This window comes from Camelus ferus, chromosome 11 (assembly GCF_009834535.1).
Source record: "Camelus ferus isolate YT-003-E chromosome 11, BCGSAC_Cfer_1.0, whole genome shotgun sequence".
NCBI lineage: Eukaryota > Metazoa > Chordata > Mammalia > Artiodactyla > Camelidae > Camelus > Camelus ferus.
Genome location: NC_045706.1, coordinates 57,712,213 through 57,834,108, shown reverse-complemented (window position 1 = coordinate 57,834,108; position 121,896 = coordinate 57,712,213). Strand labels below are relative to the sequence as shown.

At 47.5% G+C, this 121,896-nt stretch overlaps 6 protein-coding genes across 9 annotated transcripts; 2 read left to right on the top strand and 4 right to left on the bottom strand.

Annotated features, from left to right (window-relative positions):
• Nucleotides 1-3,724: 3,724 nt before the first annotated feature.
• On the bottom strand, nucleotides 3,725-12,120 carry RGR (retinal G protein coupled receptor). Its single transcript, XM_006173999.3, is given in 9 exon segments — nucleotides 3,725-3,929; nucleotides 4,367-4,480; nucleotides 5,807-5,860; nucleotides 5,862-5,925; nucleotides 6,638-6,791; nucleotides 9,349-9,409; nucleotides 9,411-9,471; nucleotides 10,207-10,363; nucleotides 12,042-12,120. Coding segments are annotated over 9 exon segments (876 nt in total). The 3' UTR covers nucleotides 3,725-3,797.
• Nucleotides 12,121-15,520: 3,400 nt separating this feature from the next.
• LRIT1 (leucine rich repeat, Ig-like and transmembrane domains 1) lies at nucleotides 15,521-23,775 on the top strand. The gene is made up of 4 exons (XM_006173998.3): nucleotides 15,521-15,657; nucleotides 16,959-17,425; nucleotides 21,086-21,391; nucleotides 22,640-23,775. The coding sequence occupies exons 1-4, from the start codon at nucleotides 15,536-15,538 to the stop codon at nucleotides 23,611-23,613; spliced, it is 1,869 nt and encodes a 622-aa protein (XP_006174060.2). The 5' UTR covers nucleotides 15,521-15,535; the 3' UTR covers nucleotides 23,614-23,775.
• Nucleotides 23,776-29,921: 6,146 nt separating this feature from the next.
• LRIT2 (leucine rich repeat, Ig-like and transmembrane domains 2) lies at nucleotides 29,922-33,696 on the top strand. 2 transcript variants are annotated; one of them, XM_006174006.2, is made up of 4 exons: nucleotides 29,922-30,031; nucleotides 30,321-31,102; nucleotides 32,748-32,777; nucleotides 32,901-33,696. In XM_006174006.2, the coding sequence occupies exons 1-4, from the start codon at nucleotides 29,922-29,924 to the stop codon at nucleotides 33,653-33,655; spliced, it is 1,677 nt and encodes a 558-aa protein (XP_006174068.1). In that variant the 3' UTR covers nucleotides 33,656-33,696. The 2 variants fall into 2 exon arrangements, with proteins under 2 accessions (XP_006174068.1, XP_032347962.1); XM_032492071.1 differs by lacking the exon at nucleotides 32,748-32,777.
• Nucleotides 33,697-37,965: 4,269 nt separating this feature from the next.
• Nucleotides 37,966-59,631, bottom strand: CDHR1 (cadherin related family member 1). The gene is given in 18 exon segments (XM_032491608.1): nucleotides 37,966-40,325; nucleotides 40,957-41,214; nucleotides 41,867-42,095; nucleotides 42,656-42,723; nucleotides 43,121-43,285; nucleotides 44,830-44,982; nucleotides 45,490-45,693; nucleotides 48,155-48,255; nucleotides 49,565-49,619; nucleotides 49,621-49,644; nucleotides 51,067-51,210; nucleotides 52,291-52,407; nucleotides 53,741-53,827; nucleotides 55,068-55,157; nucleotides 56,404-56,454; nucleotides 57,197-57,342; nucleotides 58,288-58,383; nucleotides 59,018-59,631. Coding segments are annotated over 18 exon segments (2,580 nt in total). The 5' UTR covers nucleotides 59,073-59,631; the 3' UTR covers nucleotides 37,966-39,788.
• Nucleotides 59,632-66,850: 7,219 nt separating this feature from the next.
• On the bottom strand, nucleotides 66,851-73,945 carry C11H10orf99 (chromosome 11 C10orf99 homolog). The gene is made up of 3 exons (XM_006173997.2): nucleotides 73,762-73,945; nucleotides 71,984-72,073; nucleotides 66,851-67,777 (listed from the first exon to the last, which is right to left on the bottom strand). Exons 1-3 carry the CDS (start codon nucleotides 73,829-73,831, stop codon nucleotides 67,692-67,694), a joined length of 246 nt encoding a protein of 81 aa, XP_006174059.1. The 5' UTR covers nucleotides 73,832-73,945; the 3' UTR covers nucleotides 66,851-67,691.
• Nucleotides 73,946-81,936: 7,991 nt separating this feature from the next.
• On the bottom strand, nucleotides 81,937-97,726 carry GHITM (growth hormone inducible transmembrane protein). 3 transcript variants are annotated; one of them, XM_014562550.2, is made up of 9 exons: nucleotides 97,654-97,726; nucleotides 95,985-96,149; nucleotides 94,866-94,965; nucleotides 93,237-93,348; nucleotides 92,670-92,811; nucleotides 89,682-89,790; nucleotides 85,690-85,878; nucleotides 85,145-85,316; nucleotides 81,937-83,671 (listed from the first exon to the last, which is right to left on the bottom strand). In XM_014562550.2, the coding sequence occupies exons 2-9, from the start codon at nucleotides 96,111-96,113 to the stop codon at nucleotides 83,587-83,589; spliced, it is 1,038 nt and encodes a 345-aa protein (XP_014418036.1). In that variant the 5' UTR covers nucleotides 96,114-96,149; nucleotides 97,654-97,726; the 3' UTR covers nucleotides 81,937-83,586. The 3 variants fall into 3 exon arrangements, with proteins under 3 accessions (XP_014418036.1, XP_006174058.1, XP_014418034.1); XM_006173996.3 differs by having other exon boundaries at nucleotides 97,561-97,697; XM_014562548.2 differs by lacking the exon at nucleotides 97,654-97,726 and adding an exon at nucleotides 96,825-96,963.
• Nucleotides 97,727-121,896: the final 24,170 nt, after the last annotated feature.

Here is a 121,896-nt window from a genome sequence, read left to right as displayed (position 1 = left end):
GGGAGTGGCACAAATTCAGAGGTAATAAACTTGCTCAAACTTGGTCACACATTGAATAAAAGGCCAATCCTGGACTCACGCCCAGGTCTTTCCAATACTCACACCTAAGTGCCTTCCAAGCTGCCACGCTGCCTCTCACCTAGACAAGCCAAGGACTTGCATGTGTTTTGGTAGCTGCAGAGGGAAGGGCAGCTGGGAGGAGGACGCCTTGCAGGGAGACAATGGAGGCTATTGTAGGAGCAGCTGCACGGATAGACAGAGGGAGGGAGGAACAGGTGTGGGGGGTCAGGGCCAGGGAACAGCTTAAGAAGGGATCAACAAGTTACCTCAACCGAGAGGAGAGGGAAGATTGAAGGGCTGTGATTTTTGCCTTCACCCAGGGCTTTTCCCGGACTCCTTCCCTTAGAAATGTTACCATCTCCAAATGCCATTTACTGCACCTCTGCAGAGGCTCAGGCTGCTTCTCCGGCCATGGAACTCGAAATGCCCTCCTGTCCTGCACGGCACAGTTTACAGTGTGTTTCCATGGGTCAGATCAGCATGAGGTGCTGGCACCTCCACTGTGCAGATGAACAATCCAAGTGAGAAAAATTCAGGGACTGCCCCAACTTCTCACGATTAGTCAGAGGCAAAAGCCAGACCAGAATTTCTAACCAAATCCTATGCATGGGAAGACTTTGGAGGTTTACATCTGGCTGGACTTTCAATGACTGTTCTGTCGGCAGAGAAAAGGGGGGCCCTACAGGGCCATCGGGGAGTCTTCAGGACAAGGGGCGTGCAATTCTGTTCCATTCCGGGGGAGAGATGTGGAAATCACATCCTGATGTGAAGTAGAAAACAACTAGACGTCAGGCTACTGTAGCAACAGTAGAAAAGAAAGCTTGTTGAGGATCCTGCAGGGATCTGTCGGGGAACCCCCAGGCTCTTCAGAAAGCGACGCCCCCTCGACTCCGCCCCAGGGCTGGACGCGCAGGATAAATGAATCATTGAGTTAGCACTGCCACCTTGTGGTAGAAGCTAGGCACTGCGCCATCCTTATCTGCCAGGTAAGGATTTATGCTCACATCAGATCATTGCTGCTTCCCCGCCTCTTTTTCTCTTCATTTAGCTTATACGACAGTACAGATAGTAATGATATTTACTGGAATGGGAAAAATAATACAAGAGGCAGTTTGGTGGGAGGGAGAGTAAACTTGTATTTGAGTAAATTGAACTAGGAGTGTCTTTAACAGGGAAAATGGCAGAAATTCTTCCAATTTCGTGGTAAGGGGAAAGATAGAAATAAACGAGGCATACTGCTTCATTGTTGAATTTATTTCTCAATCTGGAAAATTCGAAAAATCCCCTTATTTTTGAGAGAAAATATAGACATTTTAGGTCATAATTAATTTATATTTTCTTTTTTTAAATATATACATTTTTATTGAAGTATAGTCAGTTTACAATGTTGTGTCACCTTCTGGTGTACAGCATAATGCTTCAGCCATACGTGAACATACATAGATTCATTTTCATATTCTTTTTCACCATACGTTATTACAAGGTATTGAATATAGTTCCCTGTGCTGTACAGTATGAACTCGTTATTAATTTAATATTTTCTTTTTTGCTAATCAAACAGGCACACAGCCCCTCCTCTTCCCAGGAAAACCGTCCCAGTGGGGATCTCAGGGAAGAGGCTGAGCTGCTCCCTGGAAGGGCGGGATGGCGTGCTGGAGGGTTGTTTGGAAAGAGGGAGGGGAGGGGCCCTGCACAGTGTCCACAGGGGACTCAAGGTCCTGAAAGGCAGAAAAACCTAAAGGTGACAAGGCTCCCTAAACCCGTTCCATGAGTGAGATTCGAGAGTGTGGGTAGACTTGGGGCTTCTGAGCAAACAGCTTCAGGCGGGGCGCTGGTCGTTCCCCCGGGGTGGTGGGGGCTGTCAGCCCCCCTCATCTCCTGCTGACCTAGCCCAGCCTGGAGCAGAACCTCCCTGCTCCAGGCAGACCTGGGGATGCAGGGCTTGTGTTAACGCCGTCCTCCTCCACGCCCTGCCTCCCCTCCTCTCCTCTGAGCGCAGGCCAGGGGCGTGATCTGTTTGGGGACACTGGCTGGGTGTCTTCAGCCTCCTCTCACCTTCCAGCCCTTCTCTCTCTTGGAGTCTGGGGGTCGTCTCCCCTCTCTTCCCATTGTGTTGCCTCGTCCCTCCTTAGGGACTTAGTGTCTCTGACGGTGATGTGAAAGGCGGGTCCCCAATGAAGACAATTTAAAGATCCCTGGGCCATGGGGGCAGAGTCAGCATCTCTGGGCCCTGGTCCCCCTCGCCTTCCTGGCCACCCACTCAGTCTGCGTGTGAGCCTGGCTCAGGCCCTGGATTTCCCCTCAAGGCCCCCACTCCAGGGCCTAAGCCAAGGACCTTGTGCGGGTGCTGGAGTGAGGCCAAGTGGCGTCTGGTCTCCACGGCACCTGGCATCGTGGTCTAGGAAACAGCGTTGTGCGAAGGCTGCCTCCCCTCCCCTCCCCACCCCACCTGGTTTTGCGAAATGACTGCCCGGCCTCTGACTGTGTGGACTCCTTGTGAGCTATGTTTATGTGGTCTGATTCCCTGCATTGCAAGGCTGAGAGCCAGGTCCTGGTCTGCAGGGACCCAGATGCTGTTTTCATGGTCACCCTCCTCCCAACACCCTCCCCAGCCCGCAGGGCTTGGCGCCTCCTCCCCTCAGCTCTAAGGGATTGGCTTTCAGGCTCCCTGCCTCCGCGGTACTGGGAGCAGCTGTCCGCGTTCATCCTCAGACCTTCTGTAGCGCCCTCGATCACCCTGCAACCATCTCCACTTCCCTTTAGCTAAGGAAACAGGCCCACCCACATCTGTGCACCTGTCACACCTTGTCCCTGAAGCGCTGACTCTGGAGATGCAGATGGACGTCCAGAGATGGGAACCCCAGTGTTGGTGTCTCAAACTCAGATGCCCACAGGCTTTGGGTGGAATGCATGAGCCGCTGCTGACGGGAGAGCACATGCCCCGGGCAGAGGGCAGAGCCACCCTGAGCCAATCCTGGAACCTCCTCCGTGTGGTGGGGATGGGGCCTCATCTTCAGGTGTCTGGAGTTTTAAATAGATTGTCCTGATTTTTCAATGTTGGCAGCTAAGCAATGAGTGGCTAGCTGTGTTTGACCAGAGAGTGCTGGTGGCAGCTCTCGGGGAGCGTGCACCGGGTAACATTCTGGTCCTTTCTGCATGGTCAGGTCACCGTTACTGCCATCACACCTCACCGGTAGGCAAACAACACCCAGGAAGAGTAAGTCGCTTGCAAGAGACCATGATTTAATAAGTGGCTGTCTGAACACCGTCCGCCTAGGCTGAGCCTCCACAAGTAAAGCCGGGCCTTTCAGCCCTTTCTATGTAAGATTCTGGGTCCTAACAGCTGTTTTTAATGAGCAACGTCTATGTGTGTGGTGCGTACACGTTAGCATGTTCAAGCCTCACAGCAGACCTGAGATCTGTGTTACTATCCTTATGTTAGGGGTCAGGAAGCTCAGTTCAGACAGCGTGGCTTTCCCAAGATCTCTCAGCCTCTGTGTGGAGGGCTGTGACCAGCACACAGCACTGTCTGGCTCCAAAGCCCCAGCTCCTTCCACGCAGCCTGGTTTCTCTCTGAATCCCTTGTGTCCGGCCCGGGGCCAGGCTCAACGAGCCATCCGGGATAGTGGATGAGTGTCTGGAGCCTGGCTGGCAGGATCCCGGGGGCAGCGTCACGCGTGGGGCTCAGCCCAGGGTGGCCGGGGTGGGCCTGGGTCTGAGCAGCCCCCCGGAGAGGCTCACTGCTCTCGGTCCCGCTGTCTCCTCTGCGGCGAGAGGCACTGCCAGATTCCCCTGTGCACCATCTCACTGCCCAGGGCGTAGTTGATTGCGTTGATCGTGGGCACTGTTTTGGCGATGAGAGCAGGCACCTGTTGTGACAGAAGAGTCCAGGAGAGAAGTTCAGAGCCTCCTCTCCTCTCTCTGGTCCCAACTGGTGTCACAGCCCCCGAACCCCACCCTGACATCCCCCCAGCCGCCAAGCATCTGTCCTTGGCTTGATTCCGCAGCCTCTAAGCCTTCTCTGACTAGCTGGCAAGTGACATGTGGAGACACACTCCTCCCCAGGCACCAGTCTCAGCCCCTGGCCCCAGAGTGTACGTGTCACCATCTGGCTGGCTGTCCTTGCCATCTCACATGAGGCCTAGACAGTGGCGCTGTGTGGCCAGAGGAGCAAGCAAATACCCAGTGCGTTATGAGCATTCAAAAGACAAGAGAAAGAGAGAAGCTACCGGGGAGGCCATAAAGCCAGGAAAAAAGGATGAGCAAAACGGAGACACAAAGGTGGAGCAGACTCAGCTTTGGGTACCATCTGCAGCTTGAGGGGGATGGAGGTCACGTCCGCGATGGCTGCGTACAGGTACAGGAGGGCGTAGGGGCCCCAGCAGAGCAGCAGCGTCCTGGCCGGCAGGATGGTGTTCACCTGGAGAAACACGGGTGCAGGAGGGAGGTGTCAATGAGCTCCGGTGGCTGGCAGCCCCACGAGGCCTGGGGACCAAGTCGGCACACGGCGGGGCTGTGGGAAGATGCTGAGGAACCTGGGGCCAGATGAGTCTCTCTTCTGTTTAAAATGTGTGACTCTAGGCCTCTCGTTCTAGCTGACTTGACCTCAGTTGCCTTGCCTGTAAAGTGGTCTGTTAATGCCTGACTTGCCTGGAGGCAGGGACTGGGGGGGATAATGAGCTTCCTTCCGGGTCTGAGCTCTGGGGCTCTGTAAGTGTGTCTGAGTGTGTCCCCAGGCTGAGCTGTCCTCACAGCTCCGTCCCAGAACCAGCTTGCCATCAGCAGCTGCAGCCACTGGCCTGTCAACCTGTCCTGTGTTCCAAGGGGCCACTTCCCACCTTGTGAGATATAAGCAGGCAGCAGGTGATGTGGTACCACCTGTGGCCACAGGAGGGCGCAGGGCTTGCGCTCTAATTGCAGGATGGAAATTGCTAGCTAGGTTCCCGCTCCCCACACACACTCAGATGTTAAAATTCTGACGCTAAAAATCAGTGACTATTTCCTTATTGACCATGTCGCCCTGTAACAAAGACGATGACTTAAGCTCGCAGCTGAAGTCCCTGCGACAATGCGTGGCGACCTCTGCTGATGCTACTGGAACGGATGGTTTAAAGTCAACCCGGAAAAATGAGAAAATCCGTGCGCCAGCCTTGTCTCTTGGTCGCTTGAACCTCCAATAGATGTGGCGACTCTGAACACCCAGGCAGCGCTTGGGGCGGGCCCAGCGCGGAGCACCACCGACAAGGCAGTGCTGATGAGCTGCCGAAGCACCGAGCCGGAACCCGGGGGACGCGAGATGAGATTCTAGTCCCAGCACAGTCCCCTCCCTCGTTCTGTGACTGAAGGGAACCTGGGCCTCCAGCTAAAATCGATTTGCACAGCACTTTTCCAATTCATTGGAAAAAATGTGGCAGATTAGGTGTCTCAACAGAGAGAGTATTTCTTTTATGCACTATGATTGCCCACGTGGGTGGTTGGAGTCCCAGACCTGGGTTTGATCCAACTCTGCTATTTCTAATTATTTTAAGTCTGAGCGGTTCTGATCCTTCCTCCCGAGATCTGGGTGATCCCCAGCAACGGGAGGGAGTGTTCCTGCCCTAACACCCCGTCTCCACGTTATGAAAGCTGCATTTTTTCTCATCATTGAAAACACAGAAAACCCCTGATTGCTGTCACATCATTCACGTTCCCTCGTGTCCCTGAGAGGGACAGAGAGATTTCTCCTGCTCTAGGAGTCGGTCCTTACCGGGGGACGGCCAGCCTTCCCGAGTTTCTGTTCCATGAGCCGATAGGATATGACCTGTGATGAAGACGGGCAGGAGGAAGTTGAAAAAGGCCATGGTGAAGAGGAAGCTGGTGAAATTTCTGCGGACAGACGGGAGAGACGAGGAAAGATGGCCTCTCAGAGGTGATCAGCTGCCCCAGAAAGCCCATCAGACTTAGCTCTAGACAGTCAGATTCGGGGAACTGGCCCCATCAGATGAGTGTTCAGAATGTGGGTGCTCCCGGGTCCCAGCTGAACTCCCCTCGGAGCCGGACACGTGCTCCACGCTGGGCGGGGCCATCATGCATTTACTCCGGTCTCTCCAGGGTTTGGTCCAGGGACTGGATCATAGTAGACACTCAGGGAGTTCAGAGGACCGAACTCTACACTAAGGAGGGCCCACCCAATGCAAAGACCTTAACGTTCTCTGAATCTATCCAGCCAAGGATATGGCACCCTGTAGAAGGTGATGAGTCAGAGATGGGACAGCCGACTGTGCCGAAGATGACAGAGGGTCATGGGGCTCAGCCACTGTTATAACTGACACAGGCCAGTGGCTCCCTGAATAGTACCCCTTCTTGGGCCCAACTCTGCACCCCAGTTTACATAACATTCCCATCACTTGGCTAGTCTTCAGAATAGGCTGTCCTCAGTCCCACTGTCAGCTTGCATGTGGGCACCATGACTAAGGAGTTGAGACTGGCAAATGTGGACATGTCCCCATTTGGATTTTCAGCTGACATTGTTGTCCTACAGGCTCAAAGCCAAGATTCCCGTCAGAAGGGAGCCTCAAAGCTGCTCTCCCCACCTCACCTGTCTCCCCTGGAATAGTCCAGGGTGCAGCACGTCCCCAGTGGCTCATAGTCATAGTGGCCCCAGCCCAGGAGGGGCAGGGCTGCCCAGCAGGTGGAAGACAGCCACACAAAGAACACCAGGGAGACGGCTGTGTTCCAGTCCAGTCGGCTGCCTGCATGGGACACGGGAGGAGGCTGATTGAGAGGAGGGGGTAGCTTGGCAGAGTAGGGAAAAAAATGGACTCCCTGGTCACACAGAATGTCCCTAAATCCCAGCTCTGATGCTTAATACCGCAGTGCCTCAGGCAAGTTAGGAATTTCTCTGAGCCTCAATGTTCTCCTTCACAAAATGGAAATGATAATCCCTGCCTCAGACAATTGCGATGAAGAAAAAAAGAGATGATGGATGGTGAAGGTCTCCTAGAGACGCTCTATACCACGTCTAGAAGAGACAGGTGTGCTTCTCAAAGCCAAATTGGGGAAGAAATGTAGACAGTGGTCCAGGTGATGAGTGTTCAGAACACTCATAATGGGGGATGGCGGCAGAATTTGGGACTGGTCACTGTCTCTGCTTCCAAGATACCCTCTGAGAACTCGACTTCGGGGTTGGGGCCCCATCTCAGTGCCAACGGCAGAAGCTGGGTCCCGACAGCATCTTTTGGTGTGACCAGTCCCACTGACCCGACCTCCTCCATGATCTTTCCACCTATGCCCTTCACAGCCTCATCCAGCTCTTCTCATCCAGTGCTTCACAGTGCCTTTCCCAGGTGCCTCCTCTGTCTAGGGGTTTTCTGGTCCTGCTCTTTTGTAGACAAGACCCCAGGGCAGATGGAATTTGCTTGGATGTGTCCCCCTGCTATGACTGAATGTTTATGTCCCCCCCACCCCCGTTTATATGTTGAAGTCCTAATCCCGGAGTCATGGTATTCGGGGGTGGGGCTTTGGGGAGGTAATTAGGTCATGAGGGTGGAGTCGCCACGGTGGGATTAGTGCCCTTATAAGAAGAGACACAGAGAGATGATCTCGCTCTCCTCCACGTGAGCACACATACGCAAGCCAGGAAGAGAGCCCTCCTCAGAGCCCAGCCGTGCGGGCACCCTGATCTCAGGCTTCCAGCCTCCAGCACCGTGAGCGATCTGGAGAGACCCATTTCTGTCGTGTACACTGCCCAGGCTAGGGTATTTTGTTTCTGCAGCCTGAGCAGACAGCAACCCCCTGCTCCCCCAGCTGTGGGCAAAATAGTGAATATCCACCTTGACCAATGTGTTGTCTTTGCAGCTTTGGAAACAGATGACTAAGGTGGCATGCCCAAGGTCACCCACGAATGGACATGAGCTCACACCCTGTTCCCCTTTCCCTCTTTTCCTGCTGCCCCTCTGTGCCCTCCAGCCCAGAAGGGCTTTGATCTAGAGGCCCCGGGACAGGGATTAACTGCTCTATACTAAAGCAAAGAGCCTTCTGTTTTCTAAGGAGGTGTGCATTCGTGTGTGCACATGTGAGAGTGTGTGTGTGCGCGTGCACGTGCGTGTGTGATGGTGCGAGGGAGATTTGGGGACAGGGCTGGGGCAGGGGTGGGAGAGGAGGTCCAAGGTCAGGTCCCAGGGGTGGGAGGGGCTAACCTGCCCGATAGGAGTTAGGATAAGAATGAAGGCATTTTTTTTTTTGCCCTGGAAGGAAGTATGTGACTTCGTTGAGGGCAGGGGGCTGTGTGTGTCTGTGGCAAGGACAGATCTGTGATTCCAAAGGAGTGATGCTCAGGGCTTGAGGCCATGCTAGCCCTGGACCCCAGAGTCGCCTCCGTGCTAGGTAGGTCCACAGTTCAGGACTCAGAGCCCAGGAGACAAAAGGAGAGACTCCCTGTGGAGGCACCCAGGCCATGCCCAATCCCAGCCCTACCCCTATAGCTGTGTGACCTGGGACAAGCTACTTAACTTCTCTGAGCCTCTTCTTCCCAGTCTGCAGACTGAGCGTTTGCTGTGAGTGGTGACTGAGCCACGGGCCCCCAGAGCAGGTTTACACATCTCTGTGGTGAGTGGGATTCTAGGTGGTCTACAGGTAAACATGTTTTTTATTTTAATGTGCATTAAAATTACAGGGACATTAAAGTTGTGATTTCCCCAATTTTTTTTTAGAATAAGACTAAAGCAAGGTATTTAAACTTTTAAAAATGAGTCACTTTTAAAAAAAGTCAGATAAATAACAGCGCAGGTGGTACACTGATATAGCTAATTATGAAGATGGAATTTGACTAATACAGCTTGGAAAATCTAGAGCCAGACTCATTTTCATTAAACCCTTGCATGGCAAAGGCTCTGTGGAAGTGTGAGGTGCAAAGGCACGTGCCCAGTTATACACACACACTCACACACCCACACACATACCTCTGCCTCCCAACAGTGACTGTCTTCAAGGGTATTTTCTGTATCCATGATCTCATTTGATTTTCAAAATAAAACTGTGAGTTTGGTTACAAAAATCATCTCCCAGAGGACGAGACTAAGGTTCAGAGAGGACCCCTGACTTGCCTGAGGCAGCAGCAGTCGCACAGGCAGCCTTCCCAGCACGTGTCTCAGCACCTCTCTTGCACTGTCCCCCTCTCCCTCCCTTCCTGAGCATCCACACCCCACACTCATGCACACTTACCCCCATACACACTCCCCTGAACTGGGAAACACTGAGCAGACCCTCAGTACGTGGATGTCCCTCCACGGTGGGAACCCAAAGACTCACGGGTGCAGTAGTGGTGATAGCGCCCCCAGGCGATGGCTGCGCTGCTGCAGATGCTGGCCAACTGCCGTCACAAAGCCCTGGAAGCCGTGAGCCTGGCAGCCCTCTGAGCCGTAGGGCCAGCGCCTGTGGGCGACACGGGGCCCCAGTGACCCTCCCCACCCCGTCCCTGCCCTCCTCCACGCCTGCAGCTTGGAAGACACCTTCAGATCCTCAGAAAAGGGCTTTGCAAAGAGGAAACTGGGGCCTCCCCCACCCTGGGCAGGAGCAGGAGGCCACCAGGGCAAGAAGCCCTCCCTGGTTCAGACCCTCCAGGCTGCTCAGCCCTGAACATTCACACCCAGGTGGACTCCGGCCTCCACAGGAACGTCCTGTGCTTAGGAAGACAATTCCATAAACCCACGTTGGGAGGTCCTGGCTTGCACAGAAGGAGATCTCAGACACTTCTCCAAATCTTGACTGCTTTCACAAACACTTACTTAAAGCTTCTTAGGGGCCGAGCATTGTTTTATTTACAAATGATAAATCAATGCTTCTAACCACCGGAGGAATTAGGTCATAATATCCAATTTATGAAGAAGCTGAGAGGTAGAAATAACAAAGTCAGGATCCCACGCTAGGCAGTCTGGTGGCAGAGCTCATGTTCTTAATCCCCACCGTCAGCCAGCTCTGTTGCCCAGGTCCGAGCATCTCCTGTGTTCTAGAAATCGGCTGTGGTTCTACAGGAATAGTCTGGAATTCAGATTTAACCTAGTTCAGCCTGCCCACTCTCTCCCTACAGTTTTCTATAGCGGCCTCTGGCCTGCCACCCAGTGCCCAGGTCAGGTCCCAGAGCCCAGGGACTGGGGAGGGGGCTGGTACCGGAGGAGGCTGGATGTGGCTGCAATGAGGGCGTTCAGGCTGATCCCGCTGTCCGCCAGGGCCAAGCTCAGCACCAGCAGGTGGTTGGGAGTCCGCAGCTCCGGGGTCTTGCAGAAAGAGAGGATGGTCAGGCTATTGAGGCTGAGACCGGAGAGAGCTGAAAGGAAGGGTAGAGCTGGCATCGGGGCTGGAGAGGCGCACCTGGGGCCAGAATGAGGAGCCACGGGGTGGATGGAACCTCGGTACCCTCCCCCTTCACACTCAGCATCCATCTCACTGCAGCTCGTCAAGCAACCACGAGGCGAGCTGGCCCTCTGATACCACAAGCCGTGAGATGTACACCCTGTGCTCCACCAACTCACAGTCTGATGGGAGGACAGACAAGGAAGAAAACCAACAAAGTGCAGCAGAACAGTCATAACATGGGCAGCCGCTGAGCGCTTGCCCCGTGCCAAATCCTCTCGGTCAGTCTTCATCTGGACGCTTTCCTCCGCATTTACAGCTGAGACACTGTGGCTCAGAGATGCTAGATCCCTAACGCTGAGTATACAGCTAGTAAGTGGTGGAGCTGGGACTTGAACTCAGGTCTTTCAAGTTCCAGAATGCCTTCTCCAGGGGCTATGGGACAACATCAGGGAGAGCCTTGAAGAGGAGGAGCCAGTGCAGAGCTGGGAGCTTCCCAGGACAAGGGGGCAGCGAGGTGAACTTGAAGGCTGTCTCCGGTGGCAGACAGACTCGACCTTGAATTTCAGCTTCATCACTCACTTGCTGCCCCTTATGCTCTCTGAGCCTTGGCTTCTCTCAGCTAAAGGGAGGAATGGGGAAGGACCCTGCTTTCCAAATGTAAGCGTTTACTAGGAGGACAGTGTGTGGAAGAGCATTCTCAAAAGAGGGAACAGCATGTGCAAAAACATAAAGTTGTAAACTTTCAAGGTGTGGTTGAGGACCTAGAGGGACGCTAGATGGTAGGGCTGCCCATGGAGAGGAAAAGGGGCTGGGGTCACCAGACAGTGGTGTCCAGGCCAACGCCATCACAAAGCCCTCCAGGCCAGCCTAGTGGCTGCCACTCCCTCTCCACTGTCAGTTCTCGTTGGGTGAGGAAATGTGTTGATTATTTCTCCAGATCTGCTTTGAACAAGATTGATGTTCCCTATCAACCTAGTCTTGGGCCCACTCCACTCCAGGGTCTACCATCCCAGCTCTGGCCTCAGTGAGCATCTTAGGGATTCTGGGTAGAAGCTCGCACCTCATGGACCCAGGTCGCCCCTAGAGTGGAAGTGCTTATGGCCGAGGGGATGGAGATGGTGGAGGTCACAGGTGGGGCTAGAGAGGAAGGGAATGAATGAAATTAAATCCCCTGGTGTCTGTCTATCCTGGTCCCATCTAACCTTCACCACCACCCACCTGGCATGTCAGGGCTCAGAGGATCAGAGAGCTCAAGTGACTTGGTTACAGTCACATAGCCAGCAGGATGGCAGAGCCGTATGTCTCCAGAGCCTACCAGGGGGCTGATGCTATACGAGACACTTAGCAGGACTTCCAGGGAGTGGGCTTAACTTTCTCCAGCTGGAGGGATGTGAAAAGGCTTGCTTCTTGGTCATGTCCTGGGGAGATATCACCCTCTCAAGTCTCTGCCTCCCTGACCCTTGCCTGCTTTCTGCCTCTTGGCTCTGAGCCTGTGTGCTGCATCCCACAGGTACATCCATCAGAAGACCCCATGGGTCAGGCACAGAGGAGTAGAGCTTGGGGACCTCTCCTTGTCAACTCCGCAGCTGTGGCCTGGGTTCTGGGAGCCCGCGGAGTTTCTGCTCCACCCCGGCTCCTGCTTGGCTCACCTTCCACCAGCAGCACCGTCCCCACAGCCAGCACCTCCAGCTCCCCGAAACCGGTGGGCAGGGCCCTGGACTCTGCCATTCCTGCCTTTCTCCCAGCTGACCCAGCTCTTCTCTGGCTCCCCAAAGCCAGGCCCCTCCATTATAAAGGGCCATTCCACGTGCTGGCACATGCAAGTTATTATGCTAGACTAGACCTTGAGCTCCTTTTTTGCTGCACCCCCATCCCCCCAATTGTTCTCTTGGCCCAGGCTAAAGGAATCCATTCACCAGTCAGACAGTGCAGCCTTTGTGAAGCCTGCGCGGAGTACCGCCTCATTCATTTCAGCCCCATCGGATTAACGACCCGGAATCCAAATGGTGTACAGGGGAAAGCTGAATTAGAAAAGAATTGCATAACCAAGGGAGGGGTTGGGAGCAAAATGAGGGATTTGAAGCTGCAGCTGTGCCTGAGAACGGGTCAGGAGCCTGGCCCTTCCATGTTCATAAGTACTGGCAAGCTGACCACGTGTGTGCCTGTGTGTGCACGTGTGTAGGTCGGTTCACGTGCTCACATGGTGGGGAAAGAATGATGGTTGGGGAGTCACTTGTTGTCATGGAAGAACTCCATCTGGGACTAGAGACTGGTTCTGATTCTGCAGCTACATCCCTGGGGTGGGACCCCTGGGGTCATTTCAGTTGCCTCCTTCTCAATGTAAGCATCCTTTCCCCTGGTCTGTATAAGCCTCGGTCAGAAAAATACAACCTGGATATAGCCTTTGGGGCTGCGTTTCTTGTCTTTCATCAAGCACTTAAGCTACACAAGCATTAACGTCTCCCAAAGCCCTGACTTGGGACAGAGGGGCTGCTGTCTTTTTTTTAAGTGGCCCATGACCCACTAAGACCTTTGGCTTCTACAGATGAGGTCTTGGTCCAAGTTACCCACTGGCTCATGGTGAAATTTACATCATGAAACACCAACCAAAAGAAAGAGAGAAAGAGAGAGAAAGAAAGACCAGAAGAATGTAACTAGTTCCCAGATTTTTCAGATAAAGAAACCAAGGCCCAGAGCACATTAGCAACCTAGCTAAGTGCTTGCTAAGGGGCAGGCACTGTGCTGAATGGTCTCATGATGGTTCTTACAACAACTCCATGAACTGATACCATCATCTTTTTCATTTCACAGGAGGAAACCGAGGGTCAAAGCAGTTAACAATTGACCAGAGGTCATGCAGTGATTCCTGGATAGAGCTGGAACAGAAACCCAATCTCCTACCCCTGGGGACTCCTGGTCAAGCAGCTCATTTTATTCTGTTAAATATCCATTTACTGCGCCCTTCCTCTTGTTGGTCCCCACTGCTGTCCAAGCCTAACCACCCCTCAGGGCTGACCTGACTGCCAGCAGTTCTCCTGGAAGCCTTCTGTGATAACCCAGTTACCACAGTCTTCCCTGCCCTTCCCAGTTTCTATCTTGCATTACCATAACTGGAAACATGTGGCAGGTTTTGTTCATGCCTGCAAGATCACAAAAGACTTCAAGGGAGAAGAGAAAGCAGGACAGGGCGGGGAATGAAAGGGAGAGTTTAGCTAGGTGAGAGATGCGGAGGCATGCCCAACAGAAGGAGGAAGAGCCAGAGATGCGGCTGGCCTTTTGGTTTGGGGAGGAGGAGGTGCAGGACGGAAAGCACTGGGAAAATCATATTGGCTGAGTAGGAAGAGAGGGAGGAACGGGAACCCGTATTTCCTAGAAGCCAGTATTGTCGCAACAGGCCTGAAACAGGCATTTGATGAGTACAATGGGGCCCCAGGTACCCGCTGTGGTCATACCTCACGGTGTAGGCTTGCCTCGGCCCTTGGTCATGAGGGACTGAGGAACCTACTAGAAAAGCCAAAGAAGCCAGGCAGGGTCTGCTGGGCCGGCGGGCAAAGCCTTGGGGTCAAATGTGAAAAATGAATGCGGGTTGTCTATGGTGGGATGAGGTTGGGGATGGGGGCAATCGGTGAAAAGTGACGTGCCTTTTTTAAAAGCTCTGGGAGGTCTTGCCCTGGGGCCCTCCTTGGAGTGAGACAGCTTGAGGAGAGGGGCACTCTGCCCTCAGGCTGAGACGCCTCATGCTGACACAGGCTGGGACCTGGGACCTGGGTGCCTTTGCTGCAATGCTTGCACCTGGACAAACATCTCCTCAAGCAACAAAATATAAAGAAACTATACGAGACTAAAAACAACCACATACATTTGCAGTTGGGGCAAATTGTGAACAACAAGATACAAAAAGATCAAAACCCAACTGCCACTTTTGAGGTGTCTGGAGCAAAAGCAGGGTACTGGGCATGATCCCTGCACACAGCACCACCAGGGGGTGGGCAGACTACCTAAGCCAGCCCTCCTGCCCGACCCATCAACCCGCCCCTACCCTCACCCCATTTAAGGGACCAGCTCTCTCCGACTCGGGAAAGGACCAAGGGAACCTGTTACTTGTTTTTCCTCCTCTGTGCTGCAGCACGAGTTCCAGTAAAGACTGAATTTCTCCCCTGGCCTCTAATCAATTTCTATTGATACAAGGGTTCAAGAACTCGGGTTGGTAGCAATGCCTTTGGCACTGGCGGTAATGCCCAGAAGGGCTCAGCTCAGATGGCAGTGATCTGAGACTCGAGGTCCACAGGGTGTTCAGGGAGCAACTGTTTGGGCAGCAGGCTGGTAGAGTTCACGAGCCCATGAGGTCACCCCCAAATTTCTGAATATTCCGAACTTCTCTGTGACCAGGTAATTGGAAGCACCAGCAAAACTGGATTCTTACTACTCCCCAGAAAGCTTATGTTCCCACAGACTGTCAAGGTCTGGGAAACTTGGGTGGTTTAATTTTCATAAACATCCTGAGAGAGTACCATTACTTCCCCTTGACAGATGAGAACATAGAGGCTGAGAGAGACCATGTGGCTTACCCAAGGTAACAGCCTGTAAGTGGAAGAGCTAGGATTTGAACCCAGCTGGCCTGGCCTGGAACTTGGGCTCTTTCTAATGCCTTCACTGCCTTCATCTCATTGATTTTTCCCTATGAGATAGTGTCCCTGGAGAGAATTTACCGTGGCCCTTATTAGAGACCAAGGTTCTGTCTCCATCTCCTTTGAGCCCAAGCACCCAAGGGGTCATGCAGCCGCAGCCTGGCCAGCATGGGGTGGCTTTGCAGCTGGCTAGTCTAGCAGCTGCTTGCCCTGGGGCAGCTGCCCACTGCCCCACCTTGCGGTACCCTGGGTTCTCTGCGTTTGGGGCTGTTGCTATGCAACAGGACCTCCCACTCCCATCTTCAGGACTGGGTGATTCCAGGAAGCAGTAAGCAGCTGAGCACTGTGGCCGGGGATCCCCTCCCTAATCCCCAGCCTGTCTGTGTTTATCCGGTGGCTTCAGGTGGGGGTGTGGGCAGCCGATGAGCCAGTGCGCAGCTGCTGGGCTCGCTGGGCCGGCAGGACAGAGCAGTCAGGGACAGGCCCCTGCCCGGGCTATGGAGGAGCCAGGGGCCATGAGGGTGGCAGTGGGCATGCTCTGGCTCCTGGCCCTTGGAGGGCTCCCCCTGGCCCGGGACGCCTGCCCCTCTCAGTGCAGCTGCAGCCTCCACGTCCTGGGCGATGGCAGCAAAGCCAGGTATGGCACCAGGTGTGTGGGGTGGGTAGCCCAGCTGGGCTGGGATGGGTTGGATGCAGGGCCTTCAGGTGGTGGCCAGATGAGACCTCCATCTCCCTGGACCTCAAGGCCCAAGGATCTTAGGGGGCTGGTCTGAGATGCATTTTCCTCCAGTCAGCAGGCCGTGGCTCTGTAGGGGAACCAGGTATCTACATACATGGGGTGGGGTTGGGCATGGATGTGCCAGCTCCAGGAAATCCTTCTGAGCCCTCCTCCAGGATGCTGTGAGAGGTACTCTCCTTAAGGGCACAGAAAGTCTCCCCTTTACTTCTTTCTTTTCCTCTCCTTCCTTCCTGCCCCCGCCCTCCACCATTCTCTATCTCCCGAGCCCCTTCTTTCCCAGGCCTCTTCCATCCTCTTGCCTCACCTCCCAGGGGTACCCAACCACATCCCAGGTATTTCTTACCACCCTGCCTGTGATGGGAGCACCTGCCTCCTCATGCTCTTCCCACTTTGGGTTTCCTCTGGCCCTACCCCCAGGAGCCTCAGCCTCGACCCCTTTCTATGGGTTCTCAGAAAGGCCAGGAGTGCCCATTCCATCGCAAGCAAGTCCTCCTCCATCTTCAGCCTCTTCTTTGACTTTCCCCATCCCCCCATCTGAGCCCTGAGAGCAGTTTCATCCTCTTCTCCTCCCCTTCCTAGGACGTCCCCCAGCTATACATAGTACACTCAAGGATATACAGCCAGCAAGCAAAGAGCCCAGAGGTGAATCCGGCTGTGGGACTGCAAAGTCCTGGCTTCTAAATGCCTTGATCATTTCATGGTCCCTCAGAATCAGGAGAGGCTTGAGGCTTCCTGTGTGTTTCTGATGCCCTTGCTATGTTTTGTTTTGTTTTTTTAAAGAAAAGCCGAAGCGGTTACAAAGACAGGTATAATTTAACAAAAGATCGCTTTTAACACACGGATGCAATGCGATAATGCACAAGATGGTCCCAGGATTTATGAATACTACTCATTATTAGTGCCCTGTAGGTGGTGTGGGCTGTGACGGGACATAGCAGTTCAAGTTTGAGGTCCGTCAGACCAGTGAAAGAGACCAAATGGCCAATGGCCCCCCCGGGACCCCTGGGAAACGCTCTGAAAGCAGGAAATCCCCAAAGAGAAAACAGGAGGCTGCTTGTTCCCAGCCCATCTCCAGGGATCGCCACAGCCTGGGTTTGGTGTCCTGTTTTCCCGTGCAAACTCCTGAAAAGGAGGTCGGGGAAAGGGGAATCTGCGACCGGACAGGACCTTTGCTCAAATACCCCCATTTCTGTGACCAGGACGGTGGTGTGCAACGACCCTGACATGACCCTGCCTCCCGCGTCTGTCCCTCCGGACACCTCCAGACTGCGCCTGGAGCGAACGGCCATTCGCAGGGTGCCCGGGGATGCCTTCAAGCCGCTGGGCCGCCTGGAGCAGCTGTGGCTGCCCTACAACGCCCTCAGCGAGCTCAGCGCCCTGATGCTGAGGGGCCTCCGCCGCCTGCGCGAGCTGCGCATGCCCGGGAACCGCCTGGCCGCCTTCCCCTGGGCGGCGCTCAGGGACGCTCCCCAGCTGCGGCTGCTGGACCTGCAGGCCAACTGCCTGTCGGCTGTGCCTCCGGAGGCCGCGCGCTTCCTGGGGAACCTCACCTTCCTCGACCTCTCCAGCAACCAGCTGCTGAGGCTCCCGCAGGAGCTGCTCGCCACCTGGGCTCGCCTGCAGGCCGGACCCTTCCTTCCCGGCCACCACGCCAGGCTGGTCCTAGGTAAGAGATGGCATCCTTCACTTGGAACCGCCTTGGTGAGCCTTGGGGCCTTAGGCAAGTTTACTAAGCCTCTCTGAGGATTGATTCTTTACCTGGAAAATAGAAATCACACCTGCCTTCTGGGTTTGAGTGAAGACTGAGTGAGAGGCACACACTGGTAGGCTTCAGAGCTCAAGTTCCCAGCCAGACTGTTGCAGTTCAAATCCCAGCTCTACCTCTTACTAGCTGTGTGTCCCAGGACAAATTACATAGCTTCTCTGTGCTTGGTTCTCTTCTATAAAAAAGACGATGGTAAATGAATCTAGCTTAAAGGGTTGGAGTTGTGGGTAAGAAGACAGAGCTTAGCACACAGTAGGTACACATGGCAGACACCCATTGTGCCACCCAGATCCCCATCCAGGTGGGCCTGGCTGCCCAGTTTCTGGGGGCGCTGTTGGCAGCAGCCTGCAGCTGTCAGCCCTGTCAGGTACAGCCTCAGATGCGAGCAGCCTCATCCAAGGCTGCACATCCTGTCGGGCACAGTCCCCACCAAGCCCTGTCAGATAGGATTCTGAAGGCCCAGCCACTTGGGGCAGTTCTGATGGGCTGTTTCAGCTCCAGAGGGGTACACCAGGCCTGCATCACAGCTCCATGTCTCCCTGCGTGATAATCTTCATCTCAGAGCCTGCTTCAGGGAACCCAGCTTTCAACAACCTTCAGATCACATGAATCCCGCTCCCCCTTGAGTCTCCTCTTAGCACCAGGTACACATCCATGGAAGGAAGGTTATCCCTGCTCTTTGTTAATTGGTCAGTCCCACCTGGCCATCTGCATTAATGTGGCACTAAACTCCTTCTCACCCCCTTGGAGAACTTGACCCTCACCACATCCCAGGGGTAGATGGTACAAGTACAGTGTCCTTTGTAACATAGATGAACAAACACAACCTGGGGGTTAGTAAGTGGTGGGTCTGAGCCTAAAGCTCATGTCCTACAGGCTGGTTCTCTGTCCCAGTCCCATGAGGGGATGGGTACCATGGTGGGGTACTGGTGGAGGGTGGGGGGTGGGGGGTGAATGGGTAGTGTAAGAAGAGAGGCGTCCTGGCAAATGTCCTTGGAGAATGCCGTGGCTCATGTGGGGTCCGTCAGGAGACCAAATGGCCCCCCCGGGACCCCTTGGAGTGTGCACATTAGACGTTTTAATATTAATCATAGTCTTTAAAGGGGCTGGGCCAGTTCTCACCCCCGCACCAGTGGTGTGTGCAACCACCCATGCATGTGTTCACTCTGGAGCACTCTTAGAGTGGTTTGGGAAAAACTCCTGCCCTGAGGCCCTGGAGAGTCTCTTAAGGAGGGAATATTTAGAAGCCTCACTTCTTGGGAGCAGGGCAGGGAACAGCAAGCCCCATTCCAGCTCCATCCACCCTACAGACATTCTCACCTGATAAAGGGCACTGAATAGAGTAGTACTTTTATGGAAAAAAAAAAAAAGGTTACTTATTTGAAAATCAAATTTATATATTCCAACCACCACGTCGAGCAACCCAGGCAAGGGATGTTGACCTAGTGTTACAAATAAGGAAAATAAGGTATACGCGATCTTCCAGTTCATGCAGCCAGGAGGTGGCCCCCTGAGACTCAGTTTCCCAAAGCGGAGTTGAATGGGTTATACCAAATGATCCTTTTTTCTTTGATTCTTCCCTGTTCCTAATAACCCAATGGCTTCCCAGGGGGGCCAAATCTCTTTTTCCACCCAAGGTACCTGCTTGTCTCTGAGGGTGATAGGTGGGGGCATAGACTCATTCTGGAAAAGTAATTTTAATTTTAATTACACAACTCATACATGAATATAGGTAAACATTTAAAATATTGCAGAGAAGGCTAAAGACCTGTTTATGCCGTCTTCCGTATCCAATTCCTTCTCCCCCTCCTAAAAGGTAGTCACTTCTATGTTTGTTTGCATGTCCCCTATCTTGTGCAATACATTTATGTACGTGTGCATATACATACTTGTACACAGAAATTTTAGCTGCGTGTTTTACATAAAATGTCATCAGATTGTATATAATAACCAACACTAACTTTTCCACCCAGCAGTACGTCTTGGAGATCTCTGTAAGTTACTACATATGGATCAACTTCATTTTTTAAAACTATGCTGTGATATTCCATCATAAGTTATACTACAGTTTATTTAGCCACTCCCCCTTTTATGGACCTTTAGATTGTTTCCATTATCTTAACACCTGTGAAGCCACAGGGAACATTCTTGACAATGCATCTTGGTGCACACAGACAAATGTTTGTCTAGGATAGGAACTGAGAAGTGTTAGGTCTTGGAGTGTGCACATTAGACGTTTTAAAATTAATCATAGTCTTTAAAGGGTCTGGGCCACCCGCCACCAGTGGTGTGTGAAGCCACCCATGCATGTGTTCACTCTGCAAGCTTATTTGAGTGCCAGCCAATGTGTGGGCTCAATTCTAGGTGCTGTGGATACAGCAGTGAACAAGATGGATGAAAGTCTCTTCTCTCATGAAGCTAACAATTAAAGTAGTCAGAACGTTTAACTTTTGCCAGTCTGACTGGTAACAGTTTCACCGTCCTTTAATTTGGCTATTTGCATTAATTCTTTGGGGACTCTGTTGTAACGGGTAAAAGCCAGGTAGCTCACCACCAGAGCTGGGCAGTGATGACTCTCGGGGTGCAGATGTATCACTAAATGCATCTAACCAGTCACACAGGGTAGCAGTCAGCGGGATGGGGTAGCGAGCGGGGGTGGAAGAGGAACTGGCACCTTCCCAGCTAGTGCTCGAAAGGACCCGAGAGTCACAGATACAAGCAGATCTGAATCCACCTCCCCTTGACATTTCCCCTTCCAAATACATCAAATACATGTATGTAACATAATATGCTACTGATTAGACACTATCAAAGTTAATAACCATCTGTGGGGGATAGAAAGGACTTCACATTACATGCACTCATTTTGTCTTTTAGAAATGCAAACATGTGAAAAGGAATTGTGTCTTAGAATTGAGGACACACGATACCTAACCTGTTGAAGGTTCATTGACACGGTCGGTGCAGTGACCTGCTTTCAGCTCTGCAAAGATGCTCAAGTTTAAAGTAAAGAGGGCTGGAATATAACATTGGATTTGATTTCCTGGCCTCTTCACTCCTGTCCTTTTGAGCCTGTGTCCAAGGGACCATGGCTCCGAACAGCCACCCTCTTTGCTGGGGTGACGCTGAAAGTGCCACTTACACTGGGAAGACAGGGGTCAAGGGTCAGGGCTCATGGAGCACTTGTAGGAATGGATTTGGGCATACTGCACTTATTGCAAAAATACCCACTGCCTGGCCGGGAGTCTGAAAGGCTCAGTCCGAGCGTGTCAGCAGTGGTTGTCAATTTTGTCAGCATGCTGTATGGCTCACCCAGTGCTTAATGTGATGTACCGTTATTTATGCTTATAGCCACCCTGAAAGGGAAGTAATGCTGTCATTCTGCATGAAGAACCGGGCTTCTGGTTGCGCAGCTAGTGAGGCAAGGAGCTGGGTCTGGCGGCCAGTTCTGCTGACTCTGAGCTCTGGGTGTGCCTTGTGCTCCCTGAGCAGGGAGGGGAGCCGGGTCTGGGGTTCTGACTGTCTAGGGCTCACTTCTCACCTCCCCTCTCACCCCTGCAGGGCTGCAGGACAACCCCTGGGTGTGTGACTGCCGACTCTATGACCTGGTCCATTTCCTGGAGGGCTGGGCCCCAAACCTGGCCTTCATAGAGGCCAGACTGAGGTGTGCCAGTCCGCGCAGCCTGGCCGGAGTGGCCTTCAGCCAGCTGGAACTGAGGAAGTGCCAGAGTCCGGAGCTCCGTCCGGGGGCGGCCAGCATCAGGTCCCCTTTGGGCAGCGCAGTATTGCTACGTTGTGGGGCCACCGGGGTCCCTGGGCCCGAGATGAGCTGGAGCAGGGCCAACGGGCACCCACTCAACGGTACAGGTATGTGAACTACAGGGACTGCTGTGCTGAGATCCCGGACTGGGGCAGAGCACTCAGCATCCCAAATGGGGCGGGTGGTGTCAGCTTAGCCAGGGAGAGGGAGTTAGGCTGAGCAAGGCTCTTTACTCTCATCCTGTCTGAGTGGACTTGGCCCGTCTCTGCCCAGAGGCAGGGCATGGGGACAATGGCTTCAGATGACAGTGGCTCTCAACCCTACATATTCCACCAGCCACTCTATCAGAGACTCGGGCCCACTCCGCGGGGAACAAAATGTGGGCTTTCTGGTAGAAGATACTCTCTTAGTATATTTAATATTTACAGTTAAGTTTCCAATTTGTAAATATGAAAAGCCTGTATCACTAGGAGTAGTTAGTGGTCTGAGTTAACATCTTTTGAGCTCTTCATGTCTTAAATGTATTGTGTGCATAATGTCATTGAACTTGAAAGAACAACCTGACCATCCTCCTTATTCTGTGTGTAAGTAAACTGAGGCTCCGAGAGGCTGTGTGCTTGGTCGACATCGCACAGCTCATACAAGGAGGAGCTGGGAGTCATCCAATCTGGCGACTCCTCGGTCAGTGCCCTTTCTGCTGTGTAGATAGAGATAGTTCATCCCTGGCACTGGGTAGTGGGGTTTGCAGGAGTCATGGGCCCCCCTACGTGAAGGAAGAGGGTGGAGGGGAAATAATTTCTTGGCACCTGACCAGGAAACCTCCCACACCTCCCAACTTTCTTCTGTGTCTCCCTCAGTTAGGTTGGCAAGTGTAGCTCTAGGACCATGGGTTTGAAATCAATGTACAAACAAAATTGTGTGAGGAGCTCCAGAGGGTTGAAGATGCTGTGATTGAAGTGGCAGCGGGTCTGGGCAGGGGTGAGCAGGGCACCTCCAGCTCGGCCTCTGCCTCAGGTTCACCCAGCCCACCCTACCCCCAGAGCACCAGCCCCCTGCTCCTGAGGGGTCAGCCCTGCAGAACTCCGGGGCCCTGAAAGGCACAGCTGGGACATCTCAGATTTAGGAGGTGATCATTCTTCGACTCTGCCTCAGACTGGATGGCTCCAAATTTGAGCCCAGGTGATCTCCATCCCCTTGGCTAATCTCAGAAAAGTTCAATGACACCCAGTCTTTTCTCAGGATAATAGGGTCTTCGGCAGAATGTGCACAATCCTGGGGCTGTGAACTTGGCCCTGGGAGGAAACTGGGGGCAGGTGGGCCCGTTCACTCTCCCACACATGCCTCTTTCCCCGCAGTGCACCAGGAAGTCTCCGGTGACGGCACGAGCTGGACTCTGCTGGGCCTGCCTGCCGTGTCCCACCTTGACTCTGGAGACTACATCTGCCAGGCCAAGAACTTCCTGGGAGCCTCTGAGACTCTCATCTCCCTGGTCGTCACTGAGCCCCAGACGTCCACGGAACACAGCGGGAGCCCAGGGGCACTCTGGGCAAGGACAGGTGGAGGGGCAGAAGCTGCTGCCTACAATAAGATGGTGGCCAGGCACGTCCCCCACATCCCCGAGCCTGCTGCCCCGGCCACTGGGCCCCCTGTGCCCAACATGAAGGAGCAACTGACCCTCCAGCACTTCCAGATGGGGGCCCCAGGAGAGCACTTGGATGTGCAGGCAGGACCCCAGGAGGCCCAGAGGGTGAGCGCTCTCAAGGTGGTGGGAGACACTTACCAGAGCGTGACCTTGGTGTGGAAGGCCCCCCAGGCTGGGAACACAACTGCCTTCAGTGTCCTGTACGCGGTCTTCGGGCAGCGCGACATGCGGCGGGTGGTCGTGCAGCCTGGGAAGACCAGCGTCACCCTCCGCGGGCTGGTACCCAAGCTCAAGTACGTGGCGTGCGTCTGCGTGCGGGGCCTGGTGCCCCGGAAGGAGCAGTGCGTCATCTTCTCCACCGACGAGGTGGCGGACGCCGAGGGCACCCAGCGGCTCATCAACGTGGTGGTGATCAGCGTGGCCGCCGTCATCGCCCTGCCCCTCACGCTGCTCGTCTGCTGCGGCGCGCTCCGGAGGCGCTGGCGCAAGTGCCGCACCGGGGGCGCCGCCGAGGCCACAGGTGCCTACGTCACCCTGGAGAGGCTGGGCCACAGCGAGGACGGCTCGGAGGAGCTGTCCCAGCAGAGCCTCAGCGAGGCCGACAGGCTCCTCTCCGCCCGTTCCAGCCTGGACTCTCAGGCTCTGGGGACCAGGGCGGGCCGACGGATCAACGAGTACTTCTGCTGAGGGCCGTGTTCCCGCCGCGCACAGAGATGCCTACACACCTGCTCCCGTTCGCTCTCCCTCTTCTTCCACAGCCTCACACCTGAGTCCATGCTCACCCGCTCTTACCCACTTGGGTACCTGCTTACTGATACATTTACACCAACAACAGCAGCTAACACTTACATAAGCACTTACTATGTGCCAGGAAGTGTTCTAAGTGCTTTAAATACATCAGCTCATTTAATTCTTATGACAACCCTTTGCAGCAGGCACCACTGTTCTCCCCATTTACCTGGAGAAGAAATAGGGAGAGTAAGTAACTTGCCTGTATCAGTCAGTTTTTGCTGCATAACAAATAAAGCTAAAGTTGCAGTAGTATACAGCAACAAGCACTCATTTTCACAAAACCCCCAGGTCGGTGGGTTAACTGGCATGGCTCTCTACCATATGACCTATTTGAGGCCCAAGATGGACAGTCAGTGGCTACCTAGGGCAGGCTTCTTTCTTGGAGATGTCAGGTGATATCAGAGAAATGAGCAAAAACATTTCTCTTAAGCTCTTAACACTGCCATTTCTGCCCATATTCTACCTGCCAAAGCAAGTCTCATGGCCAAAACTAAACTTTAATAGGGCAAGAAAAGACTGTTCTCCCATGTAGGTGACGGTGGAGCGGGACATATTCTGCTGAGCTGTGATCTAATCTACATTGCCCACAAGTACATTGCTAGTGGCAACTCTAAAATTTGGAGCACACTTGGTTCCAGGATGAATAGTCCTTACCATTTCCCTATACTGCATCTTGATTACATTTATCCTAACTCTTGGGCACTCACACACAATCTATGCATTCGCCACAATTGTATAGTCACATACATACACACAGAGAGACCCACATCATGCCCTCACTGTGTACATTCACGGATTCTAACATTTTTTTTCTCTGAGTGCCATTATGCCTAGAGATAATCATCTGATTTTCAGTAAATTCTAGAGGTTTGGATGATGCCCAAGAGACTACTGCTCGTTTACTCCCAGAGCATCAGGCTGGAGGGATCTGAGAGACCCTCTGTGGCAGGTGGCACAGTACACACAATGCTGTCATGTCTGGCACACGGCTCATCTCTGTCCCCGTGGAGCAGCCTTTGTGACTCTAACGGAAACTTACCTAGGTTTCTGAGGGTGTCTCGGAGGCTTCTGGATCACTCAGTAAACCACTTCGAAGGAGGATTCCTGTTCAGTTTGCTTAAAGCTGGGAAACATCTGAGATGTTGTCTCTGTTGCACAGGAGAAGGTGAGCGTTCCCAGCAGAAGGGTGGATGCTCTCTCTTGTCTGTAAGACTGAGCCCTAATGAAGGGAATATCCAGGGTGTTTGGTGCCAAGGGCAACAACTGAGGATATTTGGGGATGGCAAGTGATGGCAAGGAATCTTTTTTTGCTGGTATCACCTAAGAGACTCCACATTGTCTTGAATATTTGCTAAATGTAAAAACTAGTGTGATGCAGTGATTTCTAAAGTTACTGTATTTCCCTGTCGCATTTACAAAAGACCTTGCAACAGATGACCTTACAACGTATTTTCTTGTTTGCTCTCATTTGATCTTCACAATATTCTGTTACGGAGGCTAGGCTAACTTGATTTTACAGACAAGAAAATCGAAGCCCAAAGAGCTGAATAATTTGTAGAGGGTAGTGATGGATTTTCTTGGATGATTCATGTCTTTGGTAATGTTCTGGCCAGGATGAGGGTCTTTATTCAGTGTTGATCTTTGCAGTGAGACCCACACAGGTTTACTATGGAAATGGATTTTTTTTTTTTTGAGCTGCTGTAACCTGAAATTAGAACCATGAGAGCACCAGTGCACATGAACATGGGATTTCTATACATGGAGACTTCCTGCCCATCACCTGGAGGATACACCTGTCTATAACTTGGGGGCCATTGCTGCTGGTAAGAGATATTATTTGGTTGGGAGATGACAAAGCCATGGTCTACTTCATAGGTTAGCAAACTTTTTTCTGTAAAGAAAGCCAGATAGGACAGATAGGAGATATTTTAGGCTCTGTTGCTACTACTCAACTCCTCTGATATAGTGTGAAAGCAGTCAGAGACAGTATGTAAGTTAATGGGCGTGGATGTGTTCCAGTGAAATGTTATTTACAAAACAGGTGGCAGGCTGGATTTGGCTCCCAGGCTGTAGTTTTCCAACCCTTGATCTAGATGTGTAAAGGCACTTCTGCTTTGTCTTGTGAGACTCAAGACTCAACTCTGATTAATTGATACGAGGTTGACGGGCACTCCCCAAATCAGAACAAACATAAGTACAGTGGATGAAAGCAGCCATCTGTTGAAATGATAAACGATGTTTTCTTTAAATGATTGGCTGAGCCAATTGAGATTGAATAATTATTGGCCCAACTAACATGCATTCAGTTTTATTGAACCTTGTTTAAAGAATAATCAGGAACTTGAAAGCAAGAATGTGTTAGTATTTTTCTAGTAGTGTGTGTGTGTGTGAAAGAGAGAGAGAGACAGACAGACAGACAGACAGAAAAAGAGAGAGAAGTTTCAGCTTTCCAATGATTCATGAAGATGTACCTTGGTGGTATGGATGCAATGGCTCCCAAGATGGTCAGCATCCAAATACCCATCTGTCAGCCTTTCTTTGTGTGTTCTGTCTTCCCTTGTTTGCTCTTGTAGAGAAGAGTTATCCTGGATTGTGCTCATGAACATTCAGATCACTGGAAAAACTGTGCTCATGAACATTCAAATCACTGGAAAAATTCACACTGTAAAAAATAAAGCGATATCTGGTTTGTAAGAAATAAAATGATATCTGGTATTTTGGTATATGAGTCTAGTTAGTATGAGTCAGTCCCTGAAAACCTAAAGTCTTCTTAGAGTCCTGGGGGAAGGATTTCTAGTTTCCCAATTGCTGAAGACCAGTCTGCACTATGGTGATCCCACAGCATGCAGTCATTGGAAGCCTTGTTTGGAGGTTGATTGGAATCATAACATCTCCATCATATCTTTTTTTTTTTTTTTTTTTTTGCTACGACGTGGTTATATTCCTCCTGACTTAGGCAGAGGGTATGCCTGATGTCACTTAATGTAGACATGCAAACTTGCAGAGTACCAAAAGGCAAACGACAGAAATTTTATCCTGGAAAGTAGATGTGGGTGTTAAAATCAAGGGACTCAGTGAGCAGTGCGTTTAGAGGATAAAGCTGGAAATTTTTGTTTTAACCATCACATAATCCAGGAGAGACAAAAATCAACTTACAAGCACTTGAGCATATTTCATTTGATTGCAGGGGTGTTGCAGTCAGGATAGGTTAGGCTTATGCTGTGCTAACAATTCCCAGATTTCAGTCGCTTAACATAGAAATATTTATTCCTGCTGTCACAGAGTCTACTTGAGTGCACGGGAAACGTGGATGGAAGGAAGGCTCTGTTCTCTTACTTGCTCAGGGGTCCAGGCTGGTGAAGGCTCCACTGCCTGGAATGTCAACAATTCTTGCAACAAGGGAAAAGAAGACCTGGAGAATCACACAGGGGCTTTAAAAACATTATTTCCTCCCAATGTTTCATTAGCCTGAATTTTGGTCATGCAGCCCACCTATTTCAAGGCAGGTTGGGGATGTAGTCTTCTGTGTGTTTATCACAGGCTTGCCACAGAGCATGGGGAGCCAAAAGGACCATTTCAGACGTGGTTGACAGCAGGTGGAGGAGTGAAGGAAGAGCCCCAGCTTGAGAAGGAAGAAGGACAGCATGTCTGCTTCCTGATGGGTGGACTAGTTCTCTGAGCTATCCCAGAGTTCCGACGATATTGGGGTGACATTTTCCAATTGAATAGATAGGAAATCTAAGACAAGCTAGGGAGCTTCCACCCAGAAGCCATTTTTTAATCTAATTATATCACAAACCACAGAGTAACTCCTCTCCTGTGACTTTGTCTCTACTAATAACTCTAAGAGCCAAGTATTTTTTTTTTTTTTTGGTGGGGGGAGGTAATTAGGTTTACTTATTATTTTTAAAGGAGATACTGGGGGTCGGACCCGGGGCCTCACACACGCTAAGCGTGTGCTCAACCACTTAAGCTATACCTCCCCCTTCTAAGAGCCAAGTTTCCAAAAGCATCCCACCAGAAGGGAGATGGGGGTGCAGTATTCTCGGATGCCTTCCTTTTGTTGTTAAATCTCTTGAGTTTAGGGTCACCACCTAAGCACTAGTTATTTAAGGTAAACGACACGACCCAAGCTTTTAATCGTCCTAGTCTCCTGTTTTAACCGAGAACGCGGCTACTCCTTATGCCCAAATGCCAAACAAGGACGAGGGAGTGGGGAGAGGAGAGGGAGCAGTGTGGAAGTCACCTGGTGACTCCAGAGATGACATGCCAGTGGGTGTTCTTCTCAAGCTTCTAGAAAAACCACTGGACAGATGGGTTGAGCTGGATTCATTTGAGAAGGTTAGATGGGATAACAGAGAAGAAATTGTGGGGGATGAGGAGCTCTTTAGGCTTTTATATTGTGAGATGAGAAAAGAATTCACTAGACGTTTGTGACACCCATGGATTGAATCACATTTTCTCACAAAGCAAGCCTGACAAAATCTTGGCCAACATGATATTGGACTCTGGAGTGAGAATCAGAGTTGTCCCTCATCAGGCCAAACTGGCCAGGGCCTTGTGCCCTCACCATCCTCATTCTCTGTACGGGGCTGCCTTGGGGAAGGCATGACCTAGTGCAAGCACTCCTTAGAGCTGAGCATCAACTCATTCCTCAAAGGGCATCCAAGGCAGCACATTTCCATGTCTGTCATGGCTTTGTATCCATAGCGCTCTCCATGTTTTGGTTTTTACCTGGAAAGGAACTCCAGAGTTCTAGCCAGATCGTAGAGTTCAACTGTCTGGGAACTCCAGCAAATACATCTGACTTGGATGGAAGGCTTGGTGTGTAATCAGCTTAGCTGCTGACCCATTTCCTGCCTCACTGGTTAGCTACTAAGCGGATTTTCTTCCCTGAGGCCTTTTATAGGGTATAATGTATATCATGAATCATAGGGGAACCCATGGATTTTCAACAGGCATCAGAACATACCCTGAGGGGAGTGTGTAGCTCAGTGGTAGAGTGTGTGCTTAGTTAGCATGTGTGAGGTCCTGGGTTCAACCTCCAGTACCTCTATTAAAAATAAACAAACAGATAAACATAACTACCTCCATCTCCAAAAAAAAAAAAAAAAAAAAAAGTACCCCAAGTAATGGAAAGTAGACCTTGTTACTCTTCAAGAGTCTGTTGGTGTGGGAGGTATATTAAGTTTTACTGGGCACCCACTGTATGTTACATACTTAATTTTGTACAATCTTAATATATCCCAGAAGCACCGTAAAGTAGTTACTAATTTCCTTACTTTGCACAAGAGAATCTGACTTTCCAAAGATCTCAGGGCTAGAAAACATAAGCCAGAGAGAAGACCCCACGGGACAGGATCTATAACAGTCTTGCCCATCATGGCCATTCTTGCATCTAGAAAGGATGTGGCTTAGAGCAGATGACCAATATATATTTGTTGAATGAATGAAGGGTGGCCGGGCAACTATCCAAAAATCACATATTATCTCACTTTAAAATGTAGGCTTTCATTTTTAACATGTGAAATACACAGCATTCAGGGAAAATTGTGAGAAGCACACAAAACACATATTTTGATTTAATCAGGAAACAATCCTGTGATTTAACCTCTGCACCGTGATGTTTCTCTGATTCTGGTCATCCAAGCAGCAGATGCAGCTGTCTTAACAGTGGAAAAATGAATCCACCACACGAGGGGTTGGGGAAATCACCACTGATGGGAGCGGTTGCAGAATTACTTTGTTAACCATTTTCTGCATTCACCTTTAGAGAATGGTTGAAAAGTTTAGATTTCAGGAGCCAGTAGTGACTGGTGAAGTATTAGGCAGATTCTGGCCAAATCACCCGAACCATGGTGATCAGAATAGCATTACCTGCTTGTGTCTCAGATCTTTATGTACGAGGTTGAGGGGAGGCAGTACCAGGACTGAATTGGACATCTGGCTTACAGTTTGCTTTCCGGACTCAAGAACTAGAAAAAAAGGGTGAATATTCTGACCTCAGTTGAGAGACATATCTCCCTGTCCTGGATGCTTACTGAGCTTGCGGTCTGTGCCATAACAGACCTCAGAGCATCCAAGGGCTTTACTGCTTCAGTGCTGGCCTACATCATGATGGATTACCAATAATAGGATTTGCCACTCTGAAGCGTGGACTGTACTAGCTCAAAAACTTGTAAGGTAGTTTCTTACAGAAGAACATGGCTTCAGTTTCTCACTGTTTCCTGCTAGTTCTGGTCTTTCTGGATTCACTTGCCGCTCAGCCATCCTGTCTGCCAGGATGTACCTGCTCAGAGGAGAGTTTTGGCAGGTGTGCTGTGCTCGCAAGATCCCAGAAGGTTGTAGGGGATGGGCTTTATTTGGGGATGATGTGGAGTGGAGAAGGCCAAGGTTTGGCAGGAAATTTCTGTGAGACCCATTCTAGTTGATGCTGAACTTGAGTAAACTGTGCACTTTTACCAAAATGTTTCTAACTCTTCTATTTCAAGTGAATAGTATTTTTTTTCCTTCTAATTCATGTCTCTAATGCCAGGATAAGCCTGACCCCACTTCCCAGCTTCCTGATGTTTGTCTCAAGCTGTTCTTGTTTTTTTGTACAGGACTCTGCAGTGCATGTCGTTCTCTTTGGGAAAAATTCCAAGGAACCTTCCTGAAGAGTTCAAGCAAGTGAGAATTGAAAATTCACCCTTATTTGAACTGCCTCGAGGGTCCTTCATCAACATGAGCACCTTGGAGTACCTTTGGCTCAATTTTAACAATGTCACTGTGATCCACGTGGGAGCCCTGGAGCACCTGTCAGAACTGAAAGAACTGAGACTGGAAGGGAACAAACTCCGTTCAGTACCATGGACAGCGTTCCACGCCACCCCACTCCTAAGGGTCTTAGATCTCAAACACAACTGGATTGATGTCCTCCCTGAACTAGCTCTTCAGTTCTTGGGCAACCTGACCTACCTTGACCTATCCTCCAATAGGCTTACAGTTGTATCCAAGAGTGTCTTCCTGAACTGGCCAGCCTACCAGAAACACCGGCAGCCTGGCTGTGGGGCTGAGATTCTCTCCAGCATGGTGCTGGCGCTGCATGACAACCCCTGGCTATGTGACTGTCGCCTAAGGGGACTTGTCCAGTTTGTAAAGTCCATCAGCCTTCCACTCATCCTGGTGAATCCCTACCTGATGTGCCGAGGTCCTCTCTCCAAGGCAGGGCAGATTTTTCAGGAAACAGAGCTCAGTACTTGCCTGAAGCCTCAGATGTCAACTCCCAGTGCCAATGTCAGCATCCAGGTGGGACAGAATGTGACCCTGCAATGCTTGGCACAAGCTAACCCCTTACCAGCTATTGCATGGACTTATCCCCTGAGCATGTGGAGAAAATTTGATGGTAAGCTACATGCGCCCTCTCAAAATATCTGGGGGTGGGGGGGTGGGGGGGTGGGAAGGTCTGTAGTAACCTTAGCCTCAATATAGAAGTTCTAAATTGGGTCAATCATGTAGGAAGAGTGCAGGTAAGATTGGGATACAACTGAATTCTATTTACCACAACAGGAAAAATTCCAAGATAGTGTTCCACTATTGGAATTATATTGAATGGCTGCATACAGATCTCTATATGACATATAGATGTAAATATGTGTGTGTATATGTGTGTGTGTGTGTGTGTGTATATATGCATATATATGTGAAAATTGACTTAACATATTGTATAAATATTATAGAATTGTATATGAACAAGTCTATTTTTTGAAAGCTTTTTATATGCATAACACTGTACTGTATATTTTTAAATCATAGACTTTCTGACAAGAATTGACTCTAGAAACTATCTGTTATCTCTTAAACTTGTCTGAACAGACTCACCTGGGGTGCTTGTTTGAAATAAGATTTCCAGGCTTCTTCCTGAAGATTTGATTTAGTTAGTCCAGAGGAGGGCTTGAAAGAATGTATTTTAACAAGTGCTTCTTCCCTCTCCCATCCCTTACCCCCCAGCTAACTCTTATCACCAGGCAAGATTGGGAAGTCCCAGATATTGATTGAATTTTATGCTTCCCACAACTGTGTTGATCAGGCCTCACTGGGTTAAAGTTGTAAAACTGGGACCCCAGGAGAGGGAAGGACCTCTGTGGGCCCCACAGCTGGGATTCAAACCTGTCTCTTGTTTCCTGGATCTCTGTGCTCTGCTTTCATACTGCAGCTGGAATCCCCTTTAATGCCACTCTGCAGGGTTGGGGCACATCATAAAACCAGAATGGCCTCTCTAGAAATATCTGGAAGCTATTTGGAAGACGGTTAGCAATATCTAAGTAAAACTTGAGAAATACAATCAGTCCCCCAGATACTGGTTATACATGGTCACAAATCTCTGGATGATTAAAAAATACCTTATTAGCTGAAATTTTGACTTTTTTCCCCGATCATTTTGATTACACCTCATTGGCTTGAGGTTAAATACCAGTGAAGGAGAAATACAGGGTTCGTTGTGACTTCTTTGAGAATGGGGAGATGCATTCAGATGTTGTCTTCTGGGGTGCTCTATAGCCAGTCTCTTTGGCACATGTTAAATCCATTCTCTCAGTAATGTTAACAGCTAACACTTACTGAGCACTTATTATCAAACTTATTCATTGAGTACTATTATCATCTCATTTTATTAATGAGGAAATTGAGACCAGGAGAATCTAAACTAATCATCCAAGACCATATACTTAGCAAAGGGATAGAATCCAGGCATTTGGCTTCAGGCTCTGGGCCACCCCACCTGTGGGAGGTAAAAGGGCACTTCTTGAAACTCACAGTATTGTGAACTCACGCTATTGTAAGAGATCTCTTGGAGACAGTGTGTCAGCTCAGCAAGGCTAAGGTACTTTGGTGGGAGCAGCTAGTGAAGTTAAAAGAGTGTGTTCTTCATAGACAGGAAAACAAGGTTCCAGATCAATCACTGCCTTGGAAGAATTCCCATTTTGGGCAAGTTGCTTAATTGCTCTAATCCTCAACTTCCCGTATGTAAAAATCAGGTTTGTACCTTACAGGGTTGCTGAGAGGCAAACAGTTGGTACCAAGTACATGCTTAATGAAGGGTCACCATCACCTTTTAACAAAAAACTGGCATTGCTGGACACTCTCCAGCAGTCTGTCTAAGAGAGAAATGTCTACCCAAGCTGTTTTGCTCTCTCTCCACCCAGTGTTGACTTCGTCCACTGCAGAAGATGCTGCTGTGTCAGAGCTGGTCATACCTGCTGCCCACCTGGTAGACAGGGGCAATTACACCTGTGTGGCCTCCAACTCCATCGGCAGGAGCACCCTTGTCATTGCCCTCCACGTCCAGCCCGCCCAGGCACCTCATTCTCTTTTCTCCCCCTCGGAGGGCAATGCCTATGTTGACCTGCGTGTGGTCAAGCAGACAGTACGTGGGATCCTGCTGGAGTGGTTTGCAGCAGCCGACACCCCTGAGAAGTGGTTCACCCTCTACATTGCATCAGATGAAGCCCTTAGGAAGGAGGTGGTCCATGTCGGCCCAGGAATCAACACCTACGCTGTGGATGACCTCCTCCCTGGCACAAAATACGAGGCATGTCTTAGTCTGGGGGGCCAGCCCCCACGCCAAGGCCGGTGTGTGGTGTTTGTGACTGGCAGAGACCATGGTGGGCTGGAGGGGCGGGAGCGCCTCCTGCACACCACGGTGGTCCTGTGCGCTGTGCTGCTCGCAGTGCCCGTGGGCGCCTACGTCTGGGCAGCTCAGGCCCCCTGCAGCTGCAGGGAGTGGGGCCTGTGCTGCTGTCCTCATCACACGAAAGCCCCCAGGTGCCCCCGTGCCATCCCGCAGCACAGGGATGGCTCCTATAGAGACCACACAGCTGTCAGTGAGGACGGCCTGGGGTATAGAGATGCTGAGGGGGTGGGGGACAAGGAGAAAGATGGAGAGGGCGATAGTGGCTGAACAGCCTTGGGCCAGGGAGGGGAATCGATTTTCTGTGACAGCTCAACTTGGCCTGACCCATGTAATCAACAATATTGTGCACCTAGTTGGTTTCAGGCACTGAGCTTGACACAGTGATCACGGAGACACAATTTAAAAAAAAGTTTTTAAGTTCATTCAGGTGAGTCTTTTTTTTAATTTAACGATTGTTATTTCAACAAATGAAAAAATAAATTATTAGCAAATTAGGAGGAGGTACACTGGGTAAAAGAATATCTTTTGATCAGGTGATTTTTTTAAAAAATGGAAGTACTGCAGATTGAACCCAGTACCTCATGCATGCTAAGCACACACTGTACCACTGATCTGTATCCTCCCCACCCCACCATTTTTTTTTTTCTAACTGGAGTGTTTACAGCAAACACAAAGCTTCACGGCTTACCTGTGAATATGTTACTTTTATCCCTAACAGCTAAAGAAGTTTCAAAAAGACACAACCACAATGCCATTGTCACACTGAAGCACATATATTTTAAAATTATATGTACACAGATATAGTTATATATGCATATGTGTATAAACAACACACACATATATATATAATGTAGCAGAGAATTTGTTTCTGAGAAATGTCCCAGGATAAATTTTGAAGAAACATGGTCAGAGCATAGGGCTCTGTGTACCTCCCTCCACAGGATCAAAGGCGGTGCCTGGGTCTTGGAGGGTGCAGCCTTCATGAAGTGACTGCGGCTACCGTGGAGGCAGGAGGGGATGTTCTGGACTCCACTTCTGGCAAAGTAAGCTTGGTGGCGGGCATGGACAGAGGGACAGGAGCTGGGAAGGGGTTGTGGAAGAGAAGTGTAGCGTAGCAGGCAGGCTCGGGAACACATCATAGCGGGGGCAGCATTCAGCTGCGTCTGTGAACACGTAAATTTAAGAAGAGGGAACACAATCTAGAGAGGATCTCTGGCAATCTGGTATTTAAGACCTTTAGACTAAATCCCAGAGTAAAGACACACATTACTCAGATAGATTAGGTAATATGACAGTAGGAGTATGAGTGTAGACTCTGGAGTGCAGTTTCCTGGGCTTAAACTTTGGCTTTGCTTCTTACTGGCTTTGTGACTCTATTTCCCTCTGCCTTAATTTCCTCATGTGTAAAATGGGGACAATAATAGCACCCACCTCGTAGGGCTGTCCTGATGATTACACACGTTTTTGCATGTAAAGCTCTCAGAACAATACTTGGCACATAGCAGGCCCTCAATCAATGTTATCACCATTTAAGGCATCTGTGTCCCTTTGTGTGTTTTTTAAAAATGTAACTTACCATACAGACTGGTCATTTGGAGCATCAGATCTTACTACGATTACATATGTGTATACATGTAATGACATTATATCTTTGCTAACATCCTTCACATTCTGTTTAATTAATGCTTACTTAATATTCTGCATAAAGAATGTTTACAAGGTGCTACAGTTTTAGATTAGTTTTAGATTCAGTCAGGCTCTTGGGAATCTTATCTGTTTAGGGCTTAGACCATGTCATTTTAAGGCAAGTGCCTTTGATTCAGGAGACATTATTAAGCAGGGTTACTTGCTTTAAGAATGAAGCCATTGCTTTATAAAATTCTGGGGTTTGAAGTGAAAAAAAAAAGTGAATGAAGAGCCACAAATGGCAAAACACCCTTCTTTCTTAGGGGTGAGTTGTATTCCATTATATGTCTATATGCTGCATCTTCTTTATCCCTTCATCTACTGATGTTCCCTTAGGAAGCCTCCGTATCTTGGCAATTATAATGTTGCTGTTAATAGCCAGGTGTATGTATCATTTTGAATTAATTCTTATTTTGTGGTTGGCTTTATTCCTTTGATAACTATGTAAGTTTAAAAAGCTAAAGCTCTAAATGTTCTTAGAAACAATGAGCAGTACACATATGTTAATTTGAAAAATATGTGCAGTGTATTTTGCATATGTATTTACATGTAATATATTGTATATGTGCAGTCAAACTGTAACAATTCTACCTAATAAAACTGAAGAATGAAAAAAAAAAATCCTAACTTTGCAGGAGAGGGTGTTAGAGCAGATGTTATAAAATACGTCATAAAGGCTTTAGAACTAGAAGCTATTCTTATCGATACTTCCATCTAGGAATACGTATTATGATGAAAGCATACGTATTTGGTGATACCTTCATTTTTCTAATAAAGATTTCATACCATAAAAAGAGAAGAATGAAGCAATTGCTAGTCCTGGGCCTCTGCTATTAGCAACTTGAGAGAAATACATTGTTCTTTTTCTCTTTTCTTCTTCCCTGTTAGAGCCTGTAACCCAACACCTAGAGGAGAGCCTGGCACAGATGATACACCCAGATACTGTGTTATTAAAAGAATGACTGAGTAAATTATCAATAAATGAAGGGCTGGACCTCACTCAGACAAATAGGTATATTTGTATAATTTTATAACGTGCCCAGCATCACCAGCCTGTTGCTACAAAATAAGGCCACTTATGCTATTGATCAAATTACAGTTGTTTAAACCATCACCACCTCATTCAGGAAACTAAGCCCTTCTGAGCACTGCCGGCCCCTACCCAGCTATTTCTGTGAATCTCCTAAGGGGTCCTCCCTACGTCCACAGGCCAGTCCTCAGCAGCCTTGGTCCTCATGTGGCATCCTCCCCATTCTCCCTGCCCATCCTCGCGTGGCCAGGACCCTTGAAGGCTGTCATCTGTCAGGGAAGCGTTACTGCCTGTGAACAGATGCCACATTCACGCAAGGTGAGCTGACCCTGGATTTTCTCAAAGCCTCCAGTCCTCAGAGTAACGGAATTCCTGAAGCCCTCAGAGGAGCAGGAGACCCTGGCTCCTCCCCAGACTTGGCCAGCTGGAGTCTGGGGAACAGCTGCTCAGTACAGACTCCCACAGGTTCTTCCAGGGGCAGCCGCATCAGTTCCTAACTCCCTGGGAGCGTCGATGCTTGAATGTGGGCTGCAGGGCAGCACGGCTCACAGTCGCTCTGGCCTCTGCCCTGCCCTCCCCACCTCCCTCCTGGTCCACCCTCCTCTCTTCGTCTAATAAAAAGGAAAGGCTCCCAGGCCTATCGGAGGGTGGAAACATCCTGGAGCTAACGATGAGCTGGAATCCTCTTCTCCTTTGAGGAGCTGTCCTCAAATGCCCTCTTGCATGGCCAAGAATAGCACCTGTCCTCTGATCCTGCATCAGCAGAAACAAAGCTGGCGGCAGGTGCTTATGCAGATTAGCTCGTGTCACCCTCATAGCAGTGATTTTCTGTACCACGTATTAATGAGGGAAGTGAGGCCTAGAGAGGCTTGGTGTCTTGTTCTAAGTCACACTTAGGTGGCAGAAGTGGGATTCAGGCTCAGAGCTGTCAGATTGTAAAGTAGGATGTTATTTCACATAATTAGAAAATCTGAGCTCAACCACAGGAAAAAAAAACACACACAAACTGTTCTGCAAGCTTCTTGGAGTCACAGCTGTTGGCTGCCTATCCATCCTGAGGGTCCACAAGTGGGAGAGCCTGCCTGGCGTGTCACCCCTGTCTCCCAGCTCATTACCTTGAAGCCTAACGTGCCTGTCCCAGTGTGACTGTGCAGGCAGCCCCTTGGCCCCCACTGTTCCCTAATGCAGTGGCCCTTGGCCTGGCCTCACCCTCGTGGCTGGGGATCCCCTCCAATGCCACCACAGTGGCTGGTCCCTTCGGGTTGTCTGTACTGTCTTTCTCCTTCTCAGCATGGCCCACACTCACAGCTAGGCACTGGCCCCATACTTCCCAGTACTAGAGTTGCCCACATGCCTGCTTTCCAAGATGGCCTCTGCCTTGGTCCAAGTCCCTGGGCTTTTCCTGGAACCTTGAAGCCCCTGTCCCTATGCCCTGATGCTGGCCTGAGCTTCCAGCCCACGGGCCCCTGCCCCAAAGACAACATGCTTCCCAGGCTTTCGTGCCCACACCAGGCCCCCCAATTCCTACCGCACTGGGCTGGGTTGGGGGATAGTTAGCTCTAGCTCCAGAGCCCACTCCCCACCCCAAGCAGCCCTGCCAGGACTTGTTCTGAAGAAAAGCCCTCCCCAGGCCATGACAGGCCACATTCAGGTAGAGAAGCCCCACGGACGTGCTGCTGTTGGAGATGCACGCATGGCGATTTGGACAATATTTTGCAGCCTCCCGCAGAGCCAGGTCTGGGGGTAGGGGGATGGATCCATCTGCTGAAGGAGTCAGGAGGCCGACTGAGTTTGGCTGTCAGGAAGACTGGTCTCTGTGAGTCAGCCAACACAAGCATTAAGCAGGGAGCCAGAGGTCAGCTTGGCTTTTGGTTAACAGATTTTATTTACCATTTACAAAAGAGGTTGATTGCATGCAAAATGTACAGATGCTGTACTCCCTGTGGAGGGCAAACGTGATCCAGCACAGCCCCGTCCTGAAACACGGGCTGCAAAGTACCTTTTGGTTCAGTCTGGGCTCCTGGCTTGTTAAAGCCCAGCTCTTAATACCCTGGGATGTGGACTGCAGAAACCCCGGCAAGGAGCCTGCACCCCGGCACATCTGAGTAACACCTCCAAACACAGACTTAGAAGTCAAGAAATCCACATGTGCCTACAATCTGTTTAAATAAAATCATGGATGTATTCTAGAGGGCTTATTAGTGAGTGGGGTGAAATGCAAAGAACTGTTCCATTTCTGTTCTTGAAGTCAGGCGGAACTTCTTTGCTTTAACCATAGGGGCTTGCAGGTCGTCTCTGCTGTGGGAGGTGGTCATGAGCTGACGAGGTGTGCCCCAGCTAGAGGAAAACACTGAGGCAGGAGAAGCCCTCAGACCAGGTCCCTGCCACCGAACTGCTGTGTGGCTTTGGCAATCACGCCTCTCTTAGGAGCTCATCTTGGTCATCCTGGCAGAATGGAGGCTTGGCTGGATGTACTGCCGGCTCTGGTCCTCTGACGATGGCTGGCCAGGGCTGCATGGGGGATTGTACAGAGGGGATGGGGGTCGGAGGGGAGACATGCAAGGGGAGCAGCGCCATCACCCAGCTCGGGCTGCCTTGAACCAGTGGCAGCAGCACCCTAGCCCAGCACAGCGCCTCCTGGGGGTGCCTGGCAGAACAGTGGAGAGGCTTCTAATACTTTGTGGAAGAGCTGCGCCCCAGAGAGCTGGCCTGGGGAGCACCTCGCATTTGTGCGGCTTTGCACTCCTTGTTGCTATGATTTATTTCCATCCTCACCCTGGACCTGTGAATGAGGCAGACTCACTTTCTTCATTTTCCAGATGAGGAAGAGGATGGGCAGGGAGTTTAAACAGCTTCCCCCAAGATTATACGACGTGAGCAACAGAGCTAGTTAAAAATAGAAGTCTCTCCAGATCGCAGCCTTGCAATGTTTCTTGAAGGACTTCTGGTAGGGCAGCTCCTAAGGGGCCGGGAGGCTCTTTCGGATGCGTCTAGGGTTACAGCGTGGCTCTAGCATGGACATTACTGGGCCCAGGGCAGCCCTGGCTGGGGCGCCTGCCCTCACTCCAGCAAGACGCATCTTACATCTCTGTGTCCCTGGTCCCATGTGGGCATAGCTTGGCCCCACAATCTCTGCCCGGACACCATCCTCCACCTTCCCATCGGTTTTTAGACACAGTCCCACAGTGATCGTGAGTTTCCGGTGCATCTTTGCCCTCCCCGGCTGCATTTGCTCTCTTGCCTTAGAGGGTTGGCTGACCCTCCACCTTAGTCAGCACTGAGTGTCCTTCTGCTCTTACTCTTAGCTGGGAGCCTCGGGATCCAGGTTCCAGGCGGCCTTGTCACATGGGACCAGGACTCTGCTCCTTATTAAGGAAGCGGAAGTCCCAGCAGGACCCAAGGGACACTGTGAGGTCTGGGGCTGGGGAGTAGGAGACATGTAGAGCTGGCTCCTTGTCGACTCCCAGCCTCTGCAGAAGTGCCAAGGAGCTGGGTGACGAGGAAGTCTTCGACAATTGCATCCATATAACCAGAGAAACCTCTTGCCTGAGGCACTGTTCAGAGCCCTGGATATGGGGGTTCCACCGTTGTACAAAACAGGGGTGACCCTAAGGGGCAGAATTGGGAAACATGGTCCAAGCAGCAGGGCAACTGAGGTGGGGAAGATGGGTCACAGGACACACTCTAGAAGTAAGCCTTGTTATGCACATTCTTCTCAAACTTTTGCCTGAGCTCGGAGACCAGAGCTGACTGGGCGGGGCTTCCAACGGCCTTGGGTTTCGGTGACCGTTCGGGGTGCCGGCGGGCGAGGGAGCCGGAGACCGTGGGCACCGTCCAGGGGGCCGCGCCCACGCTGGGCGCCACGCTGGGCGGCGGAGGGGGAGCGGGGGCTTTGGGGGGCAGCGCGCTCCCCAGGCTGTTGTTGTTGCAGTTCTCATTGGGAGGGTCCTCTCTGAGCACAAACTTGTCAGCGGCCTTGGTCTTCCGGAACTTGAGCCACTCGATGCGGATGGCGCGGGGTGCTGGGCTGGGCCGCTTACGGAGCACGCGCCGCACCGGCAGGACCTTGTTGGACTTCTTGTTGCGCCAGAAGGTGGCGGTGGAGATGAGGACGGTTATGGCCACAATGATGGCCATGATGCCGGCCAGCACACCCACGGCCTTCATGGGGTTGTCTTTGGTCTGCATCAGGAAGGCAGCCATGGGGCTTCGGGACAGCATCTGGAAGAGAGATGCATTCAGCTGCTCCTGCCTGGTCCCGGGAGAACAAAGCAGGGGCTGTGAACACCCTTAAGCCTGATGGTTTTAAAACTTTCTGGGGTCAGGCATCCCTAGAGAATCTGATGACCACTCAGGGCTTCATTCCAGAAAAAAATGCACACAGAGAAAACATGATGCTTGCGGCTCTCCAGGAAAACGCACAGAGAGCGAGCGTGATGCCCGTGCCTCTTTCGGATGAAGGACGCCTGTGTTAGCTGGTACTGCTTTCCTTTGATTACAAGGGTCGCATCTGCCCAAGTGTATCAGGGACCCCGTAAGTGCTGACTTTCTGCCGACACTGAGCTGAGAACTACATATGATGATTTCACTTCTGCCTTTCAACACCCAGGGGAAGGAGGCATCATTAGTCCCATTTTACAGGAAAGGAAGTGGAGCCTTTGCAAAGTCCAAAGTCACATCGTTGAAATCAGGATTTCGACCAGATTTCAAAGCCTGGGTGTTTGATGGCACCGGCAGCCTTCGTGAGCTTTGGGTATCTCTGCGGAAAGATGGTCTCCCTCCCTCCGGCCATGTTGCAGTGAGGCCTGAGCTGGCCCTCTGACCCTCCCCCTGACCCGAGCTTCGTACCCACCTCAGTGTCTACAATGTCAATCTTGAGTAAGGCCGTGGTGCTGAAGGATGGGGAGCCGCGGTCCTTGGCCTGCACCTCTAGGGACCACATGTGGTCCCCGCTACGTGTGATGTTGTGCAGGGCACCCAGGGAGCGGATGGAGTTCTTGAGCCGGATCTCCCCCGTGTGCACATCGATGTCGAACACGTTGGCCGGCTCTGCGTGGGTGATGGAATAGTCCACCAGGTTGTTGGGCTCCTCTGCATCCTGGTCTGTGGCCTGTGAACAGGGAGGGACAGACAGAGCTGGGCTTCGAGGGTAACACTTATGTATCTTGGCTAAACCAACACGTCATATGGGTTTGCTGGGTTGATGCAAAATGGTCCTAATCCTATTTTGAGTGGACTGGACCTGGGAGAGGAACTGAAGGAGCCAGGGTGGGTCTGTGCTTGACCCTCTACATATGTTGTATCCATCCATAATCAGAACGAGCGTAGGGAGTCAGTGTGATTAAAAAAACCAAAAGCTTGGAGGCTGAGTGACTTGTCTAAGGATAGAGAGGTGGAGGAGGGGAGCTGGGATTCAGAGTCAAGTCTGTTGGGTTTCAGGGCTCATGCTTTTTCTGTATTGGGAAGACAGTGCAGGGGGAAAGGCATTGCTGTTAGAGCAGGCCGACCGGCTGTGTGAACTCAGGCAAGCCACACCTGCAACCCGCCAGAGCTTCCATTTTTTTATGTGTAGCAATAATATCTTCTTTCTTGGAGGTTATTTCTGGGTTGAGGTGGGGATGGGGGTATGTATACAAAGTACTTTAACAACCCTTGCCTACTGCAGGAATCCAATATTTTTTATTTTAAAAATATATGCCATGTGCTGCTGGCAGATGCTGGAACAAGGCTTTCAGGGGAGCTCAGCTACCTTTGAAGCCCACCTCAATTTTCACCGGGGTCCCCAGCACCATTGTCGTCTCCTGAACGCTCTTTCCAAACTGGGGGTAGTGGTCGTTAACATCCAGCAGCGTGACGAACACCTCGGCCAGGCTGTACCTGCCCTCCATGTCTTCTGCCTTCACATAGAAGTGGTACCTGGCAGTGGCCTCGGCATCCAGGCTGGCCCAGGGCTGGGTGCAGATGATCCCAGAGGATGGGTGGATCTGGAAGCTGCCGGGCGGGGAGAGCACAGGTGTGTGCACACAAGCACACACAGGTATGTACGCACCCCCACACACACAGAAGTGCACATGTGCCTGCAGTAATGAGCTGCCCCCAGGAAGGAGCAGTAATGCATCAGGCAGCTTCTCCAAGAAGCTCCAAGCTTCCATCTGCTCCTCTCCATCCTTGCCGTCTGACTCAGGATGGGAGGCAGGACCACCCAACTCCTTGCCCGTCTATCAGTGTTGAACTTAACCTGAGTCATAGCCCTTCCCTCCCCTCCCCTGGCCTCCCACCCCTCCAGCCTAGCACCACTTACCTGGCCCCCAAGGCCATGAGCCCCAGCTCCAGGGTGTGACGATGACCCCTCTCTCAGACTTATGTCACCTGTGTGTGTCTCCACACCCCTGACTGGGGCTCTGCACCCCTACCCTCCACTCCTTGCCCCCATGCTCGCCTCCCCTGCCCAGGTCCTGTTCTTTCCAGGCTCCTCCCACCTTTGGCACAGACCTTCAGCCCCTCCCAAATCCCTTCCCTGAGGCCCTATCTGGGATTCTGGATCTACTCACAGATCTGCCCCGGACCCATAGATGGAGTATTTGACTTCACCCCAAGGACCTGTGTCTGGATCCACAGCCTGGAAGAGAGAAAGCTCCTAGTGGCCCCTGCCCCTTTGTCAGGGCACAGTGGCAGCTCTTGCTTTCAATGGCAAAAAACAAGGCTTTGGTCGGGGGTTGCCCAGATGTGGAAAACTGATCTGGAAGCCTGCTCTGGAGTCTCAGACCCCCCCAGGAGGTCTCAAGTGTTGGAGGAACCAGAAGTGTATTTTTCATTACATGAGCTCATCAGAGTCCTGTGCGGTGCTGTTATGCCCACTGTACAGAAGAAACTGAGGCTCAGAGAGGGCGGGTAGCTTGTCCAAGGACACAGCTAAGGAGTGTGGGCTTTGAGATTCAAACTGGAGCCCAGATTTGTCTGACTTCAGAAGGCCCCCCCACCCTACCCCCAGTCCCCGGGGCTAGTCCCCAACCCACTGTGACAGCCACCACGTTGGAGCCCCCTGGGGCATTCTCGGGGATCCTGGCAATGTAGTAGTGGGAGGTGAACTTGGGGACATTGTCGTTGGTGTCCAGGAGCTGGATCACGACATCCGCTGTGGAGCTGAACTTCTCTGGGGTGTTCACTTCAATGGCCAGGAGCTGGGGAAGGAAAGAAAACGAGGAAGGACTTGTCTGGGTGGCGGGCGCCCTGCAGACAGCGTGCCACATCCTGTCTCAGTACCATCCCCGCACCCACCCGCCTTGTCTCGGGTTCTCAGTCTCAGCTGCCAGACAGCTGTTCCCGCCTCCACCTGCACGGGCCCCTGGAAGGCAATCATTTCCCCCACTGACTGCAATGTCCATTTATAGTTTCCTTTTGTACTGAGGCCAATTGCTTTTGCTCCACGGATCTGCATATTCCCTTTTTTTTTTACTTCCAATTTAAAACTTTATTTTGTTTCATAACATAATTTAATACCTGTTAGAGTAAGTTCCTGCCTCATATTCTTTTTTCCTGCATTATTCTTATAGGTTTATTTCTCCAAATAAAAACTAGTGTAATTATATTAAGCTCCCTACCTCCTCCCTTAAGGAAATTCTAGGTAAGAGTTAATTGAGGTGGCACTGGATTCTTTATTAACTCCATAAGAATTTGCATTTTTATACAGGGTGTGTCTTTATATTTCTTGTCTCCTTTATATCTTTTTATTACATTTGTGCATTTTTTTTTTGTCATTTAGAGGCTGCATATTTATTGTTATGGCAGTTCCTAGGAATTTTATCCATTAGCTGTTATTATAAAAGTGAATCTCTTATTCCATAATTCTCATTTCTATTTTTTGTACATAGAATACTATTGGATTTTGCATATTAACTTTGTAATCATTCATGTTAGCAACTTTGCTGTGTCTAACAGTATTTTGATTTTTTATTACTTTTCTAAGCAAGCAATCACACCATCTGTAAATAATGATAATTTTCTCTCTACCTTTCTAATGTCTGTACCTTTTATGTTTTCCTTCTTTATCCAGGAATGACATTATTCCAGAAATAGTGAGAGAACAGTGGTGAGAGCAGGTATCCACATTTTGTTCCTGACTTCATAGAAAGCTTTTAGAATTTCACTTTTAAGCATGACGCTGCCTATTGGTGTGTATGTATGTATAATTATAACAATTTAAATAATATCAACAGATTGTTTTTCTTTTTTATTAATATAAATTATTTATGTATTTATGTATACTATGAATTATTTATAAATGTTTATCACTTTAAATAATTACAAACACAAAGGAGTATTTTTTTTCAATCTTCTGCTAAAGTTTTTAACCGAATAGATGACAGATGTCAAATGCATATGAGAAAACGTCTCTCCCCAAAATCAAATAGTTTCTTTTTCTCTCAGTCTATTAACATGCCACATCATGATGGTAGTTTTTCCTTGGACCCCTCCTTGCACTCCTGGGGATGGTCGCAGTTTAGAAGCGGGAGCTCAGAGAGGCTGGTTGAGCAGTAGGAACAGGTTCTCATACCACTATTTTCTTCTTCCCTCCCACTTGCTCCCCAAATCAGCAGGAAGGGCAGAGAAACCAAGAGGAAAAGAAAAGGGCCAGGAGTTGCTGGGGAAGCCAAGGGACCCCACAGGAATGAATCCAGGTGCTGTTGTGACCCTCCCATTCTGGGCTGTGCAAAGCATCACCTACCTTGAAGGTTAACACTTTGAACTTTTCAAAGTCAATGGCAGCTGAGTTCTCTACAATGATCGTGACTTGGGCTTCATTCAGGACGGTCTGCGGGACCACTCGGAAGATGCCCCCAGGTCCCACCAGCCGCAGGTTGAATTTGGCGTTGGCTCCCTGGGCAAAGTGTTTGGAGAGAGGAAACAGGGAAGATGACTGAGAATAGAAACTCATTGTACTGTTGTGCTATGCAAGGAGGCTTCACATGCCCTGGACCCTGGGAGGTGAGTGTTATTACTTCTTTCTATACGGGAGGTGATGAAGAATCAGAAAGACTGAGCAGACTATGAGGGCTAAGAAATGAAAGAAACACAGAAGGCCTAGCCCTGGGCTGGGCACAGGAGCCAGCAGGACACATTCACAATTTCTGGAGGGTCAGACGCAAGGGTGCTTTTATTTGACTGGCTTTTTCTTTTTAAATGACTGTGAATGTCTTCAGGCCAAGCAGCTAATCTTTGATTATCTACCTTCCTTCCTCTCTCTTGGTTATCTACTCTTGTTTCATTCATTCTGTGACCCGCCAGGCCCCTGTGACATCAGCAGGAAAGGCTGATGCTGACTCAGCTCTGGGACTTGGTCGTGAGTGGTCTGCAGGCAGACAGGGTGGAGGGCAGGACCACACACCTGGTCTGAGTCATTGACGGTGATCTTGAGGCCACGCAGGATCTCCCCCTGGGGCGGGTGCTCGTACATGGACAGCTCAAATCTGTTCTGGGGTCCGCTTTCCCCATAGAACGTCGGTGGGTGGTTGTTCAGGTCCACGATCCTGATGGTGACTGGGACCATGGCCTGGGCAGCTGGGGTCCCCGCAGAGCTGACCTCAGTCACCTGGGGTGGGGACAGGTGGCTACGGCGGTGTTACAGGCTGACTCCAAGGTGGCCCCAATGATCCTACCTCCTGGTAACCTCACCTTTTTAAGTGTGGCCTGGTCTAGTGACCCACTTCAAACTGACAGAATATGGCAGAGATTATGAGCTATCATTTTGTGATTAGATCACAAGAAATCATGACTTCTGCCTTCTAGCAGACTCTCTTTTGCTGGCTTGGAGAGACCTGTGTTTCAGGGAACTAATGGCGATCTCTAGCCAACAGCTGGCAAGGAACTGAGGCTCTGAGTCCAACAGCCCACAAGGAACTAAATTCTGCCAGTAACCATATGAGCTCGGCAGCTCACCCTGGAAGCTCACCTTGGAGCTCACCTTGGAAGCTCACCTAAGCTGACCCTGGGCTCCTGACCCACAGAAACTGCAAGATATAAATGTGTGTTTCTTGAAGACACTAAGTTTGTGGCACTATGTTACAATAGTCACAGGAAATGAAAAAAGCACTATCACTAGTCCTATTTCACAAATGAGGCGGTGAGGGGAGGCAGTCGCCCAGGTCACACAGCTCATGAGTGGCAGAGCTGGAACAGGGAAGTCAGGTGGGTCTGATCTTAGGCAGTGGTCTCCCCACCTCGCTGCACTGCCCTCTCCGTGCAGCCAGTCGTGGGTTCAGACCCTGGATTTACCGCGTCCTGCCCCGTGTCCATTTGGCCAGGGGGAGGCTGCAGGGAGGGCAGGTGTGGAGATGCAGCAGTAAATGATTCATGCAGGCTGCAAAGCCACGGCCAAGCGCCCACGGGCACCAAGGAACCGGGTGGCAAGTATCACATGAGGCCCTGCGAGGGCTTCCTTGCCCTTTTCTGTAGGCATGCTGTGATCTTAGCTCCCCCAAAATTACCCTCCTGGCCCCCACTCTGTCACACACTAGCTGCCTCCTAGCCCTCCTTTCTCAGACGCTTACACCCTCTGTCTTCTTTTCCTACCTCCCACTCAATTCTCAGCCCGCCCCCAACTCAGACGCTTCACACACTGTCCCTCACCTTCCCGAGGGCTCTGTCCTGTCAGCTAATGTGACTCCGCTTCACAGGTTGGCCTTGACCCCCCCATCTCTCCTTCACCGGCTCCTCCCCTCTTCCTCACTCAGCCTGGGATGCTCTCACAGGTGGTCTTGGCTAGTGGCTCCTCTCTCCCCACAGCCCTCCTCTGGGTGTCTTATCCCCTCTCATCCTTTCACAGCTACCTGTATGTTGATACTGTCTCCCCTGACATCCAATGCTCAAGTTTGGATGTTTCAACTTGAATGTCCCCAAGGCATCAAAACTCATCATGCCGGTCCTACTCAGCTTGCCTCCTCTCCTGTGTTTCTGATGGCGTGGTACCACCCTGGGCTCCATTCCTCCCTCTCCATTCCCCTACCCCTCACAGTCACGTTCTGTGGAGTCTGCCCACTTCATAGTTTGCAATCTGTCTGTTTTGACCATTTGCCCCCACCTCGTCCCTTTGGACCCTCTTCATCTACCCCCTGGGCTGATGGATCTGCCTCCCTGCCTCTCATCCAGTGCTCTCCAAACCCGAGTTGGGACCAGTGTTCTCAATATGCTGGTCTGGGCTGGGATTGGGGCCAGAATCACCTGGAAGCTCAAAGCATGCAGAGTCCTGGGTTTCCTCTAGACACACTAAATTCCCACCCTCAAGAGTGGATCCTAGAAATCTTCGTTTGCTAAGCTCTCTGAATTTGATCTACTGAGCAGTCAGAGTGAGCTTTTCACAAGACACTAATCTTGCTCAAAGCCTTTCCATGGCCCTTCACTGCTCTTGGTTGGGACTAGTTACATAGTTTGCAGGCTCGGTGAAACATGAAAATATGGGGCCCCTTGTTAAAAAGTTTCTAAGATTTTCAAGATAGCAAGAGCAGAGCATTAAGCCCAGCGTGGGACCCCTCTAATCGCAGTCCCCGTGTAACTGCATGGGTCGCATGCCCACAAAGCTGGCCCCGTTGCAGGGAAAACCCATACCCTGTGTTCAGAGCCTCTGCTCCTCTGGCCCCCACCTGGGGCCCAAGCATTTCTGCTGTACATGCTGCCTGTGGACAGCCTGGCTCCAGTCCCACTTGACTCCTGTTGTCCCCGTGGTACATCATGTGCTATCACCTCCAGCCTCGGCTCAGTGGGTTTTCCTAGTTTGCAGTGCCGCCACTCCCCCAGTCTCCACCTGCTGGGTCCTACCCATGTTCAAGGCATCGCTGCTTCAGTCACCTCTTCCTGCCACGTTACAGCTACTCTGCTTGTAAATTCGTGTCTCCCCTTGCCAGGGGCTGCCTCTTGCAGGCACTTCCTGCAGCACCATCTAGATCCTTTCCCAGACTGTGAGCCCTGGTGGTGGTGGGGGGGGTGGCCTGGGTCTCATCACCCTTGGAACCTTCCACGGCCAGAGGGTGGGGGTGGCCAAGCTCGAGGCAGGGTACCTGTACGTGCAGCTCATACACTTCTCTCCGGAGCTGGGCAGGGCTCTGCATGACGGAGATGGCTCCAGACGTCTCATTAATTTCAAAGGCCTCATCACTCCCTGTCACAGAGGAGAGATGTGCCCTGCAGTTCAGAACAGGGCCACACGGTGGCGCAGAGGAGTCGTGCCAGGCAGGGTGCCTTGCGCTCCTCATGTGTTATCTCATTCAAGTCTCCTCTGCAGGATGCAATTCTGTCATCTATGTCTTGCCAATGAGGAAACTGAGTCCCAGAGGGGTTATGTGCCTTGTCTAAGGTTACACAGTGAGTGCAGAGCTGGAACTTAAACGCATTACTTTCTGGCTCCCAGATTCTATAATATTTTTCTTCTCTCATGCGTTGTGTGTGTGTGTGTGTGTGTGCGCGCTGCAAAGAGAAAGGGAGAAAGAAAGAAATATAGAGGGAGGGAAATAAGGAAGGGGAAAGAAAGAAGGAGAGAAAAGGAGGGAAAGAAGAAAGGAGAGAGGGAAAGAGAAAAGACTGGAGCAGGAGGAGAGGGAGAGGTAAGACCGGAGAGAAGGGATGGGCTGGGTTCTTGGTGGCTGTGTAAAGGACCACAGTGTTGGAGGGGAGGGAAGGCAGTCAGGGGTCTGCGTGTCTGGGGAGAGGTCTGTGTGTGATGGTGGGCACATCTGTGCGTGCGTGAGCTGCTGGAAGGGGCGTGTGCACCAGGCACATCCCAGGGACAGGGTTGGAGGAGGTGACGGTGTCTGAGTGAGAGCTTAGAAACATGTGCATGTCTGGGACCAGGCACCAGGCATGATGGCCCCCCGGGGGGGCCTGGCCCATGGGGACCAGCTATTGAGCGCTGCAGAGCCCTCCCCAGGGCTGCTCCTCCTGCTCAGTTATGGAAAGAGCAGACTCGGAGCCAGGAGACAGGTTCAAACCCAATGGGAACTTGGGATGTTTCAGCTTCTCTGAGCCTCAGTTTTCTCATCTGTATACAGGGTTGGTACTAGGGACATGCCGAATCACCACTGCATTTAATTCATTTAATTTAACTGGATGCTCTAGGCCAAAGCACTTAAAAGAATGAGAAAAAAAAACCCACAGCAATATAAAGATTATAAGAAATCTTGCCACCTCTCCCCATCAAGGAGCCCATGAGCGTAGGGAACCATGAATTGGCACCACCTCTGTGCTGCTCTCAGTACTGCCCCCCCCCACCCCGCCCAACGTCTCTCCCTGTTACTGGACCTGATGACAAACAGGGGCCAAAGCAGATGCCCAGGAGACGTGCTGCTTCCTGGAGGGACCCAGCCTCTCCTCTCCATGCATCTTGTATTTCCAGCCTCACAGATGAGGAATCTGGGACTCAGAGAGGTTGGAGAATCTCACTCTGGTCACCCAGCAATGAGCCCCAGACTCACCATTCACAAGGCTGTAGAGAATGCGGTTGGGTTTGCCCCGATCTCCATCCATGGCGAACCACCGTCAGAACCTCTGAGCCCTTGGGGGAACAGGAGCAGCTGCCTGAGGCAGGTGGGTGAGGCTGGGGCTCACCCCTCCCCAGACACTGCCCCCATCACCTAGGGGAGGTGCTGCCCCCACTCAAAAAAAGGGCCAGGCCTCTCTGTGGCCCCATCCCTACTGTTACAGAGAGCTCGTAGCCGCTGGGCCTCGCAGGGCTGGAGGGACAGCCGGAGCCCAGCTGTTTGTCCCCCCCGGTGGGTTGGCACGTGGGCTGTCCAGGGACACTCAGGCCTCCTGCATGGGCCTCCTCCTCACACATCCTACCCTGCCTCCCCCGCTGCATATCACTCTCAGCTGTCACCTCCCTGTCCCCGTCCTCCAGCATCACCCCTGCTGCCTCATCCATCTTTGAGCTTCAGAGGTGCTGGAGGGGAGAGGTGGCAGAGGGGCCAGCAGAGGGGCCCAAAACCAAGTCCAGGAACTAGAATTTTATCCCGTGGCCCTGGGGGGACATTCAACGGGCTTGGGAGGCTGCCACAACCTGACAAGCCCTGCTTGACCATGGCCTGCTGCCCTCTCCTGACCTCCCTACTCAGGCCTTCTCCCGGAGGCCCATCCATCCTCATGGCCACTTCCTGACTGACCGAGTGCTGCCTCCTCTCCCCCCAGCACCTCCGTCCACCCCTTAGCTCCTCAGCAAGACAGTCTGGGCCTCCCCCTGCCCTGCCCTGCAGCCCCCACGGGGGCAGCCCAGCCTTCCTCTCTCCCTTGCTCTGTGCTGTTCTCCACTGGTTGACTGCCAGCTTCTGGAAAGTGGGGAAGTGGAAATTGAGAAGGCAATTCAGTTCCTCAGAGAGTTCTGGAGCTGTGGCCGTGTGAGGTCTGGCTCTGGCCACTGGGTCTGTCTGAGGGGGGCCTCCAAATACAAGGCTGCACCCCATGCAGGGGCACGCTCACAGAGGGACCTGTGTAGCATGGGGGTGGACATCACACAGAAATGTCGGGGAAAGTGGAGCCTGGGCTGAACCGAGCAGGGCCAGGGCGTGAGGCCGCTGGGCACGGGCCAGACTGAGTGGTGAGACAGGGCCAGGCTGAGGAGAGGATGGTGCGGGCTCACAGGTGGAGGGGAGGTTGTCCTCAGATGCCAGGCCCAGGAGTGGAAGGTTCCCTGAGGGGCCAAAACACGGCGGGCAGAGACTGCACTAAAGCCCTTCTGAAGGGCTGACATTTGCAGCTGGGCTGGGGTAAGGCTTGCTCCTCACACAAGCACCTGCTTCTTCCCCTTTATACTTCCTGATGCAAAATGACCTGTTTGTGGCCTGAGCCTGAGTAGTCCAGAGCCGGCCTCCCTGCGAAGGGGTCACCCCGGGCTGAGCCCAGCCGTCTCCAGCAGCAGGACCCAAAGGATGGGGCAGGAGGCGTCTGTTGGTGACCTGGGCTGAGGGGCGCAGCCACCCACCGGAAGGGTGTCCTCGTACACGTAGCCGTAGTAGGGCGTGCCCACGAAGACAGGGGCCATGTCCTGCACGTCCTCCACATTGACCGTGACCGTGGTGGTGGCCGAGAACACCACGTCTGCCCCTCGCAGCCTCCCTCCGCCATCCTGGGGAAGAATCAGACAGGGAAGAGAGGACGGGCTGTGAAATCGAGCAGACGCTGGTGGCATCTGGCTCCTGCCACTCACTGGCCTCGAGGCCAGCTGCCCTCCCTGACTTCTGTTTGCATCTGTGTCACCTGGAGATAACGTTCCTCTCATAAGAATGTGAGGAAAATTAAATGAGATGATGCGTGAAGGTCTTCAGTTAGTGCCTGGTATGCAGTAGGCGCTCAAAAGCATTCCTTTGAAAAGAAGGTTGGTTCTCCCTCCAGGGAAGTCAGGTCTGATGAGTGGCAGAGCAGGAGGGGACCAGGGCCAAATCCACCCCCCCAGCCAGGAACCAAGCCTCCAACACTCCCCAGGAAGGGCCTACTAAGAGCGTGTGTAACAGAAGTGTGCGCCCAGCAAGCCCCGCCCTCACGGGGTAACCGGCAGGCAGGGCTGGCTTGAGCCCCCTGGTGCAGGCCGAGGGGAGGCCCTGTAGCCAACATCTGACCAGCGAAGGCCTTCCTGGAAAAGCAAATGCAGGGGGCCTAGAGGGACGGCCGGGGTTTCCTGCCCTCAGGAGGAAGAGCAGCCACTTTGTCTGAGCACCTGCTGAGTTCCCGATACCCCACCATGCACGTTAGAAATATGAGGAATTGATTTAAGCCTCAGGATGGGCAGTTGAGGAAATGGAGGCTCAGAGAGGGTAACTGGTCACACAGAGAGGAAGAGGAGGGTGGGCAGGCCCAGGCAGGGAAAGGGAGGCGCTCAAAGGCCAGTTTGTGTGGGATGTGAGGGGTGGGAGTCTGCAGGCATGGGCGTCTGGCCTGTCAGTCTTGGGGTGCATACGCCCTTTCCCAGGAAGGAGTATGTCCTCTCCGGCCCACAGACAGCAGCCTCCCTGGAGAGTATGTCCCTGTCAGGGCAGGGTCCCCTCATCAGACATTCTGAGCAGCTATACCCCACCCCTGCCCCATCATACCTTCTGCCCCCAAACTGCCTCCACTCCATCCTGGAACCTAACTGTTCCAGCCCAAGGGCAGCTTCCCCGGACAGAGGCTGAGGAGAGACTGGCTGCTCCTGCCTCTTCCTCTCTGTTACCTTGGCGACCACGGTGATGAAATGGGCCCGGGCCTTCTCGTAGTCCAGGGTAGCCCCAGCCTGGAGGCGCAGCACACCGCTGTGGCGGTCCACGGCAAATTTGGAGGCATGTGGATTCTGTAAGAGTGAGCAGCAGGCTGGGCCTCAGGGAGGGACTCAGGCCGGCCCCAGGAATGCCCACTCTGCTTACTGAAAGGGGGTCTCCATCATCCTTCATCCTAGGAACTCCAGGCTTCAGTTCAAACTTCAGGGCACTCAGCCTTTCTGGCTCCCAGGGTTCCCCTTTCCTGGGGCTCTGGGCTTCCCCTCCCCTTCCCTCAGTCCAACCAAGAAGTTCCCTTCCAGGAGGGCCTCAGCTCTTCTCTCTGCTCAGCTGGAAAACCGCTGGGCCCAGCTCTGGGCGGCGCTCTGGCCTGGCATTTCCAGCAGTTAGAAATGTTAGCTGAATGCTCTAACTTAGAGGAGGTCTGGGCTGAAAAGCCAGAGTGACAGAGAGAAACTTCAGGATCGTCCAGCCCCACCAAGAAGGGGACTGCGGGCCAGTCCCAGGCAGCATCTGGGTGGGGGGAGGTCGGGTGGGGACAGGAGACTATCCTCCATCTGAAGAAGGGTCACCGTGTGTCAGGAGCCGTTGTTGGGACTTTACATGTATTTAATCCTCGTAACCGTCCAATGAGGATGTGCTTCCTTCTTTCCCATGTTACCCAGGAGGAAACAGCTGGGAAAGTGACATAACGATTTAAGGCCCCACGAGTGGGAAGTGCTTGGATCTGTCCAGAACCCGTGGTATCCAGGGGGTTTCTCCAGAGCCTGTGATTTGAGCCACTGAGCTGCACTGCCTTGAAAACTGCGAGAGCAGGTGATCAAATGTGGAGAGAAGAGGAGATGCTGTGGACACAGCAGCCGTGGGAAGGAGGGCAGCAGGTTGCAGAGGAGCCAGGGGAGAGGCAGGAGGTGCGGGGAGGGGTCTCTGCCTTCGACGGGGTGGGATGGATGGGCAGGGGCGGGCAGGGGTGTCATAGCTCTGTTCCTTCTGCGAGTTGCCCCTTCTGCCTTTTTTCCTATTGACAATACTAGGCCCAGACAGGTTTCTTCCCCCAGTTCTCTGCCCAAGGGGGTGCAAACGCCCAGGCCTTCTCTTGGGGAAGGGGTTGGTGGGTGGAGAGCTGAGGGTCCTGAGATCTGGGGAGAGGGAGGCAGGCCAGCTTGGAGGGAGCCAGGATGGGCCAGTCAGGGGACGATGGCTTCTGCTCAGGCCTGTCTCATGTCCCCACCTGTCCGTCCCACACCTGCATTTACTGGGACTTTACCGGGGTCTGATGCACCATCTCTGATAAACTTTGGGACTAGTGGAGGCACTGGCCTAAGGGCCTTGGTGATGGAGATGGAGGCTGTCCAGGTGTCCCCTCTAGCCCAGGCCTCTGATTATGCCCTGTGTTCCCCTTCTTACCTTCAGAAAGTAGGTGACACTCCCTCCAGAACCCGTGTCCCTGTCCACTGCACGGACCTTGGTGATACTGCTCCCGGCAGGTGTGTCCTGAAGGGTCACAGCCATGAAAAGTCAGTCCCAGGGGCAGTGACAGAATTCTCAGGGGGCTGGGGTGTGGGAGCATGGAGAGGTGGGGCCAGGGGAGTGAGGAGCTAAAAAGAGGCGAGAAGGTGGTGATTGACCCAGCAAGCATCCAACAGAAAGAGGGGGCCTCGACCAAGGAGACACTCTGGAGTCAGAGCAAGGGCAGGAAAGGGCAGAGGGAAGGAGGAACAGACATCCTCCTCCTGAAAATAGCTTTAGGGAGAGAGCCAAGAAGAATCTGAGACTCCAAATAGACAAAGGATTTAAATATGAAACCACTATAAGCCATTAATAAACACAGATGCATTCAGCATCACCGGGGATCCCACGTGTGCCGTTTCGAGCCAGGATGAGTATCTTTCTCCTCCCGAATTAGCAAACAGGTAAAACTCTGAGAACTTCCTGTGTTAGCCAGGAGCTGGAAGTCAAACCCTCTCCCACATCCTAGGAGAAGGGCAAGAGGTGCCGTTTGGGGAAATCAATTTGGCAGCACTTCACAGGCACCCACGTTTGACCCAGTCACTTCAAATCTGGGACTGTCTCTTAAGGAAACCATTTCAATTAGAGAAAAGGAACTTTAATGTTCAGAGTTTGATGTTTCTTATGACAGTACAGATTTAAAGTGTCTTTAAATTTAAAGGATCAGCTCAGGAAATGCTGGAATATGCACTCAAGAAAAGCTATTCAAAATGTTAGTTACTCAAACTTTATAACTGTTGAGGAAAATGCTTATGTCATTAATTCAGTGAAAAATAGTATACAGAAAGCATATGTTTACTGTAGTCACAACTCTATAAAACACACAGGAAACAAGAACCTGTAATAAGGAAAATGACTAGAAAGAAATAGGCGAACATTGAACAATGTTGTCTCAAGCTGGAAGGATTGAGGGTAATTTTTGACTCTCTCCCCCCACCCCCACTTTCCTATTTTCTTTGTATTTCCACAAGAAGAGTACGTTATGGTTATAATGGGAAATGGTAAATGAACATCCCTTTGGAATAAAAAGGAATGTGGGAGGGGATGGCAATGGAGGTGGGGGGAGGACATGGAGGGGAGGGCCCTCCAGAGGGTGGTGAGTGATGGAGGGGGGCCTCCGCTCCAGTGCCCGGTCCCCTTGGTGCGGTCACAGGGCAGCCCAGAGGGCAGTCCTCTGGCCTGGGGTGGGAGTGCATTGGCCCTGCCCCGGGGGCCCCTTGCTGACCTCGGGAACTTGGACAACGTAGGGCTCCTGGATGAATCTGGGAGCCTCATCATTGGCATCAGTCACCAGGATTGTGACTTTTTCTGCCACCTGCAAAGGGGCAAAAGGGATAGTAACGGGGGCAATGAGATCTTCTAGGTGGTAAAGGGACAATGTCCTCTAACACTCCAGGTGTATGTCTCTGCCCCCTTCCTCCCCCGCCTTCCGCTCCCTCCCTCCTTCCCTCTCTCTCTTTCCCTCCCTCCCTCTCTCCCTCTGTCCCTCTCTCCATCCTTCCTTCCCTCCTTCCTTTCCTCTTTTATTCATTCATACAACCCATATTATTAACTGCTTAATGCCAAGCACTGTGTTCCATCCTCCAGTCTGATGGTGTGAGTTTTGCAGGATGGAATGTTGGGCAAAGATCAGCACAGAAGAGAATGGTGGTGATCTCATTCAGGGCGACAGCAGCGATGTGCTGTGCACAGAGGGCAGGGACCTGACCCCACGACTCCAGGGGCCCCACGTGCGCCCCTGGCCTAGGTAAAAGCATCCGTTTAGGTGGCTGCATCCAGAGGCCTCGGAGCAGAGGCATCAGATCCAGCCTGCAGGGAGGCCTGAGGGGTAAGGTCTGCGGTAGTTTGTAGGTGAGAGGGGGAAGGAGTGTCAGGAGAAAAGGAGCGACGTGTGCAAAGGCACAGAAGAGTGAAATGCGTGGTGACTGCAGAGAACACGAGCAGATTTGGGGCTAGATGGCTGGTAGGGTGAATGCGGGAGAAAAGGCGGGCAAGGCCGGTGGTGCCTGCCGGGGAAGTCCTGAATATCAGTCCATCCTCGGGGCAGTGGGGCCAGCTGTTAGCATGTTTTGAGCCGGGTGTGGCCAGGTCTATGTTCCACAGTGATGGCTTCTGACATGTGTCGGATTTGGGGAGCCTTGGAGGGAGGGGAGCCCCGTGATTATTCGGGAGGCACTGATGAGGGCTGGGCCAATGTGGGGGCTGTGGGGGAGGAAGCAAGTGAGGAGGGGTCTAGGTACTCAGATGTTCTGCTGTTCTGCTCTGGTAATGGGGCAGAGCCGAAAGCCAGGTCAGAGAGGGATGGGCAAGCAGGCTGGAGGAGACGCTGCTTGGGGAATGCGGGTGTGCTCCGTCCAAGTGCAGCCCACAGGTCTTGCTCTCTGTTCCTTCTCCCTCCCTTCCTTCCCCTCTCTCCTGGGGGCATGTTGGAGCAGATCTTGCTGGGCCTCTGCTTGGGTTTGCCAGGGAGTCCCCCCACCCCCCACCCTCCTGGAGCAGGGAACTCTGCTCAGGCCCTGGGAGCTGTGTGCTGCCCAGGGCTGGCTGGAGTGTGTGCTCACCAGATTCAGGCCGTCGGAAATGCTGATAATGGCTTCAATCTCATCTTCCCTCTGTGAAGCACAAGGACGGAGTGAGTGTCCAGCAGTCGACCCCTGAGGCTGGGGGCGAGCTCTCTGTAGCCCCCTGAGCATGTCAGAGGAGGCCTGGGCATTTCCAGGGAGCCCTGCAGCAGGGCAGGGGGGCCCAAAGCAGCCTCTAGCCAAGCTTGAGACTTAGCTTTGGGGCTTGGCCCGGCAGGGGTTCTCATAAACCTAGAGGGTTGAGGTGCCAACAGAAAATGAGGCCCTGCTAGGAAGAGGAGAGATGCTAACACATGTGCCGGAGGACCCAGGAAGAGGGATCTCTGTTTTTTTTTTTTAATTTTCCTTTTTCTCCCCCTTATCTCTCCCAAGCCTCTCTGTATTCTATGGCTCTGCAGAGGTCCGGCTCTGCAGTGTCTCAAGCCCTTCCCAGGACACGGTGGGACCTCAGTGAGGAAGGGTGTTGGGTGGGGTCTGCTATCGGACCAGAACTGGCAGCAGCCCCACAGGCTGAGGTCTGGGAACAGGGCCCACCAGCCTGGTGTGGACTCTCACAAGGGAAACATAGACCACACCCTTGTCACCTGCCTGTTCAGAGGGCACAGAGGGTAGGGGGCAGTTTTCCCAAACTAAACCAGTCTTTCCAGGCCTGATCTGCTGGCTGAGTTGTCTGTGACATAGAGGACCTCTCCAAGGATGCTCTCTGGGGCCCTTGCAGCCCACAGAGGTTTGTCTGCACACCTGGCATGATGCTACTCGCATGTGGCCATACCTCTCTGTCCAGCTCTTCAACCAGGGTGATGCTTCCAAAATTGGGGTCAACGGAAAAGATATTTCTAGCGCTGGGGTCAAAGCTGATGTGGTAGGAGACAGGGTCTCCCTCAGGGTCTGTCCCATTCAGGGTGTACACATGAGAGCCTGGAAGGAGACAGAGGAGAGACTTAGAATCTAGGATCCAACTGTTCCTAAAAGTGGCAGCTGCTCAAGACCAAGGATTCAACTCCTTATACAGTCAATATTCAATTGGTATCAAAGCTCCGGCTCTGAGTTGAGCACCCGCTGCTGGCCTCGCCCCAGCTGGCTGCTTCCCACTCTTTTTCTGTATCCTTCTCGACTATCGGTCAGATGTTAGTATCTGTCACTTTACAGACTGTAATCTATAAATACAGATTACAGAGGGCTTCAAGTCTGCCGGGCCTAACTCTAGGGTCTCTGCCTGATAATGACTCCTGTCCCAGGAGCCAAGACAGGGGGCTCCTTGGGGATGGGGGATGCGAGAAAAGGGAGGAGTCATTAAGGTGAGGGGGTGATCCACATGCAGCACTGTTGCCCAGGCCTGGATTAGTTCTTCAGGGAATTCTGAGCAGGTGCTTTTACACTGCAAATCCTTTGGCTCAGGGCTCCCAGACCAGGTGAGGGTGAGGAAGCTCAAATCTCTCTTCTCCTCCTTCCCCTGTCTCTGCATATCCCAGCCAGTCGATTGTTCTTGGGCCATTTTAAAGCCTAGAGCCCTGAGGCTCTGGGAGGTAAGTACAGCTGCTTAAGGTCACTCGGGTGGGTAAGGGGCATGTGATGGGGACTGTCGCCTGCCTCCTGGGGCCGCCCTGTCTTGGAACTCGGGGCTTGGCGTTCAGGACCAGCCCGGTTTAGGGGTTTAGGTCTTCACCACCAGGGGCTGTGCCCTCCTTTTCTGCAATTGCCCAGGGGAATTCAGAGCGCAAACAGGGCACCTCAGGAGCACCCGCAGCCTGCAGTTCAGCGTCTTGGTAGGCTTGGAGGAGTCACGGATTTGGTCCCTGTGTCCAGGGAACGTGGGGTGCCCCTCTGGGAGGCCGGTGCCAGGCAGGTGCCAGGGCTACTCACCTACAGGGGTGTCTTCTGGGAGGCTGAACAGGGCCATGTTTCCGTTGGTGCTGCCCACCCCGTTGTCAAAGAAGTGGGGGGCGAAATTGGCCTGGGCTAGGAAGAGAACACAGGACAGAGGACACCAGGAAACACTGAGGGACAGCTTTGCACCAGCGAGGTCGTGCATCTGACCCCACCTGAAGCACTCCCCTCCCCGACCCCAGAGTGCCGATCAGGTCCCTCGGCCACCACCTCCTGTGGGCTCCGGCTGGACTTGTCAGGGACACACACCATCTGGGGTGTTTGGAACCCAGGGCAGGGGCCAATCTCAGCCCCATCGATGGACAGCCTGGGAAACCACGCCCAAAGAGGGCCAGTGCTCAGGCCAAGGTCACAGGGGAAGTGGAGACACCCTCACACGGCCATCAGAGCAACCCCCAAACTGCCCACCCAGCTTCTGAAGCAGCAGAAGGCAGCGAGGGTCCTGGCCCCCAGTCTCGGGTCTCCAGAGTAACCGCCCCTGGGCAAGTCCTCCGGAGGCGCCCCTCTCCCGGCCGAGACAGGCGGCTCGAAGAATCGCCTCCCTCCCCGCTCCCGGAGCCCGCCCCACGCCCGCCGCAGTCCCCGTCCCCTTCCTGAGCTCCACTCAGAAAGTAAGCGGCCTAAAACGGTCTCTGGGTCCACCCAGGTGGCGCCGGTGCCCACTGCTTGTCCCCATCGGGGCCCGCGGGGCCGAGTGGCCACTCACCCAAGCGGAAGAACAGCAGCCCCAGGGCCAGGACGGCCCGCGGGCCGCGCCTCATGTCTCCGCGGGCAGGTAGCGTCGCTCGCCGCCGCCGAGGCCGGGCGCCGGAGCGCCAAGCCTGCCCCAGGCCGGCGACGGGTGCAGAGCTGACAGCGGGGGCGGCGGCGGCGGCGGCGGGAGGGGGCGCGGGGCGCGAGCGCTGGGTGGTGCGAGGGCGCTAAGCGGATGACAAGGCTCTGATCCGCGCCTCTGGAGCGCTCCCGCCCGCAGCCTGATGAGACCAATTAGTGGATGCGGAGCTGAGGGGACCGGCTCCCCGCAGTGGGCGGGGGTGGGGGCTGGGGGTGGGTGGCGGGAGGAGGGGACGAGGACACTCCTCTTGCTACCGCGCCCCCTGCCCCATGGAGCAGGTCTCGGGGTGCAGGTCCACAGGGCACTGGAAAACTGGGGCTTCTCCGGGCCCCCACGTCCTGGCAGAACTAGGCTTCGCTGGTGTTTTCTTTCCCTTTTTATGAACTTTCCCGGTGACTTTCAGGGAGTGTACCACACTCTCTCTCTTGAGCCCGGCTGACTGTAAAACAGCAGCAGGGAAACAGCCCAGCCTCAGCAGAGAAAGATCCCTCCCTTCAGTCTCTAAGAGAAATGAGGGCAGGGAGGAAACGGGGTGGATTGGCTTTGGGGAGGGTATGGTCTTAAAAATAGTTTCCAGGGAGAGTGTCCCAGAAGGATTTGGAAGTGAGATCAAAAGACAAAGAGGAGGGTTGTGGTAGGGAAAGTGGCAGATGGTGAGGGGTTACCACGATCACCTCTTTGGGATGTCAATCCATTCCTGTACCCCTCTCCTCCCCTCTTGCCAGGCCAGCTCTCCCAGAGGGTCCAATTCCAAGTCTGATCACTAGTGGGGCACCACATATGTGATGGGCAGCAGAGAGAGCCTTCAAGTCTCTACTAAGGAGGGAGGCAGAAATTACCATGCAGCAGGCTGGGCTCCCTCCCCATCCCAGTGCCCCGTTGTGACCCCGGAGAAGCAGCAGACCCACTCAAGCCTTGCAAGGAATGATTTGAAGGCGAATTCAAGCCCCATGCTGGGACAGACTTGCTAACAGAGCTGGCCAGCACAGGTGTGGACTGTCCTAAGAGGGGTGAGCTCCCCATCCCTGGAGGATGCTTAAGCAAAGCCAGGCACTGCTATGGGGGCCCTGAGTGCTGACAACTGGAAGAACCTAAGCTCAGGAGCCTTCCTGGTTGTGCAAGTTTCCCTCAGCTGGACCATCATTTTCCTGCTCTGGTCCTGGTGGAAGCAGCAGCCCAGTCCCCCTGATATTCACAAGGCGGACACTTGAGGCCCAAGCTTGGTCACTCCCCGAAAAGCCCTTGGGAGGGTGTGTCCACAGGCAGAGAAGACCCCTTTGTTTGCTCCCTGGAGAGACCTCCCTGGCTAGCGTCCCAATATTTCCTCCCTCAGGGCCTTCACAGGATCAGAGCACCCCCATCCCCCCAGCCGGCCCTCCTCCATCTGCTGTTGGCAAGAGTTAGGGTTTTAGGCCAAGGAGAAGATGAACCAGCAGTTCCAGAGTGTTTGGCAATTTTCAGGCCCAGTTAGCCAAAACCTGTCTTGTTGAACCCCCGCAGGCTTGGCCCTTTGGCTAGAAAGATGCACTTTATTCATTTATTGAAAAGTTGTAACAGTTATTTTTATTTTTTATTTCATTTATTGAAGTGTAGTTGATGTACATATTACATAAGTCGCAGGTATATGATACAGTGATTCACAATTTTAAAGATTATACTCCGTTTAGAGTTATTATAAAATATTGGCTGTATTTCCCATGTTGTACAGTACATCCTTGAAGCTTATTTTCTACCTAATAGCTTGTACCTATTTCTCCCCCACCCCTATATTGCCCCTCCCACCTTCCCTCTCCCCTCTGGTTACCACTAGTTTTTTCTGTCTATATGTGTGTCTGCTGGAAAGATGTACTTTAAATTACACAGATATTTCTGCATCTTTTGTGTCACGAAATGCAGAGACAAAGCCAGGGCAAGCATTCCACAAGTGCTGTATAGAGATGAGGTGACTGAGGCTTGCTGTAGATCACTTAGTGAGCTGGAGGCAGAGCCAGGCTTTCCTGGGGCAAGTGTAAGTGTGCTGAGAAAAGCCAGCTCTCCCTGTGTCCTGTCTGCGCAGCTCCTCATCCTTTGCCTTTTTTATCCTCAGTTTACTCATTTGACAGACTTGTCCTGGAGAGGGATAGAGAAGGAGTACCCCATGTACCCTGTGTGTGATTGTCCTGCTTTAAAAGGAAGATGTTAAAGCCCAGAGAGGGTAAGTCACTTGCCCAGGCTCACACAGCCAGTGAGGGACAGAGCCGGATTCATGCCCAGTTTGGCCTGGCTGCAAAAACAGTTGAAACTCTTTCTGTGGCAGAGGAAGATGACCATAAAACTCTGGAAGCTTCAGCTCCCGAGCCCCTGACTCAACACATCTTTCCATAGCTCTTATTTTGTATTCATAGTTTGTATTATTTTTCTTAAAGAGTCCCCCGTCAATCTGCTATAGTGACTAGTGGCCTGGTTTGCCTGGGACTGAGGGGATTTCCAGGGATATGGGAATTTCAGTGCTAAAACCAGTCAGGTTTGGGGTGAGCGGGAATGAGTTGGCCCCCGTCGACTGGCCCCTGTCCTCAAAGTAGCTGAGAACCTAGGGAAACAGCAGCTCTTCATGAAGGTTCTCACGGTGGACCCTGATCTTGACCTTGTGTTACTGAAGGTCTGGAAGCTGCCTGGAAGGCTTGGTTTGTCATAGCTGGGAAGGAGGGTCCCACCTGCCCTGATACCTGGGGCTTGGCCCTCACCCAAGGACCCTGGGCAGTCTCGGGTGCACCTGTGATCTTGTCCTCCGTGTGCCTGTCACCCCTGCAGGGTGATGAGCTGCATCTCCCCTGGGCCTCCTCGCCATGGCAGCTGCTATGAAACACCAGGTCGGGTCATCTCATCTCAAGGTCAGGGTCTGACAGCTCTTCCTCAGGTGGATGTACAACAGCTGGTCCAGCCGTTAGTAAGTGGGAATTCGAGTGTCAGCTGCCAGCCTGGGCACGCATGTGTGTTCTAGCTCCATCTGCCAGCATGCCAGCCCAAGCTTTTATGACTTCTTTGCTCATATCTGATCTACCTGAGCGTGCTAACCCACAGTGCCTTGCGCGCGCACACACAAACATTGACACAGCTGCCCGAACACACATGAGTTAGTCCCATTGGCAAACCTGCTTGTATATACATGCGTGCACACCCATACACCAGTGGATCACTCGCATGTCCTCATGTAAACACGCATGCCCAGGACATGCACGCACACCTGCACCAGGAGAGGTTGGGCAAGGAGCTCTCCAGGCTCCTTCTGGTGCTGAGGATGTGGTGAGCAGCAGGGGCCTGCTTTCCGGCTCATCTTCCTAATGACACTGACCTAGGAGGGAGAAAGGGAAGGTCTCCAGCACCCTGCTTCAGCCCCAGCTGTCTGGGATGAGACTTTCTGGCCGACTAACATCTGCTCTGGTACCTGGCATCCTGAGATGTCCTGTCCAGTTGCCAAGTTCCAACAAAATGACTGCTCATGACAGGTAAGCGATGGGTGGGATTTGGTACTGAGCATGAAGGTGGAGGGTCAGGGTCTGTACCCTCTCTGGACATGACTGTGAGGCCTCACCTATCCCAGCCCAGGTGAGGTCCTGAGGACTGTCCTCTGCAGGTCTAGGCCAGGTGTACCCCCCTGGCTGGAATTTGGGGGTCCCTCCCCACAGCAGTATGGTCTGGGGTTAGCAGCTCAGCTATGGGCTCTGCGGGGCTGGGAGCCCTGGACACAATCTATTCTGAAATGTGACCTCCCCTCGCTGTGTCCAAGCCAAGTACAGGGTGGCTGCCTCAGTTTCCTCTGACATGGAGATGGGATTCCTCCTTTTATCTGTCTAAGGCCTGACCTGTTCCCCTAACGGAGAGACTCTGCAGGAGTCTGGGGCTGCCACCTCTTCCCCCAGTCCCCGTCTAGCTGGAACCGGTGCCCACTGGCTGGGACTCCTGTGTTGCACTGCTGGCTCTTGGTCTTGGCGGCATCACACAAGTGGGCAGAAGCCCCAGCTCTGATGCGGCCTGTTTGCCCCGTCTAGCCGTCTCCTTTGCTTTCTCAGCCGGCCACGTAGCTGGGCCTGGAGCAGGTGCGTTCCACAGAATGTCTTCTCCTCTAGAAAGTTGTTTTTTTTTTTTTTCCGGCATGCTTCTGCCACTAGACAAAAGTGATCCCTCACTGGGACCTTGACAGGGCTCTCAAAAGAACTGAGTACTGTAATCTGTCTGCTTTGGTGTTTTCCCCAGAGTGCCGTGAACCATTAAGGGGAGAGACCATGTTTTGTACATAGGTTGTTCAGTATCCTCACGGGACCTGTCCCGGAGTCAGTTCTCAATGGGCAGTTGTTGACTGGGGCTGAATAAATGAATGAATGAAGAGGCACCTGACAAGGTCATAAATCTTGGTTGCTGGTGCTAGTCAACTACGGACCCTCTGCGGGCCTTTGACATGCTCCCTTCTGCTCCAACCATCCAGAAGCTGGTAGACTGGAGTAGCCAAGGGGTGCACACTGAAATGCCTGCTGAGCCAGACAAGCCGTGGAAATGTGTGAAACCGCTGAGGAACAGGCAATAGGGAGTGGTGGGGACTGCTTCATACGTTTGAGCCTCATATCCACCAAGTATTTAAACACTGAGTTGAACAAGCAAAAGGGTTGCCTTTTTATATGCAAAAAGGACCTTTTCAGTTCTGACACTTGTAATTTGACACCTCCCACCCTCTGGTTCATACTTTGCAAGTTCTGAGGGGCAAGGCAGTCTGATGGATTAAACAGCAGATGAGCCAAAGACCTCTTCCAGAGATGGAGCTGCTGATAACAAGCCTGCCAGCTGCCTCGGGAACTGGCCACATGTTACCAGGCTGCTTGTAAACAGGCAAGGTCCAGCCAACACTTGGGACACCAGGCTAGATACCTGGACACACCCAGATATTAAAAGTTTTATGATGCTTTCACAGCAGGGCAAGTGGCTGCGGATGGATTCCCCTGGGCGAGTCACGTGTGGAGTCCTGCCTGAACATTAACCAGCCATGACGTGGCCTCTGCAGGGCTCCAGAATAGTGTTCTACCCTGGACAGTCTGCCCAGAGATAAGCTTGGAGATGCATCAGCAGAGTGGGGGGCGCGCAGGACTGTAAAGTGCGTGTGGTACCCAACAGGAAGTTCTATGATGTCTGGGGATGAAATTGGTCCCAGAGGACCTTGTCTTGAACAGAGGTGGGGAAGGGGAGAGGCCTGGATCTGTTTAGTTTGGTGGAAGTGAATCTGTGATGACCACTGGGTTTCTCTTTTAGAGCCAGGCATTTCTCATGTCCTCACTCCCTCTCCCCGACAGCCCTCTGTGATAGGCAGTCACAGCCTCATTTTCCCGATGGGGAAGCTGAGGCTCTGCGAGGTCATCTGACCTCCCTGATGTCACACAGTGGGCACACTACAGAGCCATTATTTGAGCCCAGGTCTGTCTGGGACAGCTGTGCTCCATCAGCTGCACCAGGGGTCCGCCCAGCCAGGGAGTGTGGGCCCTTTGGTTGCCATGGAGACCACACACCTTCTCTAATGACACTGCTATAACCTGCCCTTGTATTTAGATTCTTCAAGGAGTCAGTCAAGGCAACAGAAGAATTCCAGTTTTATAATGTAAAGTTGTTCCCAGATGTTTGGGTTTTCTTTGTGTCCTCTTAGGGTCCCCCATAGCCTTGAATAGCCTTATTTATAGGATTTTTCCCTGTCGACTCAGTACCCTTTGAAGGCGAAGTTCTTCCATCAAGTTTAGAGTCCCATGTCACAAGTTCTGGAGGTGGCACCCTCCTGGTGGAGCAGGGAGGAGAGTGTCTGGCATTGGGCCAGTGTCCAGCTCTGCCTAGGGCACTTCTGTTTGCTTGGGAACTGATCTCAGGCTTTCCCACCCTCCTCAGAGGAAGAATAGGTGGGGCAGGGTGGGCGGGCAGGGGCAGCGTCCTCAGCTCCCTTCTGTGCCCTCCACCTTTGGCCAGGGCTGCTCTGAGAGCTGGTATATCGGGAAGGCCCCTTTGGGTCACTGCCCATCTGGCGGGAGGCGGGTCTCTTTCTGGCACCGTCTCCCTCAGGCCAGTGGCTTAGAGCTGCGGGAATGCATCCCTGCCCCTCAGGGGCAGCCTCCTTTCCCCAGGGGCATGGCTGTCTTCCTTTGATCTGTGTACCTTAAATGATGTCCTTACCGCACCCTCAGAGAAGCCGAGGCTCCTGGGGCTTGTGCATTCCTGAGCACAAGGTGGGGCTCAGTTCAGGGGCCGGACACGTGGCCTTTGAATCATTTCCCCTGGTTGACGCTCCGTACACCTGTTTAGTTTTGTGTGTGTTTACCTTCTCTTGGGCGGGGTGGCGGTGGCAGAGAGGAGAGGAGACAGGTGAGGGACATGGATCTGGAACGGCTGGCTCTCGTATTGCTGGTAGGTGAGGGGTCCACCCTGCAAGAGGTTTCCTGGTAGGAGTCCCACACAGCACCGGAACGTTCATCGTGGACTTGCCCCCGCAGTGCACCCTGCTACTGAGTCACAAGGCCAGTCCGCTGCTGTTCAGAAACCCGTTAACTCCCTCCCCACTGTGCCTCACCCACTGTCCTGCCTTAGTTCCAGCTCATTCCATCCCCTCCTAATGGCCTTTCCTGTGTTCTCTGCTGCTCACCTATGAGCTCTGGCTCTCCGTTGCCCTCAGGAGAAACTCAAAATATCCGATAATTTTTGGTGCTCTCATGGCCCCCAACTGAAGCCTCCACTTCCCCTTTGTCCCCTGATTGTGCTGTCCAGGGGCTGGAGTCTTCTCAAACACTCAAGTCTTCACCCCAACACACACACACACCACACGCACATGCACACGCACACGCACGCGTGTGTCTCTTCTCCAGCTGGACCTCTCCCAGAACTCAGTGTGAGCATCAGCTCCTCATCCGTTCACCCCTCAAGGACCATATTTGCTCAGTCTCTGAGCCTCAGAACCAGCATGGTCTGACAATGACCTACCCCAGGAATGGGTGAGGGAGGGAGTGAGTGGCTGAGCTCACAAAGGAGCCTCTGGAAGGAAGGGAAAGATCTGGTCTATTACAAGGTGAAGGATGTCAGGCTTGCCCTGGAACCGTTGTCGCCGGGGCCTGGTGCCAGGGAACCTCTGCCCGTCAGCCTCACACCTAGTGGGCCTGGCATCCTCAGACGTGGCCCCTGTGGGATGACGCCGGGAGGGGCTTCTCACCTTGCCAGGAGAATCAGATTAGAAGGGAGCTTTACTGAGGGATAAGCCTCTTAGATCTGGGCCATCTGTTTCCTCTGAGCCTCCTCTCGGCAGTTCTGTGTTCACTTGGGCATAAACACTCTCCCAGGGTGGGGGCAGGGAAGGCAGGGGCTTCCTCGAACCAAGCTCCCCTGTGGGCCAGGCCGCATGTGGGCACGTTACATCCGTCTGCATGCCGGAGCCCCGTGTCAGCCCTCTGAATAGGTCCTGCACTCTCCATTTTACAGAAGAGGGAGCTGACATGCCTAGGTCCTATGGAAATCCTGGGGGGGACTGGGATTTGAGACCTGTTGGGTGGGACCGAGACCCTTGCTCTTGTCACTATTCCTCGCTCCCCTCCTTTCGTGGTTAGATTGTGCTGTGATGAAGGCGTGGCCTGCAGGAGAGGCCTTGGGGCATGGTTCCCTCCAGCAGAAAGCTGTGGCTCAGAGCCTATCACTGACTTTCTCAGACAACCGTTTGCCAGGCATTTAGTTTATTTGTAATCTGTTTAAATGTTCTTTCCAGCAGATTCACATCAGGAAGTTGGGAAGGGGTTCCTTCGGGGGCCATTGGATGCGGGATGGTTAGGGGCTAGGTGTATGTCAGGACAGCTGAGCCTCTGCATTGCTGATCGGCTGCTCTTGGGTGCCTGTTACCCTGAACCCTAGCAGGCTCGAAAGTCTCTGGGTTTGTAGCTGCCGCAGGTCACGGTGGAATTTTGACTATCAGTGTGCAAGGGTCCAGGTGGGAACTGAGGAGGCCAGGTGGGCTGAGCCTCAATGACAATGACTCTGAAGGTTGGTGGCATGACTGAGATCAGGATCTGGAGTTCTGGAACTTTCCCAGGGCCCTTGGCGCCTGAGATGAAGCCCTCCAGCGTCCCAGCTCACTGCCAAGAAGGCTGAAGAGGGTGAGTGAAATCCACTGGTGCCGTTCTTGGTTATTTTCTCTCACTGTGTTTTATATCTCTGAAGCCTGCATGAGCTCAGAGAGGCTAAGTTACTTGTCCAAGGCCACACAGCAAGACAGGCCTTCCAGAGCTTTGACCTTTGAATTCTTGTTGTGGTTTTCAGAAGATTCTGATTCGGGTTTTTCTGAAAGGTAGCATGAGCCCCAGCCAAAATGGCAGGCAAGGAACGTGCCTTTATGAGAGGGGCTCAGGTTCATGGGCAGAGGCTTCCATGGGCCAGAGCTCTTGGAGATCTTTGCCATCAGCCCCAACTTCGAGCAGGACATCCTGGGGGATCCTGAGGCTCCTGGGTGCCTCAGGCACTGGGCAGGAGGGTCTCAGCCGTAGGGAGCCTGGTTTGGGGAATGCTACACTTGTGGGAGCGCCCCAGGCACCACCCAAAAGTGCGGCTTTGTCTTGAGCTTGCATGGTCTGCAGTTCCTCACATGGTGTCCTGGGAAGAAGCAGTGAGAGACCAGGATGAGACCGGACGAGACCAGGCAGAGTCGAGGGTAGGGAGAGGAGGGGAAAACACGATTAAGATTCATTTCTAGATACAAAGATTTCTTTCTAAATCAAAGCAAGAATCAGATCTTACTCTCCTTCCAGGAGGCCCAGAAGGGGAAACATGACCAGCCCAGGCTATTTCAGTCCCATCAGGGAGAAATCTGATTTACTGGCAGGAAATGGAGAGAAAGTGGTTTATCTGCTCCACTGCCTCTGTCAAGAGCAGCGTCCACTGAAGCTGAGGGGTCTGGAAGGCCTGTTTCTAATGGCTGCGGTGGGGGGGGAGGTCACTTGCATCCATTTGCAGGTCCTTGGACCCTTAGGCTGTCTGTCTCCTCCCAGACAGTGCGACTCGGGCAATACGTGTCTCAAAGCTACTCTTGTATCTTTTGACAAACCAGTGCCATTTATGGGAGGAATAATCCATAAGAAAGAAAAAACTGTGTGCGTTAGTCTTTATAGTTTTGTTTTTCAGGTGTACAGCAAACTGGTTTAGTTGTATATTATAGTTTTGTTTTTAATAGCAGAAAAAAAATACTTGAAACAATCTGAATATGCTATGGTGGAGAAATGGTTAATTAGTAAATGGTACCTCGTGATGATAGAAATGTTTAACGGCAACAGAACCCCGTGCTTATGAAGCAATACAAAGAAAATGCTTACAATGTAATGTTCATTTCAAAAATTTAAAAAATGACGTACAGTAGGTAAACGTGATTGCATGGAAAAAACAAAGGAAACGTAAATGAGAAGGGTTGTAAGTTATGGTAGTGAGATTCTTCTTTTTTCTGTTTCTGTTTCTGGATTCTTACTATAAGCAAGGTGGTGTGATAGTTAACAACATCGAATCTGGAGCCAGATTATCTGGATTCAAAGCCCAGCTCTACCACTTACTTACTGGCTGTGTGATTTTCAGCAGGTTACTTAACCTCTCTGTGTTTTGGTGCCTCATCTGTAGACATGGGGATTGCAATAGTATCTAACTCTTAGGATTCTTGTGAGGGTTTAAATGAATTAACAGATGTTTAAGCGCCACACAGTAATTGCTGTATAACCACTAGCTGTACAAAAAATAAATTTAATTATCATAATTCATCCAGAGCCTCTTATCTTAATCATTAGTAAGTGCTAATACTGGCGCAATTTTCTCTCTATTTTTCTTCTTATTTGAAAGTGCTCTTGCCTTCCCATAGTGATAGTCATAGTAATACACAGTGTAAACTACTCTTTTCCATTAATATCATATTGTGAGAATTTTCCACCAGCATTTCTGAGTGCTGTAATCTGTCAGCCTGACCCCAGCCCAAGCCTGATGCCCCTCAAGGACTGACAGAACCAACAAATTGAACATTCCTTAAAAAAATGCTGCAGTGACAATGCTGTCGTATCGATTGCTACAAACTTTTCAAATACTTTGGAGAAAGCCCGCTTTTTAGTAAATTGCTAAATGTGGTAAGTTCAGCAAATTGGCCACTCAGCACATTGATTTCTGATGATGGTTTTGTCGAACTGACCCAGAGTCCTGTGCCTGCCACTTGCTGTCACCGTGGCGGGCCTGGCACAGCACTTAGGGAAAGGTGTGTTAGGGAAGGACGCTTTGGATTGAAGAGGAGACGAGACTGGCATGCTTATCTCACAGCTGGTGATGTCAGCTCAGAGACATCCTCCAGGCAGCCCTGGGTTACTTTCTCTTTCAGCAGACAGTGCACAGACACTTGTGTGTCAGTGAACCGGAGTACAGAGGCCGGATTCCCAGAGCCCGGCCCACCCAGCACCCTGCTGCGGATTCCACAGTGTGGATTCCAGTGAACCCCAGGGTCAGCCCAGGAGGACGGCAGGTGAACCCACCAAGCCTGGGCAAGAATGTTTGGGCTTCGGTGTTCAGTGTGGAAATGCTGGCCTCCTGCTCCAGCTGCTTCCTCCACAGCCACAGCAGGGCACGTTTATGGGGTACCAGAGCCAAGCCAGTGCCTGGCTTTGTAGTCACGACTGCACTGACCCCCTCATCATAGCCCAGCGAGGTGCTGTCTAGTATCATGTCCTTTCACAGGGGAGGAGACTGAGGTTTAGCAGAGCTGGGGGACCTGCTTACGGGCACACAGCGAGCCGGTGGTGGAGCCGAGATTCCAGCTCAGGTAGAGCTTTCCTTCGGGGAAGTCTGCAGTCTCCCTAGGGCCCGCACACGTCTTTGTAAGTGTGCTGCAGGAAACTGCTCTCTTAGGAGGAGGTAGTTTGTCATAGAGGAAGGAGATGGACAGATCCTGCTTCCTGGCTCTGCCTCATAGCCTTTCTGAGCCCCAGTTTCCCAGTCTGTAATAAAGCTTTTGGAAGGGGAGGCAATTAGGTTTATTTATTTAATGGAGACACTGGAGATTGAACCCAGGACCTTGTACATGCCAGGCATGTGCTCCACCACTGAGCTACACCCTCCCCCTCCCAGTCTGTAATAAGGTGACCATGCTCCCCTGGGGTGGTTCCAAGGATTTAAATGAGATGACACGATAGGGACCTTGTAAAAACATTTCGCCCTTCTTGTTCTAAGTTGTTTGCCAGTTCCTGCAGTGGAATTTAAGACAACATAGACACCAAAAGAAATCCAGACTCAACATGGGAGCCATGCACCTAGATTGTTCCAAAGTACCGTGTGACTAACAGCGGTTACCCACATACATGCACAGGGAGTTCATTAGGCTGTGCTTCCTATGAACTGCGTGTGCTAGTCGCTGTGTGTGTGTTTGTGTGTGTGTGTGTGCAGGTGCACATATAATCTTAATTTCTCTTGTTTTTTCTTTACTGCCTCTGAGCAAGTCCATCCTGGGGAAGGGTTTGCAGAGTTCAAGCACACCCTGACCTCCCTGGTACAGAAGGACTCGTGGAAACACACCTCCTCCACCAGGCTGGGGCCTCCGGGGAGAGCAGAGTGCACTCAGCCAGCCAGGGCGCTCGCCCGCCTCCTTGCCTGGGCGGGGGCCTCACACTCCGGTTCGGTGTGTGAGAACTGGTTATTTTTACCTGGCCCCAGCTGGATGTGATGCCAGTTTGGGAGGAGGGGCTGTCAGCTTCTCCGGAGAGGTGGCCTAAGGCTGAGCTGTGCAGCCTCGCTCCCTCCCTCTCCTTCACACCCAGGCTCTCCCTTGGTGCACAGGACTCTTGGTAGCTGGGAGGGGGGTGGGGGCTCCAGCTCTGGTCACAGGCTCCCAGGGCCATAGCCTCAGAGGAGCCAGCCAGTTGGGGTCTTCTCAGACCCCTGAGAGGGTACCTGAGGCTACAGAGAGTTGGGGGACAGGAACCCCGAGTTTGTGTCAGGCCTGGCTGGCTCTTTCCTATGGGTGCTCCACCTGCCTCAGGGTCGAGGACCAAAGGCCAGCAGAGGCCAACAGCTGTGACCTTGCATCCTGGGTCAGGCAACTCCCATGTGTCAGCCTGCCCCTGGCCTGGTGCCCTGGTCCTGGGCACTGGGTGCCAGCAGACTTCTGCTGGCCTGTCCCTCTCACCGCCCAGTGCCTCCCAGGCCTTGTAGGAGAGGGCAGCCTTGTCTGGAAGAGGAGCCTGGCTCTGCACCTCCAGCCTGGCGCCTGGGACTGGGGCTGCCTGTCTACAGCTCTGGGGACTCCCTGGACCTGTGTGCCCCAGCCCCTCTCGTCACCCCATCTCACATGGCAGCTCACTCACGAAGCCAGCCCTGCTTGGTTCGGAGCTTCCGTGAGCACTGCCTGGCCCCCATCCCTTCTGTCTTCCACACCTCCCTCTTGCCCATCTCCTGCCTCCGCGCCTGCTGCTCCCCCACCTGCATGTCCCCTCCATGCTCCTTGGCCAGGCTCCTTGCCTTTCGTCAGGTCTCAGAAATGACTCTTCCTCTGATGCCTCCCACCCAGCATAGGAGGTCTTCCCCAGACCATTTTCTAATTGCATCCTGTTCTTTCCCTTGAGGGAATATATTCAGTTCAAGATGATTAATTTGTTGGCTTTTGGGGGTGGGGGGGTCAGTTTCCCCCACTAGATCGGAAGCTCCGTGAGGGAGGCTGAGGTCACATCTGCTCATGGCCCCTGCTCACAGCGCCGGATGCCCGGCCTGGGTGGGGGCGCATACATGGCCTGTCCCATGGCCTCCCCAGAGCCTCTCCGGAAGCCCGGGCAGGTGTGCCGTGCTTACCTTTCTGAGCCATCAGGTCTGGGCTAGGACCTCGGGGACAGCAGGGCCTGCCTCTTCCAGGCTTGGCAGGGTGCCTCGCATGCCTTCTCCCTGAGGGTGGACAGAGCGACAGAGACACTCCCATTAGCATGCTTGGGGACACTGGGGACTGGGTCTGTTCAGGAGTGATTGGAGGGAACTTCAGCCCCCAAGGCTGAGGGTTCAGGAATGTTTATTCAAGGACACTCAGGATGGGCCAGGCTGCATATACATGGGAGGGCCCAGGGAAAGAGTGGGCCTTAAGGAGATTAATTTTTCCAGAAATAACAAAGTCAACGTGGGGAGACACTCTGCCCTAGAATGTGTCTTCCTCATATTCCTGTCTGCAAAATAGTTCAGTATCATCCCTCAGAAGCGTCCATGCCCTTTGACCCAGTAATTCTCCCCTTGGCAATCTAAGAAAATAAACCTAAATATAGGAGATGTTTTCTGTACGCCCTTGCTTTTTACCATGTACTTAAAATAGTGCAAAGCTGTGAATCATTTAAATGTCTAAACATGTAAATTCATCACAGCACATTCACTTGATGGCAAATATTAGTCCTAAAAATATTCGTCCACTTTGGGGAAGCTCTAGAGATAATCTTAAACGCATAGGAAACTTTGTGGGGAGAGGAATTCACCTTCTTTGAATTGTCATTAGGGTGACATTGGCAGCCTCTAATATGTCCTGCTGTACAGGTCTGATAAATTGCATCGCCATGGACTGTGTTTATGGGGAATTCTAGTTATTGTTTCTTGTATTGTATATGTGGCACTGTTCACTGCAGAAACTTTAGAAAACACTCTCTGTAATCCTGTTACTCAGATAGAGATGGTTGCTGTTGACATTCTAGGGTAAATGCTTCCAGATTTCAATCATCGGTATCTTTGGTGACTGTAATAATGTAGTGATAAATAAAAGAGAGACAGCACTGAACACACAGAGAGTTACCAATTACAAAAATGCTTATACGCAATACTGAAAAGAAACCAAATGTTGAACATGGCCATTCTTGAGTCATGAAATTATGGGTGTTTTTCACCCCCATATTTCTTTCTATATCCTCAAACCCCAATAAATGTTAAAATAACCATGCCTGCTAAAAAAAATAAAAGTAGGCAATTTCTAGAGGGTTAGGCAAGAGAAAAAACTCAAAATATTCAGCTACTGAACTGAGGAAGACAGGAAAGCTAAATACTGATATCCACAGAGGTGCAAAGACTGCTTCCCCCACTTCTAGACGCACACGAAACTGCCTCCCACTGCACGCACTCTCATCCCATCTGCCGCAGATGTTTCCTGGGCATGAGATTTAGGTGTATTCAGACTCATATGGTCTACTAATTCACTGATTCTTTCATTCAACACAAGCTGACTGTGCCCCCAAACAAAATACAAGCGCAACAGAGAGTTTCCAGAGGTAGGACTTAGGCGCACGAAGCAATCCAGCTGGAGGCTGTGTGCCCGCATGGTAAGTGCACTGCTTTCACTGGGCTTGTGTGTGCGTGTCTAGGGAGCTGGGGCTGCGGGTGGAGACCGTGGGGTCTAAGGCTCCCGAGCCACCCCCTGATGCCGTCACTGTGGATGGAGGTGCTACATAGGTGCAGGGGTGACAGCCCGTCTCTCCAGGGCCCAGGATTGCCTGCATGGGGGGCCTGCCCTCCAGTATGTCCTGATTCCAGCATTCCCAGACATGGGAATCCCTGCTCAGGGACAGCACCCTAGGGGCAGGGGGTGGGGTAGGGAACAATCTTACCTTCCACAGAGAAGATGGACAAACAGAGAAGCAAGATACATAGCAAGCTGGTGAGGGCTGGAAACCTCATGGTGGCAGGCGGGCGGGGAGAATCTCACGTCCTGGGGAGGCTGCTGTGCCGCAGAAGTCCTCGCTTGGGGCCACCCTGGACCTTTATAGAGTGGCAGAGAGAGAGAGGTATTTCCCAATGGGCAGGGCACCAGCCAACTTGGAATTCTCATAAAGGGTAGAGTCAGCCCCTCCCAGGAGGGAAAAAAAACCAGCTTTTCGAGAAGTTGAGAACGTTTGGTGAACTGTAACACACAGAGCTATAAATGCCCAGCCCTGGGAGGGAGCTCCGGCACTGGCCTCGGGAAGCTCATGACAGGGAAGAGCCACTTCCCAGGGTTGAACGTTAACTTTTAGTGTCAGTAATCATTCCATCAAATACAGATTTTCCTGCTCATTCCCATGGGAGATGCTGGTACAGCAGGAAAGGAGGTGGACCTGCGGCTGGACCTTGACGGGTGTTCAAGACGGTCATGAGACAAAAGGACGCTTTGGGTACAGGATCAACCTGAGCAAAGATGTGGAGAAAGAGAACTGTCCTACAGGGGGCAAGCATGGGGGAAAGTTGGCCGATGGTGCTAGGGGTCCCGGTGTCACCTGCTCATTAGGACACCCACATGGCCTGGTCTCAGGGAGCTTCTGTTGGTGGAGGCAGTCACGCAGAAACAGACCTTAACATGTGCACCCTTCTAACCAAAGAGCTGGCTCTGGTTCCCAGCCTCGAAGGGCATGCTGGGAGACGGCAGTACCTGGTTCAATATTCCGGGAACGCTCTGGTTCCCGGAAGCCAGTTCAGACTGTCCCTGCTGCCTGAGACTGGCCCTCTTCTCTTGCTAGAGATTAGAGCTTCAATTTAAACCACATGCTCAGACAGCTTGGTGAGCAAATCAGTTGCCAGGGGATATTTGGACAGCCAGCCTGTAAGCTTTCATGCGTTTCCAAAAGCTTAAAACCAAACCACACAAAGAACCTGGCTGGGGCCACGGTGCTTAAGGCCCATTCATCATACTGTGTTAGTCACCGGGCCAGCCGCAGCCAGATTTCCTTTCCAGGCTGTGTTCTGAATCCTGCCAGCTGAATCCTGAGTGGGCAGTGGCCATGGCAGCAGGTGTGGTCAGGAAGACCCATGGGGTCTACGAGGGACAACTCCAGAGCTGGTGCCCAGGAGGCACTTAGGGGTGGCCACTGTAGGAAGGAGGGTCAGAAAGAGGGTGGGGCTTGTCTTGAGGGTGCATCCACCAGCCAGCACACTGCTCTTTCTTAGATGGCTTGTTACATGTCAGCAAAGTTTTCCAAAGATGCTTCTGGAGATTAAGATAACATCCATGACCCACATCAAGGACTATCACCACTATTTTGTCTGTTTTTTATCTGAGGTCGCTCGGGGTGCCACCACTGAGTTCTCTGGGCAACAGCATACCTTTGGCTGCCACTCACCTGTTACCTGCTGTAACAGGTACTCTTTGCACTGGCGCAGTTCGTTTTACTTTTGGCAAATCATCATCAGAGGGGAAAAGAACGAGCTACGTGGCAGAGAGGGCAGGGACTGGGCCAAATCTGGATCCACTAACTAAGCCAGGACTTGGGTAGTTTTCCCAGGACCGTCCAGCCACTCAGCCATGGAGTCAGAAATAGATGTTAGGTACTGAACACGACCTTTTTTCTCACCACAGAACAGAGCCGTCACTGCAAAGGTAAGAGCAAGAACTGGTGATCTCAGGGGTCTGTTCCTTACACACTTAAACATATGACTCACAGACTTGCAGGTGTTCCTGGGACCATATGTTTAATGGGAAGAGTAGACTCGGATGTCAGAATTCCATTTGTTTTTTAATGCTTCTGAAAAATTACTGAAGCAATCTATGATGCACTAATCTGAATAACACAGGGTATTAAGTGTAAGTTCCAGCTGAAACCTCACTCCCCAGAGACCATCCCTGTTCCCGGATTTTCACCTTTTTTTTTTTTTTTTTTAACATTTCAAAGATGGCTGTCAACTTTTTCCCTTAAAAAAGGAAGAAACACCTCTGGCTGTTTAGAATATTTGAAATCTCATGTTGAGCTGAGAGAGGTGAAAATGAGAAGCATTTCAACAGAAACACCTGTTAGTTTTAAGCACATGCAGTTTAGTTTGGGTACAAAAATAATCAAATTTGAGGCTTTGAATCATTTCCAAAGATGATTTTGAACACTTGGCAGCCTTCCTGAGGGGGAAAAAATTCTCCAGAGACACACCTAACACTCAGGGGAATTTACAAGGAAGAAAAACTTCTCAAGTCAAATTTGTGATTTCTAAGGTCAATTAGGAAGATGCCCGAAGCGTCCCCCTCCCCCACTCCCACCTTTATGGTGAGAGCATTTTGGCCTGTGCCCTTCACTTCACTCTTGGCCACCACACTCTTTTCAAGACTGTTTTTATGGATCCCGTGATTGCTCAGAACTGACTCTCTCTCCTTTATTTGTTTTGCAAATTGTAGCTCAGTTTATAACAGAGGGAGGGGCGAGCTTTGGGAGCAATCCTTCAACTGTCTTCTCATTTACTTCTCCTCCCACCGCAGGGATGCGGGCATTTCACTTCCATTTTGCAACAAGGGAAAGGGACGTTCTCCTTCATCTAAAAGAATATGTTATGGCAACTTCTCACCTGGAATCAGGTCCGTCTGCTTCCAAAGCTGTGATTCTTTTCCTGATGTTCGTTCCACGAGAGCTCATGAATTGTTGAAAATAACCCAAAATGATGATGTTGAGCTTACATGCCACTCCCAAATTGTACAAAAAATCGATGGCTTTGTCCATGTTTTTAGAATTGATCCGAACTTACTCATAAGCCTCCAACCCAGTGGGTCATGCCTGCCTCTGGGTGCCCTGCTGCTGGGGTCAAGGCTGCCTCCACCCCTGCCCTCGCTGGTCCATGAGGTTCTCACTGATGCTGTGAATCCTCCCACTGTTCCTCATGCCTCCCTCCTTGCTGGTGTGGGCTGCCTACCCACAGTCATGGCTCTGGGCTGCCCTGCCTTGCCATAGTGGCTGCCAGCATCCTCCACGGGGTTGTGCCAGAATGGGACCTTCTCTTCCACACCACAGAGGCACCAGAAAGACTGGAAGGGGCTGTCTTTTCTATCCTGTGGCCATGCTATGTTGGTACTGGAGCACATGTGAAGCCACCACCTCTGAGTCCCTAATATAAATAGTCCCTTGGCTTTCTGCTTCTTTCTCTCTCTTTCATTCCCGGCCTTTTGCCCTCAACCCTTCATGCCTACCCCACAGTTTTAGCCTGGAGTAGAGGACTCAGGACACTTGCCTTTGATTTCTGTCTCCCCACCTCCCCTACACTAGTGAAAAGCACAGGCTTTATAGCCACATGATCCAGGCTCTAAGTAGAGCTCTGCCCTATTTTAGCTGTGTGACCCTGGACAAGTTGCTCAACATCTCTGTTCCTCAGTAAAACAGTAGCTGAGGTGGGAAAGGAAGAGATCCTTTTGATGAGAGTGGAATGCTAAAGCTGTATGAAAAGATTCTCTTTTGTGTTTTTATATTCGAGCCAGTTGTCGGCAGTAGACTGCACAGCTTTCCCTCTCCTTTCAATAGCAACGCGTCTCCCAGAAATATCAGCCTCCCGCCTGGGCTCAAGGATGTATGATGCTTCTTTAATGGAATGATGACTCTTTTCTTGCCACAGATTGGGGCAAAATAAAAATAAACACACTGAAATTCAGCTCTAAATGACTGGTAGCAGATCCACTTGCAAATGTGGATTTTGATGGAGAAGGGTGAGAGGACCAGCAGGGCAGGTGCCGTTGACTTGGGCGGCAGGCAGGAAGGCGGATGCCAAGGTTTCCTGCTTTTAAAAGGTCAACGCTCGGAGCTGGAGAACTGCAGGCAGGGTTGGGATGGATCCTGTTTGTCAGCCTCTGTCCTGTGCTTTGCTGGTTTGGCAGCAGGCTTCCCAGAAGAGAGGTGTCACCTCCCCTAATTATCACCCCCACACCTAGCAACACCAGGACAAGGCAGACGTGAAAGGTACAGCCGGAGCTCTGCCTTCCTGGCCCTGGGGTAAACTTCAACCCTGACGTCACTGCAGACACAGCACATAGCTACCCAGGCCTTGAAGGCTCTGGGTTCAGCTCCACTCAGCGGTGACATGTGCCAAAGGCCACAGGGTGGAGAGATGTTCTGCTTTCCCACTAAGTTCTGAAAACCTGCAAAGCTTCTTTGAATGTTTCAATGTATTTATCTCCACATGGACTTGCCTTTTTAAAAGGTTACTTAGGGACAGCTATAATACATGGAAAAAGATACCAAACACCCCATTTTCCTTCCAAATGCCCATTTTTTTCCTGCCACTCAGAACGGTGAAAATCTTGTCATGATTTCTCCAACTTCATTTCAAATGCCTTTTCTACTTGAATGAGGTAGGTGATCGCACTTCCATCTTTTCTGAGGCACCCAGTATAAGGGTGACATCACTCGATTGTGGGCACACCAGTCGAGTCACAAACACGTTTGGTTTGCAGGCAGAGAAGGCTGGGTTCTCTGCAAAAGAGGTCGGGATACTTCCCATGATGCTGCACGTGGGGGCTGCCCCAGACATGCCCCTTCCCACCAAAACAGGGGGCCCCTCCAGCCACCAGCCCTTCTGCGGTGTGTGTAGGACACCTACATTCTTGTGGGCACTCAGCACTCTGAACTTGATTCGTCTGGATAATGCTTTTGTAGTTTCTGAATAGTGACTTCATAATTACCTTGGCTCATTTGTCACTGATGCTTACATTTTAATGACATGGTACCAGAGTGCTTCTTCTCTTGACCTGATCTCTTAAAAGTGACTGGTAAAGCTTACTACTGCACTGATCAGGCCATGAATTCCCTACCAAGAGTAAAGGCTTCTGTCTCCAGCATTTTCTGCTCAAAGATCAGGAGACCTCTCACTATTACATCTCTCCTGGCCGCCACCCACTGCCTCTGCCCCTCTGATGTTGTCTTCTAGCTGAAAAGCTCCCAGCCAGGTTGTGACAGCAGGGCAAAAGGGGTCTCATTCATCCTGGTTTCTCCCCAGAGCTGGTGCTAAGAGTTCACTCCTTCAAGGAGTAGAGAACTGAACAAACCCATTAACCCCTTACTCTCCTCAGGAACAGTCAGATCCTGCCAAACCACAAACACTTGTTCTCAACTTCTGCAGGTCTTCCTGATTAGGAATCATTCTGCATTGCTGGGAAATCAGTCCCTTCATCCTGCAGAAAGTACGTAACTGGGTGGGGCTGGGTTGTTCATACTTTCTTGTGGAAGATTCCCTCTGAATCATCAGGAAAAGTCGCTATATCATCATCAAACGATAATCCTCCAGATACTTGCTCTTACAGGTTAATGAACTATCAGAAATGAAAACCAGACCATCGGAAAATACCATTATTTCTTCAATTCTAAAATGCCACTGATTTAAAGATATGCTATTTAGTTTGGCCAAAAAAAAAAAAAAATCATGAAGCTGAACACAATTTCAGAAATGAAGCGTGAAAAATACTGCATCTTAGAACAGGAAGCATGACTAATGAGCTAATAAATTAAAACATGACACCTTTCCTTGGAGCTTGTCACTTGAATCTCATTTCACCAAGCTCTGCAATGCTGCGTAAAGCTACTCGGGGGCACACAGGTGAGCAGTCCACGTGTTCCAGGCATACGAAAGGCTCGCCTGGAAGGATGATGGCCGCTGACACCATACTTGCTGGTGATCAGGCAGCAAGTTTGTTTTAAATGTTTAAACACTGTTCCTTCTTAATTTGCCCAGTTTTGAGAAACAACGTCCATTTGGTCCTGCCAGAAAATATCAATTGTTTTTCTGGGTGTAGCCACAGGGACCCCCCATGACTTCTAACTGTATCCAATGAGGTTCAACACAACCTCTCAGTTCAAGGTGAAAGGTTGAGGCCCCTTAAGAGAGCTGATACTGCATTAGGTGAGGAACCAATACAAACTCTGAGCAAGGCAGAATGGAACGTTGGGGCTGAAGGAACAAACTGTGCTCGACCTGCCCTCACACTAACTGGCAGCAGCCCTGGGAGATACCGGCCAGGGTGGTCCGGACCCCACTCCCTCTCCATCAGTCTTGTAATTGATTGCATCTTTGCTACTGGCACAAAATGTTCCTTTTGCTGTTTTAAGTGTTAAAAATACTGGGGGAACTTTCTCCGTTTTCCTGAACTGCTTCACAAAAGACAAAAAGTCCTCAAGGTCATGGCTTTCAAATCCTTTCCTGAAAAATGGCGTCCATTTTGTGTGCTAATTAAATCAAACACATATGAGGATTCCACTTACGGATTGTATCAATCTTTACAAAATGGTTTGATTTATAGCTCCAGGTGGACTGGGCAATACAGAGGAGTTTCTGGTACTCTATACAACAGGATCTGGGTAAAAACATAATGATTACCATCCATTTATCCTTCAATGAAGTCAATCCCTTCTGATAAACACTAAAGTTCTAATGTTCTAGGAATTTTCAGCTAAATCTCAACCTGCCTACTTAATAGGTATAGTGCTTTTGATTCTTACATAGGATTTCAGCCCTAAGGCATTCATCACAAACTTCCCAGTGTAATTGGTTAGGCAGTTCAACTCTACCACTTTATTCTTCCCAGCCATACGACCTTGTGCAAAGACTGAACCTGGGGGCTTCAGTTTACTCCTCTGCAAAATGGGGACAGCAGTGCTTTGCTCAAAAGAATGTTATGATTTATGCAAAGGGTTTCGCACACAACATGCAAAGATTTCAATTCCATCACTAGCTATTAGCAGCACACCAGGACCCTCCTACCCTACTGGAATGATACCAATCTTGGGTACATTCAATTTTAGGAACTTTCATGTGGATACATCCCACCTACACAGATGCACAATTTTAAGGAAAACATGCCTGCCTTTCTACCCAGTCCTAACATTTCGAAGTACACAGAGAATACTCAAGGGTTCAGGGCCCTAAGCGCACAGCACACACACCTGCTGTGAACAGGAAATCAAGCTTCAGGGGAACTTTTTTTCTTGCCATCTTCCCCCATCTCCCTTCTCTTCCTCCATCATGTACTTCTGCTGTGCAAAATGCCCTACCTTTTTATGCACTGCAACTATGTTTACTCTTGAAGACTTCCTCCTTGGACTTGGAAACTTACCTTGTTCACTTCTCTCATGACACTCATCACGACAGACCAGGGTTGTGTTTACAGGAGGTTGCTATGCTTTAGAAGGTAATTTTTATTCATCGTCTCCCCTGGGTCCAGTTAGCATGTGCCTGCCATATTCATGTCCTGATTCAATGTTCATTAGGTACCATTCTAAGCAAACCAAAAGCACCTTTATTTTTGTTTTGTGTGTGATTATTTTTAACCACGTATTTCAATTATCCTCTAACACTTCAGATGATGTTTTAGAAAATGAGAAATGGACATGTTTTTGCCTAAAGCCTATCAATTTGCGGGCCTTCACTCTTCCCTATTAGTGATGTGAGGGAAAAATCCCCCAGTGGTATGTTAACAGGAGCCAAGAACTAAGGATTTTTTCCTGTTATCATTTTAGATTACATTTTAATTTGTAAGCATTCACATTTTATATTACTCACTTTTTATACTGAAAAGTCTTCACTGTCTTATCAAATTTAGAAAAAGTGCTGTAAAAGTCATTCAATTAAAAAAAAAAAAAACCAAAAAAACCCCAAACCCACAACCAAACCCAACCCCTGATCTAGATTAGCCTCTGCCTGATATGTACTGTCGAAATTTTATCATTTTGCAATGTGTATGATACCATCCAAACATAAGGATATAAACTTTGGGTTTTAGAACGTGACTGAAGACAAGACCTTTAAGATTTCACTTTAAGATCACACTGGACCGGGATTAAGGTAGAGAAGGAAGAAGTAGAAGTTTCATAGATCTTTCTTAGGAAAACACCCTTCAAAACAAACCAGCAACAGCAGCTAAAACTTCGATAGCGCTGATAAAGTGCCTGCACATGTCACCATAACCCTATGAGGTAGGTTCTATTACTATCTTCATTTTACAGATGAGGAAATGGGCACAGGGAGGTTAAGTAATTTGCCTAAGGTCACATAATGAGTAAATGGAAGAGCTAGGGTTTAAATAAAGGCAGTTTTGCTTTAATCATATGATATTCTATATACTACACATCAGTAAGAGAATCAGTTGCTTTCTTGAACAAATCCAACGGTATGCACTCACTACAGTGCAGTTTGAAAAATTACAGACCAAACAGCATCTGGCTGGAACCTTTATTATTTCAGAAATAAGCATCCTATGTAACTTGAGGTGGTTAGAACAGTTATTTCTGGATTACTAATAAATATCTGTCAAAAACACCTACCATATCAATAATCATACACTTATTCCATTCATAAGAACTTCCAAAAATAACTCTTCTGTATCAAAAAACTTACAAGTGGCACAAGAGAGTTAAGTAATGGTCTATGCAGGAGAGAAGGAAAATTCTGCTAGGGGAAACTTTAATGAAGCATTTTCTCCATTTCTTTTTTTTTTGATTTTAAATTTTTGTGGGTTTTTTTTGGGGGGGGGGCAGTAATTAGGTTTATTCATTCATTCATTCTTATGGAGATACTGGGGATTGAGCCCAGGACCTTGTGCGTGCCAGGCACACACTCTACCACTTGAGCTATACCCTTCCCAACTCCATTTCATTTTTGATTGATATAGTTCACGAAAAAAGCCCTGCTTTGCCTTCCTTTTTTAAAGTGATTCCTCTGAAAGGGAATGCAAAAAACCAAATCTGAGGGGAAAAACTGCTTTCATAATCAACTGTAAACCTCAAACAAGCTTTCTGATAAAAACTTTAAAGCTAGAAGAGATGAGAAAGGCAAGCATGTATTCCTTTAAACATTTCAATAAACCTGCAAAAATATTCAGCAAGTATGTACATATTGTTTGTATACTTAAAAATGCAACAATTTTCATGCTTTGAATATTTTATCCTGAGTGTTTTAAGGATTATTTTGTTACAGACGGTTCAAACATACTACTTACACATACATACTATAACAGGAATTCTCCCTGTGATTAACGTTCTGAACTCTCCTAACAGTGTCACACAATGAGAAGCCAAACATGACCACATCACATTGTAAGGAGAGCCCTGAGAAAGAACAGCAGAAGAACAAATCACCTATGTCTTTGTTTTTTGCTCAAAGTTTCTGGTAAGTTCTGCAGGTGTGCAGAGATGACTTGTTTTCAAACATCCAGACCGCCTCACGGGCTCACCACAATTACACAAGTGCTAAGTTCTAAGTAGTCAAGGAAAGACTGCAGGTGACCCTTACTCCTCTCTGGTCCCTTTACCAAACCTCTACATCACTTATGACATTGCTAGTTAATAATCCACATTCAAAAAAAAAAAAAAAAAAAAAAAGTGCAGGTACACAAGTTTGCTCAGTTTCACTTGACCAAATAAATTTAAAAGTAGATAAAAATACTTAAATTCTCACAACACAAATCTTGGTTTTCACATTCATTGAAACATTTTAGAATTACTCAAACACGAGAATTGAAAATGTGTGTGCTTACTCGGAAGAGAACTACTGAATTTATTCTCCAGAAGAAAAAGCAGACCTGAAGCATCACATTACCGAAACACTTGAAAACATGTTGATGAGTTCTTATCTTCTACACTTCAACGAAAGCTGCTGGCACAAACTATTTAACAATTATCTGCCCCTATTAAACAAGCCAGATATCTGATGTCAGAAGCCGAGTCACTTCACTTCTTTCTGTTGCCTCCAGTTGCTAGCATACTGGCAACTCGCATAAATATGTTTAATGTATCCATGTAGATTCCCAGCATCCTAGAAAAGAAATTATGCCCATTAAATATGATGCACTTCTAGTAACGACAACAAAAACTATTTCTTAATGTAGGCGAGAAGAAAGCACAATGCTGATTAATCTGTCCGAGGTATATGAAATGGAAATTTAAAAAAAGATGCCAACCAAAGAAGTCCTAGAATAGAAAACTGAAAATTTTCTTTTGGCAGATTCATCTTTTAAATGTTAAAGGGTAGTTTTAAAAATCATTATTCTATATTCTGACACTCTGAGTATAGTATCTTGTGAAAAAAAAAAAAACTGGGTGATAGACAATAGAATAATGAAAACAAAACCAAAGAAACACTTTTACAAAAAATGTGTCAGACACAAGTCTTGCATTTTAAACTATAATATACTCCTTCAACACCTCCCCACTGCTGCCCCCAAATAAAACTCTCACAAATCTGTAAGAATTATAGGAGCATTTTAGAAAAACATTGTTTTAAAGAAAGAGAAATAAATTACTTTAAAAAATACAACAGGCACAATGAAATCAAGAAAATTGTTTAAATAAAATAAGCTACTTTGGTGGAGAGGCCAAGAACAGGAAAAAGCATTATTATATAACACTTAACAGTAGCCGCTAAAGTTGAATATCTCCAAAATGGAATTTTCAATTTTTAATAAAAAATTAAATTTGAGATGTTTCCAATTTTTAATAGGCTTTTCTATTAAAAATTTCAAGTCAATTATGTACACTTTCCAAAAATAATACTTGACTCATCTTCAGTTTTAAAGTCTGTTAAATATAAATTACTAAAAAAAATTCACTGACCAACAAGAGCACTGTAAGTCTATCAAAAATAGGTAAAAGACTCCCAAATTAATGGAATACATACCTCGTTATTACACTTAGTTGCAATGTAATCAAACGCTCTATGTATATATTGCTTAATAAAAAAAAGAGATGAAACAGCAACAGAAATAAAATGGTAAATTCAACTAAGCCATTGCTGGAGGTTGAATTCAAAAGGTATGTTCAAGCCATAATCCGTGATTACCTGTGAATGTGACTTTATTTGGGAGTAGCTTTTGCCAGTGTAATTTAGATTTGAGTTAAGAAGAGGTAATACTGGGAGTAGGGCGAGTCTTAATCTAACATGGCATCATTGTAAGAGGAGACAGCACACAAGGAGAGTATCTCATGAAGACAGAGGTGGAGATTAGAGCGATGTGTCCATGAGCCAAGGGATGCTATGGAGGTCTGGCCGTGACAAGGAGCTTGGGGAGAGGTACCGAACAGAGTCTCCCTTAGAGCCCTCAGAAGGTACCTGGATGTCAGACTTCTGGCTCCAGAACTGTGAGAGGATACATTTCTGTTGTTTTAAACCACCCAGTTTATGTAATTTGTTACAGCAGCCCTAGGAAACTAATACAGCCATAAAACGAAATAGTCCAAAGCAACAAAAATGTCCTCCTGCAACAAAGGAAAGACACTAAAGACAACTTACGAGTTGATGGGATCGTATTTTTGAATTCCATACGCTGGTACTACTTCTGCACGCTTGATTACTTTCTGTGTATCATACAGAAGAAACATGCTGAAAAGAACTAATCCACCATAAATGGCCACTGAGTACAGTGTGGCACCAGCCACCGTGGTAGGTGGAAGAAACATAGATCCTGAAATCGAAATGGGGAAAAAAGGATTTTTATTGAAAAAGGATTTTTCTGTAACAGGATTTATAATTAACGTTACTTAAAAAATTTTTTCTCTGTCATACTACACACTAAGGAAACGTCCGAGTAGATGAGCTGCCTAACATTATGTATATTCAGTTCAAAGGCCTTGATGCTCACTCCTGCCATGGGTCATTTGCCCATGTTATAGGAAGGCTCTTGCATAGAGGTTTTCATGTTCTCTAAACCAACTTTCCCATTTTAGTTGTATTTGGTGAAACCAATACTGAATTACTAAATTCTCTCCATTAGGATATCTGAGTATTTCAGACCATTTTAGGACATCATGAACCAAGTGTCAAAGCACAGGGCTTACCCAGTGAGGATACAAAGACGAGACCCAGGCCGACGCCCAGCGGTGCTCCCATGTTCAGAAACTTCTCACTGGGCGCACACATGGCCACAGTGGAGAGGCCTCCCACAATGCCAGCCGTGTACCATGCAGCTCTGATGAGAAGAGGCCCCCCTAATATCGTCAGAGGAGCCACCACGGCACCCATCACACCTGGAGAAAGAGCAAGCGGGCAGTTCAGTATGTACTAAGTAACAACCAAAGGAAAGTGCCTCCTCTAAGTAACATGCCATCTGAACATACTATCACTTATTGTTAGACAATATAATTACAAGGAGTCCTCCCCTTATTTAGGCAACACTATCCCCCAAATTCCAAAACCAAAACTTGTACTATCCACATGCCAAACCACAACAGTGGCACTGCTCCTAGTTAAACAGCCACCCACAATCACAAACACTAGATTTTTAGTACGTTGCCAAATTCTCTGTGGTTCATTATTTGGATCTGAGTCTATCAACAGTCTTTATAACAATATTCACATATGAAGAACTGAGATGAAAGGGCTTAAAATAAATAGGTCAAGGTCAAACCCACTCCGCTGAAAGAGAACAAAATAAAATGAGAGAATAAGTATATGATGCTCATCTTAAAGCAGGAACTTCAAGGACAGATACTACTGTCTGTGACATCACTATGTAATAGGGAATGTGATCACAGCTCGAAAAAAGTAATCTTGGTTATCAGATATTTATAAACATGTTCACCAAAAATATAGTGAAGGTACCAATAATTTGGTTAGCAGGTAAACAGAAACCCTTAATTAAAACAAAACCAAATCTTAGGGGGGTATAGCTCAGTGGCAGAGTATATGCACAGCATGCACGAGGTCTTAGGTTCAATCCCCAGTACCTCCATCAAATAAATTAAAATAAATAAACCTAATTACCTCCCCCACCAATAAACAAATAAATAAAATTAAAAAAAAAAAACCAAACCTCAAATCTTAGATAAGGCATTATTTTAGTGGTGAGCTGAACAAGCTACCCTTTTCTCAAACATTAAGTGTGCAATTGTTGATCTGATGGATAAGGCACAGAGCTATCTTCACACTGAAATTTCAATACCAGTATGTCTCCTTTGGGAGTAACATTTCTAGATTAAGTAATAAGGCATTTTGTATCACACGATGATGAATAACTGAATTTTTTTTTGCTCTGGGAAAGATACTGGATATAAATTCCTCTGCATGACATTTCTATTAGGATTCCTATCATCCGTTTTGCAACAGACAGCAACATTTTTAGCAAAACTCTCAAGGAGATTATTTAGTGATTTTTCAAGGATACTTTCTGATAAAAATCTTAAATGGTAATAGACGTTTGCTACTTAAGAATAAATTAATTACAAAATTAATATGGATAGTTCAACATTATCACTGTCAATGAAAATGGCATTCAGCAAATTGGTACAGCAACTAGGGAAAACAAGTATGGAGGTTCCTCAAAAAATTACACACAGAGCTACTATGCAATCCAGCAATCCAATCCCACTTCTGGGTTTATATCCAACCGAACTGAAATCAGGATCTTGCAGAGATATCTGCACTCCCATGTTCACTGCAACATTACTCACAAGAGCCAAGATATGGAAACAATCCAAGTATCTGTCAATGGATGGATGGGTAAAAAAGATGTGGTGTATACATATAATGGAGTTATCATTCAGCCTTAAAAAAAAGAATGAAATCTTGCCATTTTTGACAATGTGGATGGACCTGAGGGCATTACACTAAAATATGTCAGACAGAGAAAGATAAATACTGTATGATTTCACTTATATGTGGAATCTAAAAAAAGTCAAACTGAAACAGCATAGTAGTGGTTAGCAGGGGTTGGAGGGAGAGGAAAATAGAGATATTGATCAAAAGGCACAAACTTCCAGTTATGACAAATTTGAGGATCAAATCACAGCATGATTATAGCTAATGATACTGTATCATATACTTGAATATTGCTAAGAGAGTAGGATCTTAAATGTTCCCATCGCAAAAAAGATATGGTAAATATGGAATTAAAGGTGTTACCTAATGCTACAGTGGTAATCATTTTTTAAAATATAAATGTGTCAAATCAACACGTATGCACCTTAAACTTAAACAGTATCATGTATCAGTTATATCTCAATAAAGCTGGGGGAAAAACACAATTGGAATAGTTTTTCAGTGAGCATTTCAGTAATTCTTGCACAGTATCACTTAGCCCTGATTGAGACCACAGCTGTGTGGACAAGGCACTAAACATCTGGATGAAAAATGGAAATAGAATGTATTGGAATGTTCATACTGGATCAAAAGCCAGTTTTGATGTCTTTTTTTGACACTGTGAGTGGCTGCCCTTAGGTCATACACTTTGGATGAAAGGGGGCTGAATCCTGCTTTGAGTCTCATCTCAATCATGCTAGTGAATGAAGGAGTGGACAGAGAGCTGGACTTGAAGAAATAATGTTGGGGTGTCAGTCTTTGGCATTTCCTGGTGTATGACCTCACTCAGCCTCAGCTTCCTTGTTTATGAACATATGGACATGCCAATACCTGCAGTTTATGATGTTTATGAAGAATAAAGCAAATTTTGAAAACAAAGAAAAGAGAAAAAAGGAAAAAGAAATTGACATTCATACTGTGCAGGAAAGGGTTAACATAGCAGGCCCAAGATTACCTTTACAAAGACCTTCCTGTAAGGTTGGTCCTTGGCTGGCATCTGAGAACTTGGCACTTGAACCACTCTCTAACCAGTAGGGTTAGAACTATTTGTGCCAACAATGTGAGTTACACTCAATGCCTGCTTTCCTTCCGGGAGTCTGGTTTTGGCAGTTGCTCGGAGGGTGCCTACATGATCAGTGCCCAGTGAAAACCTTGGGCACCGAGACTCTACTGGGCTTCCCTAGGCAGAAACATTGACACGTTGCTGCACATCTTGTATTCTTGGTGTGTCCCCTTGGAGGAAGGAGAGACCAGTGAAAGCCTGTGGATTTCTCCAGGCTCCAGGATCTGCCTGTGTCTTTCCCCCTTGCTGACCCTGCCATGTATGTTTCATTGTAATAAACCTTAGCTCTGAGAACAACTACACGCTGGGTCCTGTGACTCCTTCTAACAAATCACTGAATGCACGAGTGGTCTTGGGGACTGCCTTCCAACACACATGAAACCGTGATTCAAGGAATTTATATGCTACAATAGCATCAGATAGGAAGGGGTTTTCTAAGCAACCCATGTAGAAAGATGTACTTATTTGAAGCTTGAATTAAAACTACATAGCTATTTTCATTCAATTTCGTAAGTGACTCTACTATTTATCAGATAAAAAACAAAACACTGAACCTGTTTCCTTTAGGAATTCAGTGTCCAAAGTGGGAAACAGGTGCAGAATTCTATTCACTGACCAAGATACTACAATCCAGAGAATGAGACACATAATTGTATACGTTAAAACTCAGATGGTGAGGATTTTGGTGTTTCAGTGAAAGGATACATACTTAAAAAAAAAACCTCTGCATACTATTAGGGTATGTAATTATCCCAAAGCTGAGTAATCCTTAAATATTTAGATGGTACTAGGAGATACTAAATTTTATAGCAAATGCATGTATCTTATTTTAAGTAATTTTTTTTTCTTAAAAGCAGGCTATTGCTATTAGGAAATATTGGACTATCACATTCCAGCTCTGAAATCCTCCGCGCATTACACAAAATACATAAAAGGAAATCTCTGCATATACTAGATGGTCACCAGAGGCAAGTGTAATACTGGGGATGCCCATGGTTTCAGTATCAGAATCATTACCTCTCCAGAGTAGAGGTCTGGCAATAATGCAACCAGGAGAAAGTGCAGAAAACTCTAAGTGTTTAGTAGACATGAGGCCTAATTAAATTATGTAAGTATCATTTATGATTGTGGAGAGCCACCAAAAAAGTTGTATTTAAGATTGTTTAATAACAATTTAAAAATAGAACATACCAGAATGTAGTAACCAAGCCAGATGCTTTGGGCCTGGGCTCTGGTCATATGGTATCGACTGTACCAGCATTCCAGCTCCAATCATGGCTGCAAAGGTTGCACCAATTGTCTGAAAGACACATATTACTAAGAAAAATCAATTCTTATACTACAATGAAGTAGAAATCCGCAAGTCCCAAGTTCAGCTAGTCCTTCCAAAAAACCGTGTTTAAAAAGATGAAGGATAATAAACAAACCTGTATTTTTCTAGCACATTAAAAGGATTTTTTTCAGTTTGGCCAAATTAGCAAGAGCGCCCCCTACTGTCATACACAGTTCTGTAGACAACTTCAAGTGAATGAGTTGAGCTTTGAAGGATACCATCATCTTTTTAAAAACTTTATTCTTATTAGACAGAGGTGTAATAAAACCCCTTTAAGAGAGCCAGAATAATTATTTTAAATAATATTTATTTTGGTATAGCACAAATAGCATTAAAAAATTAGTCATGAAATGCCAATTAGAACATATACACAGCACACTGCCTTGAACTCTGTATTTGCCAAATGAAAACTTGAAAAATAAAAGCACAGTGGAAAAGATGAGAACATTCTACATTTTTATCCTCCCAGTTTTCTGGCTGATTTGGTCCTCATCCCTTTTCTTTGCCTATCTTAGATTTTCACTGTTATACATTTAAATATTCCTTGCAAATAACAAGGAAGGAATGTCTGTAATAGAAGAAAAATGATAATCTTCAGGAAATTTAAAGCAGAAATCGCAAACTTGCAGGCCTTGGGCAGTAGATGCCTTGTATAGCCAATTATTCTAAAAAAAATTGCACGTGAATGCTTTTGGTTGGGAAGGCTTTCTCGAGGTGCCAATAATCCCGTGTGATTAACCAGGCCCGCCTCACTCATCTGCAGTATGGATCTGGCCCATGGGCGCCTGAATGGTCAACCTCTGAGGGGAAGTACAGGTAAACATCACAGCTGTTTTTGCTAAGAATGGGAAAGCCTTCACTCATAACACAGAAAAGTACACTGGGTTCTACTCTGCTATCTTACAACTAAAAACAACGTCATCATCATTCCATGCATTTTCAGGATATTTAACACAATTGTATATTTTTCTTTTAAAGCTCTTCATGATCTAGGTCCATTTTTTGCCTTTTACCTTTCCATACTCTACATTCTAGCTACACTGAACTGGTAGGCTGCAAACAAGCCCCAGTTCCATGCCTCTTTAATTCTGTTTATTGTGCCTAAAAATACCTCCTCCTTCCAAGCTGGCTGACGTATTCAAGGACTACCCCCTCGTCTGGGAAGTTTTTCTGGTAGGTACCCTGGCTGCCAGAGATGTGTCAGATTATCTCTACCCTGTTCCAAAAGCACCTGCTACAAACTCTGACATTATCTGTGTGTATGCCTGTCACCTCTGAAGGCTTCATCGTCATCTCTGTAGTACCTGTCTGCTTACTAGACTATTTTACTTAAACAGCCCTAAAAGCAGGTGAGACTGATCTTATGCCCGTAGGTGCCTGAGAATCCGGCCCAAGCACAAAAATTCCTTAAGTCTTATTTTAGGGGCTAAACCCTTTTGTATATTTTCATCTTTCATGTTTGCCTTGTTACAATAGCATTGATTTAAATGGTTTTCCTCTGCTTAAAACTGACATACCTGATGAGAAAGCAACAAGCTTATTCTGTGCCTTCAGTAACTTCTAGGCTAGGAGACTCAAGACACCCATCTGAGAAGCAAGGCCCTAATACTGAAATGTGCTAATGGCTCCATAACTGAAAATGGTTCTCCTTTTGGAAAGTATAGTATAGTGGAAACATCACAGATTTGGAAGTCATATGGATGTGGGTTACCCATGGGGAGAATTGACGGGAATTTGCCATGGGAAATCTGTAACTATTACATAAACTCTCCCACCTCCCTTCCCTTCCAGTCTCACACTCATTGCTCTGGTTTGTGCTCTTATCATCCATCATTTCAGACCTTGAGAAGGCACAGCTGGTACACCTGCTTCTTGTCTCTTCCACGTGAGCTCTCAAAGCTCAAATACAAATCATACTTTTGTTGCTCCAGTATCACAACGGCCTCTGACTGCCTAGGCATTCTCTCAGCTTCGCAATCAAACCCTTTCTAACTGTGTCTTCTTCACACTCTAGACTTCAAATACTTGAATTTCATGCGAATGGGACCGCAAAGTCACTTTTAATGATGACCTCCTCTCCTTTGCCCAAGCTATTTAGCAAACCTGGACTACCCAGTCCTCTCCTAAAATAAACACTGCTAGCCACTGAAGGCTGCTACCTGATGAAACAAATGACTTCCTTCATGGAACTTCCCTGCTAGTCCAAGACAAAAACAGTCTTCCCACTGATTTTACGTTTTCTATTTCTTATTGCACATCCTTTACCCCTTATTCCAGTCCATCTCTTCAACGAAATAGTAGAGAAACGGGTACCACACTGGAAATTATTTTTTTTTTTGGTATTTAGCAAAACAGTAAGTGCTCAAGAAACTCTCATTGAATATAAAACCTATCCAGGGTCAAGAAAGTTCAGAATAACAGTGATAGCACTAGTCTACTCTTAATAGTGCAGAATGCTTGGGGTTTTGTGACAGCTATTTCCCACTGACCTCTAAGATGGGTTTTCATCTGCCTTATTTTTTCAGTAAATTACTACAGATTAGAACCTGTTTGATATCTGCAGCTAGGTTAAGTAGCTGTTTAAGTAGCCAGATAGGTTTCTTAAGTTTGGGTTCTAACACCTTCACCACTATTAAAAAACATATTCAACAAGGAGTAACAGTTGACTTACCTGAGACTGTATTTCCTATTTTGTTTCAGCTGCACTAATAATTCACCTATTACTTGAACAAAAATTTCTTCAACATAGTGAGGTATGTTTTCTATTTAATACCCCTCCTCCCAATAGTTTTCATCAAATCTTTTGATATTTAGTGGAAAAGAAAAACAAAAACAAGCTGACTCACCACCCAAGAGCCTCTCATCATGAAGTTCATGACAGCAGGAGTTCTGCTCATTGCCACGGCTGACAAAGCTGTTAAACCAATACTTCCTGCTAAGTACATATAGGTAGAATGAATTCTGTCCTTCACATACTGAGGCCAAATTCTGTAAGAAAGACAACATGGGTAATTTACAGAATTAGGGATGTAAGTTTTGGATGAATCATTTGCTAGCTGGGAGACCTTGGGCAATGTAATTTTACTACTCTAAATCTTATTCACCTCATTTATTATGAAAATAATGATGTCTATGTTGTTACTGTAAAAATTAAATATAAAACATATAAGCACTTGGTACATATACAAAGCAACACATTTTCTCCTTAAACACATATAACCATGGCAAAATATTTTTACTTATTAAGTTTGAGTAGATACATGCCAAGGAAACAAGAAATTCTATCTTTATTCATGTGTATTTCTACACAGTTGAAACACTGGACATAAAACATTCCAAAAGTGGCAAAAGACACGGATGAGAAGAAAATTGGCATCTTTAAGGCTAGACCTGGTTGGGAACAATTCACTTACACAGCCTTTTCAATAGCTCCAATCTCGTTAGACATTCCCAAGCCATAGTAGCACAATGCTCCAAGACCAACAGCAGCCCCTCCAGCAACAAACCATCTTCCCATCTGATCAACTGCAGAACACAGGAAGATGCACGTTAATATTGTTGTCTTGACAAAAATGATCAGACTTAATAAAGCTTTAACTCCACTCCAACAAAATCTGAGGAGGCAGTGTAGATGTAGGGGTACTTCTGTGGTATATGTTATTTCATTCATAAGAGTCGGGGGTGTGTTCTCATGACACTCATAGAAAGTAAAGATGAGAAAGACTATTAACAAAGACTATTAACAATGATGATGGAGTCAAGAAAGGAACTGAAGAAAATGTAATCAGTGTTTATGCAGCAGGTTCAAGGGAGAGGGTGCTCTTGCTTTGTGGAAAGAAACAATTTTCAACTCATAACTGGGAGGTATTCACAAAGAGCATCTTAGTCCTTTTAGTCAAAATGTGTTCACTAAGAATGTTACTAAGCTGTTGCTGTATGGTTCACATAATTTGGTTTCTGGGGCCAATGTCCCAAAGGATGCCAAGTAGGGCTCTCTCCCATAATATACAGATGGTCCCCGACTTAAGGTTTTTCAACTCTATGATGGTGAAAAAATGACATGCATTCAGTAGAAGGTGTATTTTAAATTTTTAATTTTGATCTTTTCCCAGGCTGGTGGTATGTAGTACGGTACCCTCTAGCCATGCTGGACAGCAGCGGTGGGCCGTGGTGCCCAGTCAGCCAGTTGATCATGAGGGTAAACAACCGATACATTTAAACCCTTCCTGTACACGCACAACCACTGCTTTTCACTTTCAGTGCTCAATAAATCAGAGGAAGGATTCGACACTTAATTAGAAAACTGGCTTCGTGTTAATGATTTTGCCCAACTGTAGGCTATGATGAGGGTTCTGAGCATGTTTAAGGTAGGCTAAGCTAAGCTATGATATTCAGTAGCTTAGGTGCATTAAATGTATTTTCGACTCAAGGACATCTTCAGTTTACAATGGGTTTATCAGGTCATAACCCATTTTAAGTCAGGGAAGATCTGTATTGACCTTTTGCAAGGTTGTTAAGGAGCAGGAATGTTCTTTAACTCTGAGTAGGATTATCAACCTAGTTTCTCAACTTGCAAAGCTGAAGTCCTAACTGTGAGCCAAGCTGACTTAATTAAGGTATTGCCTTCTGAGAGGCCCTAAATGGGCAGTCAGTTAAGAGCACCCTTCTTGAACAGCTAGGTTTTTATTAATGTCTACATTTTGGTGATTTACTCTCAGCCTGAACCATACATACATATAATGCTTGAAGGAAGAGTCCATGCAACTTCAAATCAACTTCATTAACAGTTATACCTTCCAGATCATGGCATATTAACTAATAATCCTTAAAAAAGTTGTAAAAGTAAAATTTTCTCTGGAAGAAATATGACTGGGAATCAGTGAGCTCAGTGTGAAGTACCAATCTTTTTGGAGTCATCAGATCCCCGAGGATGACTGTCTTCTCACAAAATGCACATAATCACAAAAGTTTGCATATCTTTTAAGGAGGCTGTTCATGGACCTTTTAAAATACCAGTTTAAAAACTAAAAGCTACCACATACTTTTAAATATTTTTTCTACTGATGGTTCCAAAGCTGCTTCCTTGAGTTCTTGGCCAGTTTTCCCACGTCGGATCCCAATTCTTGTCTTGGTGGCATATTCCTGATAAACACAGAAACAAAGACACACACCACCCACACCAAAACATAATGTTAATAGTAAAATAAAGCAGAGGAGCTTGTCACACTAGAAAACTGTATATAAAATAACTCCATACTTTCTATGTATGTAATTTCACTATAAAAGTATGTTGACCAATCTAAAAAATTACATATAGACCCCACCTGTGCTCTATCTTTGAAGTGTTTCACTAATCCACTACAACCTATCTTCTTAGTGTAAGTTTCAGAATTGTTCATTTCATAAACTACAAATTTTATTTATATCTCTAAAATTATTGTATTTTAAACACTAACTTTTGAAAAAATGCATTCAATAAGTGTTAGCTACACTTTTTCATCTGGGAAATGCCTCAATCTTTCCTTTAACACAAAGCAAAAAAGAGGGATGACTCCTACCTCTATTTTAGCTCTTTTTAAACAGTCAAATATTTAATTTGAGAAAAAAGTTGTCTCTTCCAGATTCTGAATATTTTCTTACCTACCTCATATTTTAGAATTTATACTAATTTGAATTCTAGAACAGGAATCTATTATAAAAGGAAATGGGTTTCTCCCTAACCTGACAACATTTATTTTACCATTCTCTAAACAAAAGCTGGAATGACGTATTTAGTAACTTATTAATAAGTTACTGGCCAACTGGTAATATTCCTGGCTTCTTAAGCTTTTGACTATAGGTTCCATGATCTCTTTGTTGTACCAGACAGCTCCCAATTCCTCACAAATTACTCTTAAATTCTCTGAATGAGAAACCTCAAGAGCTGAAAGTAAAGGAAAATTTACAGGAGTTCTTTTTCATATGTGATAAGGATGGAACAGAATGATACAAAACTAATGGGGAGAAAGCGCTGACTGGGGACATTTATTAGGGCCAACTGTTTCAGTAAATCACTAATGGTAGAGTTGGGAGCTTCATACTTTGTCCAAAAAAAAAAAAAAAAAATCCCAGGGGCACAGACATACACACACATAATATAAAAACATTCAGACTATCTGTACCCTGCTGGGTGTTAAGATCCATTGAGTCTTCGTGATGGAATTCTTCACAACAGGGGAGGCCTTGGTGATAGTTGGGTGGAAAACCCTGGAAGGTAGTGTCCGGAGACACACAAGTCTTGCGGCCAGCATGGTGGTGCACCAGGTTTACCAAGCAGATCTGAAATGCTAGTTAGAGACAGAAACAAAAAATAATCCATTAAGCAATTGAAGGAAGGACACAAACAATCCAGAACAAGAAAGAGCCAACCATCTCTTAACAGAAAAGATGAAATAAAGTGACCCTTTAAAACGATAATGACAAGTACTCTGCTTGTCCCTTGTTATTTCAAGAAATCCACCCCACAGAACTGTTTGGGATGGACCACCAAAACAGGTTAAAATCCAGTTGGAACAATAAGAATAATAACTCTTGTCTAAGTTATGTGTCTAATAAAGAGTGGATGTCACAATCTTAGGAGAATTACAAGGTATGTTATGGATTTATAAATGTGGCTTTGGCTTAAGATTTATACCAGCATTTAACGGGAAAACTTAAAAGAGGACTAAGAATAACTTGAACAGAGGAAAATGCCATCCAAGAAAGAGATGACTAACTCTTCAAGGTCATACTATATTGCAAGGCTATAAAATAAATCAGTGGAAACTAAACATGCCAAGTATTACTTCCCTTAAAATATGATATAAAAATATTCAAGGTACTGAAACCATGCGGGATGTATCTTAAAAATGTGGATTCCTGGGTCTAACCCTGGTCCTAATGATTTAACTCCTAGGAACATGACACAGTAGTATGTATTCTAACTAGCACTCCAAAAGCTAAGAACCCTTATTTAAAAATACCTGAGTGTACTTCCAGCTCTGCCACCGGATCTAGGAGGGGTGTACAACACTGGACACCTTTCCTTTGGGAAAATACCGAGTCCTTCTGGCACTTTCATGCCATTACATCATCTCAGCCTCCAGCTGCACTGTACCTTTGTCCCCAACACGCCTACTGAGAACAAGGGCCAGCTCATGGTCTCCAGGGTGGGAGTTTTGCTTTTGCCACATGCTAGAATTGTCCTCGTGCGAGTGTTTGACCTCGGAGACCCAGGTGCCTTAGCTACCAAATAGTTAAATATTACCGACTCCGTATGCTTCTGTGCGCACCGATGAGCTCACAACGCGTGGTCCACCGAGAAAGTTCACCCAGATCAAGAGAGTCGGATGAGAGCCCAGCAGGACTCCAGCCTCCCAAAGTCAACGCACGACTCTACAACACCCCCGCCTCAGGCACCTCCTTATCTGCCAGGGCGGCGGCTGGGTGGCCCGGCCACGGGGATGATTCAGCACCTCGCTGCCCAGAGGAATGAGGGCAGAGAGGACTAGCCCCTGCCTGCCTACCCCAGGCCCCGCAGCCGCCGCCCTCACCCCTCCCGGTCACCCGTAGGAAGACGACCCTGACCCGCCACCAGGGCATGACGCAGCCGGCGGCGCGGCCGCCTCCAGCCCTTCCCAGAAGCACCCAGCGGCCCCGCGGGGCCGGCAGTCAGTAGTATGGTGGACCTCGGTGCCTGTCGGCCAGGGGTAGCCGTACCTCAGTCCCCAGTCACCTCAAGCGCGCAATTCCCCTTCCGGGCCGGCGAAACGCTACCGCGTACACCTCCCTCGCCCTCCGCCCACCGCTTACTATCTGTGCGCGCGCAGTTCCTTTAGCCCACTGCGTGACGCAACATCCGGAGAAGCAGTAAACACTAGGACAGCCAATCATGAGCAGAGCTCTAACGGAAGGGCGGGCACAGTAAGGAGGAGGGGTTCAGGGCTGGAGGGGCGGGGCCAGTGGAGGATTGTTGGGGCGTCACAGTCAACATCCATTGTGGGTGTGGGCAAGGAAGGCATTTCAGCCATCTTAGCTATGGGTACCGGAGCTCGCTTTCGTTTCTGTCTCAACAGTTTCACTTGCAGCTTTTATAAAAATTATTTCAAAATTGAAAGATGGTAGTGTGAGAATTAAAAATTATTTCTTCGCCCTGTTCCTTTCCTCTTGTCGCCTTTTTGTGCCTTCTCAAGGAAGTACCGCGAGATAGATTGTGCCAGTTTCAGGGTGGAGCCAACCGGTTTCTTGGTCAGAGATGAAATCTACAAAAAGGTCTGGGTCACACAAGGTCGGAGGCGACCCGGCTAGATTGTAGTTTTTGTCCATTGCTCTGTGACCTCCGCACGACATATTACAAGTATAATGGGGTTGATGGAACAGGCTCTGCCTCTTACCCAGGGTTGTTCTGAAAACTGTTCATATGTTTTTCGTTGTAGGTGATTTGTAAAGTAAAAAGCCATTTCTCCGCTACATGAGGAAGATTTGTTTTTCTCCCATCACTCTCATTTACCCATTAAACAAATACGTACTGAGGCCCACTTTGTACCAAGCTCTGTACTGGAGATAAATACAAATAAAAGACATACAGTACAGTTGTTTTGGCAAAACAAAGTCCTTGCCCTTATGGCGTTTACTTTCTGGTGGAGATGAAAAAATAGACAAAATGTTTGTTAGTGATTAAGTACGAAGAAGAAAAACAGAGCTGCGTAAAGCCCTAGCGGGGCGCTATTTCGATAAGGTGATGAACAACATGTAAAATTCATGAACCTTATCTCCTAAGCTGTTGTTAATTGTGATTTATGATAATCCTCCTACCATGTAAATCTTGACAAACACAGAGGTTTGGGTTTTATGTCAGTAATAAAATGGTTTGGCAGCGCGCAGTTCTTATTTCCTTACTCTGAAAATGGCAGGAAAACACTAGAAAATTCTGTCACTTGAAATAGTGAACAGATCAAGCCTGATCAATATAATCTTACTTTAGATCTTCACCCAATTTGATTAGTTAGCAAGTAAGTTTTCTGTTTAACTCCTTCAGTGGTATTTTTTTCCCCGGAGCTTCTGTTATCAGCAGAGAAGGGATTCACAACACAGTACCTGAATAAACAATGTACCTTTTTAAGTTCAAGCGATTCAAGATTATTAATTAAAGCTTATTCTCTTCAAAAAAGAAGAAAATTTTCTGATTTCATGTTTTCTTTTCTCACAAATGAGGCTAGTATTGTCTCCACTGATGTAAAATGTTTTGATGTAGGAGAGTTAACTGGTCACATCATTAGGAAGATAGGTCTGGAGTGGGGAGAGTCTTCATTGACATTGAAACCAATTAGAAATTTATTACAATTATTCAGAAAAGGCTGGAATTAAAAGATAGTAGAGGGACAGAAGGGATTTATGACTGAGATAAATGACTGAGGAGGAATTTACAGGTTTTAATGACTGATTGAATATAGCTGATAAAGATGAGGGAGGCACCTGGAGTAATCCCTCTGTTCTGAATTGAGTGAAATTGGGTGGATAATTGCACTATTAATTTAAAGATAGGACATAGGAAGAGATACAGATTTGGGTCGAGTAGATAAAACTCAGTATAATGTGTTAAATTGTAAGTTCTCTGCTTCTACCACCTTGGAGCGTAAGACAGATAACAGAAAAAGTCATGATTCACAAACCGTAATGCTGTACATACACTACAATTTTTTTGAAGGTCTGCTGACTGGTTTCTCATCCACTTGCTAGCTAAGTGGAAAGTGCTGCGCTATAGAGGAGAAAAATCAGTCGATAAGTCAAGGACTAAAGAAAAAAATTTTCTTTATACTTAGAACAAATCCTCTTACCCTGCCCTACTAGACTTGCTCATCAGGAGATGTGATGTGGCTGAAGGAGTTGAAAAGGGAGTTTGTGAGCACTTTATCCTCTCTCCAGTGGGGTCCTATGTGTTCACTGTGTTTCCCAACAAAGAGAAGGTGCTCTTTGCTGAAAGTTTGGTGATGTTTCTGATCGTAGGGGACCAATTAGTGGCTGCTTCTCATAGGGTGTTTGTTAAGTGGCAGAAAACAAAGCAGGAGTGAAGGTCTTCTGAACTTCCCCACCCTGTTTTCCCTTGGACTTAAAGTTTGCCATGTCAGAGATTCCTAGAACCTCTGAGGCCTGGATAAAGCGAAGAAGACTGTAGCCGTGAGTGTGGGCCAGCCTGTTTGCACCCTTCAAGACACTGCTCAGTGGTGAAGCAGACACCTGAAATATGAGTGGGCAAGACGCCCACATGGGCATCAACAGACCATGGTGTGTTTCTACATGTCAGAGCCAGCATCTGACTCCGTCTTTGTAAGAGACCAAACTTTGCCAACCTCACACTTAAATCCTTCCAGCAACTGAAGGAAAATGAAGCCATGGGTGAGAAGGCGGGGGGTGCTCTCTCTGAGACCTGCTGAAGGCATTTACCTGAGAGCTGGGACACTGACCAGGAAATAGAGTGCAGGGATAGGAAGCAGGGTACACCCTCTGAGTCCTGTTTAATATGGATGTTTCTAATCCACATGGGACCCAGGAGAGGAGAAAGAGCTTTTAGCTCCAATGTAACGGATGGTGCTAAGTCCTAAATCTGACTAGCAGATTGTTAGACTGGCCTGAGCTTGCCACAGTGGAATAAACTAAGCTATATGCTTTAGGCTAACTGGGGGCTTAAAAGCAATAATTATGCCAGGTTAAGGAAAAATGTAGTTCATTTTTGCATTCATTTTACTGGTAATTTTTCAATGTATACCTCTCATGAAGATGAAATCAAATGCTGTATGTGGGTCAAAGGGCAAATCCACTGATGGAATAGGATCTGTGGAGGGGCGGAACAATGGAGGAATCTCACACTGCCTGGTCAGATTGCAAAGAGTGAACTAAGACCCAGAAACACTAATAACTTAAGAAAACCTAACAAGATAATGGTGGATCTGGATCTAGAACATACATTCTCAATGAAGGTGAAAACTGGTTCTTGAAGGGTAAAAAAAATCTTTATACACAGGCATGCCTTGGAGATTTTGTGCGTCTGGTTCCAGATCACCACAATAAAGGCAGTTGCACAAATATTTTGGTTTCCCAGTGCATATAAAAGTTATGTTTACACTATACTGCACTCTATTAAGTCTACAATAGCATTGTGTCTGAAAAACCAAGGTGGATACCTTAATTAAAAAATACTTTAGAGGGAGGATTATAGCTCAAGTGGTAGAATGCATGCTTAGTATTCACAAGTTCCTGGGTTCAATCCCTAGTACCTCCTCTAAAAGTAAATAAATAAGTAAACCCTCCCCCTGAAAAAAGTATAAAATAAAATAAATTTTAAAAGAGAAAAAATTAAAAAAATACTTTATTGCTGAAAAATACAAACTATCACCTGAGCTTACAGTGAGTCATAGTAGTAACATCATAGATCACTGGTCACAGAGCACTATAACAAATCTAATAATACTGAAAAAGTTTGAAATATTCTGAGAATTACCGAAATGTGACACAGAGACATGAAGTCAACAAATGCTGTTGGAAAAATGGCACCGATAGACTTGCTCACTGTAGGGTTGCCACCAACTTTCATTTGTAAAAAATGAATAACTTTCATTTCATTTCATTTGTGTAGAATGCAGGATCTGCGAAGTGCAATGAAGTGCGATAAAATGAGGTAAGCCTAGATGTATATGTCACAGCTGTATGTTACATACAGAACATATACCAGTATATTTGTGGCATAAAAATTTCATGAGGGAGGGCAATTAGGGGTAAAAATGTTTGAAAAGGCTCCTTAGGGAAGAAATCATGAAAAGTTGGTGGAGAAACTTTGGTCTAGAATCTAGGACTCTTTTGACTCATGGTGGTCCACTTTGTTCAGCAGAAAAGTTTTAGTTTTCTATCTATGATTCTATCAGTGAGATGTTGTTTGAGGTAATTTTATGATCTCGTGACAAAAATTCAATAACTATATTCTTTGTGTTCCAGTATCTTATTTCCAACTGTTTAGAACATTTCCATCTAACTTGTCTAAAACCAAGTTATAGCTAAGGGGTGGTCCAGCAGATTGCACCTAATAATGTGCTCCAATATTCCTTTCTCCCTGAGCCTTCACAGTCCTTTATTTATTTATTGAAGTATAGTTGATTTACAATGTTGTGTTAAATTTTGGTGTACAGCATAGTGATTCCTTTATACATATTTATATATTCCTTTTAATATTCTTTTTCATTATAAGCTATTACAAGGTATTGAATATAGTTCCCTGTCCTATACAGTAGGACCTTGTTGTCTTTTCTATTTTGTATATAGTAGTTAGTATCTGCGAATCCCGAAGTCCCAATTTATCCCTCCCTACCCTCTTTCCTCCCTGGTCACCATAAGTTTGTTCTCTATGTCTGTGAGTCTGTTTCTGTTTCATAAATAAGTTCATTTGTGTCTTTTTAAGAAGATTCCACACATAAGAGATATCATATGGCATTTTACTTTCTCTTTCTGACTTAACTTCACTTAGTATGATGATCGCCAGGTCCATTCATGTTACTGCAAATGCCATGATTTCATTCTTTTTATGGCTGAGTAGTATTCCATTATATATATATACCACAACTTCTTTATCCAGCCATCTGTCAATGGACATTTAGGTTGCTCAGATTCCCTTATAGCACTGCTCTGGGAGTGTGGTCCTAGGTCCTAGTGCCACAGCAAGGGCATCACCCGCACCCCCTGCAACCTACTGGATCAGAATTTTTGGGTCTGGGGCTCAGGAAACTGTTTAACCAGATCTCCAGGTGATATTTATCCATGTTAAAATTTAAAAACCCCTTTTCTACAGTATGCTAGGGAAATTTTGACATCTCATACTCATAGTATAGGCTGTTGTTTAGTCCAAGGTTCAGTTAACCAACTAGAACACTATAAAGGCGCTTCCACAAACTTATACTGACACATTTAAGTCTGAATTCCAGGGATGTGCATCCATATGCATAATCAAACCATACATTTTCTTTTCTTTAATCTCATACCCTTTGAGTCCTCTTCCATACATGCTAACCAGACTTCTGACAATACCTATGGTGAGATCCTATGTCTCCTTGGTATGTAATTGTCTCTCCAGGCTCAGGCTTTGTAGTCCTCCATCTGGGCTATGCTGAAATCTGACTCTTGTTTAAGGCCCGGAGCCAATAAGTGGTGTCATGGGTGATGAGATGCTGCATCTCTTGTGAGTGAAGTGCTTTAGGTGTAGCTGTTGAATTTCATTTTTTTAAATGGAGCAAAGGCTGGTTTCCTTACGTGGGGGGCCAGGTGTGTGTGTGCGTGCACACGCATGTGTGCGTGTGGCTACCTTGGTCAGTAAAGGGCACTTGAGGGTTCAGAATTCTCAGCCTCATTATTATCTGCCCAAATGTCACCACACCATTTTCTCTGCTCCAATGTCCTCACTTTAGCATGAGAGACTTGGCAGATTTTCCCAGTAACTCATGCTGAAAGTTTATAACCCTTCCAATCAGGCCCTCAGCTTATTTCTCAACTACATCTGTTCTGTGGCCACAGGAGATAAAGAGATTCCTGACATAGTGGTATTTTAATTTTATACCCATTACTGGAGTTTGAGCTTCAAAATTTCAGTGTCCTCTTCTCTGTGTAGGACGGCCAGAAATAGCCAGCTGGCCCCACAATATTTATAATGACTTCTGTTGCCCTAACAAATAAATGCCACATTTCTGTCTTGATGACTAAATGCCACAACTACCTCTCAATTCCTTCCTTTGTATCCTTGCCCCATCCCTTTTCGTACCAGTAATAATTTGAGTAATTGTGATGCCCCTACATGTCTGAGAAAGAGGTTATCTGTGCTTTCATCAAATATGTAAGCCATTTCAGAATCCTCCCTTCCTGGGTACCACTTACTGTATTAACATCCAGTAGGAAACAGATGTACATTAAAAAGAGACAACTGAAGAGAGTCTAGTGAAGTCACTATTTGCAAATGTGTGCGCTGGGATAACACACACATGGGAATAGCAAAGTGATCTGGAAATAGCAGCAGTGGGAAGCTGTCACCACCTTGGGCATGGGGGAACAAAAAGAGGAAATGGTTAAGGGATCCTGGCAAGAGCTTTAGGCGTAGGAGAGAGACCACCAAACAGGAGATGTGACCACCATTAAACCTATGGCATGGCAGGACAGGAGCCAGGGGGATAAATAGGCCAGCCTCCTACCCTCTGACCTCCTGCTGGTGCTGCCCAATGGCTGAACCCAACTCTGAGCCAGAGAGAGCTGGGGCAACACAGTCCCCAGAGGGGGCCATGGCGGGATGGAGACGTGAGGAGAGGGGATCTTGAGATTCTCATTGGCTATTGGCTGACTTGTGTCCCCCTAAAGCATATATTGAAGCTCTAATGGCCAGTAAAACTGTATTTGGAGATGGGCCTTTAAAGAGGAAAAATTAAATGAGTCTGTAAGAGTGGAGCTAGGACTGATGTGCTTATAAAAAGGGGAACAGACATCACTCATTCTCATCTGTGGACACAGTGAGAAGGCAGCTGTCTATAAGCCAGGAAGGGAGGTCTCACCAGACACCAGCCCTGATGGCACCTTGATCGTGGACTTTCAGCTTCTAGAACTGTGGGAAAATAAATTTCTGTTATTTAAGCCGGCCAATCTGTGTTGTTTTGTCATGACAGCCTGAGCAGACTAACATATCATTTATAAGATGAAGATTGTAATACATGTCTCATGGGGTTCCTAAGAGGATTAAATGATGTAACAGGCATGAAGTTTCTGAGCCTAGCAGAAGCAAAATCATTAATAACTCTTTATTATTTTTAATATTGGTATTAAGAGTTAAACACTGAGTCTCATTTTATGATTTTTTAGATACCTCTCTACATTTTTTGTTTTGTTTTTTGAGCTTTAGTTATCTTTCTTGAGGTAAACTGAACAGGCTTAATGTATATATGTGTGTGTGTATGTGTATATATATATATATATATATATATGTATATACACATATACACATTATACGTACTATGTGGTTTGAGATACTTTTTTTGCATCCTATTTGTAACCTGCTTTTGTTAATGTCTCATTTCCTGCCCACCCCCCACCTCTGTAGCATTTTGGATTAGTGTCTCCTTTTAGCAGTTTGTAATGGCTTCTTTACTAGTTTATAACAGACAGTTCTGAGCTCATTACTCTATAAATATAGATTACATATGTTTTTTTCTGAGTGGATTACTTCATATCAGCCCCTGATGAAGTTCATCTGCCATGTTTCAAAATGTTCTTGTCAAACAGCAGACCCAACACTATTTTCATTTTTATCTTCTGTGTTTTACACCTTGCCTTGCTTGTCTTTTTAGTACATAAATGCTAATGGGCAGAAAGCAATCATTTTATATCATTTTATGTGTCAGTTTTGAGCATCAAACACACTGATAGTTTTGGAAAAATAATGAAAATCCTTTCAGGTAAAAAAAAAAATTCGTATTGTATGTCTTGACTTAGTTAGATTTACAGATATGGAGAGTGTGCTTGTAATAAAGCATGTCAGCCAGATATTTCAGTACTGGGCCACCTGATCAGAAACCCAAAAGGGTGGGGCCCACGTGGACCTTTAAAAAGAAGATAACAATGGGGAAATAGTTTGTTAGCTATTAAGATTATACTGTTTTAGCAGTAATACAGAAAATTGGCCGAAAGAATAAAAATAGCTTTAGCTTATTGAATTCTACTATGGGCAGGCATTGCTAGTTACTGTCATTTAATATTTATTATATTGTCCACTCCTGTTAAAAGGGTCTCAGAGCCTTGACCCTGCCCTATCCCCTATTACCACTCCTCCTTCCCCCGGAGAATTTAAATCTCTTGATTGGATTTGACCAAGGATGGGGCTTTTCCAGGTAAGTGTGTGGGCGGGTGAAAGATGCAAACAAATTAAGGGTTTTCAAGGGAGGGATTACAATGATGGACCATAGGAACTAGGCTGGGTCAGGTTGGATGTAAGAAGGGTGACAGAAACTAAAAACCTGATATAGTTAATGGGTTGGAAGTTACGAAATTGGGATAATTGTTAGAGTTGGTGATTTCAATGAAGTGAGGTTGTGGTTTAGAAAAACTGGATATTTGAGATTCAGATTTTGGAGGAAGTGTAGTTACTGGTGACGGCAAGGCCATGAGTATGACCATGGGAGAGGTGACTGAGGCATGGTGGAAGACAAGATTGTTAAGTGACAAAATGCTGAGAGGTCTGGGTGTTGGAGAGATCTTCCAATGAATGCTGATCCACTGAGAATGGTGACAGGACTAGGGGTGGAAGGGAGAGTGGGTGTGGCAAGTACAATAACAGCCCCTTAAAAACGCCCAGGTTCTAATCCTCCAGAGCCTGTGAGCATGTTTCCTTCTATGGCAAAAGGGACTTGGCATATATGATTGAGTTGAGCATCTTCAGATGGGAGTTTACCCTGGATTTTGAGTCCAGGGAGCAATTTAGCTATAAGGGTCATTCTAAAAGTGAGACAACAGGATTAGAGTCAGAGAAGGAGATGTAACAATGGAGACAGAGGTTGGGGTGACATGGGGTTATGGCCCAAGTAAAGTGGGCAGCCCCTCGGAGCTGGAAAAGGCACAGAAACAGATTCTCCCCTTCTAGAAGGTAGCACCTTTGGAAGGAATGAAGGCCTGTCTGAAAGCATTTTAGACTCCAGAACTGTAAAATAATAAATTCATGTTATTTTAAGCCAGTAAGTTTGTGGTACTTTGTTACAGCAGCAATAGGAAATGAACACAGCAGACATGAGAGTCATGAATGAATTAGGCAGAGTGATGGTAGTGGTTAGGAGGTGGGGTGGTAAATGATAGAACCAAGGGGGTAACACGCGACACGTGCATATAAAGGTTGCTGGGGTTTTAGAAGGAGGAAGGAATTTGATAGGTGATGTATTATGAGTTCCAGAGGTCATCGTGAGGGAAGGTTTGGGAAGGGTGGGAAACAGGGTCAAATTAGGGTGGGTTCAGATCATTACAGGGGTATGTTGATGGAGAACCCAGGGAGTTTGGGTTTCTGTGGCACCTGGATAAACAAAGAAGAGAGGTGAGAGTCCTGATCTCCAGGTAGTTTTATTTATTTATTCAGGACGTATTTATTCAACACCTGCTATGAGGAGGGTCTGTTATGGGCACGACTAGTTTGGTGACCTACAGGCAAGTTAGTGCCTCCTCCTGGGGACTCCTGGGGATTGTTCTTTTGGATGCCAGACATTCGAGTTTCTCTAAGAGATTCCTTTCTCTATTCTGGGGGCAAAGTGGTAGGACAGGCTGGACGGGTTGAGGGGGGATGAGAAGGACAGAATGTTGATGGGAGTTACGTCTTACTTGGAATAGGATGCTGAGACTTTCCCTTTCACTGGTGACTTGATGGGCTGGAGAAAAGACAAGCCACCTAAAATGAAAGAAGAACCAGTCTGGCATCAGATTTCTCATTCACAACCTTAGATGATAGGGGCAATTCTGTTAAAGCTCTGAAGGTATAGAACCTGGAATTTTATACCAAGCGAGGATACAAATTTAGTGTGAGCGAGGGCAGGACTTGGCTCTGGATAGATTCCTTACCTGTGCTCTGCTCTGGCTTGCAGGGGACTCGTTCTGTAGGCTGCAATTCCCAGGCTCCTGTTTTACTGGCCTCTGTTGGGTTCAAGCAGTGAGAGCACAGGAGGAATGAAGAAACCAGGCTATAATTCCTCCCAGCCCCTCCCCCCCCTCCCCACCCTGAGTGGAATCTGGCCTTTGCTGTGTGTTCTCTGTGGCTCCAGCTTCTCCTGGGTGACCTGGCCCAGTGCTGGGATCTGCAAATATCACCTCTTGCTTTGTTCTCCAGTCTGAGGATGACTGTGTGTGTCCACTGTCTGTTATATCTGGGTTGCCTTTCTCCTTGTTTGGTTTCTCAGTTCTTCTGTTATTTATGTAACTGATTCTGTCCATTAAATTTCCTCTGTTTAAATGCCGGTAGTGGTTTCACTTTTCCTGTTGGGAATGTGAGTGACACAGCAAGACAAAGATTTTTTTTTTTTTTGAAATTCATGGGATCAGAAAGCTTATCTCTGGCATAATCCTTCTTAGGAAGGTTTATGATGATATATACTCTAGAAAAGCAAAAGAGAAATTCAAGAAAGAGGCTGGATCCACTCCACAAGGACAAGAGGGGGCAGTGGATCCAATTCTGGAGGGAAGTGAAGGAAAATCCAGGATAAGAACTATGCCACAGACCTGTAGCACCAACTTAACAGCTTAAAGAGGAGTACAGAGGGCTCCAAAAAAGGCAATTTAAAACCTCCCCCCACAATAAAATCTGTGTTAGACCACAAGTTGTTGTGATCCAAATTTGAAGCAAAATAAAATGTGCAATGATTTTAAACACAATTGATAGAATATAAGAGAACCCATTTCACCTTGATGCAAGGATCATTCTTCTCTCCATGGCCCAGAGGTTGTGACACTGGACTTGTAAAAAAAGGAAATATGATCGTAGCATTATACTTGGCCTTGCCGTAAAAAAAATATTTAGAGTCACATTAATGTAAATGGTGTTTATTGGTCTTTTAGCTCTTACAGTCAACCTAAATACAAAGAATAGAAGACTTGATTGCGGTTGTAGCAGAGAATATAAATGTTAACAGCCTTGGTACCATAAAAGTGAACATGCAGTTGCAGAAGGTCAAGGCAGGAAAGTTGAAGGGAGGAATGAGGCATTGTTACTATTCTCATTCGCAAAGGGAAGAACTAAAGTTGGTAGAATAAGTAAAGGACTACAAGGTCATTTTAAACGATTAGCATAACCAATGGCAGACTTAAAAGCAATGTTGTAATTGTCAAACATTATGAGATGGAGGAGTAGCATGCTTGAAGTCAATAAATATTGCCTCCAATTGTCAACTCAAGAAGAGGCTGCTTCTGGGGTGGGAACTGGGGAACAGGATTGGTGTGTGTATGGAGGCGGGGGCGGGGGGTCAGCTTCGTTTCTTTCCAGCCTCAGCTCTCTTTCACTCTTTAATTTTTCCTCTTCTTCTTCTTTTTAAAATCTTTCTTGTGGGAGGAGGTAATTAGGTTTATTTATTTTTGATGGAGGTACTGGGGATTGAACCCAGGACCTTGTGCATGCTGGGCACATACTCTATCACTGAGCTACACCCCTCCCCCTTCTTTTACTCTTTAATTTGTGTCCATGAGATTTTAAAACACATTGGCATAAAAGAGAAAAGATGTTGACAGCATTTATCTCTGGGAAGTAAAACTGTATTTCTCCTTTTTTGCTTTATCCTTTGAGTTATCTACATGAGCATCTATTTACTTTTCTGTGGAAGCATTTGCTTACTTTAAAAACACAAGAGCAAGGGTTCTACTTTTCTTCGTCTTGGAGAGAACTATTATCAAGAGATATTATCCTCATGGTCAAGAGGCAGGAGTGGGTGGTGGTTATGAGCATGGTTGAAAACTTATTGGCTATGTGATCTCAGTCGTTCTGTAACCTCACTGTACTTCAGTTTCTTATCTGTAAAACAGAGACATTAAATATAGTCCTTACCTATTAATGATTGTTTTGAGGATGGCTTGAATTAATCTATAGAAAGCTTGGACTGGAACCCGGCACGGTGCAGACACTATGCAAGTGCTTGTTTCGTAAGTTTGTTTTCCAAGATTCTTTATGATCTGGCTCCAGGGTACCCTTCCAAATGTCTCTCTTTCTATTTTCTTTCTGAACTGCTTGCTATTATTCACATATAAATTGTGTCTTCGCACTTTTCCCTTTAGTCCTAAACTCTTCATTTCCAAATCAAACTCTTCTTTCAAAGTCCAGCTCACATTCCGCTTTTGCACGTAACTTTATCTGATCTTCCAGCTAGAAGTGCCTCCACTACACACCACAGCTGTTATCTGTGCTGCTAGGAGTCTTATGGCATTTAATACTTCCTGTGCTGTATTCTATTATTTATGTACACATGTATATATTTTTCCAGTTAGGTTGGATGATCCTGGAGGAAGGAGTGAGTATTTTATTTCCAAGTGCCTGGCAGAAAGTAGATGTCTCCAAATTGTTTCTTGAATGTACATTAACGAGTCAGAGTAGAGAAGGACAAGCAGTGTGGTGTCTTCATTAGAATAAAAGGCTCAATAACGCTTTCCTCTTGGGTAGAATTATTGTGCTTTTTTCACTTTTGTTTTTTCTCTTCTAATACGCTGGGTTAAGACTTAGAAGCAGCCTTGATAATAAACCACATCTTCTGTTTCCAATAAATCTTTAGTAGCTCAGTGCTGAAGCTCATTAGAGTAAGGTCTCTTTGTTTACTGAACAAAGACCACAGTTTTCCACTAAAATGCTGACTCATTCCTTTCTGATGTTTGATCTGGTCCCATTTTTCAGAAACAGCCTGTTTGCTGTCAGCACAATTTTTCAGTGTTGTTTCTATAGGTGGCGCTAGCTGTGCATGATAAAGTCACAAATTGCCTGAAAATGAACCTTGCTTAGAAATAATGGAACGTCCATTTGCTTTTCATTCCTTCCTCTCAAGCTTTTTCGCTTCTTTGTATTTATTTACTCTTAGAGAATTTCTCTAAGCAATGGTCTGGAGATGAGGCTCTAAGATAGATCGTTAAAACCGGGTCCATTAACATGGGATTGTCTTCAACATCTTTGGGTAATTCAGGTTTTAAGGAAAATATTAATAATAAAAATCTTAAATTATTTATAGTAATTATGAATCTATTATGCTGTAGCATAAATTTAAACAAATCATGTACTAGTCATATCTGGCTAAATACAGAATGTTAATTATTAACATTAATGGAAGTACTCCTAGAATTTCCTATTTGATAATATTTCATGCCTAACCTCCTTGCTACCTTTTTTATTATACCTCTAAGTAAAAATGCTGACATTTCTTCTTTCAATATTCTTCTTGTATCATGAATGTGAGCATTTGATATAATAATGCTTAAGGCAATATTTTGTATTTGAAAAATGATTTATAGTGAGAATTTAAAGGTGAGATTCTTCTGCTTTGGCCCATGAATCCAAGATCTAAAGAAATCTAGCACTGAGCTCACTGAGATTGAGTCAAAGAGGGTCAATATTATTTGCTTCTTTTTGCAAAAAGCATTCCCTAGTGTTCTGGAAACATATATGTACACATACACGTGCATGAACACACATTGTCCATATGGAAGAAGTTGATTATGTCAGCTTAATAAAAGGGGGCAAAATCAGGGAAATCACAATGGATTCATGGAGAGAAGTGTAGTCAATATGTATGGCATGGATTACAGGAAAAGATGAATTAACATTTCTATAGGCAGGGATGTCTTCATGGACCTGCGATTCATGGAGTCACACAGGGCCTTTGCTTAAAAGAATCCAGTGCTTGGTTTAATGCTTTTGAGAACGTTCAAAAATTATTAAGAATTTCGTCTAGCCCTGCACCTCGCAAATCACATATGTGGTCCTGCCTATGCGCTTCCTAGCTTTAAGAACATTGCAGGGCTAGGGTGGATAATTGGTAATAGGTGTGGTACCCTATGTGACTATCTTCGGGGCTTTGAGATGGAGTGAAATGGAGACTCAAACAAGAAATTCCCTGCAAATAGCCCCAGCACAGGGTCATTGCCAACGGGCTGTGGAGGAGCCTTCTCTGTACAGCCTTGCTGGATGGCGGTTGAAATCTCTGCTCCTAGCCCTCCTCACCTAGGTTTTAAAACACACACTCAGCATGCTCAAGCTGAGAACTTTTTCTGTTAAGGATTTCTGACACTTTTCCAGAAGGACTCCTATCACCTCTCATAGCATTCATTTCCTGAATGGATGTCTGTCTGAAACCTTTTTTTTTTTTTTCTGGTAGGAAGAGCATGTTTCCTGGCCATTCCTGCTGAGTAAGACAATAAAAAAAGACAGAACTAAGTCATCTATATATTATTTAGCCTGGTGCAAATGGCAAGAGACCCATAATTGCGTTAGCAAATAGGGTGGTTTTGAACTTTGGAATTGAAACTCATAACTAGATTGCTGGTATCCTTTTGCAGAGAGAGATGACTTTATCACCTGTTCACATGGTTGTGTTCATCAGCAGAAAATAAATGAGTCTGTGCTTAATACAATTTCTCCTTGGAGTGAGCTTGCACTGAAGTTTTAAAAATTAGATCTGGGGCAAAAAAATCTAAGCATGCTATGGCTTTGCCTGCTCTTCATTCTAGATGCCTCTTCCTGTATGTTGCACTAGGAGTTTCAGGGCTCATCTATTGCAACTATTTATTTTTTATTTTTTTGGGTGGGGGGTAATTAGGTTTATTGATTTATTTTTAGAGGAGGCACAGGGGATTGAACCCTGGACCTCATGCATGCTAAGCATGCTAAGCATGCTCTCTACCACTTGAGCTATACTGTTCCCCCATTGCAGCTATTTATATTTATATTATCATATCTGTTTAATAAGTGAATCTTCTCTGTTCTAGCCTCTATAATACATATTTTAGCAGGAACACATGGAGGGAGCAGCCGTACCATGACTTGGGAACAGAGTTTCTGAGGACACTTCTAAATACTTAGAATGTTGGTGTTCCTGAGCGTTGTCCTCAAAAGAAACTAGAATCATATTTAGAGCCAAATCTTTTTATTTGGAGAAGCATTTATGTTCATCATTCCTTCATTCATTCTCCATTTACCATTTATTCTTGGTTCTTGATTTAGAAATGAATATAAATTAAAAAATTTTTTAAATATGTTTTTTGAAGAGTGATTGATTTAGTTTTTTTTTTTTTTTTTTTTTTTTTTTTTGTGGGGAGGAGCTAATTAGGTTTATTTGTTTCTTTGTTTTTAGAGGAGGTACTGGGGATTGAACACCCAGGACCTTGTGCATGCTAAGCATGTGCTCTACCACTTGAGCTATACCTTCCCCCGAGAAATGAATATAAATTTGAAGCTTGCAGGTTTATACTGGACAAAGACTCTCATGTTGAGGCCACTGACAGTTGGAACTAGAGACATCTTAACATTCTCTAGCATAGCCCTTCCAGAGAAAGGAAGGAGTTTGTTCAAAGTTGTAGGTTATTAGTATCCACTTGAAATATGCAGCCTCCTTGGGCTACTTTCAAGGAAGGAAGTTGTCATTTATTTCAGAGCTATCAAGTTCCCTACAGCAGGTAGGAGCCAAACGGTTTGCACATTTGCCATAAGATTTGAATTATTAAGATAGTGGGGATATATATAACATTTGCTCCCAGAGCTAGTGCTTCTGAGTGGTAGAGCTGAGCTTTTTGTTCAGAAGTCCTAATGACCCACACATTGTGAGGAATCAGGACTCTGAATGATTTTACCACAAAGCAATTCTTTATCTTCCCATTTCTGCAAGAAATCTCAGCATTTAATTATGCAGTTTTTAGAGTTTGTGGTCAGTAGAGGCAATGTGAAAAAACTGTTCAATTTCAGTTGTAAGTTAACAAACATCTCAAATAAAAACTAAGGTTAATATTTTATTCCTGATTTAGGGTTTCATTAAGATAAGGTATAAGGCTGTTCTGATAGTAAAGCAATTCATTTGTAATTTTTATAGTCTCATTTAAAAAATGAATAAAATAATAAAGGAAGGAAATAGGGAAATATTTGGGAGGTAACTGTCAAATACAATTGGTATTTCTATAGAAATATATGCTAAGAGTTTACTCTTCTTTTCAATAAAAGGTCTTAGCAAAATGCCCAGTTCCCTTTGATTTTTCTTTGTCCCCTCTTTAGTTCTCTGTGACAAAAGCCTAGGTCCAGGAGGAATATTTTGTCATTTGGTTTAATCTTTTTCTTAGACAGGATGCTGCCTAGAGCTGGGTTTTCCAGTGACTGACCAAGGTTATCCCAGAGACTTGTAAAAAGTAAACATTCAGCAATAAAAAAAAATCCAATAAATGATTCATAGACATGACACCAACATGGATAAATCTTAAAATAATGGTGCTTCGTGAATGAACCAGACCCCTCCGAAAAGAAGAATATGATCCCACTTTTATAAAACTCTGGAAAATGCAAACCACTCTGAGGTGACAGAAAGTCAATCAGAGGTTGGTTGCCTGGAGAGAGTGGAGGCAGGGAGAGGCAAGAGGAAGGGATTACAACAAAGAGGCATAAAAATCTTTCTGAGTAACAGATATCTTCTCTTTCTTGATTATAGTGATGATTTCATGTGTGTGTACATATGTCAAAAATGTCCAAAGTGTACATATTTAAAGTGTAATTTTTGTGTCAATTATACCTCAAAATAGATGCAATTTTTTGTGTCCATTATACCTCAAAAAAAAAAAAGAAAAAGTAAATGCTCTATAGAATCAAAAATAAGAAAAACAAAGCAACCCATAATCCCAGTGGTCAGAGATAAACACTGTCAATGCAATAGTACTTCTAAAACATTTTCTTTTTTTTTTTTCTAGTGTAAGATTTTTTTTTAATTGAAGTAGAGTTGATTTTCCATGTTGTGTTAGCTTCTGGTGTACAGCATAGTGATTCAGTCATACATATCTATATATTCTTTTTCATGTTCTTTTCAATTATAGTTTATTACAAGATAGAAACTTTTCTCTGAATGTGGAGTAATCACTGTTGGTCTATCTATTTATCTCTTTCATTGATCTATCTTCCTGTCCCCCCCAGATATACACATATCCATAAAGTCATTTTACTGCTTTTAGGACAACTGCTGTTGTCATTTACTCCGCTGTCCTCTCCCTCAGAGAATGGAGTTAGGGGAGGGTGCCCAAATCTTCCCTTCTTCCTTCCTCACTATATCGGAGGCGTCTGCCCTTGAACATGAGCCTGCCTGGGAACTGCCGGCCCCTCACAACCGCATCCACAAATCCACCTCAGGACTTTCGGCGCCAGAAAAGTAGCTCCTACTTCAAAAGGTTGGCATCCTCAGCCATGGCACGCATTCTCAAGGAAAAGTGGTGTTTTACCTGATTGTGAACAGTGTGTAGAGCAGTCCACCACGAGCCTTGGGCGTAGCTGCTGTGATTCTTTCTGTCCAGGAAATTTCGCGTCTGGCTCAGCTGGGATTGCTGCGTGTTCCACAGCGCTCTCCAGCACCCCAGGAAGAAAAGCTTTTGATGGGATTGCAGTCCTTCCTGGCCCACTCTGATTGCTTGTCTGTTTCTCTGGCTTCTAGTAGCTCTTTTCCTCACCTGAGTAAGGTTTCCCCTTCTGCTACTCCAAGGTGCTGTTCTTTTAAAAACAAAAATAGAGTTTGATCACTCTGTACCTCTGCAACCAAGGGAGAAAGGAGAGAGAGAAAGAGAGAGAGAGAGAGAGACTGGGAAATAGAGAATTTTATTTTCTGTCTTCATTTCTTTTATTTCTGAACCCTTCAGTTACCTCCAGACCCATTTGTCTGCACTCTCTGCTAAGGCATTAGCTTTTAAAGGTTTCAGGGAAGGATTTGGGGACCCAAAAAGTCAATAGAACTCAAAGAGTTGTCAACATACTTATATACAGAAGCTAACCAATCTCAATCAACCCCAAATAAGCAGGGCTAGCACTTGTCTATAAAGAAAAGCTATTTCAACTGTTTGCCAAAGCATAGATCTGTGAGCCATTTTATTTGCCATCTTCACAGACACTATGTTATTAAAGTCATTCACCTACCGGGAATATTTCAAAAAAATTATTCCCCCATGGGAAATTATAAAAAATTTAGAATGGCACATTTTAACTACTGAATATTAATGCAACCTTTTCTAACTACTAATAAAAGAATCAAATCCCTGTTTGTGAATATATTAAAAAGTTAGACCAGGCTGTTTAGTATGCACCAATAATTTTTTCACTGTGACATTCATTTTCGCTTCAGAATTTAGACAGGATTGTAATGGGACTGATAAAAGCAGAAATTTACACTTTGACATGTGCATAAATGTGCCCATTTTTAGCTTCATGACAATTGATTTGCAGTGTTTGCATTTGAGATGAATGAGTTCAGAGTCCTCAACTCCATGTGTGACATACACCATTACAGGGTTATACTCCCCATCAAAAGGTTCAGTTAAACTGGTGGTACAATGAAGTTGATTACCTTGACTTGACTTAGCTATGACATATGATATGTCATAATTTGGGTGTCCTAGTGAATGGACTGGAATTATATTGATGCAGGAATCAGGGAACCTGGATTTTAGTCCTATGTCCATTTATAATAAAATTAGGCAATTATCTGTGGGCCTCATGCGTTTTGGGTATGTGAGTGTATATGAGTGTGTGTGTACATTTATAAAAAATGGTACAAGGTAAGACGTTTAGCATAGCTGAAACATTGGGTGTGTTTTAAGTAGTGACAGAAGACAGAGTGCACAAGTGGGTCAGATCCTAAGGGACATTAAATGTCATACTAAAGAAAGTAGATTTTACTTTGTTGGTACTAGGGACACACTCATTTTTAAAATAACGTTTTAATTTGAAATAATTTTAGACTTAACATAAGGGCTGCAAAAATAGTACAAATTCCCATATGCTATTTATGCAGCTTCCTCCAAAGTCAACAACTTATATATTTATCAAAACTGAGAAATTTTTATTAGTAGAATGCTAATAACTAAATTACAGACTTCGTTTATATTTTTATCAGTTTTCCCACTAATGTTTTTTTTCTTCTGTTCCAAGCTTGAATCCAGGATACCACACTGCACTGAATTGTCAAGTCTCTTCAGTATCCTCTTATCTGTGACAGTTCTGCAGACTTGCTTTGTCTTTCCTGACCTTCACATGCTTGAAACGTACTGGTCAGGTGTTTTGTTGACGTCCCTCAATTTGAGTTTGTCTGAAGTTTCCTCGCGATTAGATGGAGGTTATGATTTTTTGGCAAGAATACTGCAGAAGTGAGTTGCCCTTCTGGGTACCTCATAGCAGGTGGTACTTGATGTTGATACACTTATTATTGGTGACTTTAACCTCATAACGTGGTGTATACCAGGTTTATCCACTGTGAAGTTCTTTTTTTTCCTTTGTGATTATTAAATATTTTGAGAGGACATTCTTTGACATGATACAAATGCCCTGGTTCTCCTTAATTTTTGGCTCACTAACTTTAGCATTTATCCATGGATCTTACTGGGAACCATTACTCCTGTTGTGTTTGAGTGGTAGTTTTTCATTTCCCCTATTCCTTCTGCACTTATTAATAGGAACTTTCCCTTAAAGAAGAGTCTTGGAGTTATTTTGAGGAATGATTACTGTGATGCAAATATGTGGATGAGAGAGTTGAAGGAAGAAAGACTAAGAATCCATATTTAAACCACTGAAATTTTAAACGTTTTTTTTTAGCCTAGGATGAGGAAATATATTTAATCACTGTTGCAAATCAGTTCCATTAATACAGAAAATATCAAAAATTGACACAGCATTGTAAACTGACTATACTTCAATACAAAAAGAATGCAAAAATAAACTTTTTTTAAATACAAAAAAAAAAAAGAATACAAAAAAAAAAAAAAAAAAAAAAAAAAGGAAGCAAGACCAGAGGCAGAGAGACTACAAGTTAAAAGACTGTTGAGGAGGGCAGGGTATAGCTCAAGTGGTAGAGCACATGCTTAGCATGCACTAGGTCCTGGGTTCAATCCCCAGTATCTCCATTAAAAAAAAAAGGCTTGAAATAATTTAGGAGATGACAAGGGCATGAACTGAGGCAAATGCAATGCAGGTAGGTACCTAGTATAAGAACTAGGGGGGTGGGTATAGCTCAAGTGGTAAAGAGCATGCCTAGCATGCATGAGGTCCTGGGTTCAATCCCTAGTACCTCCTCTAAAAATAAGTAAATCTAATTACCTCCCTCCTGCCCCTACCAAAATAAAATAATTAAATAAATTTCAAAAAGGACTAATTAAGAGGTAGAATCAAAAGAACAGTGACTTACTAGATGTGAGCAAGGAAGTCAGGCCTCAAGGTTTCTGTCTTGGAGATAAGGAATATTGGAGGAACAAGTGATTTTTGGTAGAAGAGAGCTAAGATGAGCTCAGGTATGCACATGCAGAGGAGGAACCCTCACGGGACATTCACAGAGGACTGTTTAACAAGTAGGTCTTACAAAAGGGTGGTGCTTGGAAGAGAGGTCTGGCACAGAAATACAGATCTGTAAATCATCAGTAGGTTGGTGGGAGAATCATGGAAATGCGTGATGTTGTCCAGGAAAAGTACGTAGAGATAGAGGAGTCATAGCAAGCTAAGGAGCGTCAACGTAAAGGCAGGAAGAAGAAGAAAAGGAAATCACACAACTGGAGTGAAAACGGGCACCCAGAAAAGTAGGAGGAAAACCAACACGGTGGGAACATGCAGGCAGGGAGAGGAAAAGGCTCACGGAGGAAGCAATGTTCCCCAGCATCCGGGTTATAGAGAAGTAAGAACAGGACTGAAACAGGCTGGCAGCTACAGGTTCACTTGTGACCGTCATTGGAGCAACTTCAGCACAGCGTGAGGGCAGGCCCTACAGAGTCCTCTGGGAAGTGAAGACGGAGAGACTGTTTCTAAACAACCCTTTCAGTGGGTTTGAAGGAGCTGGGGGAAGCGAGAAGGGTGGCAGGAGGGGAAAGGGACCAATTTGCGAGGTTGCCTCCCCTTTTCTTACTCACAGGTTATGGTCATAAGTGTATTATTTATTCTTTATACATTAGCATGAGTACTTCCCCTTACTTCTGTTTAACTTAAAAACACAAATTTATATTAAAACACACACACCCACACAGTGTCATCTGGTGGCATTCTAGATAATTCATCATTCCGCTGTCAATGACTGTGCTTCACCTGGCTAGCACAGAATCACCCACCAGCACTTCATTATTGTATCTCAACTCAGCATGTTTGGATTGAGTGCCTGGCCAAGGTCTCAGTATGCTCAGTGGATGGGTCAATTTGCTTTGCTTGGCCAGGCTCCTGAGTGCCCCCCCAGCCCCCAGGCTTACAAATGCTTCATCATCAGCTGAACGTGAGAGCAAGGTGAGAGGAGAAAGGATAGTTCAGCTTAAATCCATCCCCGGGAGGGGAAAAACAATTCAAAACATATGCCCTGCTCACAGAGGAGCAAAAGCATTAACTTTGTATAACATTACTTCAACGTAGAGGTCAAATTTTCCTCAGTAAACTCAATTACTTCCTCTATTCTATCTGGAAAGAAAAATATTTGCCTCTAGAACATCCTTTGAGCGTGAGAAATTACGCCTGGATTGTGAATCATTTCAGCTAAAAGTGCAAGATATTCTGGAAGCTGAGTTTGGCCTTGTAGCTATTTATTTGCATTTATAAGGAACTTCTTTTTATTGTAAAAACAATGTAATAATATTACAGAAAGTTAAAAACCAGAAAGGAGAACCACTGCTAATTTCATTAGCATAGTTATTAACCTTTTTGAGTATTTCTTTATTCATATATAGACTAGGCACCCATATTTTTGCATAATTGCAATCACACAGATTATATAGTTTTATTGCTGGCTTTTTCAGTTGACTCATAAGCATTGTTCTGAGTCACTAAGTAGTCTTTCTAATTATTCTTTTTCGATGACTGCATAATATTCCATGGAGGGTATGTGCCATGAGTTAATTAAGCATTCCTCTACTGTAGGACATTTAGTCTGTTTCTAATTTATCACTATCATAAACAAGGCTGTGCTGAAAAATATTGTATGCCATGGTTTTATCTCAGGTTACACTTTTACTGAGTTATAGGGGCTGAACATTGAAAATCTTCATACTCACTAGCATGTTTTGTCTTTTAAAAGGGTATACTGATGATGAGGTTTGCTAAGGGAGTCGGGGACCCAAAAGGTCAGAGCAGGCTCAGGTGGGCTGGGGCTCCCCGGGGGAAAGAGGGGGAAGGGCACTGAAAGTTCTGTCTAGGGATTTGCTGACAAGAAAACTTAGTGAAGCTGAAATTCTGCCGTGAACTTCAAGCCAGAGGTAGAATTCTAAGTGAGAGGAACAAAAGGAAATAGGAAGTTAAAAAAAAAAAGGTCAATAGTCTGATAGAAGCAGCAGGGCAGAAGAAGCCAAGGTCGGGTGGTGGGGGGGTGCAGGTAAAGTGCAGGGCAATTTGAGACCATAGGTTTGAACCCTGTACTGGTCATGGCTGTGCGCATGCGGAACTGCCATGGAGTGTTTCAGACATGCACAACGACACTGGACTTGGCAGTAATTAAAACTCACTTAGTTTTCACTGTCTGGTGGATACTGTCATAAGTTTTTCAGGGGACCCCCTCATTTCATCTTTATTATGACGCTAACAGGTGCTGTTACTGATTCCATTTTCAGGTAAGAATGCCAAGGCTTAGCGGTGACAGACAAGTGACTGTCCTGAGATGGCACAGTGATCAGCCATGTTGGGTGACTTGATGTCTTCCCCTTTTCCCCACCATGCTCTCCACTCAGCGGGAATCTCAAATTTTGTGAGTGTAGCGTGGGTACATCTATACCTCAATCTTCATTTTTCATATTTCTCTAGTTTCTAGTCATGCTTAATATTTGGATAAGACACTTTCAATATAAGAATTGGGAAGTGGACAATACGGTCATTTACACACCTGAAAAAAGTAGCCACAGACAAGGAGGTGAGCATATTCTAAATTGGTATCGTCAGCACAAAACTAAGCGAAGGCATTCAACTTTTAAATTCAAGAATGTTTGCCTAACACCGAAGCTTCCTAGATTCTGGCTATGATTTATTGTAAATCTTCCATCTTTAGAAATGAAAGGGAACACAGTTAAGGCTTATTATTCCAGTGGGCTGGCCACATTGTACATGGAATCAGATCTCTTCAAACAGAACCATTACAGATAAGAAAACGTTGTCTTTGGATGAGGGTGAACCGAGGATGAAATCAAGCTCTTCCACAAGAAGGCTGTGGCTGTCTTGAGCAGAAACACCACATCCAAGCACCAAGTCTTCATCTTCTTAGTCCTGTTTTCCACCAAAAGTTCTGAGAAAGATGCTTCCGTGGAATGAATGTTACTTGGTTTTGAAATGACATATGAATTTATTTTTCTTTCTATCAAGAACTTCCCTTTATGAAACTATGGCAGTTTAGATTAACACTGAAAATATTTTCAGTTCAGCTTCTACATGTGAAGGGCTTGGAATCTGTCACTCCTATCCTTATAAGAAAAGGCTGGACAACCTGAAAACCAGTGATTTTTCTTGGCTGTATTTTGGAAATGAGGATGCAGGGAAAATCACCACCCTGACATCTTGAGTAGCTCATTAAAAAGAACAAGCACTGAACATTAATAAAGAAAATAAAAACAGTTTTTTTTTTAAAAATCAAGTGGGTCCTAGGCTGGGGTTCAGGACCCCCTGGACACATCTGGACAGAGTACAGTACTTTCTGGGAGAGGAGACCACCTAAGGGGAGAAGAAACCACGGGGAAGTACTGAACCATCCAGAGCCAAGGGCTTGTGGTTGGGAGGATTTAGAAGTGGTTGGGAGGATTTAGAAGTGGTTGTTATTCCAGTTTGTGTCCAAGTCCTTACTCCTTGGATTTCACGGAAGATGTTGGAGTCCCTTGGAGAACAGGTGTGCTGTACATAAAATCTGACAGGGCTGTTTCTCCAGGACACTGGGGCATGAGCCACACAGATCTGACACTCCTGCAACAGAGCCTCAGACAAAGTTGGGGGACCACTGTGCATTGTTATTATCTTGGGGGTTCTAGGAGTTCAGCTGCAGTGGGAGAGGGGACATCTGGGAAGATACAGAAGAACCACAGCAGGACGCAGGTGAAGCAGATGTGTTCATAAATACACCTGAGATATACCTGAACACTTCAAGTGCCCTGTAGCGGCATGACCCAGTGAAAAATGAGTTATTTCCGCTAAGGTCACACCATTAGCTCACACGGGCTGTGAAGGGCTGGGCAAAGTCTCATTACCTTCAAGAATAGTTTTGTGCCCTCTCTTATTCTGACCCTTCTTTCAACTAGCCCTTTGGTTGTAGAAACATCCAGGACTCACGTAAGGACACACTTAGGGAGCAATATTACGTGGGATGGTTTTCTTGG

Coding starts and splice junctions, on each gene's coding strand:
- LRIT1 (XM_006173998.3), top strand. CDS start 15,536: ATGAGGGTGGCAGTGGGCATGCTCTGGCTCCTGGCCCTTGGAGGGCTC. Junction 15,658..16,958: donor GGCGATGGCAGCAAAGCCAG/GTATGGCACCAG, acceptor TTCTGTGACCAG/GACGGTGGTGTGCAACGACC. Junction 17,426..21,085: donor CCACGCCAGGCTGGTCCTAG/GTAAGAGATGGC, acceptor TCACCCCTGCAG/GGCTGCAGGACAACCCCTGG.
- GHITM (XM_014562550.2), bottom strand. CDS start 96,113: ATGCTGGCCGCAAGACTTGTGTGTCTCCGGACACTACCTTCCAGGGTT. Junction 94,966..95,984: donor GGATCTTAACACCCAGCAGG/GTACAGATAGTC, acceptor TGTGTTTATCAG/GAATATGCCACCAAGACAAG. Junction 83,672..85,144: donor AAATACGATCCCATCAACTC/GTAAGTTGTCTT, acceptor TTTCTTTTCTAG/GATGCTGGGAATCTACATGG.
- LRIT2 (XM_006174006.2), top strand. CDS start 29,922: ATGGCTTCAGTTTCTCACTGTTTCCTGCTAGTTCTGGTCTTTCTGGAT. Junction 30,032..30,320: donor TCAGAGGAGAGTTTTGGCAG/GTGTGCTGTGCT, acceptor TTTTTTGTACAG/GACTCTGCAGTGCATGTCGT. Junction 31,103..32,747: donor CATGTGGAGAAAATTTGATG/GTAAGCTACATG, acceptor TGTACCTTACAG/GGTTGCTGAGAGGCAAACAG.
- C11H10orf99 (XM_006173997.2), bottom strand. CDS start 73,831: ATGAGGTTTCCAGCCCTCACCAGCTTGCTATGTATCTTGCTTCTCTGT. Junction 72,074..73,761: donor GTCCATCTTCTCTGTGGAAG/GTAAGATTGTTC, acceptor GTCCACCCTCAG/GGAGAAGGCATGCGAGGCAC. Junction 67,778..71,983: donor AGACCTGATGGCTCAGAAAG/GTAAGCACGGCA, acceptor GCTTCTTCCCAG/GACACCATGTGAGGAACTGC.